The 144,179-nt window shown below is 43.5% G+C and overlaps 1 protein-coding gene across 5 annotated transcripts; it reads right to left on the reverse strand.

Moving 5' to 3' along the window:
* Positions 1–23,391: 23,391 nt before the first annotated feature.
* Positions 23,392–113,403, reverse strand: ZNF462 (zinc finger protein 462). Of its 5 annotated transcripts, none has more exons than XM_019289636.2 (13): positions 112,339–113,403; positions 74,537–74,787; positions 68,417–73,509; positions 67,387–67,551; positions 65,629–65,903; positions 62,470–62,588; positions 58,117–58,308; positions 42,939–43,203; positions 40,285–40,421; positions 34,699–34,922; positions 32,208–32,340; positions 27,333–27,447; positions 23,392–26,375 (listed from the first exon to the last, which is right to left on the reverse strand). In XM_019289636.2, the coding sequence occupies exons 2-13, from the start codon at positions 74,754–74,756 to the stop codon at positions 26,174–26,176; spliced, it is 7,140 nt and encodes a 2,379-aa protein (XP_019145181.1). In that variant the 5' UTR covers positions 74,757–74,787; positions 112,339–113,403; the 3' UTR covers positions 23,392–26,173. The 5 variants fall into 5 exon arrangements, with proteins under 5 accessions (XP_019145181.1, XP_019145178.1, XP_010403975.1 ...); XM_019289633.3 differs by having other exon boundaries at positions 68,417–73,935; XM_010405673.4 differs by having other exon boundaries at positions 68,417–73,935; positions 113,288–113,402.
* Between the last annotated feature and the right edge of the window lie 30,776 nt (positions 113,404–144,179).

Consider the following 144,179-nt stretch of genomic DNA (forward strand, 5'->3'; position numbering starts at 1 on the left):
CCAAAAAAAAGCTCCACCAAACATAGCTGTAAAAATTGTCACATGTCCGGAGCTAAAATAAGTGTAAAGACCTCTTTTTCACAAAGTTCCTGTCTTATTAATCTCTAAGATAGGTAAGACCCTGCGAGTTCCAGCATCTCTTATCCTCTCCCTGTCTTTCACCACACACCTTGTTGGCACATACTAAAATACACAGGGGAGAGATGCAGATTCAACAGCACTGAAGCCATGTAGGAGGACAAGCCCCGTTGAATGTCAGTGCCAGCTCAGAAACCAAAGCCTTCCTCAGTGGTTTTTTTTTAACTCAATTTAAATCTGCAACTATGTGGCTAAATGTTGTTTGTAAAGCTTATGTGGCCCTCCACACTTCAGGAACGCAGCTGTAACGAAATGAGACAATCACCCCTCCTCTTCAGCATGTGCAATTTGTCTGCTACTCAGTGCATGTCAGACATCATTGTGGGGGTGGTGGTGTCAGACACATCACCAGATGCATTCCAATATCCAAACTGGGCTTCTGAGGCCTGCCCGTGTGTTCTACCCGTGTTGTTCAGACAAGTTATGAGGAAATGATCAGAGAGGTCACCAAAATCCTGACAGAAAACATCCTGGTTTGTATCTGTTTGCTGATAAAGGTTTGCTAAACCCTCTGGTGTTAATAAGCTATTAAAGACCATGTTTGCACTGTAATAATAATGAAAATATCACCAGTGGGAATCTGATCCTGTGCGCACAAATTCTTGTATGACAATTAATGTAGTAGGGAGATGTGCTCCTAAAAACAATTAAGATATAATTGGATGAGTTGATCCAGAAAACATATGGTTTATTTATAAGGAGACAGAGGTGGAAGAAGCAGCCACTTTCAACATGGCACAAATTAGAGCATGAGAAGAGACTACATTGTGGCACTCTAATTGATTGAACTATTTAATGTCTATATTTAATTCAGTTTTTATCATGGGGAGAAAAGCACCTAATTATATGATTTCACAGCCTCATCTTCACCTTCACAACCCCTTATGTGGTCAGATGATGTCACCCCCAAGCAGATAGCAAAGCAACCCTCCGTTTCTTGTGTGCAAGCATGCCACCACTGCCTCCTTTCTCTTTATGTGGCTTTGTTTGCCTGGGATCGGGTTCTCCTGTATCTGAAATAAGTTAATACAACTCAGATCTCGTCACATGGTGGCAGGGGCATGGTTTGGCAGCACACAAGAGCTGTTGAAGATCACACAAAAGATGCCTGGTGGACAGCCAGCTACTAGATTACACACTAACCCTTCCTCCCCTCTGCCTGGCCAAAAGTTGTCTCCAAAAAGCTGACAGGAAGAATAGGCTGGGGATTAACCTGCTCTTCTGGGGGAGAACCAATTTCATCTCCTTTGCTCTGCTGTAGGCATCCCTCCTGACCAAGGGCTGGATTCAATGACTGCCTCCTGCACTGCCTGTTGGCTGTAAAGTGAGATGGTCATGAAACCCAAAGCTGGGCTAATATCTGTTTCATCTAGGTCCGTGACGTGTTTTTTGCCTTATTTGCAAAATAAAAGGCAAAGCATTTCCCTCTTCCCATCAGTTTCTGAGGTTTAAAAAAAAAAAAAAATGAAAGAAAGCTCATAATGTGCGCAAGCTCCACCATAAAAACAGAGTAAGAATATGGTAAGTAAGGTCTCCAAGAGGCCTCAGATAATTTGTTTGAGGGTTGAGTATGTCCTGGAAGAATGGGAAGGAGATCCAGTGAAAACACCTGTAGTTACAGTGCTGGGAGGTGACTGACATGGTGCAGAGGCAATACCAAGCATGGCTGTAGACTGAAAAGTACTGGTCTTAAAAACATCCCAGCTGTGTTTGGACCTCTTGGAGTTAAGAACAGTCTTTTCTTTTGGGCCTGGGAGTTATCCAAAATAGGGCAACACCATCAAGACTGTAAGAGCACTCCTACCCTTGCAAGAGAGCCAGCAACCAAACAATGCCCCAAATCCCACGGCAAACAGTGGGCTGGAAAGTAAAGGCAGCAAGGACTGAGAAGTCCAGGATGAGCTCACACACCTGGAAAAATCATCATGTTCATGATGGGCAGGAAATACATGGGTTCAAATAAACCCCTTCCTCTTTGACATCCTCTCCATAGCAGGAAAATAAACCAGCACCATGAGGTGTTGGGTCCACAGCAGTGTGGTGTTCTCCACCTCAGCTGGTTTGTGTCAACACTGCTCTGTGCTGGAAACCACTGGAAGAGGCAAAAAGTCACTGAGATTGTGCTGATTTTGGCTGCCTGGTGTCTCCTGATGCCTGACTCGGTATCAGGGGAGCAGCCAGCGGTGTGGACAGTGCAGCATTTTCCTGTTGGGCACGTCAGCTTCTCCTCGCTGAATCTCAGCAGCTTCCCTGTCAGCAGCAGCAGCAGCACATCCTGTCTCAATCCTTAGGAAAACTTTGGATTACTGCAAACAAAACGTTAGATAGAGTCTGTTTGCCCTTCCTGTGTCTTTAGCCACTTCTTCCGGCTGCACTGGGTGTGATATAAGGAAGTGATGAAGATTTAGCCATGCTGGCACCAAACAGGTTCCCAAGAAACAGCATCATTTACAGCTGCAGTGCCGTTTTTCCAGCCTGGATTGCTGTAAAGGGCAGAAATCTTCCCTGCATGCTTTCCAAGGGTGGCTATTTACAAGCCCAGCAGAAACAAATTCCAGCATACTCCAAAGCTGGGACTCTTGAAACACACCTGAACACATACAAAATGCACTTAATTAGGTCAGTATCCCGTTGGAAATCACTTAATTGCTTAGGGGGCTTCATTGCTGCTGCATGAGGAAGAAAATTCTAAAATGAAATGTGAATCAGCCACACAATTTCAGACTGGCAGGGCAAGCTGTATTTACAACTTGGTGCATTCTGTTAAAAAGGTGAGATAAAACACAGGTAGCACAACTAAAAAAGTTCTGAACCTGAGCAAACTTATTTCAAGCGCTGAAAAAGTTGGAGTTTTCTCATATAACAAAGCAGCAGCCAAAAGAATCAGTAATAAATAGGTGTCTTAGCCCATATCTCTGGCTGGTAGAACATGCAGACACATCCATTATCACCTTTTCTCTTTTTATATGAGCCCTTCCACCTCTGGCTGTTGCAGTAAGAATGGATTCAAGAATCAGAGGAATTCACAGGAGCAGCTGGGAACACAGAGCCCTGCATTTTGTGTATGAAATACCCGTGGTAACAGATAGTCTTGGGCAGTCTGTGTAATTGCTGGTGAGTGTTATAGGAAGCTTTGGACCACTGTCAAGTAGTAAAAGAAAGTGAAGGAATAATACTTTTTTAAAGTTTTGTCCCTTTTCAATGCCGAGGAGTGAGTCACCGTAGTCTGGCAGCCTGTGAAAGTCACATTCCTGGTTATATTGCTTGGTGAAAAAGAGATTCCTGATGTCTTTCCCGAGTTTGGTGAGACCCAAAGCCAGCGTGACACCTCAGCCATAAACCATATCTGCCTCCAAACTCTGCCTGCTTTCCCTACACATATCTCTGATGTCTCAAATTGCGTTTTCCTGCATGGAAAAAATGACACTTCTCTGTGTTCTTCCTTTTAGGGAGGCATTATTCAGTGAAGCAGAGATTACCTGGGCATAATAAAAAGTCAATTTGCAACAATATTCAGATAAAGACTGTGTTCAACGTTTTTTATTCAATATGTTTATTGATTTGAGGAACTTGAAAGTCTGTTCATTAGTCTGCAAGTGAGAGGGCCTGTGAGCTTTGAAAAACAGGCTGAGGAACCCAATCTGATCTTGAGAGAATAGGAAATTAATCGGGGTAAAGGATTAGGAAACTAAATTAATCCTCTCATTAAAAAAAAAAAATAATAAAGACAATCTGGAAAGTAATAATCAATTGTACAAATACAGTGTAAAAATATCTGGGGGTCAAAAATTATGTGTAAGCCAAGAGTGATACAGACAATTTATGACTGGATGCAGGACATCTGAATTCATCCTTCTACTGCTTCACACTGCTACGATTTTCTGTGTATTTACCTACTTGGCCATTTTTGGGGCATCAAATTTCAGGAAAAATGTGGGTGTGTTGCAGTAAATGCAGAGGAGAGCAACAGTGAGATTGAGAGGCTAGAAGTCCTGACCTGCAAAGACAGAAAAACCTTGGTGCTTGTCCAGCTCAGAAGACAGCAGAGGGAGGTGTGGGAGATGTCCTCAGCTGTTCCTCAGCTGTTCCTCAGCTGCTCTGAGGAAGAGTGGAATAACCTGCCTGCCGTTTCCATTGCAGATGGGACACCAAAGTGTGCTGTCAGTTGCAGGGAAAGGTCATCAGCTCCAGCTTCAGGAAACAAAACATCCAGGCAGCAGGAGCAGCTGAGCCCGGGGGCATTGGTATCACACCTCCACCTCTGGAGAGATTAAAGAAGAGATTAGACAAACATCCATCTTGAATAACCAGCCTTGGGGCATGGAGATGGAGCAGATATCTCTTCCAGGCCTGTTCTCTGGTTTCCTGTTTGCCAATTGACTTTTTAGATAAAGCACCTCCATCAGAGGATTATTTTACTCTTCTGTTGTGTGAATGCGTTGCTGATGCTCAGATTCACTCTCTCCATTTTCCTCAGGCTCCTTTGTGCATTTGACATTGCAGAGCCCCAGAGCAGGGTTTCCTGGCTGTCTGATCACTGTGATCATGTCCCTTCCTTGTCCCTGAGCTACCACAGCTCAGCTGGTACTAGGTGGCTCCTCCAGCCATGGCTGGTCGTGTGCTTGAGCCTCAACAATCCTCCCCAGCTCTGTTTAGTCAAAAAGAACCTGAAAACCTTGGGGGAAATGCACTTTTGGAAAGATTACACTCCTCTCAACCCTTTGGTGTTGAAGGTCTACATGGAAGCAGAATGCTTAATTCCACTTGTATTAATTTCTAATTAATGAACCTTTATTCCCCTCCCTGCGAATCCTCACATAATTCAGCTCCTACTCCCAGTTCTTGTGAATTCAGGAACTGGGAGTGCCCAGCTTGGAAATCAGAGGCTTGCTTGCCAGCTGCAGGGAAATCAGTGTGAAATCAACAGTCTGAAGCCCTGTGGGCTGTGTTCCTGCAATGGATCGTTTCCTCTGCGCTGGGCGTTCAGATGCAAGACCACAAAAGCCAATTTAGATAAGAAGGAACTTTGCAGCAGGGCCTTGTGATAAAAGGATCCAGAAACCAGGGCTGGGGAGGCAAGAACTGAGCCAGAAGGAGGAGGGGGTGGGGGGAATTTCCTGTTTTACACACACAAAACAAAATAGCAGCTAGAAACCCACAAAACCGTATGTCTTACCCCAAAGCTGACAATCACTTTTCCTGCTCTTTCAGCAACAGGAGGGAGGCACACACACATGATATGGAAGGCTGGCAAACCATCACCCCGTGCAAAGACACTGCTCTTAACAGAATGACACCTGTCCACTTCAGTAGCAGGGGTGTTTTTAGGGACTTTATTAGAATTGCGGCAATTGCTGGATAGGAAAACTTCTGTTCCATCCATCAGTCTGGGTGGATAAGGGCCCACATCCTCAGCTGCTGTCCAGAACCATGATTGTCTATACAGATACACTTCCCCAAAACAAAGCTTAGCTGCCTGCCAGCAAAGTTCCTTCACTCTAATTTTGGACAGGATATAGGAGAAACATTCCCAACAATGTTGCTGTGGCACTTGGATCAAAATCAGTGTTATCAGGAGGAGTGGAACAAGGAACTAAACAGGGTTTTTTCCTAGAATTTCTTATTTCTCCTTATCTCTTTGACTCACAGCCTGAAAAAAGTTGTAGTTAGAATATATTTGGGTTTGGTATGGCTTGGGATTTTTAAGAAAAAGGCAGGGGGGGAAAAACTCCAAACCACCAGCCTGGAAAGCCCAGCAAACCTTCTGCTTTGGGATTTTCTTCAGAAGAAAAATGGTATGCAGGAAACTGCCTCACTCCGTTCAGAAAAGCATGCAGCAGCTCCTTCTTTCCCTTCAGCTGCAGCATTCCTGATGGCCAATTGATGTCACACTTAAAGCAGCAACCAAGGACAACCCCAACATGTTATTTTTTTTTTCCCTGAGGGCTTCAAGGCTTTGAGGTTCTCCTTGCACCACGTTTGATGCCATCACTGTTACTTCACTTCTCTGGCAATAGCACCCAGCAGCCTCAATCATTTTGGCAGATGTTGTGCGAACAGAGGTCCATTTACACTGCCCTGCACGCCCTGAGCTCTTCCATTATTGCTGGGGCTTATTTGCAGAGCTGGTGAGTGTTACTGTGCTACCTGCCTTTCAAGCACCCTCATCTCAGCCAGATCTCTCAGAGAGCTTCTCAAAGTGTAAGCAAGCCAAGGCTTGGTGGAATCTCTCTCTTCAAGCTGTCATATTCCCTGAGAGAATGTTTTTGGGTCTTTTTCTTGCCTCTGGGCTGCCCCTTCTCAAAACTGGAGGCACCAAAGCAGATAGATGAGGAGAGCTCAGTTCTTTCTGAGCACTTGCCCATCAGTGTGTCGTTTATATTCCCCTCACTTTTAGAAACCCTTCTCAGGGCTTTGTTTGCTTTTCAACTGCTGCCAAACATTGTCCAGATGGTCTTAATGTCACATCACTGTAGGTCTTTTATTTTCTAGTCTGTGCCCTGTTTTGTCCTTCGTTCCAAGCCAATGTCTCTAAGACTATTTTTGGCCCCTTACTTCATTTCCCCTCCCTTCTGTCCATCAAGCTGGGTGAGTCACACTCATATGTCCAGGAAACCTCATCTATTACCCCAATTGTTCTGGACTGAAAGGAGGAGAAGAACAGTCACCTCCAGATGACATTGTTTATGCCACCCCAAAGTAGCTCACCAAAGGTTTGGGTACTTAATACCAAGCAGTGACTCCACACACACACAAAAGGCTGCCCTAGCACCGCTGACTGAACTTTCAGGAATGTGCTTTGGAGAGGGAGCATCCTGCCAGGAGCCTGCAGTTATCACATGCCTGTGTGTTTTTTAACAGCACCAGGAGATCCAATTCTCACCTATACATGCGTGCAGAAGGAACCCACGGATGCCAGCAGAGATGTCCAAGCACAAACACTGGGCTGAGATTCAGCTCCTCGCGCAGGGTAGGCAAAGGAAGATGCAAACAATCCTTGGGTCTTAAATTCAGACAAATGGATGCCTTTCTTCAGCATTTTCCTCACCAACGTGATCATTAGAAGCCTTCGTCTCCCTCCTGAGTTTTTCTCTTGTATGACAAGCAACTATCTGCTCTGAGTTTAACTCCATCACAATGAACCCCTTTTCCATTCCTTCAGTCCCGTTCTCAGGGAAGAAACCTTTCCTGACTTCCACCACTGCCTTCCAAATTCTGAGGACATTTTCCCAAGGCTGTTGGTTTCATCGTTGTCCTTAGTTTTCATGCTCTCCTGCCTGCTCGGTTTTATCATCTGATCCTGGCCAAACATCACATTCCTCCAGAACAGGGAGCTCTTTCTCTCTAATGTAACCATCAATATCAGCAACCAGGAAGGAAAATAAATCATCTAAGCCTCGAGGAACAGCTACTCCTGCCCTTCAGAGGCAGAGTAGAGGAGACATTTGGGTTTTGGAAACAAGGCTGTGCAGGGTGGCAAGGTAGAACTGTAGACCCTTTTGCAACCCTCAGTTTAACACCAGTCATTTGTGAAAGGAGTGGGAATTATATCTGATTATAAAAACAAACAAAAAAAAAGGACTTCACTGACAGCATCTCAGGAGTCCCCACATTGTGTTCAATTCATCAGATTTTGTAAAACACAGAGCCAAATTATCACATTGCTTGCCTACCAGTGCAGATAAAACCCCTTCTAATGCCAGAGAGATAAATCTGGAACCACACACTTTTTCTAGGCAGTTTCTAGGAGGTGAACTTGGTGTTTTCTCTCTCATCCAGGTCCGGGGTTACGAAAGCACTGCAGAACTTTCCGTGGGGGGCCTTTGTGTGCTTACCAACTTGTGCAGCAAAAAGTGCTGCAACCAGCAAGTTAACAAGGTAGCAAGGTGCTGAGGGTCATAAGGTGTGCATACGAACTAATTTTGGGAAGGAAGGAAGTTTTTCTTTTCTGTGGGGAAAAAAAAAAAGAAGAAGAAATCTAGTTCACAGAAACCCCAGGTCGACCTCATTTTTTTTTTCTAAATGCACACAATTCCAAAATATCAAAAGCACCTGCAATCATTCAACACCTCTGTGAAATCAGGGCAAATCTTGGGCTTTTCTTATTTTCCAGAGTAATATAATACAGCAAGTTCAAACCAAAAGATCCTTCCCAGGCTGCCTAGTAATCTCCTGAGAGCCATCCCATACATCCGAACACAATGCTGTCAGCTGGATGATGGGATTAAATAGCATCCAGGTTAAAGCCAATGCAATCCAGAGAACAATGATTTCAAGCTCAGCAGTCTGGGAAGTGGAATGTATGGTGTTCCTCCTTTTTTTTTTTTTTTTTGGTGCCTTCAGGAATACTCTTCCATGCTGAGAAAAGGAGAGTGAAACTCTCAAAGGTCACCCTCCCTGCCCACCAACATGAAGATCTGGGTGGGATGTAATGGTGTCAGGAGCCATTCAAGACCATATTTAAAGCAGAGATGTATTTTACAAGATTTTAGTTAAAGGAAATGCAAAAATATTATTATTTTTAAAATTTATATAAATCTGTCCAATCCTACCTCCATTTCTCACCAGATTATGATGATACAGGCTTGGGTCCACAGAAACCAAAGTATTCAGGCACAAAAACTGGCTTTGGACTTTTCACTCCCTCTGTCTGTAACACAGCTTTCATATCTAGAAAGCAGAGAAAATGATCTTGAAAATTTTGGTAAAATCCTTAAACTCTGATTTTTGAGGTGTTTTGCACACACTGAATAGGCAAAGCTGGAGCGTGGCCTAAACAGACAAGTCTGGTGAGAAACCCAAATCAGAAATTCCTATGAACAGTTTCCTCCCGACTCCACACCCCCATCATTACGGTTGTTATTGTAATTACTGTGGTTGTTGTTATTATTTCACCAGTTCTGATGTTTACATTCAGTCTCCATCTGCCAGGCAGCTGCTGCAGAGTGGGGATCCTCTGCGTATGTGCAGCTACTTTGGTGACCCGAGTAATTACAGAAGTACTTCATAGCTTCTCCCTTCCCTAGGCACCGTGGAGATGACATCCCTGAGACAGCAGGGTACGGGTTTGGTCTGTGACTGTGGATCATCACTAAATTGTTTCCTGAGCTTCTGTCACCACCCTGTAAAGATTAATGTGAACTGAATGAAAAGCAGTTTTTCCTCTCAGACCCTTCCACTCCTGCTGCTCACAAAGGAGGGTGAGCATGCCCCACATGTTCTCAGCACTTGAGGCAGAGCACAGGAGCCTGGCAGGTGAGGAAGGAGGGCCAGGTCATGGCACAGTGAGGCACAAAGGGTGGGGAGGTCACCGGCAAACTGAGCGTGCACTTCTCCACGCTCTTCTGAGCCTCAGTCAGGGACAGCTCTTTACCAAGAAATACACATTTTTTTCTACCTTGCTTTGTCCTACCTCGTGCTGAATGCCTTGGGCCAAGCAGCACTCAACCCCAGAAGGCAGAGCTGGGGCACAGGTGAACCCATGCCGCTCGTCCCACTCCACACACAGACGCTCAGCCCTGCCACGTGAGGCCACTCAGCTTATCAGCAGCTCCAGTGGTCGGCCACGCTTTTGAAATTATTTACGCACTGATCTCCTGGAGGTTCCTCAGGCTTTTTTGCTCTCCAGACAGGAGGAGCAACAACTCTCAGAGCTTCACAAGTTTATGAGGCACAGCTCATGTCACTGCAACCACGGTTTAGAAACATTGAGGTGCTGGATCCAGCTAGCTATTTATAGAGGGACATAGGAGCACCTTCCAAATCACTGAGAATGCTCCAGTCTGACTCGTTTTGGCACTGGAACCAAAGGATGGGATTTCAAAGAACCTGGTCGTGTAAATCTGCACCTCTGAGTACCTGACAGGGCAGCAAAGAGCAGTGGCCAGAGCCTCTGGTCAGATTCTTGAGGGGCACAAAGGAAGGTAGATCCATCAGTCAGTGGAGGGGTGGTGATTTGTGCCAGTGGAAGAACTGTTGCCCTGGAGGAAAACTTCACAAGCAGTCTTAGTCACACATTCCAGCTCCTCAGGAAGTTTCTCTTGCAGACACTGCAAGATGCATGTGTGTGCATGTGTGAAGGTAGCAAAATTTCCTTCTTTAAATTTTGGGGTTTTTTCTCTGCAGCTGGGTGGGAACAGCTTCATCCAAGCTCCTTAAGGACTGTTTGACAGCTATCCAAAGACTAGATCTTCCCCTATCTTCTAGTTCCATGCTCTGGTGTTCCCATCTTTCCACATTCATGACCTGTCCTTGCAGGGCCCCCACCTTTCCCAGTTCTCCGTGCCCAGTGCATCCCATTAACTTTGTGTCCTACATTATCTACCTGCCACATCTCTCTCAGGCAGCACTTGTCCTGGCAATGGAACCGAAATTCAGTGCCACAGCTGCCCTCATAAGGGATGAGCAGCCTCACTGTCACTGCCACAGGTTGGGAGATACTCAGGAGGTGTCCTTCCATTGCATTATTTTATCTCTTTTTGCAATATTTTTAATAGTACTCAGGGTCTTACTGTGTTTATTCAATCTTTCTGGAGATAATTCGACAGCATTCATAATCTTCTTTTACTGCAGCAGCATGAAGTACTAGAGGAAACAAGGGTTGACCAGTGTGGGTGAGAAAGAAGAAGCTGACAAAACTTCTGGGTTCTTTTTGCAGCCCCCTTGACAAAGAGGAACAAGCCACAGATGTGCAGTTGAGCAAAATAGGTGTTTTTGTAAGAAAGGGAGCATTACAGCTCTGGGCATCGTGTGAGCCTCAACCTTTTCTAAACTAAGGTTTAGGAGAACCTGTAACAAGTCTTTGTGTAACAAGAAAGAATATTGAACCAGCACAAGTCCACTGACAGTTGAAAACTCTTTATTGCCTTGTTTATATCTCTGGAAAGGCACAAGGAGGGGAAAAGACTCTGGTCTTCAGGCAGGAGCTGGTGGTAGGATACAAGAGGGAAACAAGACAGCTGCTGTGGGATGCTTGCAGGTTTAAAGGCATGATCCAGTTCTCTGGCACAGGGGTATTTTTCATCAGGGTAGTGTGAAGTGCATGCCCTTCTTTAGGATCCACAGTCAGTGAGACTCCCTGGTATGCCTCCTGGGCTGCACAAGGTGAGAACTGAGCCTGGTGAGGTCATGGAAAAACACCAGGGAAAAGTTGTGTGACATGCTCTGCCTTTGCTCAGCCTGTGCTGTTTCTGTAATCCTGACCTCATCCTTCTCTCCGGTGTCCAGCCTGGATCCAGAGACGGTAACTGAAGCTTCTCATCTCAGTTGCCTGTCCCTTTACCAAGCTTCAGAGGAGCTGTCAGTAAAGGCATTGACTCCCTGACACTTCTGCTGCTTGGCTGAGGTGCCACCAGGCTTCAAAGCCCCCTTCTCTCTGCACCTCTCTTCCAGGTCCACAGGGATAACTCAGCTTTAATCCCTCTTGGTCACTGTGCCCCCATCTGACACCCCAACCATTCTGTCAGCACTAAGGAGAAATTGGAGAGCATGGATTCCTGCTTCAGAGTGTTTGTTTAACTAAGTGCCCAGATGCTGAAGTACCAATTGTCCTCTGTGCTGCTAGGGGTGCGTTTGTGGGACTTGGTGGAACAGGAACACGTGAAACCCATCAGGGCAGCTCAGCCGGGACTGAAGAGGAGAGGAGAAGGGACCTGCTCAGCCCTGCCTGCTCCACCCATCTCCACGGAGGCTCCAGTGAGGGGAGGCACAGAATTTTGGGGTACAGGCATGAGGCAAAACGTGATCACTGCCCTGCCAGCCTGTGGTGCCTCCCCACAGTGGGAACCAGGGCGTGAAGGAGAACCTGGAGTCCCCAGGCAAGCGGAGAGCAGGTGCCAAACCCCAGGGAGGGGCATCACCAGCTCTGCTACACGGTCGGAGCCACTGGTCCTCCCCAGCCGAGGTCCCTCTCAGCCCCCATGGGTGATGTGTGGTGTGTGACACATCCACAGAGCGAATTCTTGGGACTTCTCTTAATCCTATCCCGCATCCCGATGGAGAGGCGGGACACGGGGGTAAAGGTGATTGTCCTTCCCAAGGAGGAGAAAGGGACCTGCTTTCCAATCAAAACTGAAACCTTCCGTTTCAAATCGAGCTCTTAGCAGCGCATTGTCTCTAAACAAAGGCCGTCGCTGTCAGGACTTAGAGCAAGTGACACCCGCTGCTTTGATTTTCGAGGAGATCCCAGCCAGAGAAATGCTCCTGCACGGCAGGTTTTGCATTCATGGAACAGGCACCTCCCAGCAGAAAACCTTGCCTATGGAAAGTTTCCAGCCGTCATTGCTTTGGAAACAGCGCTTGGGGCAAATCACACTGCCACATCAACACTGAATCATGCCTCAGATGGAGATAGAAGCCTACAGGGTTTCCAGAGCAAGCTTTTTTTCACCACACCCTTCATTCAAAAAAAATCCTTTTTCCACTTCCAGTTCTTCCCAGGGCAATGAGCATTGTTAGGAGTGTTTACATTGCTGCTCTCTGCCAAATTAACATCATCACTCTCACCACCGCAGGAGCTTCTGGGTGATGCTAGCTACTCTCAAGCAGCGATCTCAGAAGCACTAAAAGCAAACAGGATATATGGCTACATTTAACTACCACTCTGCTTCAACAAGCAAGAATCCTGACTCCTAAGCTTTGTGAAAAAGCCGGAATACCAGATGCCTCCGAGTTTAGTGAAAGCGACTTGCTTTGAGCACATATTTTGTTGCTCTTCGCTCTTTCAGGTGTCATTCCACAGCCACTGCTGTATCAGAAGGTCGTGAGAAGTAAAGAACCACCTAAAATATGATTATGGTGACCCAGGTCTACACAGAACATTTCATGACCCCTTTGCCCACCTTGAACCTCCTGTGGGATTCACCTTCCCCAGGTTCCTGCTGTCTGTAGGAGCAGGACAGCATTGCCACAGCTGACTGAGACACGAGTCATCCCGTGGTGTAGAACACTGAGGACGATTCATCTGAACCTTACCCCCAAGCCCGACCTTTAAGACTGTTTTTCCTCTCCCAGCTGCGTGTGCCAAGTCTCGATATATCATCATCAGTGGGAAATATGCAGCCGCGCTGGAGGAGGAAAATAACTGGGAGACATGTGAGTAACTGAGACAATGCAGAACTGCCAAATCTGTGACAGCTGCTGGGGGCAGCGCTACGGTCTGACATCCAGGTAAATTATCGTTTTGATATGTATTTTCCTGTGGGCACAGGAATCAGCACAAACATCAAGGGATTTTTTACTATTGTTATTATCACATTATGAAGGAAGCATTGAAAGCTCAATTTCACCAGTGGCTGTTTTCTGAAAGGGAGAAGACTGGTGGTGTCCCTCCCAAACACCCTGAAGTGGGTTGAATGAAGGCATTCCTTCAAAAATGCTAAATCTACAACTCCTTAGCCAGCCAGAACATATTTTAAATTAGCTTTTCCAAAGTTTTCTAAAAGCCCTCAGCAACAATAACAGCAGCCTAAACACTGTAAACAAAGTGTCTTTTCCATGCTGAACAGCTTAAGGAAGAAGGAAAGTGAGAAAAAAAGAGACAGAATAGGAAGAGCAATGGAGCACCGAGGCTGTCCCTGTCTCTGTGGGGACAACTCCCCACACCTGGTCCGAGTGCCTTGTGGCTTCAGCAAAACCTCTGCCTCAAGCCTTCAGCTTTGCCAGGCAGGTTCCTGGCTGGTCTCAGCCCGTGTTGGTCTGTTTGGTGTCCATCACCCTTTAGGATAAAGCACTTTCCCTGCTTTTTGTGCTGAGTGAGTCCCTGCAGCTCCACAGGAGCGTAGCCCCAAGCCTCTGGTGAAATGCACAGCGCTGCCTGAGGGACTGAGCTTCCCCAGGCTTGTTAAAACCAGCCTCTCAATATCCTGCAGCCTGCCTGGGAAGTTTTGGCCAAGCTTCGTCAGTGAGATAGGATGAAATATACCATCTTGTGGTGGAAATATTAATTAGTTACTGTTTCTGAAGTGTATTAGATGTTATGGTGTCTCTGTCTCTTCTTATCTGCAATATGGGCTTTCTGGCCCTTCTCTCTACCCCAACCAATTTTTCATATAAACCTGGAGTGCAAAGTCTGCACTGACACATTACAGGATGAGCCAAGTGACTATCATTCAAATATTTATTTCATGAGAAGTAAGAACATTTTGCACTTTTCTCCAGAACTCTTTCAAAATCAGCTCATTTCTTCTTGTTGGAAGAGAGCCCATTGTTCATTTGACACTAAAGATAGAGCTTTGCTGTTTTCTTTTAAGTCTGCATTTGGAGGGTGGACAGCAGAGAGGGAGTTAAGCTTTATTATGCTGCCTTGTCAAAAGGATACAACATTATGCAAAAGGAATGAAGTGGAACAAAAAATTTGCTTTCTTTTCCACAAGCTGTCTCTCACTGGCATACAGTTTTCAAACGATATACCTCTTTTGCTTTGTCTGGTAGATTGGGTTTCAGATGACTGTGTCAATTAAATGGCAAGAGCACCTTGCTGCCTCAGGAAACAGCCACCAGCTTCCTCCTGCCCTCAGAACTTCTGAATTAATGGGGCAGAGGGGTGGTGCTGTTTGTCTGGTTTTAAATCTCTCTTAAATAAGCATTTGAACAGCTTAGTGCTGGAGCCTGCAGTCTGGAATGAACAATGTTCCCCCAGAGCAAAGACAGGCAGAGTGTCACACCCGCAGGAGGGCAGGAGGGGCCCTGAGGCACAAAGTGATCTGCCCGAGGTGACACCGAGCCTCAGTGCAGGGGCAGGGACCCAGGCTCACAGCTTCCCTGGCTTCAGACTGGAGGCAAACAGAGAGGGACTGCGTGATCCACCAAGAGAAAAGAGGACAGATGGTTGTTTTCCTCTGTGGCTTTGCAGGATAAACCAGGAAACACTGAGGGATGCCCCTCCTGATTTGTTTTTCTAACAACGTGTCCCTACATCCCAGCTGCTCGGCTCGCTGCAGAACGCTGTGCAGGGAAGGGCTGGAGCACAAATCTCATCAGGAGCAGCTGAGGGAGCTGGGGGAACTCAGCCTGGAGAAAAGGAGGCTCAGGAGGGACCTTCTGGCTCTGTTCAACTCCCTGACAGGAGGGTGCTGCCAGCTGAGGGTCGGGCTCTGCTCCCAGGGAACAGGGACAGGAGGAGAGGAAATGGCCTCGAGCTGGGCTAGGGGAGGTTTAGGTTGGGTATCAGGAAGAATTTCTTCACTGAAAGGGTGAAAAGCGTTGGAACAGGGTGTCTAGGGAGCTGATGGAGCCACCATCCTTGGAGGGATTTAAAGGATGTGTAGATGTGGCACCTGGGGACGTGGTTTAGTGTTGGGCTTGGCAGCGCTGAGTTAATGGTTGGACTTGATGATATTAAAGGGGTTTTTCAACCTAAACAGTTGCATGATAGCCAACAAAGTATTTCTTTGTGTGTTTATCACCCTTGGAAGTGGAATCCCTCATGGCTGGATGTAGCTTGCATGGTGCACAGCGAGGGACTCCAGGCAGACGCCCAGTGAAATCCCGAGCTGGGTGTGATTAACTTCCCTGCGCCTCTGAGGAGCAGCACCAGGAAATTGCTAACACTGTAAATTGTCTCAAACATGCACTTACTGAAGCCTTTAAAGAGCAATTACTATATGTTAACTGAACACCCATCAACTGTAAAACCAGCAGTTATGTGGGTTTAATAGGTATATAAAGGAGAAAATCTCACCACCCTGCAATTAGTTCTAAATCACATAAAAAGTGTAACTTGTACACTTATTGCTTATTAATACATAAAACATGTACAGCGTGTTAAAACATTTAATTAGCACGTGCCTAACAGGCTAAAAGTTAAGTACCAAATTATGACTAAAATACTGCTGAGCTCCTCATTAGCCATGTGAAACCACCCCCCAACACGCAGAGCTCATATTGTCCTGGGAATTAGGTGCTTTCAGCTGCTGTTCAGTGATTTTAGATCGGGGACAATGATATTCTGCCCATTTCCACTGACTCCAGAATCACCTCACAACACAGGATATTCCTGAGAGAGCCAGGAGGCAGAGGAGGGAAGAGATGCTCCTGAGCAAAGTCTACAGCCCTCACCTCCATGAGGCTGTGTTTAAAAATCTGGCCAGAAAATGAGGTGTGAACAACAATCCACATTGTGCTGACCTCCACCAGGGGCTATCAGCACATCAGGACAGAGAGGAGGAGGAGTGGAGAAGGTCCTCGTGATGGAAGAGGAGATCAGTGGTGAATGACATCAGCAGGAGGGTTTGTGGCAGAGGCCAGGGAAGAGGGGAGCCAAAACTGGAGGGCTGGAGGCCTCCAGCATCACCAAGAGGGAAGTGAGGGACTGGATATTACTGAAAAAGTAGGAAAAGGGGGTGAGGGCGGGCAGAGCAGGGGGTAGGGCTGCAACTTGGACCTGCAGCAAGGATGGATTCTTACCAGGGATCCCAGAGGGTGGAAAATAATATCTGGTGTGTGCCATTGGGAACGCCACCCCATCACGCAGTCTGTTGACAGAAGGAAACCACAACGCAGAATTACCCTTTGTTTAGTCTAAGTCAGCTGCCAGCATGCACATACACCACATGAAAGGCAAAACCTGAACATGTTCCCAGAACATCTTCCTGAAAAAGCCATCTGCTGCTGCCCGAGCTAATGTTACCGTCCTCCCCACCACAGTGAGCTTTGGAAGCATAAACTCCATTTTCCAAGGGAGATAACATCCTCACCTCTGCTTCAAGCCCCAAGAGACTTGTAGGGTTTCTCTGCTTGCACAAGGAGGTGGTGGGGGTGGGACATCCAGAGAGCTCCCTGATTCTGTGGGGTAGGTCTGGAAGTGGTTGGCCAAACTGAAAGTCCAACAAGAGAGGGCTTTCTCTTGACCCCAAGCAAACAGAGGTGCAGTTGCTTCTCCCCAGAATGTGATGGCACTTTATTCATCTAGATAGTAGATCCTAACTCATGGTACCCGACCAGATGGAAAGATTAAAAAAAAATATTAAAAAATAAACATTAAAATTAATAATTAAAAAAAGAATTAAAAGTTGTGTGACTTTCATGCACAAAGATATAACTTGGAGCAAATATTTAACTGAAAGCTAAATCCTTTCCACTTCTAAATGTCTTCAGGCTAAGGCCATGGACAAGGATCCAACTCACCTGAATTTGTTTTTGGGTTATGATAGAATTCCTCAAAACAACCTCAAAAATACCGGTTCTCCATCTAGCAAAAAAGGATGGTAAACTCTTTTTCTGCTCCAGCAGAACAGTTCTTTATATTGCAAGATTTTTTTTGGTGGAGTATTTCTGCTCTGTTCCTTCCAGAGGAAACACTACAGAAATACTTGTGTGACATGACTTCTTTATGCTATTGTCATGTAAAATAGATTATTGTCTTGTTCCATTTTTCTTATTCCATCCTCTAATTACTCTCTTTGAAAGAGCATTAGTGGCAAAGGATAGTAGCATGAAACACTAACAGACTTTTGCTCAAACGCTATCTACTCTTGGTGAAAAGAAACATTAGATTTAAAATAACTGAAATACTTCATGAACATGAAAGCCTCTCTAGTGCAACTGATCCTTCATGAAAGGGACCTTGAAATGGTGATAGGAGATATTTATACATAGTTTTAAGCCCTTGTCTGTCACTGGACTATAAACAGGAATTAAAGTTTAGGGATTTTGAATGCAAGTTTTTACAACTCTTCCTCCTTTGAGAGACTCAAAGCCTAAATATTATAGGTTTAGTGAGTGTTATTCATGACACAGTAAAGTTAATCAAGAGGGGACTATCACTAGCTTTAAAAGAAAGAGATCCCAGCCTGAAACTGGAGACAACCTGGACTAACCACAGCTGTGCTGGAAACCTGCTTTTGAGGAAGAAAACAAGATTCCCCACTGCTCAGAGTCAGCTGAAGACAATCGAGAAAACTTTGTGTGTGTTCAAACCAGCCACGGAATGGAGCTCCTGGCATTTGCAGAAAATGTGGCTGAACACAGAATTAGTAAACTCCCACAAAGCAGAAACTCACCTGAGTGCTGGAGAGCAGCCCAGCTGCACTGCACCCTTGATATTTCATTTACAGCACTTGCTGGTGCTCATTCCAGGACGGGAGCTCTCTGAAACTTAATCTGGACATTTTAACTGAGAAATCTTGGAGACTTGTCTTGTTCAAGGTTCCACTTCTGCATGAAAAATGAAGTGATCACCTCTTTCCTGAGCATTTTAACCACCTGGTAGCACAGCACTTCTCCACTGCTGACTGGTGAAGGCACATGATCATGCCTCTATTTGAATTCAGAGTGTACAATCACAGAGTTTGCTTGCAAGGATGACACTGAGGAGAAGGTCTACCTTTTTTTCACAGCCAAAACCCAGGTGAATTCTCCCAGTCTAAGGCTCTCCCAGAATGCAGTGTCCCTGGGAACAGCCCATCGACTCAGCAACAGCACCCACTTGATATAAATTAATGGGAAAGGAAAAAACATCTCCTTGTCAGCTTTCCAATTAAATTACATGTAAAGAAATCTAGGTTACAGCACGAGACCCTGCAGAGGTCCTAACTGCTGAACATGCACTTTTAAATGGATTAAATAACAACATACAGTTAATCTGATGGTAAGAATATAATTATACTTTTGTTGCTGCTGGTCATTTTCGTGGGATATGATATCAACCTCTGATCACCTGTTCTTCCTGCTCTTGGTTAACAGGACAGAAGCACAACCAGTTCCTCAGAGAAGGATCAGTCATATTTAAAGCTGTTGACCCCCAAAAATCTTTTTTCTGCCATTGAGCTGAAGAAGCACAAGTCCTGTCTGCAACACCTCCCAAACAACCATAATAATGTCTCCTTAAATATCCCAGCTCCTACCAGCCACATCCTGGGCCAGAGTTTTCCACCTGGCTCCCAGAGCACTCCTGTGAGGGAAGGTGGAAGAGGTGGCTACAGGAGCAGCTGAGGAACAGGGGGCGTAAACATCATTTTCTAACCTGGTTTCCAGGAGGATATTCCTGTGGCATTAGCGCAAGAAATAGCCTGCAACTGCAGCAAAATGTCTCAAAGGCCTCATGCCTTTCTGCAGGCAGCATGTTTTGAATGCTGGGTATTTATTCACCTATGAGAAACCAGATCCTTTCCACTTCTGAATGACTGTTTTTGCTCAGATCATGTGGCTCCAACAATCATGTGCCTGAAGTCCTGAAGAGTCTAAGCAAAGGAAAACATTTTCTGGAAAAAAACACATCAAAGACCTAGTGCTTTACAGAGCTTGCCTGCTAATTCTCTATTGGTTCTTACAGACCCAAACTTCATTCCTTTAACTGCAGCATCTCTGCTAGAAGTCTGCAGTGACTTCAGTCTAAATGATTCCACAAACACTTGAAGCAATGTTTGGCACAGTAGCTGAATCTCGTTTCCTCCAGTTGTAGAGAAAAACTTAAAATTTCAGTCTAACATTTTCAACATGAGCTAAATTAATTTGAGGCATTGCTGGTGAGTACCCCCCTCTCTTTAAATGATGCTGAGAGCACAACAGAACAGCTGCAGAGAGACATATTTCACTTAGATCTGGAAGTCATGCATGTACAGTTGGCTAGACTGAGCTAAGCTCTTCATTAATAGAAGTGTAAACTCTATGGAGAATTCAAGAATTGAGCTGAGGCGTATTTGCTGTTACACCAAACTTTCAAAGAGAGGAATTATTTGAGAAGGAAAGCGTGACTCTTCTCATTCCAGCACCTGACTTCATTTTTGTTCCCTAAGCATCCCAGCTGAAATTAATCAATTGCAATTCTTGACTGATTATTTTATGAAAAATGCATTTTATGAACAATGTCAGAATAACAGGACTCTCACAACTAACTTTTAGGAAGCACTTCCTTTTAGGATACTAAAATAGCAAAATTTTTTAACACAGAAGTATTTCACCTCTCAGTTCTCATCAGAAAAACCAGGTGTTTAGTCAAATCCAAAACTGAACTGGTAGCAAAAGTACTGTGACTTATATTACTAGAACACAAAATTAATGTGAAAGAGGACTTCTACTTCTGTGGATAAAAGCTTTTGTCAGAATGGATTAAGGTGAGACTTTCATTAGGGACAGATTATTCCCTTCCTGCTCACCATGGGATTTTCTTTTTTCTCCTTCAGGAGTCAAGACATTGAACCAGAGAGGGAACACACTTGATCTGATCAATTTCCACATTCTGCTGGAACAAAACAGATCTCAAATGCAGCGAGAGGAAAGTCAATAGTGCTACCCGAGTCTTAGCTGCACACTCTGTTGCTACACAATACAGTGCAGTGCATGAGGATTTATGTTATTTTGCTTATTTTTTGAGGCTTTTTTCTCACTTTTTCTCAAGCTGACAGAGTTTGCATTGGATTCCTCTAGCTGTAAAAAGCAAGAACACTGGTTCAGCCATGAGAGCAAAGCAAACCCAAAATCTCTCCACACTGACACTGTTTTTTGGGTTTGATTTGAGGCATATTGCATGTGTGCTGCAGAGAAGGGATTGTGGGATCCAAGTTGGGATGAATTAAATCTGAGCTAGAGATCGATAACTTCTCCTCTGTGATGGTCACTTTCTACCTGTTAAGGGCTCTCGTGTGCTGTCACCTGGCAGTGATGCCTATGAACCTAAAGAGAAAATCTGACAAAACCCACTTTGATTCTGCTAAGAAACCACTGCCTTAGTTAGGTGATGTGCCACTGAGCATACATTTAGATGCTCATTTATTTTTGGTCAAAAATGATTAGCCGTAGGACAGGCAGAAATGCTGTTCAGAGAAGGGCTGTGAGTCAGTGAGCACAGCATCAAAGTAGTTCACACTTTCACCAAAAACCTGGGCTTGCAAAAGCAGACAGACTGGAGAAGTCAAAGGTTTAGAGAACACCAGAGAAAGAGGAATTGGGAAACAGGCTCATGAAGGAGATCTGGAGGTCTCTGGTTCCGCCTCTTGCCAAAACCAGGATTATTGCTGACACTAGACCAGGCCAGTGGTGTTTGTGGTCTCTTTGCCTTGGAGCCAGACAGATGGCTTTCATGGTGGAAAAGTCCTGTGTCCTCAGAAAAATACTGAAGGAAGACTTCAGGGTGAGGAAGAGAGCAGAAACTTGGGCCAGCTCCCATTGAGCTGAACACCAGCAATTGTGTTTAGATATTTTCTTGAAGCCTGGGGGCTCTTTTGCTGTGTAGGTTCACATGAAATCCTCCAAGATAACCGGGCCAAGAGTACCAACATTCCACATAGTCCCTATCACTTCCCTAAGAGTGGATTTTCCTCTGGAAACCCCACAGATCCAGTCTTCTGTGTGACCCTGCCAAGTGCCAGTGCTGTCCCTGAGTCACAGGACAACCTCAAAGGCTGACCTCTTCTCCAGGGAGGTTGGATGTTTGGAAGGGAGGGAGATATCAGCCTGATAACTGCTATTCCCATAGCAACTCCTGCCAGGCCTTTGCTCTGGGGTGAGCACAAAGGCAAGAGCTCTGCATGGGGAGCATTCAGTACCTCCAGGCTGAAGGAAAATGCCAGCAGTCAAGATAGCAACAGTAAGGCAAACATTTACCCAGGCTTCATAAGCAAAGGGAGGACAATGAGCCTGGGAACACAGTGTGTGCAAAATCCTGGCGTCCCACGGCACAAACGCTCCCTGGGAAGCCCAGGGCTGAAAGAAAAGGACTTGCCCATCGAGGCAGAGAGGTAATGTGAGTAAAGGATCACTGTCAGTCACCATTCCCTTTGCTTCTTCTCTCCCACTCCTGTGTTGTGTTTCAGCTCAGCACAGGGAGCTCAGCACAGGTGATCCAGGACCTGAAAGGAACTTACAGGAAAGGTGGGGTAAGGCTGTCACTGTAGTGATAGGACAAGGGGGAGTGGGTTCAAATCAAAGTGAGTGGGTTTAGTTTAGATTTTAGGAAAAAAATCTTGGCTGGGAGGGTGGGGAGGCCATGGCACAGGGTTCCCAGAGAAGCTGTGGCTGCCCCATCCCGCAAGGCCAGCTTGGACAGGGCTTGGAGCAACCTGGGATAGTGGAAGGTCTCCCTGTCCATGGCAGGGCGTGGAACAAGATGAGCTTTAAGGTTCCTTCCAAACCAAACCATTCTAGGATTTTGTGATCCAGTCACATCCAGCCTGATACCTAAACATGGGGAGATCAAATGCTTTTGTTTCCAACTCACACAATCCTGACGCCAAGGTGGATGGCAAAATGCAAGTGCAAGAATCTAGAACTCATCCCAGGGTCTCCCACTGTTACATCAGTGATGCAATCCTTATTAGTAATGTCTCACTGAGCAGCCCTTTCCTTTTTTAAAGTGGTGGAAGTGCAGGTAGGCTCTGGGCTAGAACACATTACGTGCAAATTACTTGTAGGCCATCCTGAACAAATGTTGCCAGAGATCACTGGAAAAAGGTAGTGTCTGACAGCCCAGAATGCATCATTCCTCCCCTTCCCCTGTAAACATAGGTTAAGGAAATAAGCACTGTAACAGGGAGATAGAATATTTCTCTGCTTTTTGACTTCTAGGGAAAAAAGCACACACAGCTACAAGGCGATCAAAGGTTTCATGCTGTTTCACAGCACACACATTCCTTTAAGATCCAACTCCAGTGACAACCAGAAAGCTGCTTAAACTGGGAACAGGGTCTGATTAAAACACAACCAGATAAAAAAAAAAATCTTCTGGCATCTTCTGAACATGCACGCAAAAATCTGTATTTAGCAAAGGAAGATTCCATGACGACACCACGAGCATCACTTTAGGTTTCTGGAGGATGAGGAAAGCCTCCAGCTCCAGATTTCTGGGTGTATATTCAGCTCCAGTTAAGCACAGCCCCAGTGCTGGATCCAGCAGGTCATCAGATACTGGGGAATACAATACTGCAGCAGCTCATGACGAGGCTGAGTTGGTAATCCAAATACCAGCCTGTCTCCATCTATTTTGATCTTCTGATACAGCCTGCAAAATTCCCTCATTTCTATGTTTGGGTTCAGGAGGAGTCAGCAGAGCTTGGCAGCATGCCCCTGACCTCTAATGGATGTTGGCTGGGGCATAGTTGAAGCATTCTTGGGGGATGTTGTAGACCAAGACCTGCGTGAGCTAGGGAAAGTCACTCCCCATAACCTGCCAATGAAAAATTCCCTGTGAAACACTGGGGGAAAGGGTGCAGGAGGGAAAAAAGAGCACTTTGCTCCCCTTCAAGAGCTGCCAAAGCCAGTCCAGTTGTAGGGACCCATCTCCAGAGCAAGCCAATAAAAAAACACACACAGACAAGCACGCACTCTTAAAAAGTTTTTATTAATTTTCATTGTTTTTTTTTTTTAAAAAAAACAAACCCGTCAGTGCAACAGTTCAGTATCCCCTTCCTATCCCCCATCAGTAAGCAGTAATTTTAAAATCAGGAAATACCGAGTGCTGAAGCCAATGGGTTAGCATTTTGCTATTATTTCCTTCTGTCAAACTCTGAAAAAGTCCTCTGTATAAATTAAACAATGAAAAAAATGTTATTTTCAATTCTATGTCATTACAGTCAACAGAATCATAATAATGCACCTAAAATGTGTGTCCACAATATATCAGGTATACATTTTTGGGAAAAGAAAAAAAAGGAAAAAAATATGACATTCTAAGTTGTTAAAAGGATAATGGTCCCATATTTTTTTTATTACAGGTTAGCAAAACAAAATCCAATGGATTACAATATTTACATGTTATTTGAAAAATTAAGTAGTGATAAAAGCATGTCACAATCATTGTTTCTTTTTTTTTTTTTTTTTTTTTTTTTTCCTTTTTCGTTTTTGGTAACCATTACAAACACCCAATCCAGGTATGGAACTGTTTAAATATATTTGAAATTAGGCCAATTAAAAAACAAATACACAAATAAAGACACAAAATGTGTATTTATACTTGTCCCTCCAATGTGTTTTTTCTATGATGTTCTCTCCCTATATAAAAAAAAAAAACAAACCAAAAAAAAACCAAAAAAAAAAACCCAACAGAAAAATTGAAAGAATCCCCTTAACACACAATTGATGAATCCCCAAAAGCAAAACACCATGCTTCTCAAGTAGCACTTATTCCACAAATGCAACATTTTTGCCATCATTTTTAAGTGAAGCTCTCCAGGACACAATTTCCTGGAGAGCTTCCTATTTTCCCCCCTCCCCCTCCCCCAGATCCCCCCCAAAAAACAAAAAAAACAAACAAAGACACATGCATTTCTAAAACTAGGTTTCAGTCAAGTACTTTCTACTTTTTGGAAAGAAACTTTTTTTTTCAGTTTTTTTTTGTTTTTATCGTTTTTCCTTTTTTTTTTTTTTTAAATTCTTTTTTTTTTTTCTCTTATTTTGTTCACAATCAGAACATACCATGGGCACCAGATCCTGTATTGGCCACTCAGGCAAAATCCCCAAATTGAGTTTAAATAGGCTTCATCGCCAAGGAGTAGTGCAGGATCAGCCACTTAAGGTATGCAGGTTTCTATCCATTCTACACTGCTCCCCCCATGCTAAAAAGCTAAGGAGGAGGGGAAAAAAACTCAGCAACTCCATCCACTGGATTAGAGTAAAAGTAGTTCTCCAGGCTCAATGTCGTGTGTAACCAACTCACCTCCGCTTGCAAAAAGATGTGTTAACAGACACCCCTCCCTCCCACCACACCTAAACAAAAAAACAAAACAAAACAAAACAAAACAAAAAAAAAAGAAGAAAACACTCACAAACCACAGACAGAATTAAAAAAAAAAAGGGGAAAAAAACCAAAAAACAAAGGCAGCCAATCTCAACGAAAAGTTACTGGTGTGAGACTGATCGATGTTAATATGACAAGCAACAGAATGGTTATGAGGACCCATGTGTTTGGCCCATGAGCTGCATAGCTGTGCTGTAAGTTTGGTTCTTAAGGTATTTTTTTTTTTTTAAAGTTAAAACTTCTTTGTTATCTCCATATGTTTAAAATTAACGAGGACGACGACGACGACAACAGCAACAACGAAAAAGGTTCTATTCACAAGATCTAGTCTCCTTTCCCTGTCCCCCACTCAAAAAGAAATACTCATTTTTACATGAGAAACTTAATTGTGCTGTATTTGTAACACCTCAGGCTGATAGAAAATAAAACGTGTGGCAAACAAAACTGCACAATCAGTCACATGAAATCTACCAAATACTAAAATTATAACTGAATACTAACAAACAGCTTACCTGGAATAAAGGATGACAATTCACAAACAGTTATCTAGGAATTAAAGTATTTCTCTCTTTTTTTTGTTTTTTTTTTTTACTAAAATAATTAAAAAAATCACAGTATTTTAAGAAATAAAACCCACACTGGGATTTTAAGCACAATTTGTTTTTTTTTCCTTTCTTTAAAACTTTTTTCTTCTTCTTCCTCCATTCACCACCTTGCCCAGCAGTCTCTCTACATTTAACCACAACAACAACAGGTAGTACTGACAAATGCAGAGATCTCCCTTGGTTAATTCTGAGGTACTAGGAAACAGGTGACTGTTTTTTAAGCAAAGCAGTTTCTGTTTTGTTTTTTTTGTTTTCCTTTTTTTTTTTTTTCTCCTTTTTTTTTTCCTCTTTTTATCTTTTTTTTTTTTTTTTTTTTTCTTTTCTAAAGCAGTTGCGTTCAGTCTGGAAAAGCGTTATGTATTAAAACTAGAAAAACGCACACAAACTTGTGCGTTGAAAAGTTGTCCCCCCACCACTTCTTCCACGCTCACGACGCTTCCACTCATAAAACAATCGAAGTCTCTCCACTGCAAAGCACGATGTGTAATGTAGGAAAAACACGGGGAGTTGCTTCATTAGTCCAAGATGAATATAACTTCCCATTGTCAGATCCAGGAGGAAAAAGATGCAGTGACGTAATGGAACCACTTATTCCATCACTTAAATAACTTTTAATATACACACACTCACACAGGTACCAGTGCTTTGAAAATAGATCATTCAGTCCTAAAAGCAGCTTTATCTCTTCCTTCTGCCCGCCCCACCCCACCCCGCCCCTCTCATCACCGTTCAAGTACGTCGATTAGAACCACACACCAAATGCTTATTCACTTTTGGCCTCCGGGTTGTCTAGGAGAGGTTTGTCAGCAGCCACGATGCTGACCGCTGTTTCTCCGGCGTGGGAGTAGTCCACCACCATGGTCTCGATGCCTTCCTTCTCTTCTGGCAGCGTGCTGGCGGTGTCCTCCACATCCTCCTTGGGCTGGCTGTCCTCGCCGCTCCTGTGCTTGCTCTCGTTCAGCGCCCTGAGGTGAAAAACAGGAACGGTCGGTCGGGCACAGGGTACAGCAAAGCCATGCCCGTCACATGAGGGACAGGAGCGGATCACTTTCCAAAAGAGCAGCCACACCATGCCACAGGCTCAAAAGGAGAGGCAGACGAATGAATGTGCTGGTTGGACCCATGACATTCAAGCCCTGAAATCGAATCTTTGTTTGTTCCGCACTGGGACAAACTTGGGACCAGAGGGAAGAACTCAAATTGTGACACTTGAAGTTTATTCCCATCTCCCTGGCCTCTTGTAAACAAGACTTAGGAGACACCAAACAAAAGAACAGGAAAGGAGTACTTTTCCCAACAAATTAATAAAATCCCATAAAACTTTTCATAGGTTGCAGCATTTCAAGTACTTATATTCAGACTTATATTCTCTTAAGGGTAAGAGAAGTTATTGTTTCTCATCCCATCGCAGTTAACCCACAATATTGTACTCAAATGCTTCCCAGATGTCCGCAACCTTGAAAGAAATCCACTCTTTGAAGATACTCTGGCTATAAAGGAGATCTCTGCTACCAATGAGATCTTCATCAAAAGAAGGAAACAGACTGTTCCAGAGATGCCTGTGAGGCATATCACACCACAGTGTGCAAACTGCCACAGAGAGGAAAAATTATTTTAAAAATCAACAGTACACTTAGGGGAAGTTAATCCTGGCCAAGAGGCATTCACCTAGAGACAATCTTTAAGTTTTAGAATCACAGTTAAACCCTACGGTTTATAGCCAGCCTGGTCAGCAGAGTTAAGAAGAATGAATGGGTGAACATGCAGAGACATCTGATGACAGCATCCACAGATTTAGGTCTACACAGGACTGTGTTTGCGTTCATCGTGGCTTTTTGGGAGGGGAGACCTGGGGTGAGGGGAATATACAGAGTTCTACTGACACCCCTGGCTGTTTGGCAAGGGAACACAGAGCAACTTACATGCCGTGTCTCAGCACGTGCCGCTCCCACTCAGAGCCCTCTGTAAATGATCGGCCGCAGAACTCGCACGGGAAGCGTTTCTCTGGAGCGCTGCTGTCAGGAAACATCATGGGATCTGGAAAAGGACAGCACAGCCCATGAACTCGGAAATGCCAGGGCAAGAAGGGACCACTGTGATCCTCCTCTGATCCCCTCTGCTGCACGTCTCATTCCAGAGAAGCAAAAGGACTTTCCTGTCAAGTAACTGGGAAAATGCAACTCCTGCAAAAGAAAAGTGATGCTGCAAGTGACAAACCCCATCCTAGGTCTTAAAGCATCTCTGCAAGCAGGGGCAACAAGTTACTACTCCCTGTTCTTGTATTTCAACAAATGAAGAGACTGTGGAATTTGAATTCTAAATCAAAACTGTAAAGTCTAGGACTGAAGTGGCCTGAAAGCAAAATCGAAAAACCCACTCAAGTCCATCTACAGTTTTGGAACCGGTAGTACAAATTTTAGGAAACACATGGATTTGGTATATTTAACATGTGATTCTTGTAATAAATCATGAAGTCTCATGGATTAAGTCCTCCATCTTAACTACATAGGTGTTTCATCGCATCCTAATCTTTTATACAAAGTGCTTGGGGCCTCATTTGCAGAAGTGTAAAGCACCTTGTAAAATGACTGAAGTCACTGGCAGCTCAGGGAGTGACATTCCTGAAAGCCAAGCTCCATGTGAACACAGCCTGCTCCGACAAAAGATGAAACATTTTCTCACAAATTAAGATGATCACCGCACAAGCCATTAAAAATAATTGCACGAACTATCTCACTTGATTCTTTTGCTGGAAATGAGACAGCACCATCTGCTCAGAGCATTAATTCCTTAGCAGGGATTATCTTAAGCAAGAAATCAACAGAATGTCTTTCTGACTCCTCCTGAACTACATAATAAAAGGGATTTTGCTTAATTTTGGTTCTGATCTCTGCTCACTTGATTTCTTCTCTCAGACTTACTCTGCTCGGGATCAGTCTATGAACTCAAAATTGCTCACACATTCCCTGTTATTCATACCTAGGTCCTGCAAATGCATTTTTGTGACACATTTCTCACTAGTTAACCTTTACCTCAATTTTATATGGAATGGTTCTTGACATAATTTTTTGCCTCTTCCCATGAAAGGAAAAAATAAAAATCCACTTTGCATTTCTTATTGTTGGGGACTTATTTGTTATGTGGTTAAATATCATAAAGCTGCTGTGTCAGGGGGAACACCAGAATGCAAGCAAATGCCATTAGCTCCGTTTACATCTGGATTTTTAACACCTTAAGCATGGCACAAATGCATAAACACACTGCAACACAGACTAGTCATGAGAGGGGGATTAATATTTTTGATATTTAAATCAGTTTTAGAGGCAAATGCTGCTGATGTTCTGTATAAGAATATACCTATGGTAATAGCACACAACAGGGTGTTTATTCTGGGCCTCTGCAGAGAGGAGATGTGAAACACAGAGACTGTTTTTGCCTAAACAGGGAGGAGCTGGGGTTGTGCAGCCTGGAGAAGAGGAATCTCTGGGGAGACCTTTCAGTTCTTAAGGGAGGCTTATGAGAAAGACAGAGAAACACTTTTCACCAGAGAGCAGTGACAGAGAAAAGAGCAACAGTTTTAAACTGAGAGTAGGATAAGACTGGACACAAGGAAGAAAATTTTTAAGATGAGAGTGTTGAGACAGTTGCAGAGGGTGCCCAGAGAAGCTGTGGCTGCCCCGTCACTAGAAATGTCTAAAGCCAGGTTGGACGGGCCTTGGAGCAGTCTGGGACTGTGGAAGGTGTCCCTGCCCATGGCAGGGAGTGGAACAGGATGAGCTTTAAAGGGCCCTTCCAACCCAAGGCAGTGCACGATTTGCACCTGCAACCCCCATTAAGTTTAGCAAGTGTTACTCCAGTAAATTCACCACCTCTTCAGACAACACTATCCTGCTCATCCTACTTCCCAGTAACTTTTGCTTCTAGGGATGTGAATTTGGGCTGGTTCCCTGGAGGAGTATCAGCAGCTGCTCTTCTCTGGGTCCTGCAGAGGAGAAGTACCAGACTGCACACATGCCTGACTTCTCTGTGGTTTTGCTGTGTCACACATACAAGCACTCACAGACATTTAATTTTTGCCTGTTACAGAAAAACACCTCTCGATCTGCTAAGACCAACACATAAAGATCAGTAAGAACCTGTCTGAGACAGAGTTCCTACCTGGGAGAGCTGTACTTTGCATGGTCTATGCCAGACACTTCATTTCTCCCCACACATCTCCTTTTATGCTACATCCTTTACCACAAGCAAATGACTGCCCTCCTTTCCCATCCAAGACTGCAGATCAGCTCTGCTGCCCAGCTCTGTCTGTCCACATGGACAATGGCCTTTCTTTGGACCAACGGCCCACTTGGAGAAGCCACAATCTCTTATTTGCACCTTCAGTACTGCGCAGAGGAGCTCAAGTCAAAGTGGTGAATCTAGGGAAGAAATCCTGATTCTCCCAAAGTCACACACCTCGGACAGGTACTTGAAGCACACAGAGGCACTCTCAGCAAATCCCACTTCCTGCTAACACCACAAAGGCTAGAATCGTCATATGCACCCCACTAGCACCCAGGATTACACAGTTTGATGTGATTTGAAAGCTGTGACAGCATTAGCCACTGTGACAGGCTCTGTCTGAAACCACAGGTCTGGTCCTTTGCTAAGAGGACAAACCATTTCTGTGCCAGAAGTATCTTCTGAAAATGCCTAGGAAGATGCCAGCATGCAACTGAGCATCCACCCATGTCTTCAGTTCCTGTCTCATTGGGATATTTCTCAAAAATCTTGCACCTTAAAGTGGCATTTCACACAACTTGTCTAGAAAAATGCAATCAATACAGTTGGATCTTTTCTAATATCCTTATTGCAGTAGGCATAAGTGTTTTCCGCATTTTCTACCTATTTTAGTATCATCTATTACAAATGGTTAAGAGATTAAAAAGGAGGAAAAAAAAAATAACAACAGTGAGACATTAACCCTACAGGCCAGAGAGGAAAGAAACGCTGCAAAACAAACTTGAAACCTTGCCTGATTTTTTTAGGCTGGTCATCCAAACAAGCATGCAGAAATAATTTTAGCCAGTCATGGATTGAAGAAAACAGAGACACAGGTGTGAAAAAAAAAAGGACAGAATCATTAAAACACTGCCTTGCTTAACTCTGAAACATGAAGACAACACATCCATTAACCCTTGCAAATGTAAAACTCCAGCATAGAAGGTGACGGTTTTACACTTTCACAGTGTAACCTAAAGCCAGTTTAAACAATGAACTTCACCTTGGGCTGCCCCCCCTGCCCGTGGCACATTTGCAGGGATTTGTAAGGCTTGGCAGAGAGCACTTTCCTCTCCTTGGTCTGGGTACCACAGCCTCCAAGGTCACCTCAGCACCTGTGCCTGTGTGTAACGCTAAGGTAATCCTCACCAGGACAGCTTGACTCCTCACCCCCTGCTAGCTGTGGGTCTACACAGGACATTAATCAGCCTGCTGCATCTGCAGCTGTGGTGAGCTGGTGCTTCAGTCAAACCACAACACCATTTTTGTTCCAGCCACCAAGCTCTGAGGGTCGAAGCTGTCCCTGAGCAGACACAACCAAGCAGGTTCCCAAACAGCTGCTAATGCTGAACTCTGAAATGCATATGGAATTGACACCCCTTTAGGTCCTCCTCCACTGGCTTCCATTCTCATTTAAGTAAAAGCCATCACTGCCCACTCTTGAAGTGCTGCTGATAAGCAGAAACTGAATTTATGCTGCAGGGACACTAAATTAAACCCAGGATGCTGGGGTCTTGCTGTTAAAAGGCAAGAGGCATGATCTGAACCCCCCTAGTTCTGTAAACTACCTGTAATCCCAGAAATAGGAATTTTTGAATGCCTGAAAACATGTACAGAGACATGTTTCTTTTTGTGAAAAGCCCTTGAGTGAGTTTGAAAGCTAAAAAATCAGGAGGAAGAAGGTAAAAATGGTGGAAGTACAGAGAACTTGGCTAACTGCAGTTGTCAGCATCAAGAACTGGGTGACCTGTTGTACAAACCACAAAGGGACTAAAGACATTAGAGAGCTGTTGCATTTGAATGCTGAATTGTTGCACCAGACAAAACACAGCTACACCAGATATTGAAATAACTTGGCTTTCATGGGAGAAAGTTGTTGGAAAAGAAACCCTTCATTTAATTAACTGAGAACTTACTTTTTCCCTGCTGATCTAACTTCAACCAAACCAAAAGCATATGGCCCGGCCTTGTTGAAGTTAGTGGGATTATTCTTAGATACAAACCATGGCACATATTTAAATATAAAATGGTACAGACAGGTGGGGTAGGGATGTACCATGGCTCTGGAGCTGCCAGCTGCAGCAACTGCAAACAGGACTGACTATCTGACAAAGAATGCTGGCCAGAGAATAAATAACAGCCAACAGAGTAGCCTACATCCCTCACTTGGACAATGCCAAGTGAAAGCTGGGTACTGGTTACTGAAACAGAAAATCTGACAGGCCACTAAAATACACTTCCATAGTTTTCCAAGCCCTTATAGATGTTATCTGAACAGGCAGATTAGTCACAGATGCTATCTGTGCTTTCTCATAGCATGTATTCTCTTAACAGAAACAAGGAGGATTAGAAACACAAGATTCCCACAGGAGCTGTGTCTTCAGGAAAGCCACATTCTGCTTCTGCTGCCATGCCTGCTGCAGACTTTGTGCTGTCCACTCAACAGCTGACCTCGCACAGTTAGACTGCTGAGGCATGTTGCAGTGCCTAAAAAAACCCAATGAAAACCCCCCAACACATCAAAGAGCAGCACTGACCTCTCTCTTCAGCCTTGGGGCTTAACTCTTCTTCTTTTTCTTCTTCATCACTGCTAGAGCTCTCTGTTTTCCCTTTCATTTGTTCCAACTGGTCCAAGTTAACCCGTCCAACCAGCTCAAAATTACGACTCACCTTTGAAAGAAACACTTCTGTTAGCACCCAGCACAATCACCAACCAACCAGAGACGTGGCCACATATGCAGAACAAAACCAAGCACACCCCAAAGCCTGCTCAGGTCGAGGTGACATGCAGCCCCCATAAACAAATTAACACTCATTTATTTCCAGTGACAGCGATCCTTCTACTGCTGTTTATTCGGCATTCCTAATTTCTGGTTTCTGAAAATTAATGAGATTCGGCAAACCCCCTTCATTTCTCCATCCAGTAAATGTGAAACATCAAGTCGTATCCTCATTTTTATGCCATTATTCAACCACTGTGATCAAACACTGCTACCACAGATCCACGCTGAAGGGAAACTCTCTGTGACTGGTTCATTCAGCTTTATTCATGAAAGGATGGTTCTTTTTCTCACTAAGCACACGGCTGCTGTGTGCCACATACACTCTCACTCATTAATAACAGATTAATTTTCATTACGCCGGGCTGCAAAGTGCTTTGCAAACTGATACACAGACTATAATGGGAACACTTCACCCAGCAGACAAATTCAGCTAACCCTGGGGTGAAATGCACCAGCTACTTAACAGCTCACAGCAGCAGTATGAAAGGAGCAGCTCAGGGCACAGGAGTCAGGAACTCCACCACATCCAACAGGAACAGTGGAGCAGCAGCCCAGATTTACAGTGGAGGCGGAGAGCGTGGAGCATGACCAGGACACTGAGGCTAATACTTGCTGGATGACAAACGCCCTCTGAGCTCACTGATCACTGCTGGGAAGTGTTTTGGATTCATCTTTCATGCAGAGAGACAGCCCTCCAGCAGCACAGGCACTGAGCCACGGAGGCAGAGGGGATGGAGACAGAGTGGTGAGTGCAGTACAACATGTCCTGCAAGATGCTGAATGAAATATCAACACCCACTGACTGTTTTTTACCTCTCTGTGGGAAAGAAAATGGGAACGATCCCGAGGAGGATGTGAAGTAGACTGCAGTGTACATCCAAATAACAAAGTATCCTGAATGCAGAGGTGTGAGGATTCCTAGTACTGGGTACAGACAGTTGTGATGAGGTTCTCTAACTCAGCACATAACCCACAACAAATTTAAACAAACAAGACCACACGAAAGGCACTTGATTTAACTCAGCTCATACAAAGAAATTCTTTTTAAGGTGCGATAGACAACCTGTGTAGTAGCTGAGCCCAGAACTTAAGACACAAATTGGAGAGGTATAACTTCCAACGAAAAAAGGGGAAAGGATGCCCTAAACTTCCCAGCACCACCACTGCAAGTCCAGACTGGAAGGGAGAGCTAAGTTAAGGGAATAATCTTCCCAGCCTGATGCACTGTGTCAAAAAGAACCAAGCAAAAGCTCCTCCTGCATATACCAGACATCTTGCTGTGATGACCAGGTGTGGAACTCCTTCTGCACCATTTGAATTGCAGAAGACTCTCCAGAAGTAATAAAAGATGGCAGAGGAGCATAGCAGCCCAGCATAAATTAACAAAGTTTGGTTTTGTAAGATGGACAAATATTTTTTAAGCATAAAAAGTGGGAGGTTTTTTCTGGGGCTTCTGCTGCTAATACCTTCCCTATAAATATACTTGGCTTTAAGGAAAAGTCATTCAGTCAATGAAGTTTTAGTGAGGACCTTGGGCAGCTCAGCTCCAACAGGTGAAGGCATATAGCTGCCTCCCCTGGAAACTGCCAAGGAAGCACACTAGGAAATATTCCAAAACACATCCCAGTTCTAGAACTTAAACGGTTTCTCAGCTACAGAAATTCAAAGCTAGCAGTCTGTGGAAAGCCTTTAATGACTTCTCAAAGACTGGACCTGGTATGCACTCAGGTAATCCACAAAAACTCCAAAGCAGTCTTAACTTAGGACCTGGTTAGATTTGCTGTTTATCTTTCCCTTGTTAAATGTAAAGCGGGATGTATAGCCCTCTTTGTTAATAAAATATGCATGGCATGTCACGCTGCTGAAGTTACCAGAGCAATCCTGTGCTTGGAATCTCCTGCCTTTTTACAGGGGCTGAATCACACTGCCTTGGTATTGTTCCACGACCCTTTTCCCACCCCCTTTTAAATAAGCCCAGCATGCACAAGGAGCCTTTTACAGATAATCACACTCTGCATGCAGCAGTTTGCCAATTCTGATCAATCTGAACAGCTTCAGAAACGATTATTTTTCAGTTTCTTAAGAAAAAAGAAAATAAGTAAGAGAAAAATGAGGAAGGGAAGTGCAACATGGGATTAGTTTCCAGATTTGGGGAGGTAAAAAACCCCCAATGCCAAATTGGCTACTAAGACATGCAAGTAAACTAATAGTGTTTGCAATGAAATTAAAGCTATTTGGGTCTTACCTTGTGCTCATCTCGAAGGTGAGCGTCCAGCTCCTCTGTGTGTTTGGTCTCATAGTAGCAGAGTTGGCATTTGTAAGGTTTCAGTTCATTGTGCTTCTCTATGTGCTGCTGCAAGCTCTCGTCACTGGAGCAGGTGAAGGTACACTTGTCACAGCGGAAAACAACTCCCTTCAGGTACTTGGACAGCTTGGAACGGCAGACTTCAATGGGAACAACCCTCTCCTCTGTGGGGACAGCACAACATTCACTCAGTAACACCAGGGAACAGTTCTCCCTGCCAGGACGGGGTTAATCTCCAAAAACTACAAAGGCAGGTAATGGGTGATTGGGTGAAGAGGATAGGAATGGAAGGTTTTGGGCCAAATGAGACTCCATCTGTGAGTCAGAGGAGCAGAGCCCAGGAATATAAAACCAGCCACAAACCAGCCAAGACCGAAAGTGTGATTTTGTCCAGTACTTGACAGTGGCCAGCAACAGCTTCTAGAAAAGTAATAAACAGGGAAGCTGCAGGGTGCTTCCCAATGCATTACAGGCTGCTGGCTCTGCACAAATCCGAGCTGGTGTCCTCATCATCACACCCAAACCTACCCTCTGGGGACTGAGAAGGTGAGCAGGGCAGCACCTTTCCCTGGAAAAAGGCTGCATAATTCAGCCAGCAGCAGAAACTTCCCGACATACCCAGAGCCTTCAGAAAGCTCAGACTCAAACTCTGCACGTGTACGATGTACTGAAAATGCTCTTGCTGAGTTTCTAAACTCTCCACTCCTCTAACAAAGCACTGATGTTTAACAGAGCAGCAATTAATTTCGGTCATTTGACACAGCCAAAATCCGATGTGCCTCAACACTCATCCACTGTGGTTCCCTCCACGCTGTGCACACAACAGAAACCCCAAATCTGACCGTGCAGCTGAGAGTCACCAGCAGATCCTCATTAAGGCTTTTGTTACCCCAACTGGCATTTTGAGCTAGAACACTTGAAACTTAGCACTGTTCCTCCTTACGGACTGCACGTTAAAGGAGGGGTTTGATCCTTCTCATCCAGGCTCATCCCTAAGGACAGGCAAAAAAAAGAGGCCTGAATCTCTTATGGTAGACATGAAGGCTGAAGGAATGTGAGACGTGGCAATGCACACATGGATCTGAGCCAACAGGCCCTTTCTTTCAGTGAGGAGGGTAAAATTACATCCAAAGACAACTACAGAAACACGCGCTCCCTTTACAGTAAGACTTTTTTCTTCAGCTCAACAAAATATTCCATCCTGCCTGGCTTTTCCCTGAGCACAAAACTTACCCTATCTCGTAACTTCCCTCTTTTTGAAGTTTTCCCCAAAGCTATGCCTTAACCAGAAAAGAAGGAAACAAACTCCCAAAGACTTGTGATTCTTTTCTACACCAACAACAGCTTTTCTAACCACAAAGAAACTGAGTAGCGGCCATTCAGGGTGGAAAGAGGGGAGGGGAGAATAGGGTTCAAGACACAGCAGAATTTGAAGCTATGGTGCTGAGATCACTAGAAAAACTTTTTACAAGGTTGTTGCAGCTGTGTGCTTTTGGACTCACAGAAGTAAGTGACACAGCTGGTTTCAAAAGTCAAAAAGCCAAGTGAGGTTTTCAAAAACAGAAATACTAATTAAAATACTTTAAAATTCACTTTTCGTGTAATGCCTGGCACAGATTTAAAAAGCTAAGACATGGAATGGTATAAAACTTTAAATCTACCAGTCTGAAGTAATGAAGCATTCTCTTACTCACATTAACAAAACCTATTACCTCACAATCACACAGAGTCCCCAAATCAAAGGCAACAAAGTAACAGGAGAAGAGCGAAACAGACATGAACATCAATTCCAGATTGAAGGATTTCAGTATCAGGGAATGACTTACAACCTTCACATGATGTATTCATGTCAGTGAGCTTCCTCCAAGCAGTGATTTTGGAACCTGCAGGGCTACCTGGACCTGGAATGTTACATTTCTTAAGGTGATGCTCTCACCTCCAGCTTGCCCCTGCAAAGCCCTGTTTATCTAATTACTCATTTACTATGCACTTATCATGTCTGGACAACAGAAAAATTACAGCAAACCATAAAACCCCCACACACAAATTGAAGAGGTAGCTTCTTTACCCACGTGTAGACTTCTTCAAAGTTCATCAGTGTCTAATCAAAGGCTGCTGCAGACACCTCACAAAAAGATGTCCTGGCTTGTGGAACGATTTTGCAAGAGGTGTAATTAAAAAATAACCACAAAATAAACACCTGACAAAAGCATCATCTTGGTTTAAGAAATCCAATCCTTCCATTAGACTGGAATATTCAGGCTAATCACATCAGGGAATTAACTGAAAGGACATTAATGACTAACTATTTGCAGTGCTATAACTCAAAGTAGACACATATTTTTTTGCTCAAGGCACAAGAGAGCTCAGGACTGTATTACTCCTTAGTTTTAAGGAGATATCTTTATTCAGCAACACACCAGAGCTCATATAACTTATTTCCTTCTCTCAGAGGTAAACCAAAAAAAGCAGTCCTACTATCTAGACACAGACCAATTATTTGGTCATCCTGGGTTTTGAAAATGTGTATTTTTTGCCTGGAAATCCAAACTACAGTCACAGAACATGCAGAATTTGCATTCCAGTAGTCAAAAGCAAGCACTGCATAAGGGCTCTGCATGTTATCAGTGAAGTTGTACGCACAATGGAAAATGTCACAAACAAGCATGTGCAAGGAATCAGGATATGTGGCAAGGAAGCCTTTGGGGAGGTAGCTGAATTTGAAAATTTATCCAGAAGGTAACTACTCCAAACGTGTGGGTGTTACCCCTCTTGTATGGGAGAAGAAAATCACTAATTCTCTAAGGGAAGGAAAAGGAAGAAAAATGCCCAAGGATTTAAAAGTAGAGCCAACAGTGAACTCGGTAAGCTGCATTCAGCCCTGGAAAAACACCAATACACTTCAAACTGCATGAGAGGAATGCTACTGGAAGGGATAACATCAGGAGAAAAGGTGGTCAGGCACTGGAAGGGGCTGCCCAGGGAGGTTTGGAGTCCCCATTCCTGGAGGTGTCCAAGGAACAACTGGAAGTGGCACTCAGTGCTCTGGGCTGGCTGACAAGGTGGGGATAGGTCACAGCTTGGACTCGATGGTCTCAGAGCTCATTTCCAACCTAAATGGTTCTGTGACACACTAATTGCATTGTCCAGCATAAAGGCCAACACTGCTGCTGGTCATGGATCAGGAATTCACTGTCTCCTCTTGCCTGTCATAGAGACCAGGAGGGAAAAGACCTGTCATAAAGAACCAGAGAGCCAAACTTCCCCTCAGTGACCTGCAGCAGCCTCTGGCTATGTCAGCCCCGTGGGACAGGACACCGGCAATCAGATGTCTGTGCTCCACCTGTACCCACAGAAGGGAGACTGAGCTGCCCTTATATTGATCAGGGGTGAGTGGTACATGACAGAAGCTCTTGGAGCCTCTCCTTCTTCATGGAAAGCAAATTCTTTGCCTAATTTTTTTTTGTTCTCACTAGGCATTCAGGCTTCTAGCTGATACTCCTTTAACCCTGTGAAATTCAGCCTCAGTAGCCACTCATCAGGAGGCAAATATATTCTCCATTTCAAGCACATGCTGTTTCACCAAGGATTAGGAGTGCAGCAACTTGGAAGTAATGTAAGAGTCATGCATCTGTAAACATGCCTTTTGCACAAAAAGGAACATTAACCATGAGTGGATCAAATCCTTCACTCCTGATTTTACATACTGCACCACTCCATCTACCTCAAAACTAATTTTCTTGGGCCGCAGCTCAGGGTTATGCCCTTGCTTTGCCAATGCAATGGCCATAAAACAGGAAGGCTATCTCAGACTACATTGACTATCCCTCAGTCTCTCTTCCAGTCCATGTTAAATCTTGTCAAAACTGTCTGCTCCAGCTGCCACACAATTAAACACAACAGCAGAGGGTTGTTTTTTAGCTGGATATATGCACCAGAAATAACTCTTTAAGTATGAACTCTGCTTCCTTTATTACCTGGATACGTGATGTCAAAGAAAACCCTGTGGTGGCCTCTGTGACTCTTTATCAGCTATAATCCCATTTGCATTAAAACTTCTTATGCTGCTTTTTCTCTCTCAGCACCGTGGTGCATATACCATTACGTCCTTTGCTATAAGGTTTGTTTCAGCAGCAAAAACTCTTTGAGGCTGGCTTCTGCAACTGAAGCAACAGTTCTACAGAAAAACAGATTGACAGTTTTACTCACCCAGGAGGCGAAAACCTCCTTGCAACGGGCCAGAAACAGCTCTGCACAAGCAGTAGAGCTGCTTGAGCTCATTAAGTGCTCTTCCACTTCTGCAACTGGACATTCCCAGTATCAAATCTATGCATGATGGAAAACACCCTAAATCCATACAGTTCCCCCTGTTTTAAAAGTCTGGCATTGTCTCCTGGAGCCCTGGCACAGCCACAAAATGGAGCAAACTAGGCAAAATCTGACATAGCAACACCTTCAAAGACAGGAAGTACAAGCCAAAGCATCTGCCAAACCCTTGCAACCAAACATGGCAGCTTTGTAATGTGCATTCTGAATCACTGACAGGTCATTTCCCCAGATGTTGCCTCAGAACAGCCCTGCTAGCAGAAAGAAATCCAAATTCTGCCAAGCTCCCCATGCACCTGGTACAAGAAGGACTTCAAGCTACCAGCATTGAGAGTGGTATGTTACAAGGAATTACGGTAGCACTTGTCACACCAGAATCTCCTCCAGGAAAAAGATGGCATGCAAAACTTGTGTTTGCTCACCAGCAGTACCCCACTGTGAAACTCTGCCCAACCTGCACGCAGGCAGAGTGCCATCCCAACACATGGGTTTGGATTTCGGCAGCCAACAGACCATCTACAAGCATCAAGTGTGATAGCTGTGGGCAGGAATCCCAGCCCAGAGAGCCCAAACTGCTGTCTCTCCTGAGCTAGCAAGCCCACAGTTAATGGAATGTAGAAATCCCTAATCCCACTTTTAGCAGGCTTAAAAAAACTTAAAAAAAGGAGACATGTAGACAGAAAAGGAGTCTTACAGTAAAACAAAAAATGAGATATTTTGTTTCTAAGAACACTGAGGAGAAAATACTCAAGGAATTTATCAAGGGATATTTTGAGGCCTCTATGGTTAGCTGATAAACCTTTTGGGTGAGTTTATGATAGCAAGGCCTTTAAGATAACAAGGACATGAGCAGGGCGCAGCTCTGGCCTAGATCAAAGTTGCAAATTAGGGCAACACTTGCTAAACAGGTGTTTGATAGCTGCTCACCTCCCTTGAGGAAGAGCTTAAAAACTATTCCAAATCTGCTCTGTTATGGCACTGGTGAACTTTGAATTTTACAGGAAATAAATCAGATGCATCGTATAGAAACAAAACAAAAAGATAAGCAAGGGCTAGTGACTTCTTCAACATGAACTTGTCCTCATGTACAGAGAGAGTAAAAATTTAATGAAACCAGTGTAAACAATTTAAAGAAACCAGACCAGGGCAGCGTTCAGCACTCCCCTCGCTGGATACAGACACGGACACGGACGTTGTTACCTCTGTGCAGAACTATGTGGTCAATCATGTTGCGTTTGTATTTGGTGTGATAGAGACAGAGAGGGCAGCGAAGGTCTTTGGGTCCTTCCTCGGGGACTGCCGAATGCCCGGCTTCCACGTGCATAGTAAAAGCAGATCTGTGAGAGAGGAGGGAGAGAATGGCAGCAGTCAGGAGGGGAACCACGAGGTGTCACAGCTCTATAAGGGATGTGTGGTGTAAAGAGGTGCAGATGCCACTCAGCTCTGTCTGCACGGCCCTGCAGAGGGGCTGCTCACATGAGCGACACATGAGCAGAGGTATCTGCAGGCTTGTACCCTCAAAGCAACAAACACTCCTTGTGACAAGATATTCTGCTGCATGGGTTGCCCCATATAGTCACGTTGCTATAGCTAAGATAGCAAAAGAATTCCCATCCTTCATGCTCATTATCTGTCTTCAGGCTGAAACATTCAGTACGCTTTCTCCAGCAAAGGTTCAATTTTTAGCCAGTTGAGCAAAATCCGTCAACTGTTCTGGGTTTGCAGAGGGGAGGACAAACTTATCTCGGGCAGAAAACACCTTAACCATCTTGATCTAACCAGCTAAACTTTAGGTTGTGGGTACAAAAGGGATTTGTATTCATACTGAGTTTGGCACGGAGTGGTTTAACTTTCAAAGCATCAGCCATAAATATGAAAACCCAAGACTTAGAATACTCTATTTATTAGTGTGGAAGAATAAATGAATACTCCACAGTACTCCTCAACCAAAAATTTCATGCTGGCATTACGCTGGCTGCATACTTAAAGGTTGCAAGAGATAACAGAACTTAACTGTACATCCATCTAACCACAAACTCAGTTGCTGAAATGAGAGCTGTGCCTAAACTTGAGGCACTTGGTAATTTTTTCCCAAAGCAGTGATAAACCTTGCAAAAGCTAAGAGACTTGACACACTGAACTGGAGTAAAAAGTGGCTTTGGACCCAATCCAGCAATCACTGAATTCTGCAGGTTTATTTCTATCAACTTTGGTCACTGCTTTCATACACTTAAGTTTCTAGGGTGGCTTGAAGAGGGGATTGGTATGGGTTTTTTATTTTGCCTTCCCCATCCCTTTTTAAAGACAGAAAATACACTGCTATGAATGTGTTTAAATGCTGCCTATTTCGTAACACCAAGCTGAAAGAAAATGGCACTTGCAAGACACAAAGAGATTGGACCTGGAAATTTCTGGTAGTATTTAAGACAGAGAGCAATCAGGATATTAAGCAGAAGTAGCACATTTTAACACAGAGAAAGCAAAAGTGAAGCCACAGAGGGTAGACACATGTAACTAGGAGCTGCTCTCATGTGGATTCTCCAAGCTTTGCACTCAACATTTTCTTCAACAGAACTCCTTCCCTTTATCAGTCCTACTGTTTACTGTCACTAGTAACAAGTTTAAGACCTCAAATGTCAGCTGAGGGTGTTATGCTCAAGGGCCCAGCACATCAGGAGGAAATGATGAACTGCACAGGTGCCTTCTCTTTTCTTACAGAGGAGCAGCTAAAAACACACACACAAACAAACACACAAGGCACTGAGCCTTTAAATTTAAATAACTGGATTTTCTGAAATGTCTCTGTATGCTATCAGATATGCTAGAGAATAGCATCTTTCTACCATTTAAGCTAGAAAGATCGGAGGGAAATAGAATTACATGAGAAGGGTTTCTTCAGTAAGGTGATATAAATTCCGCTGTAGCCCCAGGACACTTGATTGTCCCACGTTTCATGCTGGTTGCACCAGGAAATTACATTATTTCTGCAGAGAAAATTTCCACACTTAAGGACAAAGGGATCATGAAATGATAGTTTTTGATTCTCAGAGAATCTCAAGAGAAGGAGGGGTGCAGCAAAACTACCACCATGGACTTCCAGAGGGCAGACTTTGGCCTGGTTAGGAGACTGGAAGAGAGTCCCTTGGGAGAGCATCCTGAAGGACAAAGGGATCCGGGAATACTGGATATTTTCCAAGAAGGAAATTCTAAAGCTGCAAGAGCAGATTGACTCCATGTGCCAAAAGATGAGACTGGCCTGGCTGAACAGAGAGCTGTGTCTGGAACTTGGGGGAAAAAAAGGAGAGTTTATGACCTCTGGAAGAAGGATTGTGCCAAGAGGACAATGGGGACGTTGTGAACCTGTCGGCCTTAAGTTGCACCAAGGGAGATTTAGATTGGATGTAACGAAAAAATTCTTTCCCGAAAGGGTTGTCAGGCACTGGAACAGGCTGCCCAGGGAAGTGTTTGAGTCACCACCCCAGAGGGATTTAGAAGATGTGCAGATGTGTCACTAGCGTTTAATGTTGGGCTTGGCAGTGCTGGGTTAATGGTTAACTTGACGATCTTAAGGGTCTTTTCCATCCTGAACAATTCCATGACTCTAAAGCCTACTGCAAGGACTTACTGTGCTGGTGTCTGCAGCAGATGGTACCGGCTGTCGCAGGAGAGAAGAAAATGGATTACATGGATGCTGCTGTGATCTGGCATGGCATTTCCTACACTCCTCTCCCTGGTCAGCAGTGGCCATGCCCCTGTTAGCTACAGCCAGCTCTCAAAGATCTCAGAAGTCTTTTCAACTGCTTAAAAACAAAAACCCCTATGAGTTAATTTCATCTGTTTTGTACAGTACTTACTTAAAGCCTGTATAAAAGGAGCAATCTTTGCACTTGAAGAGCTTTTTCCCTCCGTGCTTGTCGCGGTAGTGGCGCCGGATGCTCTGTATGTAACCCGAAGAGAATTCGCAAAATTCACAGTTAAGGATGGCTTCTGCTTTTTCCACTCCTGCAGCACTCCCTGAAAGTGGGATTGGGCTGATGTTGTTGTTGTTCCTGGCCAAAGCTGCTGACTGGTAGTGGTTCAACTGCTGCTGAACATCAGGAGGCTCCGAGTACGAAGAGTCTGCAGGGAAACAGAGCAAAGTTGTTATTCCAGGTGGATCAACAAATCTAAAAAAGGCTTGATGATGCCTGCTCCAGAACCTACTGGCTTTTGGAGGGAGTTGACTAAGCTGTTGGTTATGAAACTAATCCTGCTTTCTGAAGGGATTAAGAGGTGCAGCATTTCTTAATCTAATTTAATGTGTATTCCACAATTTACAAGGTGAGCAGTATGAATTATGGTTTTTTAGATCTGATTTTGGGGAGGAAAGGAGTGACACATTTAAATTACAAGTAGCCTAAAAAGAAGCCTGATTTTGAGACATTTAGTTTGTGAAGGTAAAGCCCGTTAATCATACTGCCAAATGTTTTATGTGTTTGGCACATAAATCAGACCAGATCCTCTCAAATATTTTATGCCAGTTCACACAAGATGAAGATCTGGCACTGGATACATGTAAATAATCTATCTATATGGAAAAAAAAATAAAAGAAAAAGAAAAAGAAATGGATACTCTTCCCTATTCATGCTGATGATGTTAGAAATTAAATCACCACTGGATAAAAGAGATGTTTAATCATCAATTACAGCAAAGCAAACTTTCAAACCACTGTGTTTTGCTATACTGAGGAAAGAGATCCCTATAGACACATCCCTTCTACAGCCCTGCAGAACTCTGCCAAGCCATTTTAATGGCATGTGGAAGAACACAGTCCAGAGATGTCTTGGTACTGAAACTGAAAGCTGTTAACATCTTGGTTGGATACCCCAAAAAAGGAGAGGGGGGGTGAGGGAGGGTGGTGTTGAACCTTTCCCAACACACTGCTTTGAATGTGGAGGTTAGGAATTCATCTGCTTTGTTCAATATAACCCACAGCTGCCCATGAATGGCACAAATCAAAGCAGATGAATAAAGCACAGATGAATTTCAGTGCAATTTTCCTGAATAGAAGACAAAAGGCTCTTTTCCTAAGCTTTCTAGAAGGGGGAAAAAAGCAATGAGGGGGGGTGTTGGGAGGGAGGGAAGGCAGGACACAAACTGTACCAGCCACCTCCTGCTTTGATGTGTACTTTGTTTTCCAAAGCTGAATTCCCCAAAGCTAGATATATAGGAATTCCCTAACAGACACACATTTGTGGGAACTTAACACCATCCATTCCGACCAATTAGTATGGGGAGACAAAAGGCAAACAGGCCTATACAACACTGAGTGTGGGGACTTCTCCACCTGTCTTCAAAAGAGCAAAATGCTTGCTTTTCTTTTCCCACTACCACAGGCGGGGGTTACACATGCCCAAAAAATGAGTAACAAATAATGACAATAAAAAAACCCACACCAAACCCCGAAACAAAACAGGCACAGCAGATAAATGTCTCTGGGCTCCCCTGGCTTTACCACCAGGTGTAGACAGCAAAGAGAAAGGCACAGACAAGAAAGATTCTGGTAAAATGAATTGTTTTGTTTTGTTTTGTTTTCCTTATCCAAGCCCCATGAGCTGAGTGAGGCTGGATTACAACACAGCATTTCTCATCTCCTGCTTCCACCACTTCTACAGCACGTTTGTTCACCAGGAGAGCTCACAGTGAGCTCCACCTGTTTAAATGTCAAGGCTTTCTTTCCCTTGTGCTTGAAGCAGGCTTCCCACTTCCTTTACTTTGGCACAGGACAGGCCTGAGGAACTGTAAACCCTCTGCAGAAGCCTCTTTTCTCTCAAAGGCAGCAACTGTGTGCTCACTCTCCTTTGGAACAGAACCTTGAGGTCCAAGTGCACGGCTCAGAGGGGATTTGCTGACTCACTTCTCTGGGCTACCAGGTTCAGTGATTCTAAAAGCTCAAAACACTGTTAGACATGACAAGGGTATGGCAGCCTAAAAAGAAAGTTCATAGCATTTGGAACAACTTTTTTTTTTTTTTTTTTTTTTTTTTTGTGTAATCAAATTACTCTTAGGGTAATGAAGTCTAGTTTGCAGCTCACTTGTTCCCCTCCTCAGGAAGAAACGATCAAAAATTTCCACCACACCACCAATGTTCCTGGCCAAAGCCTCAAGAGATATCCATGGCTAAGAAAGCAACAGGTCTAAAAATGATTATTTTCAGAAGGAAGTTTTGCTGTTGTCTGCAAGATCTACTTTACTTCAGATGTTTTTACTCCTCCTATCATCTGGTGTCTATTATTCCAGCTTTCGAACTTTCCATCAATTATTTACACAGCCCTGTGGAACCTGGTACGTGAAAACTGCAGAAGTGGATAGCTTCATGTCAATTCCCACACACACACACACACACACAAAAAAAGCACATCAAGTCACTTTCCCTGTCATCAGGAACAGCTAGAAGAAAATTCTACCTTTCACGCTGGCCACCTGGCAGGTTTTGGTATATTGTTCTTTTACAATTAAAATAGTTATGATATTTAGAGGAATTTAAAAAAGCCATCTGAAGAGTTTTTTTTCCAGTGAGTCGTACCCTTGGACAATGGTAGCATGCATGGTCTGGTGTACTCTTTGCCTTTTCCCTTGCCAAATTCTTTCATTATACGGCAATCTTGCTGTAGCTCAAGATCTACCACTTCCTGAAGGAAAACACTCAGGATTAACACGTGTGTAAAGGGCTTCTGTTGGTGTCAGAGAAGCAGCTTGCCAAACAGCTATCCTGGCATGAAGGTGCAGCCCAGCTCCACCAGGAACACCCTGGACAGAGTCCAAAGTTGACTGAAGGCACGGGAAGTTTTCCACTGGGTTCAGCGAGCCCCACCTTCATTGCGCCCACTCCAAAACCAGCAGAGGCAGTGGAATGACAGCAACTGACTTGAGCTTGCCTCCAAAGATCCTGGCACACAGAGCACAGAGCAAACTGCCAGCAAATGACAAACAGTGGATGGGGGTGAGATTTCGGATATTTTTTTAACATTTATTTTTCAAAAGCAGTGTCTCAGAGAAGGGCCAGGGGTTCCAAATCCACAGCCATGGAGCAACAGCAATGCTTTAAAAACGGTACTTTCCCTTGGGCACCAGCTGGAAGAGTGGGCTGATGTTCCAGACACATTTTGGAGGCTGCCCCAACAACAGGATGCCTGGATGCCAGGCTGGAGAATGAAGGAGGAAGGGAGCGGAGCTTTTCCCTCAGAACTGACCCAAAAACTGAGTCATGGCTGTACACAATGCAAGTTCCACCTCTTCTTTTTCCTGCACCCCAAGCACAAACGGCTGGGAGTGCTCTGATAAAGTGTTAACAACCTTGGCCTGGAGCAGGAAGAGGGTTTAGCCATCCACGTCTGAAAAAAGCAAAAAAGGCCCTAAGAGCCTACAAGGTCAAAAAGCAGAAAACATTTAAAATAAGCAAAGGGAAGATTTAAGAAAATTTGTATTAAGTACATGTAAAACACAACAGCAGCGAATAAACACAAATGAAAGGGAAATGAAATGAAGAAAAATGAAACGCCAGGAAGTACCATTTACATTTTAAGGAAAAAAGGAGGTTTTTTTTCACTAAACAGCCTTGAGGCAGCACAGGAAAATAAAGCACATTCATATATGCAGTGAAAGAGAAGAAAATGGAACACTTAGCCCTGACTCATTTGAAACAACCAACCCAACAAAAAAAGCCCACACCCAAAAACACTGAGATTCCTTTTCAAAAAGTAATTTTATTCAAAACAAATGGAAGGACTTCACCGTGCAACTCCAAAAATAAGACAACAGCATAGGATGATCTGAGATAAAATGAAGGACACCTACAGTTGTGTCAAGAGGCAAAAATTAACAGTGACTGCTGTAGTTAAAAACGGAAGAACAGCGGCAACGCTGCAAATCTCAATTTTGAGATTTTACATATGGCATCTACCTACAAATTACCTGCAGAGGATGAATAACAAGGCCAACAAATAATGTAACCCCTGTCAGCACCTGTGGATCTGAAAGCCATCATCTTCCCTTAGTACAGAACAGCGTTTTTATACCCAAAATTCCAGAAATGACTAGCTGAAAGGAAAGCAGGGGAAATGCCTGTCCATGTGGTGATTTAGCTGTATCTACATTACCACTGCACTCTGGTAAGAACACACAAGCAAGTCCCACTGTGTCCCTCCATGGGCATTACCCAGAGTGCCTAAAGCACTAAAATGCCTGGTCAGGGATCTTTTCACCCTGAAAAATTCATCCAGAGTACAGTACCAACAACTGGGACAATGAGTCTGCCAACAAACCTGGAAGTTACTACTTCACCCAAAAGAGCAAGGCAATAGTGTCATGACAATTCAGCTTGAATCCCTGCATACCCTGGGATCACACACTGGGGAAAAAATGTACAATGAAAACATACAATGAAAACCCACCAGAGAAGCAACATGAAAATCCAAGTTTTATTGGATCCTAAGCAGCATGTAACACGTTTGAGATACCTAAATGAAAACAAAACTTTGGGATCCCTCCAGAAGAAAAAAACGCTGTTTCAGCCCCTGAATACATAAATTTACACAGAAATTCAGTGATGTTTCCGTTGTTTGTAGGTATTTTCAGCGCCATCAATGAGCACCATACGCAGCAGCAACACTTCCACAAGACTCCTAAACCCAACAACAACAGGCTGGAAATACACCCAGACACGTCTAAGTAAAGAGACACTGAGCAACCGCTGGGAAACAAGAGGGAAAAGGACTTTATTAAAGGGAAGAAATTAAACCACTGCTTCATCCTTTTAGGGTGGACAGAACCAGATATATGTAATATAAACACTTTCATGCTTGCAAAGTGATGGATAGGGGTGGAGGGAGGAACACTGCTTAGGAAAAGCAGTTGTTGGAGTACACTGGAAAGTGACGTTATTGAATTCACAGAATTTTAATAATTCAGCAGCTCAACGACCAGGAGGAGTCACTGGGAGATTAAAGTGAACACATCATGCTCTCCTGGTATATCCACACAGAAACATCAACCACTCAAAAGAGACCAGCATTTGCAAGAACAGTGAAACTGGAGACAGAGATGTTTGGCTCGTGAGGTACGAAAAAACCCCGAAGAGAATGTATAAATAACATTATACACACAAGCACAAAAAGTGCTTAGTAACGCTTTGTGAGGAAAAAGAAGGAAATTAAGTATTAATAGAGGCCTAGGAGCCTAGGACATTCTGGATCTGTGAGGAAATGTTCTAGAGAGACTAAGAGGAAAATATTTGGAATGTTATTTAATTTTATCTTTCATTCATAAAGAAGATTTTCATCAAGAACGACAGAAAAAAAATCCAAGGGTTTAAGAAAAGCAGCAGTTTCCTCTGGATAGAAACAAATTTGTAAAACCAAGTACAGATGCAGTAAGACCAAAGAACATTGACAAACAACATACGGCCAATTATTGCTTTAAAATGCTTAAGATAAGCGTAAGGGTGGAACTTAGGAGATTTAGGAACACAACCCTTTCCAAAATTCAATGGGACTCAAAATTACCAGCTGACTGAGTGGCAGGATTGCACACATAGCCATGAATGGCAACAGCTTGAAAAGTGGGAGGGTGGCGAAGCAGGGTGTCATACAAAGATTGTGAAGACTGCACACATTTGTTCACTTTATGCCATGCAGCACTGACCTGGAAGGAAGAGTACATGGGAGGGTGAAATGTTCTGGCAATAAATTAAAGCTGAGGGGAGGGGAAGATAGAAGAGACTAAAACTCTTGAGAGATACAGCTAAACACTCATGAAGAAGCTCAGGGAAGCAGACAGCCCAAAGAAGTCTTGTTTACTGCATATTTAAAAACAGAGCGTGAGCCCTCTACCTAAATCCTGATTTCTGCTAATGAACCTTTATGCTGCTAGAATGTTGTGAGTTAGAGACAATAGAAGCAAGTTTTGTGCCCTCAGTCACACACTCCAAAAGAAAAAAGAAAAGTAATCACCAAGTAAAGAAAATAAAGCCCTGGAATAAAATTGCCGTTTAAAGGATTTATACACTGCCACCACGCCCCTAAAAAACCCACAAAACCCAACAACGAACCCAAACCAAACCAAACCAAACCAAACACCTTCTTGGAGGAATTTATTTCAGCATTATCTGTGAAGGCCACTTCTTGGATCATGTCAGAGCAGCTTTTGTGAGAAAGATATTACATCTATTTCTAAGCCTCAGAAGAGAGCAATGAGAAATACACGTGAACCATGCAATCTTGTTTATTCAGAAGAGGTCAGAGAAGCTATATCCATATTTCTTTATAACTTTTAATTTCCTCCTAGGTTGTGTGCATAACCTAGCTCTGATTGGGACTGAGACAGGATAGAGGCTATGCAGCTTCTTGTGCTAATATCCAAATAATTTCCAAGGGACACAAATTTCACCAAATATGAAGAAAATAATAAATAATTTTTATCATCTGAATCACTTCCACAGAGTGAATCTCACACTGCTGCTTGTAAAAGAATTTTGGAGCTTCATAGCTGAGATCAAGAGTGGCTACAATAGTCCGTGTAAGATGATGCATTTGAAAGCAGTAGGAACTAATCAGGATTTACGTAGGAGTAATGTAATTTATGAAGTAAGTTATATCATTGTATTTCCATAAGAAGAAAAAGATCAGTCCAGGAGATCGCCATGCCCTCCTGTTTTAGAGTATCTGGCACCACCAGGAACTCCTATTTGCATGAGCTCTCAAGGCAGGCACAACCCTGCTCTGCTGATGTTGATTTGAAAGGATCAATTTAGCAGTCAGGAAATGCTTTACCATAACTTCCAGTTATCCCTTGTTTTTATCTCTTCTCCCCACAACAATATTTCTTTCCTGGTTTCAACTCAGTCTAACTTTCCTGCAGTTCTTTAGGTGACTTGGCCACTTACTGGTCTCATTTAGGCTGCACACAACCCTCTCATTCTAAATGGAGTTAAATTCCATTATCTAAATACAGGATTGCACTTAAAACCAAGACTTCTGCTCCATGTCAAACACTGGGACCTCCATGAACTTACCTATTTCCATAAAATGCATAAAATAAAAAGTTTGTCTAGCTATTCCTTATTCTGTTGAACCAAACTCAAACTTCATAAACGGAAGTGCATTTACAGAAGAGAGGAACACAAATAAAAGTGGAAATAGCTTGAGCAAGACACTGATTTAACCAATCTGCTAAAATGACTTACAGGTAACAGGTTTTTTTCAGAGTTTACAAATGTACAAAGTTCTACTTCAACTCACTCTTCACTCAAGACAATAATTTACCATCAGTGACCAAATGATCCTTGTGCTATTCTGTTCCATGATTTCCTTCTCATTTTTAAGGGCAATTAATCAGGTGTTTTTCAGATTTCCTTCTGTATTGCACTGACCCTCTACATATTTGTATTAATACAAACACAGTGCCACAAACACATGTTCCTGTCACCTAAATGCTCACTCTCCTCTAAGGCTTGAAATGAAGAGGAAAAAGAAATCAGATTTATCAAGCAATAGATATTTGCATTCTGCTTTAAAACTGGCCCTAAAATTACAGTGGCAATATATGGCTACCAAGGATTCATTCTAACCACAGAACTCAGGAACATGAACTTGTGTGATTTGTTCTGGAGACCTCCAGCATACACCTTGACATTATTTTTACTGCCAACAGAAAGTCCTCATCTCTGTCACCAGCTCGGAGCTCAGAACACTTCGGGCACTATTTTCAAGCACTTGTAGTAACAATGTTCCTTGAAGAAGAAATAAAACCAGCTACCTAAATGTCAAATATTGGGCTGTCAACTATGATGATAACACACATCCATTTCAACAGAGCTAAAATGAGCAAAGAAGTTATACCTCTCTGCCAAGCACCAAATCTCTCCAGTATGTTTTAAATCAATGGGATAAACTGGAGTCTCAGGTGACAGGGAGAATATCAGTGAGGCTGACAGAGAAGGCTACGAGTATGTGGGAATGCAGAAATGCCCTCTTGCACACCCTTGGTCATGTCACACCCTGTATCCCTTCATGCCAACAGCATCCTTTTTTACTCTGTGTTGAGTGATCACAAATTCCCCAGACACACAAGTGATCAGCATCTACCACTCTTGTCCTCTTCCTGAACATAAAAAACAGAGCCAAAAGAAAGCGAAAACCTCAGGGAAAAAAACCAAAACAAAACGCACAACAGGAATCAGGATATGCTTCTTTCTTTTCACTGTGGGTGCAATCAGGTGAACTCCTTTCTGCTCAGAATGAACCCAGAAGATGTTTCTTCCTTCATCTGTTTCTTGATCCGCCCAAACATTTTTCTTCTCCCTACCCTAGGGAAGCCTTTCAGTGCCACAGCAATCCCATCACAGCAGGGTGGCCGACTCCATACAAGGCTGACAGCAACCTTCTCCCAGCTGCATGAGCTCCAGTCTGTGTCCTGTTGAACCTCAGCTCTGCCTTTGCCCATCCAGCTCAAGCACAAAAAACAGTACCAGAAAAAAAGCACAATGAACAGCGAGCTGACACTCCCCTCAGCACAGCCAATGACATCTTCCTCTGTTCCACCAGCCACAAAACAGCTCTCAACGTGCTGTAGGAAAAGGCCAGAAGCCAAACAACCATATCACAGTGGAAGAGAACTACAGAGAACAAGGTCATTCCCATTCAAGGCCTCAGGACCTTGAAACACTGAGGAGTTTGTTCAGTAAAAGCGGAGGTGAACAAGCCCTGTGCTTGTTCCACCAGTCCCTGCCAATCTCATGAAGGAGAAAAGTCCTATCTGATCAAGCATCTGGTATTTAGCTTTAACACTAACCACAAGGAGTAAGACACACCAAGTTCCACTGAGTTTTACAAGCACTGGAAGGCAGTGTGGCCACTGTGGGAAGAAGAGACAGGCAAAGGCTGAGGGGAAAGCAGGAACTTGCTTGCTCTAGGTTAGAGAAAGAAGGAACACAGCTGGGGAAAATAAAAAAAGCAGCCTGGAGGTAACACAGATTAATCTGATACTTGAGAGTGAGCATGAGGCATCACTCCTTTGGGGCACAAAAGCAGGGAAACAAGCAGAACAAGCTCTTTGCAGCCCAGCTGTAACTACAAAAGCAGAGGCATCTGCTGTTCTGCAGTAGGCAGATCACCATCTTGCATCCCTACCATGGATGCAATCCTTCCAACTCACCTGGCAATTAAAGCAATTAGCTGCTGAGGCTCCGCCTGAATTTGCCCTGTAGTCACTATTGGCTCTCTGCCCTTCCAGTCAAACTACAGTGAAACAAAAGGGTCTGAAACTTCAAAAGAGTCTTTGTCCAAGCCCCTCCTCCCAAAAACACCCCAAACCCTGAACTAAATACATTGTGCTCTAACACAGTGTCTTCTGGCTGTGACGACTGACCATTGTGATTTTCCCCAGACAGCGGCAGCCATAAAACACAAAGACACACCAGCAACAATGAGAGTGAAACAGCACCACAGGGGAAGGGACCATCTTAAGAACTTTCTGCCCCGAATGCAAGGTTAGAAAAATATCCCTTACCAAGAGTAACAGGGCACATGAATAAAAATAAGCAAGTCAGACACAATCCATTATACAGATCAAAAAAACCAAAACCCAACAGCAACAAAAACCAAGAGAACCCAAAAATCAGGGCAGCACGTCTGATAAGATGGAAAGCCTGCCTCTCTTCTGAAAGGTGGAAGGCAGAATCATGACTCACTGGCATCAGATTAGTGGATCTCATTGAAACGGTGCCCTGCTGCCCACAGTTCTCCTCTCATTCTGGTACTACATGAAATTGCTTCAGCAAACCTACTACCAGGCCCTCTGCACCCTTCGGGGGTTCATCTGTGAGGCACCACACAAGAAGACTGATTATGCACTATCTGCTTCATAAAAGTGTACAGAAACAGGAAGGGATTTACAGTTCTGAAATAGCAGTCCAAGACACAAGACTTAGTCAAGTAGTTTTGTGCCCAGCCTAGCTCTGGCAAAGCAAGCAGATGTATTTATATTTCAGTCTCTAGATGAGGCAAAGTCATTTTCCACTGGCAAAGGCTAAAGTTCAGGAAAAAAAAACTGGAACAGGGCACTGGATGTTTCACTTAGCAGTTTTCAATGCATTTACTGCTGCAAGTAATTAAATTTAATGAAGATGTTGACATACCATGTATTGGAAGACTCAAGAAATCTTCTAGTTCTGACCTTACGTGTGTTTTGTGATGTGTATTGGTATTAATGACAGATCCGGTTTGGTTTGCACAACAGTGAAAAGAATAATTATTCAGCTTCAAGGGTACACAGGAAGTGTTGTGGCTTTCTATAGATCAAGAACTGGTGACCAGTAAAAACAAATGGCCTTATACCACAGCAGCACAACTGAGGAGACATTAGAAACCACACCCAGGTCTGTTCAGCCTTGCACTTTGCTGTTTTATTTTGACAATTCTGTAGTCCTAAACAGTAAAATTTTAAAAAACCATAATTTTGAATTACTGCACACAGTCATGATACAAAGAAATTTATGAGGCTCCAAATCTGCCAGCCATATGAGTAAAGAGCAGTGCTTTTCTCTACAACATGGTTAGGCCAATGGGGTCATTTTCAAAAAATAAAGGGCTACTCCAAAAATCAGTAATAGCACCCAGGGCAATTTAGGGCAGGTATTTCACACGCTCTCAAGAAGTCTCTGCTGTGGGTGAAGTCATAATGTGAAACTCTTTATCAATCCATTGAGTCACTCTACTTTACAGACTTCATGACAAGGGGTTGAGCTCGTGAGTCTCTCCAGTTTGTGAGAGGGAGGCAGTTCACCACCTCCACAGCCCCTGAACACGAGCACACAGTTGTAACACCAGCAGTGTCTGTGGACAAGTGCTTTCCCCTCAGCTGATGATCCCTTTGCACACAACCTGCTGCTGTTTGTGTTTTGTCACGTTCAGCCACACAATCTTTGTGTCCCTGCCTCGCCTGCAGCTCTTCCCTATGGAAAGAGAAGGGAGCCTTCCAGTGTGGCACCTTGGCAATGCAGGTGGTGGGATTCCATTGCCTTGCACTGAACAGGAGCAGAGCTGGGAACACTTACCTGTGACACACAGAGCCCCACAGGATGACACCACCACCAAAAAACCCAAAAAACCCATTCTGGCCAGAGATCAACATGAAAGCAAGCTCTTACTCTCACAACGGCTGAAAGAACGTGGAAGCAGGTCTTGTGAAGAGAGTCATCCAGCCCTCCTAGCAGTTCGTAGCATTTAAATTTACAATTAACTTTTGCTGTGCAAGTTCTCCGAACTGTTAAGCAACATTTTGGTGTAAATCACAAATAAGTAAACTCAAGCAAACAAGCCAAACACACTTGCAAATATATAGGAAATCCCCACCACTTCCTTCTTGCAAGACAAAAAATACCAGTGAACTATCAGGAGAGCAAAAGAGCATTTTACCACAATGGCAACCTCATCATGTTAACAAGAGCTGGACACTACAAACTATTCAGTGCTCCTACACTTTGAAAAGCAGAAAAATAGCACTCGTGACCAACATTATCTGGGTTGTTTTTTTTTTTTTGTGACTGTTCGTAAGTAAAACACCCACAAACCAAAATATTATTACCCCACAGTGCCCAAAAAAACCCCTCTGAGTGCTTTGCCTCTGGTTAGAATAGCATTCAGTGAAAACAGGTTCTTTATATATCAAAATATTGCCCAGCAGGCAAAGAGGGGTACGATACAAAAGGCAGGATCTTTGAATAATGTATCTTTAAAAAAAGCCTTCTCTGCTGACTCACTGAGAGTGACACAACCACCTTCTTACACTACTGCCCTGAGAGAAGCACACACGCCTCTGAATCACTGTTATTAACTGGACTGAAGAGGTTTTTATGCTTTCTAATGACAACTGTCACTACCAGAATTGTCACTACAGTTGGCAAGGATAGGTCTACCCAAAACGTTCAGCACCTACTCCATTTTAGCTTCAGTTCCATGAAAAAAGTCTATCAAGCACCCCAAAACACCTCTGGGATGTACAGCTGAGTGCTTCAGGTAAGTCTGCTGCTACCAACACAGAACTGAAAGAGACAAGCCACAGAAATCTAAATACATTCACTTCTTTTAATGAATGGATCAATCTAAAAGAACAAAAGGAATGTTCTAAGAAAGGCCCGTCAGGGAACAATTTTTTCCGGGAAAAGAAGCATCACAGAAATTCCACTGGGCTGCTGTCCCAGAGCAGCTCTATTCAGACATGCACTCTGCTATTACAGCTCAGTACCCTTCTTTCTCCCTCTTCTACATTTTTACAGAGCTCCACAATCGACAAGATGAGTTCTGCTAGCTCCCCAAATACCCGCAAGCCACCCTGCCGTATTTCCTATTCCAACCACAATACTCATTCACAGACAGGAACAGCTCCTCTCTGCAACCATTTCAATCACACAAGCCTGCTGCACACCTATCAACTCACAAAACAAGTTCCCTAACAATGGGATACAACCTTTTGTCTGTCTCTCACCTCAGCCCTAGCTCAGTGCTGCATCCCAGGTGAAATGACTCAATTCATGGTTCACACTGCAGGTTACTTTATACACACCCACAGACAAAATCCAGCTACACCACACCATGTGAGCCCTTCCTAATACTCCAGCTGGACATAATAGTCCCTGCACAATAATTTCTTATTATTGGGACCAGTATTTTATCTAGCCTTGCACCTATTTTATCTATCACCTGCAACTCACAGGCCTGGGCCAGAGGCAATGGTTTACAGCCTTCTAAAACAAAAAAAACCCATTAAATGGTGTGAGAGCGGCCACCATTAACCTGATCTGCAGCCAACAGTATAATGTCAAAAAATTACTTAAAGCAGGTTATTCCTTCCTCAAGCAATGCTGAAAATGCTAACATGATTATTATAACACCTGTACTTGTCTGACCAGCTCCCCAGTGGGTGGCTTCTATTCTTGTCAAAGTGACTTAACCATTAACCCCATTTAAAGATGATCTAGCTAATTGGGACAAATTTGGCCTTGGTCTCAGGCTGTAGTGCGCAGTGCAAACCTAGGTAACAGAAGTCAACCCAATGAAATGCTTTTGTTAATAGAGTCATCATTTTATCTATTTTTAAGAGGAGTTCTTAAAGGCTGAAAAATTATCCTCTACAGGATCTGCAGTTGAATTTTAACTCCACTAATCATGAGTTTGAGGTCCCAGAATAAGCAAAATAATAATAAAAAAAAAGTAACTGAACCATCCTCCTCAAAACTGAGTATTGTCCTTCTGTATCTCTCCACACACCACTGCTAGCAAAAGACTGCTAACACACAGGAAAGGCTAGGACAGCCACTGAAAATTATTCTGCACTTCTTAAGTCAGTAACAGAACATTTTATTTAAAAGGCAGTAAAAAAAAAAAACAGTGGAACACACCTCAAGATGTACTCAGCTTGTTGGATTAGTTTAAGCAAGCATTAGCAAAAAAACTCAGTAATTTCACTCTTCCAGACAACCCACTGACAAAAAGTTGTCTGGGAGCAGCTGGTCAAAATCTTTTGTTAAGATTCTGATTCTGACCCAAAAAGTGACTTGCTAAATCACAAAAATATTTTGCATGTCTTTTTTTTTCTTCAATAAAGTATTTCTATGCTAATTACTTATTTCTTTCAATTCCTTTCAGCCATTTTCTGAGCTTCTTTTTCTTGCACTCTTTCTCATTTCACTTCTGGGTTTTTTTGTTGTTGGTTTTTTGGTGGGTTTTTTTTTTTTTTTCTGGTGAGAAAGAAAAGGAAGCTAGGACACCAAAAATGCTACAAAATGATTACTGATAGTGATTACCTCCCATCCTTAGCTCACCAGTATTCCAAGCAAAACAACAAATAACAAAATTCTTGCTGTTTAGCAGCTAGAACCACTCAAGCTTCTGGAAAAAGAAGTATTTTCCCCTCTTCTAACATTCCTTCCATACATTCCAGTTCTCTCAACATCTGCAAACATTCTCCTTCCATGTCAATGAAACTCATCCAGGAATTAAAGCTGTTTTGTTTTGGCTTTTTTCCACAGAAGAGCTCTTTTCTTAACTGGTAGGAAGTGACACCCAAAGATGCCTCATAAGCTACTACTTAAAAAGCCTTAAAGCTTGCTGTGATACCACACAACACCTCTTCTATTTCTCTGTTTAAACAGTGTCCCCTCCCTCTGCTGCTGTCCAAGAGTCTTCTTCCCCAGCCCTCCAGCACAAGGGGATTAACAGCTTTCAAAGGAAGCACTGAAATGAAAACAGTGCTCAGGTTCTCCTTCCTGCAGCTGAATATCTGAAGGTACTTTTGGTGCCCTCTGTAGCCAGGACAACAACAACAACTACCCTTACTACTATTACAGGTTCACATTTTAAGCTTAATCATGTAGTTTAACTGAAGTGCCCTACTAACAAGATTAGGTATTAGGAAAAAAATTGTTCCCTGTGAGGGTGGGGAGGCCCTGGCACAGGGTGCCCAGAGAAGCTGTGGCTGCCCCTGGATCCCTGGAAGTGTCCAAAGCCAGGCTGGACATTGGGATATGGAGCAACACCTGGGACAGTGGAAGGTGTCCCTGCCTGTGGGAGAGGGGTGAAACAAGATGATCTTCACGTTCCCCTTCCAACCCAAACCACTCTATGATTCTACGAATGCAACGGAAAATCAGCAGCACGGATGGAATTTGAAGATCCCTTCCCCACTGGCTATCAACAGAAACTATGAAAATCTTCTACAATGTAAATATCTGCTAACAAAGCCAGCAGTGACATATTCCAAAGTCAGCTGGTGCAGTGAAGGAACAAATTAATGTGGAATGAACCAGTGAGGCCCTCAAGCAGATCACTTCCTACAACACCACGTTTACTCTTGGTTTTGATGCAACTTCTGGGTTTCCTCTTAATGGTCAAATGAAGATGCTTTAGGTGCAAAGCTGCCTGCTGCAATTTTGTTTGCAATAAAAATATTAAGCGGCACCTTAGACAATTAAATTCTTGCTCTGAGGCACCTCTTACCATTAGAGTCCTCCACTTCTTCAGCAGGAGTGTGGTTCTTGGAGGTGTGGTGGGCGTGTGAGGCTGCAAGGTTGACAATGCGGGGTCTTGGTAGTGTCAGTGCTTTCCCATGCACTTTCAAGGAGTGCTCTTTCAGCTGGCTGATTGTCATGGTGGAAAATGAGCAGGAGGAACATTTGTAGGCATGTTCACCTGGGTGAGCGAAATACAGGCAAGTCATCAGCTCACAAAAGAAACAAAATGGGGCCCTCACACTTCTCTTACTGAACTTGGCAGTAAAATTCCCATGGACTCTTCAGCGAAAGAATGATCCCAAAGAAAACAAGCTATGCATGTCTCCTTGCTGGAGCAGTCTGGAGCCTGTGGGTGTAGACACCTGCTTTGGACCAAAGCATCACTTTCTGACAACTGCAGATCCTTGCACAGCAGCTGAAGTCAAAAAAACAGAGACCAGACTCTTAGCATGCCTGTGTTGCATGGTATGGGAAGAAAACAGACTCTGGGATGAAAATGGAGTCACTTAACCACGGCACTTCCAAATTTCTTTGGGAGCACAGCAACTAGAGATGGTGAAGTCACTTGTTTCTGCATGCAGCACATCCAGCGTCATTATTAATGAAGCAAGAAGGACACTACAAAACTTTTAACAAAGGGCCCTCCACAGAAAAATAAGAAAGAAAAAAAAAATTAAAAAAAACCCCCGCCAGTGTGGTGTAATTACATTTGGGAAAGGTCACAGTTTTCCTTGTGAAAAACCTGCCATTAGGCAGCAGTAATCTTCACAAAAGTGGCAACCAACTCAAGGTTGTGAACACAGCAAGGCCAAGTACAAAGGGTGTACCTACGAGGCTGTGTGGAAGTGTGTTATGAAAAAGCACTAAAAGGAGTGAAAGAACAGAAGTAATGCACAGTAGTGGATTTAATTCTGAATACATTCCAAGCCATAGAGACAGCAAACAAAGGGAAACAAATCTTGATACAAGATTTGTTTTGCATGGAGGCATGGAGGCAATTGGAACACAAAGTGAAACTGTCCCAACACAAACAATGTGATATTATATACAGGTGCCAAGTTATTGTTTTGGAAGTGCCACTTCCATGTACAAGAGTAACACTGGCCACATATGAGTCATACATAAAGTGCCAAAACTAATATAGGAGTGAAATATTCATGAACAGGAACAGAAGAACGAGAGTTCTGGTAATGAACGAAGCAGAAAATGTTTTCCACCTCTCAACAAATCCAGCAAAGAAGGTTCTCAAGCAGCATGGTTTCCCACACCAGAAATAAGTGAACCAAAAGAGAATATGAAAACACACGTGTTGCAGCCAATCAGAGTAAGCACACCTGAAAGGATTAGCAACCATCCTCCACAAAACTCCCACCCCTGTCTTCCAGAAAAACCACACTAATTGTCAGGACAAAATACAAGCTCTTAGAACGCCCTTTTTTGGTGCACCTGAAAAAGAACAGATCACTCAGAGTCTGAAGTGGTGAAACAAAAAACTGTCCTGCGTGTTTTTTTCAAGTGACATTCCTCACCTGTGCATTGTGTGAGCCACATATTTCCTTTTTACAAAGAGAAGTAGAACATTTCTTGAGTAGCACACACAACGAGTTGTTCAATGGAACATAAAAATTTGTGGACAAAAGATATTCCAAGGTTACGAGATACCAGTGGGATACAGATAGAGACCTTCATGGCTTTGTCAGTGTAAGAGATTCCTGGATGACAACATGCACCAACCAACCATTAACTTAAAAACACCACAAGACATTAAAGCAAATAAAGGATGATTACATACCAAGCAGCCTAGACACACTAATAAATATGCTCACTATTCATTTCAAATGGACATCAAATCATGAAAGGATGTGCCTGATTGCAGAGGAAAAGCGACAGTTTGGCTCAACAGAAGTCTTCTGCACTTTTTTTGACTGCTAGTTTTGCATCTGACAAAGTAATCACATTAATACACATACAAATAAATAAATAAATGCAAGGATTTATGTAGTGGGTCTCAACACTTGATATGTACTCAAAGCATTATGTTCCAGATTACGCAGAAACTGAACAGGCCCAATGCTCTTCTCCTGCAGTCACCCATTTCTGCATTTCCAGAGTAATTACTAATTAAGAAATTGGTAACAAGGATCCCTCAAAAACACAAGCAAAAAAAAAACAACCCCAAAAAAACAAAAAAGAAAACAACAGGTGAAAAAGTTCAAATGCAAACAACAAAGAGCCCGTTTAGAGAAACTGTAAACTGTTCTGCTCCACGCCAAAGGAGATGGCACAACTGGATGAAAAACAAATGCCAGAAACACTGGTACCAGCTGTCACACAAGAACGGATTTTGTAGTTCACTGAATTTTGATCCATGCCCAGAAAATGAGGGAGAGAGGCAGACTGAGTAAAACACTTCAGGATTCAGGATTTTACAGACTTTTATAAGACCTCCAGGAGACTTCAGGAAAAATTCGGGAGGACTGAAGTTTTAAATTCTAAATAAACGGATAATGAGATGATTGACAATTGACAAAAAAATGGCAACATGAGAGAGTTTCAGAGAACCACCATGTTACTGAAAAACTGGGGAGTCTGAGGAAGTCAGACATTTGTTCAGTAATACATACTTCTGAATGACTGACTCAAAACATACTAAAGCAAAGGTCTGACTGAAAAACATACAAGCAACTTTTCTGTGACGTGACCATTCATTTGGTAGATATGGGACTGGGGCAGAAACACATCTGTAAGCCTTTGGAAACCCTATTACCCAAGTCATTGTGCGAGCACTATCTAGGCAACCATGAAATTGTGTTCTTGTACAATGCAAAACACGGCCCTTCAAGGGGTGTCCATCCACTAAACCAAGTTCAGAAGCATGAATTCCTAATAAATAAATCAATGAACTACATGAAGAGAAGTGTGAAGTAAATATTAGCTGCATGGCAACTTTGGGTCTAAAAATCTGTCAGGTTCAAGCAGGAAGCCCAGCTGTGTAATAGCATAAAGAAAACATTACTTTGTGGTTGGTGAAAATAAAGAACCATGGCTCCTCCGTACAGGATGTGGGATTCTGTGACCTGGAACTGCTGTATACAGTTGGATTTCCTAGAAGGGACAGAATGCCATGGTCCCATAGAATGGGAAGGTGGCAAAAGTTGAGCTAATCTGTTTTATCCATCCAAGTACAGAAACTGGCACAAGCTCTGTGAAATCCAAAAAAAATACAGGAAACAAAGTACACAAGACCATCAATCCCTCCTATACTTCTGTAGATGACAAATGCCTTAGGATCAATGGCAACAGTTAATTTTTAGTTTGTTTTTTTTTTTTAATCAGCAGACAGCTAGAAATTTCTTATGCCTTTTCCCCCCATTTTTCCACCTTCCTCCTCCACCACAGCCAGAGTATATGACTTTAAGCAAGCAAAAAATAGAAAAAGGAACATTCTTGTAGTCCTTTTTGTTAGAAATTCCTGTTCAAGGAGTTCCTAGTCAAAAGTTTTTAACAACTGGGCTGGTTTTCAGGTTCTCAGACTGGTCACTATTCTATTATTTGCATCAGAGTGCATGTTTGGATTGCAAACCAAAGGATAACCTTTCAATTCAGGATGCATGACGGTGCCAAGAGTCTACGGCCGAGGAATAAAGATGAGGAAATCCTGAGTCTCATTTTTTAATGATCAACGGTGCAACAATCTCAGGTGACCTACTCTGTGTGACACATCACCTTCCCAGTTCCAGTTCCTCAGAAGCATGTCTGCTTGCTTGCTTGCATGGATTCCATACTGAAATACAGAGATTTGCAGATTTCCATGTTTGGTAATGCAATTCTGACATTTTCAGTCTGTTGCACACAGACCTGACTCCCAAAGTTTGCAGTGTTTGGTTATAACATGAAAACCAGCATAAGACTCTACCAAAACCAAGGTGCAGTTCACAGTCTTTTTCCCAGAGTCACCTAAAGCACAAACATAAATACAAAGAGCAGAGCAAAGCTCACTGCCAATTTTGTTATGGCGTCTGTGGTGTTAAGTGATGAAATCCACTTGGAGAAAAGCAGAAATAAGGAAAAAAAAATACCACTCATATAAAAGAAAAGAGAGGAAAGAAGTTCTTGAAGTACCCATCATTTTAAATCCTTGCCCTTCCCATTACCCAAATGCCCACTTATCCCAACAGGTTTCACTGGCTGGCAAGCCACGACTGTGGCCTTTGGAAAAAAATCTTACTCAGTTCTAGTGACAAAACACGTGGTTCAACCCAGCATCTGTGATCAGCCACAAGAACAACACGGGCCATTTCAGCTGCCAGGCTGCAAGACTCAGAGAGGAAAAACTTACCAGCGTGAGCCTTGAGGATATGGGTTTTCAGGCGGCTGTTGTAGGAGGACTTGAAGGGGCACAGTTTGCAGCGGAACGGCTTGTGGTGTCCATGGTGGGTCTGCATGTGGCGGTCCAGGCTTGAAAAGAGACAGAAAGGGAGACAAGAAAAGAGTCAACCATTTCAGCCATCCCTTCAGAGGCAAACCAAAGCACTTTATAGCAACAACAGAACAAGTAAGGATTCTTTCTCATACTCTCTCTTCAACAAACTCAACACATGTGCTTAAACAACAAAGTCAAACCTAGTGTGATGGAAAGGAGCAGAGCTGACACCAGTTCTGTTCATACAGAGAGCAAGCCACCTAAATAAACTTACAGGGCAAGATTAGTATAAACTAAGTTATGCATGACCCAGAAAGAAGAAATATGAAACAGGCAAGAAATTATTTTCTTATGAAATGATCATTATACAGTTTTTCTCCTGCCAAACGTTTTTGTGAAAGTATGTCCCCTCTTGTCCTGTTGATCAAGGATTAAAAAAAAAATAAAAAAAATATATATTTTTTTTGTTGACCAGCTTTACTGAGGAAGCCTTCTTTTGGTTACTGCAGCAAAAGCAGATTAGAGATCCTGCTCTGGGGAGGGTGCCAGCAGGGTACAGTTGATGAGTTCCAGGATTAAAAGGCAGCGGAGTTTCAGAAGCAGCAGTGTAGGAGATTCTACATGAAGCTCAGCAGGAGGAGAAGGGGTGGCAAAGACCAGCCTCTACTTTCTTCAGGGAAAATGGAAGTACCAACAGCCTGAATACAGCGAAGTGATCAAACACTGCTCTCTCCACAATTTGCTGTAGCAGCTCAGTAAAGTTTGGAGGAGGAAAAAAGGATGTTTCCCACATTTTCTAACATAAGATCAAATTCATTCTAACTGAGTGAATCCTGCAGAGCTCTGCAGTTCCTACACTGTGGCTGACAGGCATGAATTCACTGTCTCTGGGTGGCAGGCAAGTAGTCTGAGCCCAAGCTGTAAACATTTCCAGTGCAGCCTCTACTTTGGACACATTTCTGCTTTGTGATCTCGTCTTAGCTTGAGTCATCTCACACACACACGGTGATGGAACAACAACAGGGCAGAGACACTGCAGGAGTTGCAACTTGCCAAAACTGCCCTCCATCCCCCACTTAGTTCTGGATGTATTTCGGGCATAGTTCTTTTTATTTGTCCCAAATTGTCCTGCTCTTTTATGGAATATCAACATGTAGCTCAAGTAGCAGTTGCTCCAGCCCTGTCACGCTACACAAGATTTCACGTGATCTTTAGTCCCACACTGACAAGAGCCTGAGCCAGAAAATCCCTGTTTACGAGAGCTAACACTGAAGCCTGTGTATTCAAACATCTGATAACAGCAAAAAAAAAAAAAAAATAGAAAATGAACTTGTATCTCCTCTCAGGGTCACTTCATACAATATAACTTTAGCAGAAATCCAGGATGGGGATTCTGGCAAGACAAAATGCACAGGTTTCCTAGAGAAATGGGGGAAAAATTCTCCTAAATGAGTAAGGCTTTGAATGCCTGCAGTGAGTACTTCACAGAACAAAACTTGTTTTAAATAGCCTCCAGGGAATGAGATTACTTAACAATTAAAGCAGGCTGCCAAAGAGGTATGTAATACACATTAAGCTATTATAAATATATACCTTAAGGTACTCTACATGGCAATAATTAAAACTATATTCACAACCACATACTTTGCCAGCTGCACTCTTCCAAAAGGAGGTTTTAAAGTTTCGTTCAGATTCAGGCTGTTTAAACATTTGGTTTGGTTTCTTTCACAGACTTAATCTCCCAGGAGAATAATTGCATCAGAAACAAAAATAAAAGAAGCAAACAACTTCAACAACAGAAACCACACCTATTATCAAGTTAGGTGATGAGCTCTTCCCTGCCATCCACCACTTTTTGATTTACCCATCCTGCAACTTCTGGGACATGACTTATCCTCTGCAGGAAACAGAGTAACTAGGCACCAAACCCAACAAAAGTCTGATTGTTGAAGCAAGTTTACTGGGCAAACAGCAAGTCCTGCAGGGGCTCTCCTCACTGTCAGCCTTCCCAAAGCAGTACACATCCTTCCCCTAAATCCCTTTCCTACTCTGGGCTGCTCAAGCCCGTGGACCTTCCCAACAAGGCAGACCAAACTGTGGCATCAATTTGCAGTGCTGTGACACCACCAGAAACCTTGCTTTTTAACACAAGGAACTAAAAAAATGCCTTCTCTTCCACATGCATTTGATTGCAAAGTGGTGACGTCATCACCAAATTTAAGAGTGAGTGCTGTGAATGCCTACATCAAATGAGTACCTCGATCTGTCTTCTTTTGTTAGAAGAGTGAATAAGCAGCTCTCTCCCCAGACATTAAGAGAAAACACAGACCTGTGAATCAGGTCCAGGATGCCAAAATATAAAATATATCACAAACCCCATTTTGGGGGAGGGGGACACACATTTTTACAATTAAAATAATTTCTAAAACTAACAAACTTAAAACTAAGTCAAAGCTCAGGGAAACAAATTATAAGAAATGTGACTATTAATGATCAACATGTATCAGACAAGGAAGCAGGGTGAAGGAGTCATTCCTATACCACACTGGTATGAATTTGAAATATTTGTAGACTGAAACTGCATGCCATAATTAAGAAAAAAAAATCTGATCTAAGATAAATTTATGGCACTGTTTTAACAAGAGAAATGAAAACTCAACCCACAAAGAGCTGTAGTAATTACAAACAAGGTAAGTTACATGCAGCAGAAGTTTCTTAAATATGAAAGATTAACTAGGAAAATACTTGGCTTGTTAAGCCTCATGCATTTGACAAGGGTGCCTAAAGTAGTGGGCTACACTGTTTGCCTACTGAAATAATTCTTATTCTTTGGCCTGCATGCCTCTCCCCTACATGCAAAAAGAGGGCTGACATGAATTCAAGAAAATACAAAGATGAAATCTTATGAACAGCCAACCATAATGGCCAAGGATATTGTAGGTGGGAACTATGTAAATACCACGAGAAAAGCGTGGCTCAACATCAAGTCGAGCGAGCCCTTCTTCAGTGTCAGCCCACAAAACAGCACTGCTAGCAGGTGATTTTTAGGAAACAAAAGTAAAAGCCACAACTTACTTGTGCCTGAAAGCAGAGACAAAGGAGCAATACTGGCAGCTGTACTTGTCTTCCCGGGTAAACATGGCCAGAGCCAAGTGACTCCTCTCGTGGGATCGCAGACCCTGCATAGACATCAAAACCCGGTCACACTGGCTGCAGTGGTAGCCCCCAGGCCTGGCTTCATCTTCCAGGGATGCTCCATATTCAGCTTCTGTAAATTCCACAATGCCAGGGTCTTTGGCTCCCTCAAAACCCTCCATCAAAGTTGTGTTTGAAGGATCTTCAGCTTCCTGCTAAAAAACACATACCCCCCCAGAGCCATCAATTCTCTCTCCCTTCTGCCCCTCCGTCTTTCCCCTGTGTTCATCAGAATGTCCAGGTTTCCCACTGCATTATTTCTCTAAATATATCCCTACACAAACTCCACATCAATGGCTTTCTGAAAAAAAAAAAAAAAAAAAAAATTATCTATTCTTGGGAGGGAAAAACATAATTATATCTATTATATACATGCATGCATATGTCAAAAAAAAAAAATCTCACTCCTTGATCAAGATAAATGACAGTTTATTTTGCTCTGGCTGACTGTAGCTACCCTGCAAACTAATATAGTTGTCTACTCCACAGTAGGTTTTGTCCACCAGTGTCGAACTCTAAAGAAAGAAGCCGGTACACTAAGCCCCTAGAAACCTCTTCAAAAATATAGAGCAAACAGAAAAAGTCTTTTTTATTTTCAACTCTCTTTCGTAACTTTCCTTTCTCTTTTCTAACCAGAACATGCATTTGTGCAGCTACTTAAATACCCTGTAAGAGCACATTCTTTAGACCGTGGCTCTCAGCTTTTGTTCCCTGATGCAAGATTTCTATTTACTCAAAAGAAAGCACTGACCCTACATAAGCATGACTTGAGAAGCGAGGAGAAGAGGGAAAGGACTCTTAGGAGGGAAGCATCTGAATCTGTCAGGAGTACCAGATAAGAAGGTAAAGAAAGGTCAGTGGTAGGGCAATGAAAGCTCTCTCAGGTGGTGCGAGTTAGGCTGTGGAGGACACGGCTTCCCCATAAAAAGCAGATTATGTCACCAAAAAAGCCCTGTCAGTCAGGCAGCAGGAGTCTCTGACAAGAGCTAGTTCCCACAGCCTTGGTGCACTTTCACTTCCCCTGCCAATAAATATCCTGGAAATCAGACTTTGGGACATCGCCTGTCCTTGGAGATGTCATAGGAGGTACCTCTTTCCACAGGGAGAAAGGAACAACACGTTTGCACCTCATCACCTGAAAGGGATCGCTGGCTCAGCTGGCCACTGACTGTTTTGTTTGGAGCCAGCGTGCAAGTTCCAATGTGGAAAGGTGCACACTTCCTCTTCTTAAAAAAAAAAATTAAAAAAAAAATATATATAAAAGGAAAATTAACAGCTCTTTTTGAGCTTAACTAAGCAGAAACGTAGCCCAGAAAGTAGCTGAGAGAAAGTTCCCCGCTCATAAACCAAGTCTTTCGGTCACCAACGACATCAACTCCTTTGTGGCTGAGAAGAAATGAGAATTTAAAGAGTCTTCGTGCCCCTGGATCAAGAGTGAAAAAAAGTTAAAACATCTTGAAATGAACCAAACACACTTCAGAAACTTAATGTTAGATTAAAACATCATGCTGAACCGGAATGTCCAGTTCAAAACCCATTCAACTTCACAAGAGCCCTCCACAGGTTATCAACAAGGCCTTTATTTTACACAATGCGAGTAGTTTCAGTCACTTTCAGTCACCTTTAAGGAATTCTTACCTTTACTGTGGCTGACACAGAAGAGACATTCCCGTATTGGACATGCTTGCGGAGGTGATTACAGATGGCTCGAAGTGTTGGATGGACTTCCACGCAAAATTTGCATTTGTAGCCAACCACCTTCCTCTCCTTGAGTTTTGAAACGTCTTCCAAGTGTCCAAAAGCCTGTTTGAGCACACAAGCATAAATCAATGAAGCAGGTTTTGTCACATCGTTCTTAGGAGCACAGACCAGACTTCAGACCTGACGTTATACTCGATGTCCAGTTCTGCAGAACTGCAAGGTCAATTCCTGTTGACATCATTAATTCCTACCAAGTGGACGAGACATCTGTGCAGAAAAACCCTTCAGTTCATGGTTAACAGCGGTCCTCTAGAAGACCATTCCACTTTAACCTGAACTGTGCCTTCTCCTCCATGACCCCATGACCTCCCCAACATCTGTGCAAAGCTTTTCCTGCGCAAGTGTATTTCTCAAACTGAAGCAGAAGGAAGGAGGAAAGGGGGCAAGAAATTGAGCAACAATTTGGTCCTCTAAGGCACTTGCCCAAAGCTTCTGTCACCAGACAGGTTTATGTCATGCTCATACTGAGTGCTCAATGAGAAAAAGGACTGAGAGAGAGAAGGTTGAGAAGCAAACTGATATGTTATTCAGAGGGACATGGAAGAAGAGGATGGGACATTTTGTAGAGAATCTGCGACACAGTACATGGCAGCCTTGCCACAAAAGAACAAGCGACTGTCAGACACAGATGGCCCTCCAGAAGCGTGGGAGGGAGGAAAGAAGATAAAGAAAATACTGAATGAAGCAGTAGGAAGGAACAAGATTTCCTACAGAACCTAGGGAGATGTGGGGATGGATGAAGAATTAAAGCAGAATGTGTAATTGACTTATGGAGCTCACTGGCACTCTGAGTCATCCATTAGCCTGTGGTCATTTGGCTGTCAAAGAGAACATGCAAGTGGGTATTGGTGGGCTCCCCAGAGGGGAGCAGGGGGCAGAGAAAGAGACCAGACACACAAATCCTTACCCTCTCTTGTTTGAAATCTGCAAAAGCACCATCTGCATATTTCTGCTTGCTCAAAAGCTGCTTCCTCCTCTCCTGACGTTTGGCACGCTTCTGGAATTCCTCATTGTGACCATTCAAGTGTGCAGTCAGCTCTGCCGTGCTATGCAGTTTTGTATCACAGTGCTTGCACTGGTAGACAGGGCTCTGAGAGCGGGTGCCGCTTCCAAGTATGGAAAAGTCCCTCTTCAAATCCTTGCTGTGGTGGTCAGTGTAATGCATGCACAGCAGCTCTGCCGTGCTGAAGGACAGCTTGAAACATTTAATGCACCTGAAGGGAAGCCACTCGATTTCCTGAGCCTCAGCCTCCACCTCAGGCTTTTCGAAGTCGTTCCTCTCCTCGGCTGGAGCTGGTTTTTCATGCTCATCAGCGTACACGGCAGTGAAGTATCCCCCCAGCTTGCTGGCGTGCTGCTTCTTAGGGAAGACACCAGGGTGACGCTTCATGTAGTGGGAAACGATGCCCTTCTTGCTGAAGGACTGGAAGGAGCAGAGCGAGCACTTCTTCTTCTCTACAGCCCTCCTCAGCTCCTCACTTAGCTGAGGAGTGTCATCCTTGGGAGGAGATGGAATGATCACTTTATTGGGTTTGTCGCTTACCGTCCTGGAGGCTGCCAGGCAGTGAGTGTAGTAAGCATCAATGTCATGTCTTTTCTGGTAGTGTGCTGCAAGCCCTTTGCGGATGGGGTTGGTGTAGGAACATAGAGCACACTTGAAGAGGTTGTTCTTGCCCTCTGGCTGTGCCCGGACATTGTTATGTTTGATGCGGTAGTGCCTGGCTATCCCCTTCCGGGTGGAGCAGAAATATTTGCAGAGCTGACACCGGAAAACTGTGTGAGACACTAAGTGAGAACTGGAGAAATGAGGCGCTGGCATGGAGACCTCTCCAACATCCTCAGCAGCAATTTCTGGGGAGGCCTTGATTTCAGTCACCATGTCTGGCTCCACTGAGGCAGACACCTTTGGTGGCGACTGGGCAAAAACATCAAATTCAGGTTGATTGTGGTACTTCTCGTAGTGGATTTTCAGCTTCTCAAGGGTTCCGTGGGTGTAAGGGCAGAGTTTGCACCGGTAAGCACCATAGCCTTGCTTGAAAATCCTGCTTGTCTCTTCCACATCGTTCTGAGCAATATCAGTCGACTGCTCCACGTCATGCACGAAGTCTTCAGCAGTGACTTTTACTGATGGGTGCCGCTTCTGGTAGTGTGTGAGGACGCCATGAATACGTGTGTTAATGTATGGGCAGTGTCTGCACTTATAGACAGCCCCTGGGTTAATGTCTATGTCCTGAGCAAAGTCTGCTGCTTTCACTTTCATGCCAGGATGCTTTTTGCCATAATGTGTCAGGAGGCCATGCAGGTTGTTGTACTCAGACTGGCACACTGTGCACTGATACGGAGTGGAGGAGATGGCAGGATTTGCAGAAGCCAGCTGGACAGTTTTTTCATGGGAAAGGCTGGGATCCTCTGCACACTCGGCATCCTGATCCATCTGTGATGTTGCCATCTGGTCTTCAGAATCCATTCTGACCCCACCTTCATCAGGCTGTGGCATGGTTTTCTCAACAGAATCTTTCTCCTTAATGATATCTAGCAACACAGACTCATCTCCATTCATGGCCCAAGGGTGAAATGCTTGGTAGTGATTAGTAATATCCCAAATAGAAGATGCTTCAAAAATGCAGTCTCTGCATTTATAGGTCTTCATCTCTGTTGGCATCACTAGGGCAGGAGGGGAAGGATCAGGACCTGCCCAGAGTTTGGTTGCCATGTAGGTATAATCAACATAATGCTCGGGATGTCTCCTTTGGTAATGCACAAGCAAGCCACTTGGCTCAGTGTGTGAATAAATGCACCATTCACAGTGATAACCAGCTTCTATCAAGCCATCCAGAAACGCCCACCTCAGTATGGATGTGACCGTGGCCTTCAGATTCGGGTGGTCTTTCTTAATATGCTTCCTCAATGCATAGAAGTACGGGGACGTGTAGCTGCACTGCCTGCACTTGAGGGCTCTCAGCTTGGACTTGTCCCGCTCGGTGCCGGAGGTGTGGGCAGGCAGGCTGCCAGCTGACTTCTTCTGGCTGCGGTCACAAAGGCTCCTGATGGTGGCCGTGTGTTGCCGGATCACATCCGCGTTGGCTTTGAAGTCGCGATGCTTCTTCTGATAGTGGATGAGCACGCCCTTCACGGTCCGGTTCCCGTAATCACAGTGCTGGCAGAAGAACATTTCGTTCTCGGGAGGGTTCACGGAGGTCTCGGATCCGCCGCGGCCCAGCTGCTGCATGGACACCGGCGGCCTCTGCATGCCAGGTGGCAGCTCCCCTGCCCGCATCATGGCTGCGGTCGGGGGGGCCTGCCTGATGTACTTGGCCGTGACCTTGATCTCTGGGTGCCTCTTCTGGTAGTGGACAAGCACCCCCACCACAGAGCGGTTGCTGTAGGAACAGTGTTTGCAGTAGTAGAGCTCAGTAGAGAGGTCTGGGGGTGGTGGTGGGGGAGGTGGAGGCTGAGAAGCCAAGTTGGACAGTTTTGGGGAGATGGGAGCCCCCAGCTCAAACGACATTTGAGCGAGGGCAGAGCCCCTGTCGACAGAGACTACACGCATGGTCTTCTGGATTCTGAAATATGAGGCTTTCTCTTCGGGGTGCTTTTTCTGGTAGTGCACCAAAACTGAGTGCATGTTAGGGCTTGCAAATGAACACACATCACAGTCATAAACAACCACAGTGTTGACTGAAGGTTCCTTCTGATTTTCACATTCAGGACTGAAGCTCTTGGTGGCACTTTTGTTAAAACCAGCTGGCACACCAGCCCCGCGAGCCACGGGGGTGGAGGTTGCCATAGTTTTTGGAGCAGAATTCAAGATCTCTCTCAGTGTCTGAGACTCCGTGTTCAGCCCTTCTTGCTGCTCAACAACATAGCTTGAAAATATCATTGCATTGTTAATTTTCACTGTGGGATGCATTCTTTGGTAATGTGGCATCAGGCTTCTAACATTTGGGCTTGTGTAAGAGCAGAAGCGGCAGCGGTAGATCAGATCAGAATGATCAAAGTTCAGTACATTCATAGCTTCAGGATGATGCTCTCCATAATGCTGCTGCAGGTCTTCAAAGTTTGTGTAGTCAATGTAGCACTCAAGACAGCGGTACACTGCACTGTGATCATTGGGATCCAGGATGTACCTAAAGCTGAATTTTATGTAGGGATGCATTCGCTGGTAGTGGGTGCTAACACTCCTGGCAGATTTGTTGCTGAAATCACAGTGTTTACAATAGTAAAGCCTGCCAGAGTCACTGAACTCCGAATTCTCATTGTTCTGGTCGGTACCATACATGTTGGACTGGCTCCCCAGAACAGAGGCATTAGGGCTCTGATGGTCCTTCATGCTGACAGCAGAGTAATAGTCCTCCTCATCCTCGGACAAAGTAAGCTCAATCTCTGCCCCGTTGGTGGAATTGTAGTCATGCTGCATGCTCCTGAAGCTTGCCTCCTTCTGGGAATCATTAGCCTCTCTGCCCCACATTTGCTGGGGTGCGTAAGAACTGGAAACCTCTATCATTGGTTCTGTTTGCTCTTCTTCTCTGTCTAACTCCACCTCTATCTCCACCTCATTGTCCTCCTCCTCTTCCTCATCATCCTCCACATTAATCACAGCATCCTCCTGCTGTTTGTTTTGGCTGATCTTGCTCTGCAGGTTGCTCGCTATTTCATCAATTCTAGTTCTCTTTTTCACGGGAGAGAGATCTAAGGGGAAGTCATTTGAGACCTTCCTAGGAGCTTTTGCAACAAAGTTATTTTTAGATGAGAGCCCAAGGATGGAGGTCTGGCTCTTCTTCACCGTGCTGGCAGAGGGGTGAGCATCTGCCTCGCTCTCCTGTGGGGCGTTCGATGGCGGCCCATCGTATTTTGGCAAGTTGTCACAGAACGAATGCTTGTGCTGCTGATGAACTCTGAGGCCTTTCAAAGTGGTGGTGGAATAGTTGCACAACGTGCACTTGTATGGATGCTGTGAATGGGGCTGGGGTGATTGCTGCTGTGGCTGCTGCGGCTGCGGCTGAGGCTGAGGCTGTGGCTGCACGGGTTCCATCATCCCAGCTGACTTCCTGCCATTGATATTCCCACTCTCAAAAGACACTGTGCTGTCGTTCAGGGACGAGGCAATGCTCTCAGCCTGGGAGTTCATGGTGTCCCAGTCGGATGTTGCTCCTGTGTGACACTGCTTGTGGGCACCGAGCTTCAGTGAGCTCTTGCAGGTGAAGGGGCACTCATCACACTTGTACACCGCCGTCTTCCCAGACAGGTGGATGTTCTCGATGTGACGGGAAATACTTCGGCGGTGCATCGTCAGGAAAGGGCAGAAAGGACACTGGAACCTGTTCATGTATCTTCTAAAGGGAATTCCCTTTGTTTCCAATAGTTTGTTGCCATCAGATCCCATCAGCTGCTCTGCAGACATTCCTGAGGTCTGGTGATCCATGGAGTTTAAGCCATTCTCGCTGTCCATTTCATTTAGCTCTTCATCTGAGCTGGAGTCATTTAGCATACTGCTTGTTTCCAGGTCAGCAGAAGAATTCGTCATATCAGCAATTCCATAGCGGGATCTGTCAGACAAATTAACCATGCCCGAGTTGTGAGGTGACTTAGGCTTTATTTGAGGGTAAGACACAGAAGAAAACTTTGAAGATGTAGAAGAGTTGGGCCTGATAAGAGAATTGCCCATTGATCCCCTGAAGTTTGAGACATTAGCATTCGACATCTCACGTCCTGTTGTGTTCATGGAGATGTAATTCGAGTTTGGAGAGGCACTCTGGGCACTCTTACTCTGCAGCTCGGGTGCACTGGTTCCATCCTGCTGCTGCCTCAGGCTCGACAGTATTTTCACCATGCTGCGGTGCTTCTTCATCATGTGGTCACACCAGCGCTCCCTCCGAGGTGTCTGGTAGCTGCACCACTCACAGCAAAAGTTGCCCCTAGACTTGGTCAGGGGCTTGACCATCGACTCCAAAATGCTCCGCTCCACCACCTCTGCCGGCAGCTCCTTGCAGGGTTCCTGCACTGGCACAGAAGCAGACGATGATTCAGACACAGCAGCAGCAGCAGCAGCAGCAGAAGAAGGAGCTGAACTCTCTTTCAGGTTGTTTTTGTGATACATTTTCTGGTGCTTAATAATCCTTGCACGCCTGGGTGACTTGTAGGTGCAGAACTGGCAACTGAAAACTTTACCAAACCCTTCATGCATCATGATGTTGTAATTTAGGGAACTAGAAGCTGGTGGCCCCACTGAGCTCCCCCCAGCCTGTGCTCCATGAACCTTCCGTGTGTGCTCTATGAGGAGGTTTTTGGAACGGAAGTAACGCACACAGAACTTGCACTGGAAAAACTTGCTGGTTGGTTTAGGATTTGGAGCCATATGCTGCCCATAGAAAGTCTGGCTCTGGCTATAGTAACTTCCAGTCCCCATCTGACTTGTTGCATTTTGCCCTAAAATGAGAATTAAGGTGTATATGTAAATAAATAAAATAAAATAAAAAGGCTTTTCCTCCACCCACCCCGTATGCTTAAGAATGTAACCACATCCTGAACTGACAATAACCACTCCAGGATTCCCTCACTTACTTATGGTAATATCTACAGACGTGGCAATGGTCAGAAAAGTGACCACTGTGCATGTCTACATATAAATGACTGTGGTGTACAGTTTTGGGTGGATAATTACCAATACTACCTTCTTGGGGGAAAAAATAAAACTAGTACACTAACAAAAGTTGAAAATTTTGAGGAGATTCATGGTAGTGAAGAACAACCATGAGAAGCTGAAAATGAAAAATCAGTATGCAGAACCCCATGAAAAGAAGCTGGGAAATAAAACCATCCTCCATGCTTACATTTGCGGGGGGAAAAAAAAAAAAGCCATGGTCAGAACCAGTATGGCTGATGCTAGATACCTGCTTTGCTGACATAATGCAAATTTTTAAACCACATTAAAGACAGAAACTAAAACATATTGAAATAAGACAAATGTAAAATAGGGGGTAAGAGCTCAGATCTTAGAGTTGAGACCAGTCTTGGAGTTGAGATTTACCTGCTATGTCATCTGCAATTGCGAATTCATCCTTTACAGAAGAAAATTCAACCTCGGTCTGGTTGCTAGCATTGAGGGAACCAGACCTTGGCTGGGTAGGACTCTCCTCAGAGACATCAGTTGGCTGCAGAAAAGCAGTGTGAACATCCTGAATGTGAGCTTTTAGGTCTTCGTAAGATGGAGCTCGAAAATCGCAGCCATCACACTGCAGGACCTCCATGGTTCAGGATGATCTTTTACATTAGAAAAATCTGCAAGAAACACAGGGGAAGGAAACAAGAAGAAAGATATGAGTTTACAGCAGTGCTTTTGGAACAAATCCTGGAAACACCAAGGTAACACCAAGCTTCTGATGACTCAGTCATTTGCAGAGATTCCACAAACACAGCAGCGTGAAACTCAACCTTTCCTTAACCTATTAAGAAGCGTCTACTCAGATCCACAAGAAGTCCTATCTGGTAGCTCACAAGCTGCTGACTCAACTCCACGAACAGTCGAATCTCTGACAAGTGACTACTGATCCAGTGGACTCTGTCCTCTTGGCTTTTCCATTACATAGGGCTGTTATTCAGAACTTGGTCCTGTTCAAAGACCACAGCCCATGTGAAGAGAAATGGCACATCACTCCCTGTCATGCACCGGAATTTACCAACAGAAGACAGGAGCTTCTGCCTTCAGGAGACACACCCTAACCTTCCGGGAAGTTGACAATTCCTGCATCATTCACTACCATGCATCAAAAGCTTTCACAGGGAGAAATCTGCCTTCCTTCACAGCATCCTATCAGTCCTGATATTGGTGGAAAACCTAGACCTAACAGCAAGGTTAGATGCAGTGACACCAACCCAAGGCAGAATACTTTCCTCTGCTGTACTTCCACCAAGCTTTTAAGGGTACCTCCACTCTTGTTAAAATGTTTACAGTTTCATTTCAGTCTATTCTAGGGACAAGACCTTTGTGCCTTAGCAGTCTGTGAGATGGAGACAGCCAGAGGAAGAAAAGGACAGCAACGGGAATAACCATACCGAAAAAGTACAATGGAAACATGAGTTACAAAGACTCAAGAGCCATTATGACTTCCTTGATTTATCCAAAAACCCTGCATACCTTCAAATATAAAGCAACATAAAATACAGTGAAGGATGGTGGTTCACCTCGTGACAATCCTGCGACAGAGAGCTGCACTGCCATGAAGGACAGGAGACACAAAGCACAAGCCAAACAAAAGACTTAGACCCTCCTACCCTGTGCAGTGCTTAGACACAAGAGCTACCTTCCTGTGCTAATACAGCAATTGCCTCTCTAGGCTTCTATGCATGTGCCGGAAAAGGATGACAAATCGAGCATTTCAGCAGCCCAAGACACAACAGCAGCCCAAAGCAATTTAAATTCCTTGCATCTGTTGTATGTGGAGTATGAAGGAAGCAACCTACCAAGTGAGGAGAAAGCTCCAAAACACTAAGGCACAGAAACAACAGAGGGTACTGCACCAGGATTTTAGATGAAAGAATGCTTCTTCTGATAGCCTGCTAAAATAAACTTCTAGCAAGTCAAATTCCGGACAGTCTGAGCACAGAGGCTCTCCACATATTTACCTGCATTACTTTGCAGGCTGCACCGTGTGCTTTCTCTCCCCCCACTCCTTCTCACCACCAATAAAGAAAATGAACGCTGCACCAGCTTCTTTTCAGCTAACAAAGTTACAATAATCGAGATACTCAAGCCTTTATGTGCAAGCACCAGACCAAATTGTGTGGAAGAGGTTGCTATCTGCTCTGGATCAAATTACAGCAGTCAGTGAAGCCCCACCCCACGTCTCCTTTAGCACAGTCCATTAGACCTGAAAACAAATTTTTCCATGGAGCAGACGACTCCTGCATTTAGAGCACTTCACAGAAAAGCAGATCATCCAGTTTTCACTACCCATCCCCCAAGCTTAGTCCTTTCATCTCAGCCAAACAAGCCACAGCTCTGCTGAATGTGTTTATCACACTTTCAAGAGATATGAGCCCCTGCGTCACTGAAGCTTTAAGACTCACTAAGCTGCCCTAGTCCTCTGAGCTTTGGGAGCAGCCATTTTAGCTCAGACAACTCCTGCACTCAGAGCCTCAGAGCTTCTTGCCTGTGCACAACATGGCCTCACTTAGCTTCAGCTCAAGCACACCAGCCTTTTTTTTTTCTCCTTTTTTTTTTTCCCTTTTTTAACTCCTCCTCCTTAGGTGATGCTTTAAAAATCACCATCCCCCAGAACACATCTCCCTTTCTCCTGCATGGCTTGCCTTCCAAATTGTATCGCTGCTCTCCCCCTGCCCTCCTCAAAGCTGCACCTTCTCTCCTTCACCAGAGGCTTGGGTTTCCCCAAACCATCTCCTCAGGGTTGGGTTCCCCTGTCCCATGGATGACAAAACGTGACGGTTCGCTCCACAAACGCTGCATTCACAGCATCAGGACACTGGTCCAAGCTGTCCTACATGCAGAGGCGACACACCGCTGAGCCTCCCAGGAGCAGGAGGAGGAGGAGGAGGCGCGGGGGAGTGAGGGGGGACAGCAGGCGGGGAGCCTCCAGCCGGGCCTGTCCCTAGGGAGCTCTCCTGCTTGGCGCAGAAGACACACCACCCCACTCCCCTGCCAGATTCCAAAGTCTAATGACCTTTGTTAATCACCAGCCAGCCTGTCTGCATCAGCAAACCCTGCCAGCAGACACACCCTTCACACAAAGGCTGTAGCTATGCCTTTTAAGAGAGGTTCTCTGAAAGCTCCATTGTGTGGAAGAGATGAAAAACAACGCGCACACAAAAAAACCTCCCTCTTCCCCCCCCTTCCCACAGCCCTCCCCCTCCTCAGACCCCCGAAAACTTCAGACCCTTTAGAAACATCACCGCAAAACGCTCTCAGCTCTGTCTCTTTTGGAAAACTTCAGGTCAGCTTACGAAATAGAAAACCAGAAGGGAGACCAACGCTGAGAATATGAAAAAAAGACAATCCTGGCAGCTTCAAGAGGTGAAAACCACCACCATGTTCATCTCCAGCACAGGCTGCTGCTTGGAGAATGCATCCTTAAGGATGCTGCTGTCTACACAAGCTTAAACCAACCTTTGTGTTGAGAGGGATCATTAATAGCTGGTGATTACAAAACTGGTGGAGACTCTCTAACGGGTTCCAGCTTGAATCTCAGCAAGGTCTGCCCCACAAAGGCAGCACCAAGTCCGAGAAGAGGTTAATCTTACTGCTTCCCGTGAGGAACAAACATCAGGTACAGCTGAGTGGACTTCAGTGTGATGTTTTCACCATGCATCACCCTGACAGTGGGATGAAGCATTCTGTAAGGAATTCTGCTCTACCATTTCCATGTTCTTCTTTAAAATCCTGTCATTGCACGAGGGCTAAAAACAGAAACTTCCAGTTGGAGCTCATATATCAAAAGAAACTGTAACACAATGTGCATCTTTCTTCCTTTTTTGTCTGCATGGGACCTGACACCGGGAGAGACCCACCTACCAACCAGCAAAGAGCGTTTTCAAGTGCCAATGGTAATACACTGGCAAGACACATTCCAAGCCAAGGAGACAAAGCAAGGTTCTCCCATCTCCATCATGGTCAGCTAAGGGAACACATTCCATAACCATCTACATTTTCAGTAAGAAAATTTAGAGGGGAATGGAGGTGGAGTGAGACAGGAGTTACCAGATCTACTAACTCAACAGCAGAAGTGTGGGAAGAAAAACCCGAAGCAACCAAACAAAACCACCATTAAATGAATCCATAAATCCCACAAGCCCTTGAACATATTCACAAGCAATCTCTTGAGACCACATTGCCTATAAATAATATGTGATTTCTAAAATACTTTTACTAATGCAATGCTAACCTCACGAAACATTATTAAAATGCCATTGTCTGGCTAATTTGCATTTACAACCTTTTCTTAAATACATGGCCTTAATGCTTAAATACGGAGGTATTCTCATTTTTCTTATGAGCAAAAAGCTTTCAAAACATTGGGTAAAAGAGATTCTCAAAGCCACCATTTTAAAGACAAAAGGTGGTCTCAAATTGTCTTCAGCATCCTTCTCTACACTCATAAATGCCTGAGAACATCTGAGACATAGTTGCATTAGATTTCGAGGTTTTTAAAAATCCAAAACAAAAGATAATTGTGCTTGTTGAACAACAGTAATTACAGAATTTGGCAGCAGCCAAAGTAGTACAAATCATTATGTTTAAGTTTGGTTTTAAAGCTTCAAAATATAAAATTAATTGTGAAGCCCAAGGCACTGACCTCAAAATTGAGCTTCTGTGGTTTGACTACCCATCTGTTATATTTTGAGATGGAGTCAGCAGAGCTTCTACAAGTTAAGAATATGCACACGCACAACCACAACTAAAAAGGTCAGTCAGACCACACAACACTCTGTGAGCTTCCAGCTCAGCATTAGTAACACTGCATGTGAAACAAAGGCATCTCCAGCTCTCTAGCCCTTCCTCTGGTCAGAGGATCTGGGGCATCTTCATCCCTACATCACACAACCCAGATTGTACACACAGTTTTCATTTTACTCAGTGAGAAGGTGGAGCTGAAGAGAAAATTTCTTCCCCCTTGCAGGGACCAGGGAAATGGTTGAGTCACCCTCCCTGGAGGTATTTAAAAGATGTGTGGATGTGTACCTTGGGGGCACGGTTTAGTGGGTGAACATCGGCAGTGCTGGTTGATGGTTAGACTAGATGGTCCTCGAGGTTTTTCCAGCCTTCTGCACCCTTCCAGAAATTAACTACCAAACACCATGGAACTGCAATTTGCTGGCAAGTAATTGCTTGATAAGACAAGTTCTCAAAACTCCCATGAGTAACACCTCAGGCATTTTTCCTTGCTGGAGAAGGCTGGGTTTTATACCAGTGCCTACAGCTGTGCTGAGAACATTCCAACTCAGCCCTGCTGCCTGGGCTCCTGGCCAGGTTCAGCCCATGTACAGTGGAGCTGCTGCTCTGATGTCTTTGGATTTGGGACTTTCTTTTTTCCCTCGATTTTTTTTTTTCTTCAACACTTTTTATAATGTAAGATCACAACAGAGAAAACGAGGACTGAACAAATACAATTATAGGAGTAATGCAAAAACTTACACATTGAGAAACTGGAAACCAGAAGGCTATTCCAACTGGAGGAAGCCAGCCTCATCTTTCATTTATGAAAGGAAACCCCATAATTAATTAAGAATTCAGAAAATAAATTCAGCTCTCAACTGCAGTCAGGCAAACTTACTCAACTCATGGGTCTTTTTCAATGACTGAATTCCAGTCAAGCTATTGGAATTCTTGGTCCTCTGAGGACTGTCTTTGGAGTTACTTCTCTGAGCCGGTAGCAACATAAACTAAACTGAAAGACCATTTCTTTTTCCACTTTTTTTTTCTTTTCAATTTCATAGAACTGGATTTTGATGGAACTCCTTGAATTGGGTTGCAACTCTGCAATATACATCCTTTGTGGTTCATATTTTCTTGTAAAGGAATTAATGATAAAATTTTATCACCTGTTACAGCTTTAATTATCAGTATCTCCATACATCCAGTTTGGGGTTGTTTGTTCCATTCTGAAACTCAACACTTAAGGTGAAAGAGATCTGTTAGTTGATACCTATGATTCCATTCTTCCACTAAGTATTTCCCTTGACTTACATGGGAAAATGTATCAAAATTTAATGTATTTTCAGGAAGAACTTTACTATTAGAGATTCATAACAAATCAGTAATAATAACAATCTAAACTGAGAAGTCACAAACTCATTTTCTTCCAAAAATGTCCTTATCCAGCCACCTGAAAAGGTGTTTGAACCTGAAGTGGGCTTCAGATCTGATTCCACGAAAGGAGGTATTCCTACTACACATTCTTAGTACATTATCTTCCAGACTTTTCAGAAATCTCCCTGTCATGGACAATAGGATAGCAAACTTTGTTGATCTCCATACAGTTCATATTTATTTATGTTCCTGAATACAGACATTTAACATACCTGACACCACACTAAGTCTATCACACCTTGCAAAATCTTCTACGTTTTAAAAAAAATATAAACCACATTAATCTTAAAGCTCATGGAAGAGATGCTACTAACTGCTGCCAGAAGCATGGCTGGGGGGTTTTTTTCAGTTCAAGAAAATAACAAGGATTCACAGAACCTCTCACATAAATGACATGAAATGAGTCCATACATTGCTATCAACTCAACTGGGTCCCCAAGACTATGACTTCTCAAAAAATGGGGGTGGAAAAAAGTCAAAACAAAGAAACAAAAAATCCAAAACTCTAGAAAAACATGATTATGGAGTATTAATACCTATTAGCCATCTCACTGTAAGACCCTAGCAGGATAAAGGCACACCATGGATTTTCGATGAAGGTGTGTAAGGAGAATCAGACAGTGGCACCTGTCTGCTTCTGCTGGGGCTTTACTGATTCAGGCTACCTACCGTGCCGATCACGCCTTCATTTCTCACAAATAATGTTTCTTCTACTTTTTTCTGTCCTGGGGTCTACATATATATCTGTTCTGTTTAAAAAAAAATACATTAGGAGGCCATCCAAATGACTGAAGGCTACTTTCAAACTTCAAACTTTTGAAATAAAAGCAGATTGCAAATAAAATGCCACAATCTTATTAAAAGACAGACTGTCATGCAAATTACAATTCTGGCTTTTTTTGTCCTTCTTTCCTTTGGCTTAGCTGTGAGGCAGTACATGATACAGAGCATAGGCAACAGAGTCTTAGGATAAAGAACTTCCCTTATGAGAAAGGCTCTCAAACATTAAATGCTCTTGCTCCAAGCAAGGCTAGGATGAGTTCTTCTGATCTTCTGAATTACTTTCATGGCAAGTTATTAATCCCTACAGAAATCAGAAAGACACTAAAATTATATATAAGAATCTGAACAACTGGATGGTCAGAGTAGCACTTTCTTCCTTATTAAGTATGATACTTAATTTGCTGCACAAAACTAGTTTAAGAGGGAGATGAAACAGCATGGGGCAAAACTTTTAGAATAGAAATGTGGTTTTGCCACTTGGTTTCTGTACTAAATGCTCACAGGACATGAGCCAAGTCATCCACCTCCCTGACACAACCCAGCCCTTCAACGCTCTTGTGCACAGACACACGTGTCGAAGGGGCAAGTGGGCTGGCCCAGCCGGGGAAAACAGACACCAGAGCCAAGCAGCTTGGCTTTTGTACCCTGCTCATTAGTGCTCCCCATATGGCACAATGGAACTGAATGCGCTGGGTCTGGGGTTTCTAATTTCCAGCCAAGAGTGTATTGTTAATCACCTCGAGTAATGCTGTTGCTGTGAGTTAAGAGGTGCAAACCCCGGTGTGCGTGGAGTTGAGAGAGAGAGGGAGATGTCAGTAGGTGGTGCTGAAGAACACGGCAGCACCGTGCCTGGGTACTCCAGAAACAACCTAATTCCTTCTCATGCATTGCAAATACCTTCCAGGAGCTTTTACACAAAGGATGCATTACCAGCCTCACCCTGGAAGGAGCAGGGGAGGAGCAGGCTCCTCAGTTTGGCACAACCCCAGCAAAGATCTCTTCCCTGCCAAGAAAAGTCAGAGCTGTTTTAAAGGGGGTCCTGCCAGGAGCAGATCAGATGCGACAACTTGCACCAGAGACTCTGATGGACCATGGACAGAAAGAACAAAGTCACAAAGTCGTGTCTGAAGAGAAAAGAGATTATCTCCTGTTAGCCATATGCCCTTAAAACACTCTCTAGTGCCTTTAGAAGTAATCTTGCCATTCACCCTGAACTCCATGCTCCATGCCATGGTCACTGGCAGTGCTGTGGCTGGTGAGCTGCAAACTTTAAAGACCACATCTCAGTCTGCAAGAAGCACGGTATTTTTACAGAGGCTAAATGCAGCTTTATAAACTGGCGACAGAGCTAAACCATGGGAACACAGAAACTGCTGGATTATTTCAGGTGCCACAGAATTTTAATCTTAAAAGATCTGAGATTAGGCCAGCCAACACAGCTGGTTTAAAACACACACAGGCACTCAGTGTAGTCACAGAGGTGAAAATCAAGTCACTAGCACTCAGAAACCACAAATGCAAAGGGCAAAGTTCTGCTTTGGGCCTGCTACTGAAAAAATGTGATGCCAAATAAAGCCACAGTATCACTAGCTTGAAAGATGGATGTGAAAAGTTGCTTTCCTGGACTCACGTTCCTCCTTTAAGTGCAGAAACTGAACCGGACCTGATGTAGCTGTGGTGACAGAGATTGAACTTGGCTGGTGAGAGGAGTAATCTTCCAGCCAGGGATCATTTCCCTAATTTGGCACCCCATTACCCTGTTTGGTCATTCAAGACTCGCTAAGAGAAGTTCACAGGGGCAGTTGGGAACCAAAGGAACATTGCCTGGATCAGATCCAAAGAAGCCACAGCCCTCTGCCCGTCTTTCATCACCCATAAGAGCTCAGCTGAGTAAGGACCCTTGGAAGTAAGGAGCCCTCTCCCTCAGTCCATCCAGAGATCTTACATGCTCCAGAGGTACTTTAAAAGTACAAGAGAGCTTGTGGAGGGGATGGAAAAGGACATTCAGAGGAATGGTTTTAACCCCGCAAAACTGAAGCACCAGAAGTCATGTTCTGTACCAGCAAGCAAAGCTGAGTGCAACAGCACATCACCTCATGCAAACCAAAACCCACCTCGTGCATGACTCCAATTATAAAGCAAGATCCACTGCTGAAACCCTGCTGGAGGATAAGAAAATGCTGATTAATGAAGTCTGAAGATTGTTCAGCTCTCCCAGCCTACCCCTCAGAAGCACGTTTGTTTGAGGAGCTCCACTGACACCCTAGCTATTTTAACACTGCCTTTGTCTCCAGCTATCCCTCCCCTTCCCCCAAGCTTTCTGCTATATTTGACATTTGCAGGGCAGCAAGTAGAAGCTTCTCTGTCCGCCAGTTCATTTCCTCAGGTAATACAAATCCATCACTGACCCATTTATAATACCAGACAGAATACACAGTTTTATTTGCCCACTGACTCACACGCAGTATGGCAGCCAGCATCTCTGCCCCAGGTAAAAGAGCACACACTTTTCCAGCACTTGACAAATCTCAGACCAGTGATTACCATTAGGCTGCCACCTTTTTCCCTGCCAGCCCCTCCCAAGAGATCTTTTCCACCTGAGAAAGTGAAGGTCCTCTGTCTGTTTTGTGGTAGTGGCAGCAAGATGCTGGTGCTGCCACTGATGGATGAGATGGGATGATGCAGAAAAGGAGGACAAGTTGCTGCTAATGTATTGCCCAAAATACTTTGTCCCAAACAACCTCAGCTGTAGATAAGAGTCGAATTACATGTTGAGATGCACTATGAATGCAATATCCTGGGTCCAAATGAGAAACTTGCTCCTTTTTGTCCCCCCTTCAGCCCCCATTTCCACTCACTTACTCCTTCCAGGAATCAAATTTTTGCAGTTGTTGTGTAATAATACAAAAATCAACTACAAAATACTTAAAATAGCACTCTGGCTCATAATCATAATCATTAATGTGATACATAGATGGCAGATGTGCCCTAGAAGATACCAAGTGTCTACAGTGCAGTTCACGATGGGGGGAAAGGGGAATTCTGAGTGATCCTGGGATTACGGATCACAACATTTGTGAATCCACCACAGTTAATGAAAGTTCTCCAGCCAGAAAGTGTTTTAATCAAAGAGGAATTAGAAACTATTAGATTAAAACCAGGAAAAAGCTGTTATTCCCTGAATATTAAAAAAACCCAAACTTTGTTATGCAGGTAATAATTAAGAACAATCTCCCATCCAAAAAGAAAAACAAATAACACAACCAACCTCTTGTTAACCTTATTTCAATTCTTTCCAGTAATAAACATCTCTTGCCCCTGACTACTGCAGATGCATTCAAATTAAGGAGAAATCTGCTATTAAAACTTGGTTGTATCAAAAATGGTAAGAGGTTGAAGCTCGTAATGGAGTTCTTCTGCCCTACTTTAATCCTTTTTTTGCTTTAAATAAGCTGTTTGAGGGTCAGCCACTGAGATCCAATTTCTTTTTCTTCCTCCTAAGAAATACTCAAACAGGAAATGGATCATAACAAATAAAAAATAACTAAGACTTTCTTTATAATAAGGGCTGTGATTATAAGCAACTGCATCCTTCAAAAGCTACAATCCGTGCAAGTATGTAGCCATTACAGAACTCTTAGGAGTTTTTTTCTCTTCTGCAAGTCCATTACACAACACCTTATTTTTTTTTCAGCTGTTGCAAATGCTTTGCATTTGACGACTTAAAACTCAGCATTGTCTTCAGGCATTTAAATTCATCTAGGAAGGTAACAAAATCCAATTTTAGAACAAAATCGTCAGTCCCCGTCATAAAGATGACTCGTCTTGAAGAGCCATTCTCACTTGACCTTAAAGATACGGGGGATGAAATCTGATAAAAGAGAAAGTGGCTGCCAAAACTTGGCTCCAGAATATGTAAACAATTGCCAAACTACATATATAGCCCCCAAGGTCTCTTGCCACAAGGAAAGTTCAATTCAAGACTAGTTTATCAACATAAAAAGTATCTCTTGGGATAAAAAAAAAAAACAAACAAACCCACCCAACAACAACTGAGTAACCTGGAATCTGCACTCAAGTATTTTATTTTTGTAACAGGCAAGAAGAGACTGGAAGAGATTTTGAGTTTTCCTGGCCTAAGAGAATTCTTGGGTAAATTCAAGGTGTCAGGACTTTTTAGAAAGCACTTAATGTATGTCCCTAGTAAAAATTTGGACCTTTTCCAATTAGGAAAAAACAAAATGCACTTAAAACCCCATCAAGATTCTTAGACAAATTCAAGAAAAGGCAGCCCAGTGGCAGCTCAGGCTTTGTCAGGATTTTGGTTTGGTGCATAATAAGCAATAAAGAGAAGCCTCGGGAGAAGCATTAAATAAACAGCCAATAAATGGTCTTCTAATAGGACCTGTCCTCAGAAAAACCCTTATTTTGTTGCAAATGCAGTTACATTATTGAAAATTGGTGGGACAGTGGCTCTTCAGGACAAGTATTCTGCTTTTGGCAACAACTAGAAGGCCACCCACACTTGGCTTCAGAGAAGCAGGGTGGGCAGCAGGTCAGTTCTCCTCTCCCCCCACCAGCACACTCGCTTTAGAGAGCACCTGAGGGAGAAGCTGCTCCAGGAATATTCCCTCTCTGGAATGAAGCAGACAGATCATCTGGGCTGCCAGCAGCTCCACGGCCAGAACACAGAAACACAACCCAGTGTCTGCCTGTGTGAGTGTGGAGCAGATCCTCAGGTTCATCCTGCACATCACACCCAGCCATGTGTGTGAGCAGGGACACAGGTGAGGCTGTACCCAGAGCCAGACGTGCTTTGGGACCAAAAAAGGCTGTTTGGAACTGCAGTGCCTCTGTCTAAATAACTCCATGGCTTGGAAAACCTTGACATTTACTCTGCATGCAAGAGTGGATAGAAGCGGCTAAGATATTTTAAGCTAATAAAGATGGAAAAGAAAAAAAAAAGGTTTACAAATATGCAAAAGAAACTCAGAAGATTCAAGTCCTGTGGTGGTGTAAAATCCATCTGTAAACCAAGCAGAACCTTCAACCTGATGAGATACAAACAAAATTAGGCAATACAGCTTGCCTTTTAATCTGGAAAGTTCAGAAGTAATGTTCTGAAAGCACTGGCTCCCAGTGATTTCAACAAAGAGAAAGTAAATTCACCTATGATAATGGCAAAGACACCTCTACTGCATTCCCAGTTCCAAAGCAAAGGGGTACATAATTCCTATTATCTTTACTGATTATTGTAGAGCCACTTAAAAAAAAGGAACCAAAGTTTGACTTAAAGGGAAGGCACTTAAAACCTTCCCAACTTACTGCTTTTCCAAGACGTACATATAAGTACTTCCAGAAGATCGAATGCCATTGAATCCTCCAGCTCAAGGAACTTTTAAAATAAAGCAGGATTAAGTTCAAAGCAGAACCACATAAAGAATTCTATTTTGTTCTTATTGAAGGAATAAAGATGGAAACAAGCAAGCAAGAAACAAAAACAAACAAGCCAAAAAAAACCAGAAAACAAAACCTAAAGTATAAAGACATATGTTAAACTCAACTGTTTAAAAAAACAAAAGTTTTATGGTGGTTGAAAGGGACAGGGTACATATTTTCATTTACAAATGGAGAGGAGACAAGGACAATCACATATATAAACAGCACATTCTCATTTCATTAGGAGTCCAGCTAAGTGAACAGCTCTTCAGACACAGCTTTCAGCAACACCACTTGCCAGTCAGTCAGGTGGATCTCCTCCCCGTTCCTTTCATCCCAAAAGAGCCATACATGAACCTGATGACACCAGAATTCATACAAAGAGTATTCTGAGACATTTGATTTGTTTTTAGCCAACATCCTTGAACACTAAGGAAGAGAAGAAAGAATGTAATGCGGTTTGCAGTCCACGCTGGACTTTTTTCCGTTTTAAAAGTCATTTGAATAAAAGGCATTTGCGCCTTTTTTTTTATTCGTTTCTAGCAACAAACATTCATTCAGGCGTGGGTTCTTGTTTGCAGCAATGCACGCAGAGTCAAAGTTCCACATTAATTTATGACCTCATTGACAATGTGTCTATGGGAGAAGTGTACAATCAGTTCTGCGCAGATTTCATTTTCCCTTCTGCTGTTTATGGAACACTGGAGCATGACAAAAGACAGGATCATATGTTTCAGGTTTCCATTCATTTATCACAGACAAGTCATTAAAGTCAGCAGAAGTCACTTGCTGCCAGACAGAGCAAAGACTGAAGTATCCCCCTGTTTTTCAAATGGCTTTAAATTCAAAACGAAATCTGAGGGCTCACAATTTTAAACTGCACATAAGAAACAAAAAGGCAGATTTAAGTATTTCAGGCAGCAATACTGACAGTCTATTCCATCCAACCACAACCTATTTCTTTGACTCATGCAGTTCAGGCCACACTTGTTGGTGGGCTCTGTCTGTGTGAAAAGCGAGTTGAGTGAGTCTGCACCACAAAAAAAACTTCTTCCTTTACCTGGTAGTGGAGAACCACAAAGAAGTGCAGCAGCCTGGCTCCAGGTCACACAGTTGGTCTGTGGCACAGCCAGCAGCACAAAGTGGCTTTCCAGACTCCAGTGCTTGCTTGTTAGGCCATGCTACCTTCCTGTCCCTGGAATCCCAGTGCTAACTTCCCACAAGAGGAAGAAATGAAAAAGCTCCCCAGCAGAGCAGAAGTTAAAATTCCAGAAGCAAGGGTAAATCAAAACACCACACACAAGGGTACAACTGATGCTCTTTATTTATCTTTGTGTTTACTTTCTAACTGGAGTTGCCATTTCCACCTTTCTGCACAGAATCCAGGCCTTTTGCTGAAGAATTTAGGTCAACTCGGCAAAATGTCTGCAGAGCTGCAGAGAAGAATACCAGTGGAGACAAAGTTCGGGGCTGGTGAACATGGTCTAACCCTCATAAGACTTGACATTGCAGTGGAGGAGGGACTTGGAAAAAACACTGGCCTGTTTTTTCAGGAGGGCTTTATTTGAGGGTGAAGAAGGATATTTGGTTTTCAGGGCTGGCATCTAGAAAAAACTGAAATTCTCAGTGAGCTGATAGGCTTTTGTTTTAATAGGACTTTGCCCAAACTGCTGAGCCTTTCTACTCTATTCCCAAACTCTTCTAAATAATCAGCAAAATAATATTAATTCTGTTCTAGCAAATATCTGGACAAAACTCCATCAATACTTACTAGCAGTCATCAAAGAGAGTCTCCTTTATAAAGGATATCTGCAAGAGGAACTCTCTGGGTCTTCTTCAATGTCTTTTTTTAAGCAGGAGATATTCAAGACCATGGAAGAGGAAGTTTGATTTAATCAGACCTCTCTTTCACTCATGCTAGCTGGAGCCACAAAGCATGTGCACACTTCCACTCCACCCTGGCTGTCAAAATTTATGACAGCAAACCAAGCAATTAGTTTTCACATGCTGACAGTTGGCACCTATCCTTCATTGTTTGTACGTCACCACAAGCAAGATACAGGTATTTTATGGATTTCTTGCAAAAATGCTTAGGTTGTAAGAGAATCACATCCTACAAAACCTTTAGGCTACACATCACCTTCGGCCTATGTTCAGCCAGCATGTGAAGGTACTGTGGTTTTTTTGAAAATGTAGTTTTTCAACAAAATAAGTGTTCCATACTGAGAGTCTGGTGTCTAAGAAAACACATCTTTCCAAAAGACTCTGTGCTCAGAGCCATGTGCAGCCTACCAAGGACTCCTGATCCTGTTTAATGTGAACCCAAACTCTGCAAAAGGAGCTTACAGACACAGAGCAGCCTCTGTAGTAATCCAAGATACTGCTGGCATTCCTGCTGAAGGAAGCACACTGAGCATGCTTCATCCTGTGTCTGCAGAGCAGAACCAGCCTGAGCTCTGCCAAAAGCCAAGTGTGTCATGGGCAGCTGTGACTGCTACTTTGCCTGGGCAGAGATGAGGGAAAACACCTCTTCTTTGGGTGTTTATTTTCCCTGCCTGTAGCTGTCAACTGAGATACACAAAGATTCTTGGTGCAGCTGGAAGACACCTGGCTAAAAAACTCAGTTTGCATTTGCAAGGTACATCTGGGCACACCATGCAGTAGAAAGCATGGGCTCCAATCTTCCAGCACACCTGAGGTGGCACACGGGCTGTGCACAGGTGCCTGTGGCACTCAGTCTCTGACAGTGTCACCCCAGAGAAGGACAACCCCTGCTGCTTCACACCCTGGAGGAACCCTGGCTTCCCACCCTGGTCAGCCCAGCTCACAGTTGCCACGCAGAGCCTGGGAGTTGGTGTGAGATCAGCACTTTGGGGAAGCAGGCAAAAAAGGGTTAAGTCTTTCACTGTCTTCATCCCTCTCCACATTCATAATTAATGAAGAATTGTATCCTCCTAGGTTCCTAGACTTGTTTGTCTGAGTAGAGTCACCTTTTCTTTCAAAAGACCATTCCTTTCTAAGATAATTTGCCTCACTTTCCAAGCTGTGTTCCTGGCATTAAACTGCACCTTTCTGCTTTTCTGTCACAAATTATTCTTCCTGGTCTATCCACTATCTCCTCTGTATGCCTCTCATCCTCCAGGTCTTCTAGAAAGGTGATCTGATCATCTGCTATTTCTACAGTCCAACAGATAAACATGCCAGTGATATGGGTCTGAAGCCAAAATAGTTGGTCCTCCCTTTCTTCTGAAGGTGTCTGGCATCCCCATCACTCAGCACTCAGCATGAAGTAAAAGCCACTGCTTTTCTCACTTAAGAAAGGAGCACATTCTCAAAAAAGACTGCTCAGCCCAGATCCCTTACTCAGTAGGGCAGAGAAAATGAGGGAGAGAGAAGGGAGTGCCGGGAAGGGCCTACAGCAAACATCACCAGGAATGACTGGCAGCTGTCTGTCCCTCAACCTGGTGCTGCTGCTGCTGAGGGGCCTCCCATGCACACCAGAAACTGGCATCTGAGGCTACAGAAGCCCTGATATTTCTTCCTCTTTCTTTTTGAGGAACAAGACTCCCTTTTTGGTTCTCATTGTCTGCTGCTCGGGGCTCTATAACTGATACAACCGTGGCCAGCCGAGGTCCTGCATATGTGTTGTGCGTGTGTGTTTGCTATGTCTGGATCCTCAGGAAGGCAGCCTGGTATTTTATTTTTAAACTTTGGCTCCTGTTGCACAGCCCCACATATAATGGCTCCACTCCTGAAGGTTGGATAGTCTTCTGCTATCAGTTTTCAACGAAAAACAGAGCCATCCAAGCCAGTACCACCAAGAGGACAGGAGCAAAGTTCTCGCCTGAAGATTTTCATTCTCACAAAAAAAAACCCGAAAAACAAAAAACCAAGAGATTACAAAAAATATTAAGCCATCACTGTCATCCCAGCTTCATGCTGCTGTATTCTTGCAAGCTGTAGAATATTGTGCAAGTCCCAGTAACTGCTGTGGTTTCAGAGACTTCTCTAGGTTTTTATTTCTAGAAATTTGCTGGAGTTCTGCCAGTTTTCCCCAGCTGAGGACCAGACCTTTACGTGGATCAGTACTCACTACAGCTTTTATGATGGAGAGTCAAAACAGGAGTTTCTCCTCACCTGAAAGCAGAACCTGCAATGGATCTCCCAGGTCTCAGAAGCTGAAGGAGGCAGAACCCAGACATGATAATCAAGGCCTGGTGCTATGGTTCACCCTTCCTGGAGCACCTGACCTTCAGATGTGTTGCAAAGCTGACAAACTAACTGATATCCTATACTTCTAAGCCACCTGCAGTACAAGATCATTTAAGCAGTGAAGGTTCACTGTCAAGAAAGAAATCAAGAAGAAGGAGGTTTCATTTTCAGCTGAGCACACAGGGTCTATATCTACAGTCCTGATTACTAGAAGAAAGGAAATGTTCAAGTTGAAGACAAGAGAACTTGCACCCATGCCTGGGAGAAAAGATTTGACAAAGGATATGGGAGAGAAATGGAGAAAAAGTGGTTTGAAAAGAGGAAGTCATCTTTTTATATCTTATCTTATCTTATCTTATCTTATCTTATCTTATCTTTACTTGCAGTTCATGATGGGGCACCACTAATCAGAGTGTTATTTACAGGTTAAAATAGTCACTCACTCCAAAAACAAGGGGGGAAAGCTTCAACATCTGTCTCCTTCTTCATTGCTGACCACCTTTCTTCTCCCATTGTCTTCTAGCTCTTTCAGTCAGACTACTGCCATACAGAGTTCTGAATCTGGAAAGAAATCTTCCAAAACTGAAACTACAAATTAAGAACTGAAAACAGTCTGCCAATTAGGGAATCAAAATTCTCCTTCATCCTGCTGTAGTAATTGGTTTATAAAGTTTAAAAAAATAGCATTTACAGTGAGGCCTCTACTGCTGACCTTCAAAGCCAGGCTAATGTACTATTTTTCCCCTGAAACTGACTTGGTTTTTCATCAGTTATCAAAAAAGAGGATCTAATGGTAGTGCTTACTGTTAAAGTCTTTCATAAGCACAGATGATGAGTTAATCTCTAGGTTGCCTAGATTTATCACCTTTAACACTCCAAAGGCTAAGATTTTGAAAGATGACTAACAAAAAAAAAATGAAACCAATTACTACTGAAATCACTGAGACCCTGAAATCTACTGAAATGCATTCACAATAATAATACTACTACTAGTAATAATTTCAGATGGCTTAGTTGGGCTACCTAGAGTAGAATGTTAGGTTACCCTAGGAGATTGGCGTGTTGACAAATTATGATTGGGTTTTTGTGCGACAACCTCTTCTATGGTAACTACAGGACAAAAGCCTCCAGTTCCCATCTGTAAAACCAGGACTAAAGTTTGGGGTGACTAAAGTGCTGCTAAGTTCCAGAGGAAACCAGAGATCTTCCTTCTGGGGGATTTATTTATCCTGTAGAAATCACTATGTGAAAGTCTACAGTAGCTCTGTCAGGACTATTAAAAAAAAAAATCTATTTCATTTTTTCCTCTGCTGTAGAGACAACAGAAAAATGCATCTGACTGTGAAGAGGATCAACTTCCACCCACCTTCTGCACAGATTCCACTTTTCCACTTGGAGAACAAAATGCAAATCACTGGTCCATAGTTTTAAGCTGAAAACGGGGATATGGAGGAAAACCCACTATAGATAATCAAGCCCAAACTGATAACTACAAACCTACATTCAGCCTTATCATTTCACTCAGTTTGGTTAATTTGCTTCCCATTCGTTTGCCAGGTGAGAAGGAATCTTCTTGCATGTTCTGGTAGAACACAACCACCTCCTTGGACTCCCTGCAGCTCCACATGGCAGGATTCTCATCAGCTGTGCTTTAATCCCTAAACTGACACGAGATAACAGCACTGGGACTCATCTTGCTGAACGTTCAGCTTCTACAGCCACACAGTTTGTCCACAACCAACCCAATCAAGCCTGTCTCCCACCACAGCATCCGAAGAGAAACTACACTTGACCCCTTACAACTTCTGACAGTCCATGAGAAATTCCAGTACCTCTTAATTTTTTTGCACCATTAAATTAGAAATAAAAAATTGTTTACATAATGAGCATTTTTCTAGTCTCATGTTCCAGCCACTGCATCTTTATACAGCTTAGTACAGACTCCAGATTCCAATAATCCTGGACACAGACTAGCAAATTGTCTGCTTTTAGTCCTTCAAATGTCACTCCTGAAAACCTCTGAAAGGAAAGAATGGACTACCTGAAAGCTTTCATGATGAAGCACAATTTTCTAGACTTCAAACTGTTACTATCCCCAGCATTTCAGCCTAGTCCGCTGTTCTAACTGTTTTAAATATCTACTACTTTGCAGGATCACTTTTTTTGTATTTTTTTTTTAATTCAAAAGGAGGACAGGACCCTCTAAGCCCACACAGGCTACAAAGCCAACACATTTCTTGAGTGAGTCACAGAGCTTTTTCTGTTCCACATTTCCTATCTTTTGCAGATACAAACTGAACAATGAGCTTTTACGTCTGACACATTAAAAAATATAAATTACTGGTGTAGAAAACAGACAGAAAAAAAGGAAAAGTCTCTTTAAATCCTGTCAGATACCCTTCTTGTCTGACCTGTGGGATGCTTTTGTTTTGAATGGAATGGGTCCAAAATACAAAGGAAAACCCTTGCTTATCTCTTTGGGATCAAGGGTTCTCAGAGGCACAGCACTGGTGTTATTTGTTTGATACATCAAAGCAAGGTCATTACTTCAATCTTGGAAAGAATCAAAAGTCTTCTGATATGCCAGAAAAGCCAATGGCCAGTGGGATCTATGACTCTCCTGCACTGTCTGCATGGAATTTTCTCATCCCACAGTCCCTCTCTCCTAGAGCTGCAAAAAACAGGTGCCTCCATCTGGATGATCCCTGAGGCACTGACCCAATTCTCAATTCCTTTTACTTGGGGGGAAATAAACCAAAACAGAAACAAACAAAAAGCAAACCACACAAGATGTCAGACTTAGATCTAAAGATGGTACAAATACATGTTTTGATCATTTGTCTCCTTCAGCTCAGCTCCACTGTGAACATTCAACGACAACCCAAAAGTCTGTTGTAGTCTTTTGAGTGCAATGGATGAATTCCAAAATTCAAGTTTTGTCCACAGGAACTTCAGACATCCACTCTGCTTGACCTAAGAGATGCCTGAGAACCCAAGCACACTGCTGTCATTCATGCAAGCCACTCCTCCATGCTTCCCATGCTTCCCCTTTGATTTAGGTCACAATATAGCTGCTTTTTTTTTTTTTTTTTTTTTGGCAAAAACATTATCTGCTTTATGATTGGCACAGTGCTCTGACTTTTCAGAAAGCAGTGATTGGTCCAACTGTCTTATATCTTAAGGAGATCTATTACTAAGAAAATAATAAAAATATCCCATAAAGATAAGATCTGCCTAACATAAATTTGGTAACAGCTTCAAAGGATGCTTTTCTCAAGATCTCCAAACCTAGCCAAGATCCTCTACTGTCCCTCCTACTTCTTGAAGAGGTGAGTATGCAGAAGATAGTGAGAGATCATTTTGCAGCCTTCACTGATACACAATTGACCTTTTAATCTCTGCTTAGTGGCAGGCTGATACTGTTCTTTCACTTTTAGACCCAAAACTTTATCACTTGAGAGAACACTCCTTTTTTTTTTTTTTTTTCTTTTTTTTGGTGAGATTTATATGCACCCATGAGATTTTTCCCCTTGTCCTCACACTCAGGCATGGATTGAAAGCTCACTGATCTCCTTCCACAGGACAGTTTTGGAATATAAACATTTTTGATCATCTTGTCCAAATAACACTGACTTAGTTTAGACACAGTTTGCAGCCATGGTTGAATAAAGGAGCAATATTGTGGTATTATTTCCTGTCCCCAGTATTACTCCCTTCAGGTCAAAGATGCTGGAAACTCATGCTGGTGGTTGTTGGGACAAATCCAGTATGGCACATCCTCTGGGATGGCTTTTTAGCCTCTGCTGAGAATAAACAGAGGGAACAGTGAGGTGGATTGAGAACTGGCTGAAGGGCAGTCTCAGAGGATGTGACCAGTGGCACAGAGTCCTGTAATTAGTGGTGTCCCCAAGGTTGGATACTGGGTCCAGTATTGTTTAATGGCTTGGTATAGAGTGTCCCCTCAGCAAGTTCACTGATGATACAAAACTGGGAGTGGCTGATGCCCCAAAGTGCTGTGCTGCCATTCTCAAGGGCCTTGAGTGCCTGAAGGGATGGGCAGAGCAGGACTTTTTGAAATTCAGCAATACAGGGTCCCGCACGTGGGCAGGAATAACCCCAAGCAGCAGCACAGGCCGGGGTGATCTGCTGGAACACGGCTCTGCAGACAAGGACCTGGAGGTCCTGGGGGACAAACAGCTGTCCCCGAGCCAGCAGAGTGTCCTGGGCACAAGGAGGCCAATGGGATCCTGGGGTGCACTCAGAAGGGCATTGCCAGCAGGTCAGGGAGGGATCCTGCCCCTCTGCCCAGCCCTGGGAGGCAGCTCTGGAGCGCTGTGTCCAGCTCTGGCTCCTCAGCACAGGAGGGACACGGAGCTCCTGGAGCAGGGCCAGCAGAGGATACAAATGTGATTGAGGCACTGGAGCATCTCCTTCATGCAGAAAGGCTGGGAGAGCTGGGGCTGTTTCTTGAAAAGAGACAACAGGAGGTTGGACCAGACGACCTCCAGTGGTCCCTTTCCAACCTGATCCTTGCTGTGGTTCTGTGTGATTCTGCAAATTTTCACAATTGCTTTTGGATACTAAACATGCCAATCACGGCAGCCCAGCCATCACACATTTGAAAGTGTCGACACAGGCTTCCAGTCAGGAGAGTCTGATGACTTTCTGATGCGCTTTTTTTTAAGTGGGCTTCTAAAGCAGCAGCTTCATTCCCAGTGCATGCTGATGATGGACTGTCAGCATCCTGAGGAATTAATTATGTCTCTTTTGAATTGACAGACTCTTCTAGGCTGTATGTGGGGGGAAAAAAAGGGCAGAAGGGATCTTGTGGATGGCCAAGACCAGTTGTGTTAGCACAGATACAAATCTAATCTTCATTAACTCAAAGAAGAGAAAATAGCATGTTTGCTAAAAAAAAAATTACAGCTGTTGATTCCTGAGCCAAGGAATGCTCTATTTTAAAGAAAACTGGTTCCATATGAAAGCCTTCCAATCATGGTGCACCTAACTGCTAGCAATTTCTAGTCCCAGTGACCATGCAAAAAGGTAATACACAGAGATCTAACCAGCCGGGTTACTGATATAAATTCTACACCCCTCCCTCCGAAGGATTCATTTCTCAGCTGAAATACCCCTTGAGGCTGGAAGTCATATATTATAGTTCTGAAATGTGAAGTAACCCTCAATTCTATGCAGCTTATCAAAAATTCCTGTCCTGCTCTCACTCTTCTCACATTTCCTTGGCTTCATTATGTTTTTAAAAAGGGAGATTGCTACTAAAATCCCAGTTGGGTTAATCTGACAGCTGGAGCAAGAGAAACCACAACAATCTCCCAAGGAGAAGGTTCTGACTGTCCCAGCAATTTCATCAGTCCAGCTCTTCCTATGCAAAAGTCCCATCAGGAACACAACTGAGAGGTATCCCAGAAAACACAGACAAGCTATTTAGGGGACACAGGGAAAGAACAAAAGGGGAAAAAAAAAAAAAGAAAACCACAAAAAACCAAAAAGAAAAGTATAGAAAAAGTCTCAGCTAGGAGATCATAGTTCAGTGGATTTAAAGACCCGCTGAGTATCCTTCAAGGTAGGCTTGGTCTCATATTCCAGGCCTGGAACATTTCAGCAGTTTCCTAATTACAGATCAGATTTTCTATGCAGGCTACAGAAGTGAAAGTGCTCCTTCAATACCAGTAGTCCACTGCCACATTTTCCTGCTACAAGCTTGTCAGCCTGCCAATGCAGAGAACTTCTAGAACTCCTCCTTGCTCTCTTCCCACAGAACACAAAGCAGCATATTCCTTCAGAAGCCCTATTCAAACTCCCTTTCTTCTCCATGAGCCTGCATCTTTGAGACAATGGATAAGAGGAGGCGGACCACTTCCGCCATTCATTTGCTCAGCCTGCTGAAACGTCAGATCTGTCTGATCTTGCAGCAGAAGCATTATCCTTTGTTCTGATCAGGTTGCACAAATAGCTGTGCTTGTGTCAGTCGCAGAGCAGAGATTTTTTTTTTTTTTTCCTCCTTTTTTTTTTTTCATGACCAGTATGATTTACGGCTCACACAACACATTATGTCCTGCTAAAAATGTTGCAGTTTTGTTTTCCACCAGGCAGCTCTCCTACAAAAAAACTCAGTTCAGTATTGCACACTTAAGGAAGAAGGGGAAACTGCACAATGCTGTTGCTACATGTATCCTAGACAAACCTGCCGAAATATTCCCAGCCTCACACAAATGAGCCCGTAGTCAGAAGATGCACCTAAACGGGCTCAGGTTGAAGGACTTAAGAGAGGCAAGAGATGACTGTGACTCCCACCACTTCTCTGAAGGTTGGGCACTCCTCCTGCCCATCAGCAGCACCTGCATGTCCTGACAGCTTACTGCATCCCACACAGACAAATCAGCCTGGGCCCAGCCCCCCCCACCGCTGTGGTGACATACCTCTGCCCAGAATTCACACCTGGACTGCTTGCAAGCCATCTGCAAGCGAAGAGACAAAGGTTGGCCACTGCCAGGTTGTGTGAACACACACCGTGGAATTACTGTCTGGTGAGCAGTTCAGCTTCCCGCACACTCGGAGGAAAAACAGATCTCCACATCTACTGATAGAGTGCTGAGCTCTGAAGAGGTTACAAAATGTGGCTTTAGCTTTCCCTTCCCCCTGTTCTACCATACTTGCTTATGAAAACAGTCGTTATCATACATCCTTCCTCTTCCTAGGGCAGAAAACCAAATCAACCAGAAAACACAGCCAGCAAGTTCTTCAGAACTTCAGCGTGTCACAAAGCCTCGTTCAGGCTGGAGGTTGAACTTTACCTACTACCTCCAAATTCCTCATATTTTTGCCTAAGTGCAAGTATGTGTGTGAGTATTCTGTCTCTGTTATCAGGTAAAAGCTCTAATACCCATTTCTGGCTTCTAGCCAGCATTTAAAAAGGAAAAAAATTTGCTAATCCAATGGTTGCAATGGAAAAAACACCTACCACAGGGAAAAAATCCTCCTGCCTTTAGCCAAATCTAATCTAATCTTTTCTCACAGCTGTAATATCACTCTGAATGCTTCACTACCTAACTTTAACTTCACATACGGAGCAGGGGGAATTATTGATACAAACCTTTTGTACAAGGCCAGCCTGGGAAAAAAAAAAAATTACATGAGTGGCTGTGTTCAACATTCCTGAGTTTGCCATCAGAATCAATACAGCTCCATGAAGATACTGCCATTTTTAGTAACTATGTCCAAAACGCAACAGCATTATATGATTTCTGTCTCATAGAGGCTTTGACGTTCCATCTATTATCCCAGTCTTGCTTTAGCACATATTTTATATTAGAATGCGTTCCAGGAGGCATATGGCAATAGAACTAGGTCAACCATTAACCAAATAACAGGAAGCTGCTCTGCAGAGCACACCCTTCAAAGCTTGCCTAATGAGCTGGCTCTTCAGAGTGTGTCCTTCAGTAAGGTGGAAGCTAACTGTTCCATGGGATTTTCCTTAAAGACACAAGGTCGCCCAGGGCAGGTGACTTATGGACATGACAGACTCTGAAGAGCCATCCTAGAAGTGTAAAAGCATCTGGGTCAGATTTTGATATGAAGAACAGTCCACGGTCACACCTGGGACATCAAACATCAGGAACCAGCTCCAATGATTTCCTTATCTTATGGAGCAGAGCCTGTTCCATCATTAATCTGCTCCCACAACTTCACAGGGAAAGAGCAGAGCCTCTGTAGAGTTTGTAGGGAAGGATACCATCACTAGATAAAGATTTAGCATCTCTCTGTCCAGATGAGTCAATTCCAAACTCTTGCAAGGTTTGGGAGAAAAAAGGGCTGATACTAAGCCTTGCAAGTCAGTCTTTGACTAAATTCTTTGAGAAAGCATGTTTGCTTTCTGATTGATCTCGTTGAGATACATGGATTTAACATCATCTGCCAAAACCAGTAGAAAAAGAAGTCCATCATAATTGCTGATATCTTCATTTGTTCCACCTCAATCTTACCAAGGGCCTCCACTAAATATCACATTCCACACTTTTAAGCAACCGCAGGTGCCCAAGCTTGAAAGACAAGTTTTTAGGACTGAGAAGCACCAGGCACCACAGAGGAGAATCCATGAGTAACATGGAAGTTAGAAAAAGTTCTGACTCATATTATACTGTCAACAAAGCAGTAGAGATGGCCTGATCCAGTTGTTTTTAGACAAATAAAAGGTGAACACTTGCCAGCACCCTCATTGAGAGGAAGTTTGCATACAGCAGCCACTGATACCCATCACATAACTGTTGCAATAACATGGTAACTCAACAGCCACGTAGCACAAAGCACTGTGAACTTTTCAAATTCAAAAAAGACACCATCGAGCTATGTGACTACAGCTAAATCTTCCCACTAAGTATATTGGGATACTAATATTAGTTTTCTACACTCTCATAAAAAATGGATACAGTCTCTTATCTCTTTATCACAGTCTTCCTTCTGGACAGTATCTCTACGAAACAAAACATTCAGAGATCCTGAGGCTGTTATTTAGCCAAACAAAGCAAACAGTAAAAAAAAAAATCCTCTCTACACCATTACCAGGGATAGGCTTGTATTTCTCCATAATTTACAATAGGAATGAGTGCTGTAAACATATATATATATATATCTCAAGAGTTTCCCCAGTAATTCACATCTATCCTTGTGACAAAAATAAAAGGCAAAAAGCCCATGTCTAACAGACATTCTTCTACTAGAGCTTCCATAACTGCGAACTTCTCTGCAACCAAATCTTTGTGAGGTGGGAACTCAGGTCCATCTTTCTGGTGGTGGATCCTGCTGGTTTACCAGACAATAATTCCAGTTCCTAATTACAGACACAGGAAATGATAAGGCATCCATGATGACTGAGAAAACAGTCAGTGTGTGTGATCATATGTCCCTGCAGATTGCTTTGTATCTTAAGCGACAGCTCCTTGCTGAAACAGGCTAACTCAGTGGAAGACTGCCAAGCATGCTGTGGTGAGATTATCATCTTAGTAGTTATTTATAATAAACTATCTTCAGCAAGTAGCACCTTTTTCAGTAGGAAAAAGTCAAGGACAATGCATTTTCTTCGCAGTACAGAGATGGTGTATGAGAAAACGTGCAGACAATTATCTGGTGGCATTGTTCATTTGCATATGAAGAAGAACCTCTGATGAACATTCCTCCAGCATGTTCTGAAAACTGTTCCAACGCCACTAGAAAAGGCACAAAACAACCAGCCACTACAAAATACAACCTGCAATGGAAATTATGTGGATAGACAGAACAGGGTGGCCATACTTTATTTTTAAAAAATCTTTTGATTTGCCTGCATCCCTAAGACTTGTGATGATGAAACAGCCACACCATGGCATATCTATGGAACCAAGAGAGAGTTCTGCCCTGAGAGATGGTGTTCAAGTCTCAGATAACTCCTCAGTGCCACTTCTTTGCAAGAGCCCTATGCAGAAGTGCCAGAGTCCCATAGCTCCAACCAAAAAATCTGAATGGGGCCAGTGGGGCAGTTTTAAGGATGGAGTTACTGCAGAACAGAACAAACAGTCTTCACACACAAGCCATGTTTTATGTGCATTCCCTCCTCCCATCACCAAGTTGCAACTGGGAAAACATACCTGTGGGCTGACTACTCCCACACTCCCACTCCAGTTCTTAGGAACACATGAAGGAAGTCATGCTTCTGCAGGGCTGCCACGGAACGGTGTCTAAGACAAGGATTCATTCAAGGGGATCTGTAATATATTCTCTGAAGATCCTGCTGAACAAGCAATGGAAACCATGAGAGCTCTGATTATGAAGTTCAGCTCTGCTGTGTCCATCAAGAAGCAAGCTCTGGTATTCTGGAGTTTCCCAAGCTGCAGCTACAGGAAGGTATCTCCAAATGGTATGGGTGGGAAAAAACCCTAGACCAGTTGACCAGTGTGTGGCTGAGCTGACAGAAGACATACCACCAGATTTTTTAAGTCCATTGAATGCTTAGCAAGCTTATTTAGAAATCTTCTTTCTGCAGATTTAGATAGACATGTAACAAGATTTGGCTCTTAAAAAAAAAAAAAAAAAAAAAAAAAAAAGGTGTCATGGCTTTAGCCAAATAGGACAAAGGCATTCTAAAAGTGCATTTCTGCTAAAAAGAAAGCAGGAACAGTTACAGTAGCTTCCTAGAGTTTCTGAGTAATTACAGCGTTTCAAGGTCTACACAGTATCACAGCATTCCATACCTTCTGCATTTCGCAGCTGCAGTTCAACGCTCCCAAATGGTTACAGCTTTTGAACAAACTGTGTCTGCACTAAAGCCAAAAGGATCTACAGTGGAGCTTCATCGGAAGCTCAGGACTTGCACATGACTGAACGCTTCTCTTTCTCCAGCTCTGCTTAGCCCTTCAGCCTCCCCCCAGCCCCTTTTATAATCCATCTGACATGCCTCTGGAGTGCACTTCATTGCTTTGTGTTTGGTTTGGTTTTTTTAAAAAGAAACATACACACAAAAACCCAAAAAAAACCCCCAAAACAAAACCAAGGATAAAAGCCCCCACAGGTTCAGAAAGAGAGGAAGAATGGAGCCCTGCTGGGCTGAAGTTTTCAGATGACAAAGCTGAAGGTAGTCGTTTAATACCAACTATGAAAGCAGCACAAAAGGACAAGATGCAGAGGGGGGAAAAAAATCTATTTGGGCTTCCTGCACTGGCATGAAATGGCTGCTTTCCTTCTTACTGCCAGCTCCCATGCTTCATGTTGACATTACACATCCTGTGCTGTAGATCCACCCCCATGCTGATGCTTGCCCAACAGAATTATCTCCTGCGTCACAGCAGTGGTAACAGAACTGCTGGCTCTGCAGATCCCAGAGCACCATTTCAACACTTAATAGATGCAGCAACTGGACACACCACCAGATATTCCGGGCTGGTTTATGGCACTCTCAGCGCTGTACTGCTTTGCCTAACCTTCTGTTAACCAGATGGTCTGCTCTCCCCTTGGGACCAAACCATTAAACTTTATTTTATTAATTTCTACCAAAACGCAGGGATGGTTTGGAGTACTTGTATCTGGTTTATCTCCAACAGGGTTGCTAAGATGGAAATGGCCTAAAAATAACTGGAAACGCTGCTTCACACCAACAGAGAACAAGATCTTTTGGAGTAAATATTTAAATGATCTTCCAGATGAGCCACCACAGCAGCATGAACCACATGGATGGGAACTTGCATTATGTACACACACGCAAAGGTACACGCTCCTGTCATTGTGGAAGGACCTAGGTTGCCTTTTTCCTGATCCAAAACACTTTTGTCTTCAACAAGCCATTACCATATTAGTATCTATTCAAGCCAATCCCTTAATTAAGAAGAAAAAAATGAGGCAAAATGAGGGCTTCCAAAACCACCACAGTTAATGATGGGACTCCAGAATGCATGAACATCATCCACAGGAATCACACCAACAGGAATGTTCTCACTAGAACGTCTGCAAAGTCACATGAAATCGTACTTCAGGGACACGCCAGCACTAATTGAAGTCAAAGTTGAGTATTTATAACATTCATGCTCCTACTGTCAAAATAGAAAGAGTGAGAATGAAAGAAGGAGCACATGAATGAAAGTGAAAGAATTATCTCATGCATATGCTTCCGCTGAATCTTGCAAATCTGCTACAGCCATGCCCTCACATGCAACCACAAATGAGCATCTCATGTATGTAGGTGGAAGCTGTTGAAAGTTAAGGGCATCCTCAATTCAAGATGTAATTTTCAAACGCCTCCCTGAAAGCTCCACAAGAATTACTCCACGCAGCGAAGGATCTGATCTTCAAATGTTTACTCACACAAGTAGCTGCAGTGAAAACTCAGAATCAGAGCACAGCGACTATTCACATGAATGAGCTCTTAGAGCACAAGGGCTTTAGCTCCCATCATCTATTATCTACCAAATGCAATACGGTAACATGAAAATGCAGCAGTGGTGAGGCCTGACCTCTTAAAAAGCCTTTGTTAACATTCCTAAAAGTGGCAGTGAGCAGTTATGAAATAAATAAATAAAGCGCACATGCCTGCACACTCAACAAAATCCCAGGAATGTAAGAAGAATCCTGTAAAAGTTGCAGTTTTGCTGTCTTCCAAAGGAAATAGGAAGCAAATCCACATAAAATCTAACTATAACAAATCATTAAAAGCTGTTCTTCATGGCTACCACCACAGTGCAGTGCTTCGAGAGCACGACTGGATTCACTGCTCAGATTGCTGCTCGCATAAATTTGTCTGAGACTGGAAATCATCAACCTAAAGCTCCAAATCTCTGCAGGCTGGGGTGTCAAACACTCAAAGAGGACGGCACTGCCACTATCCAACTTCCTACATGTGACTAACTTCTTCACACCACCTGGGCAGCTAAAATGTTCTTGTGGTCATCCATTACTAAAAGTCTTACTGAGACATGAATAACCCTCCAATCTGGATGTCAACAGATCAGCAGGTATTGCCTTCAGCTCATAAGCAGACTGCTTAATTCACCTGTAAAGAGGATTAGATGTCTTCAGCACATCAAGGAAACAAGCATGAGAACAGGCTGTGTGACATTTTAGCTCCATCTATCTTTAAAATTTCCCCAAAGAGCAAGATTTTTTTTTTAATGTCCCATTTAAGTTACTAACTCATCATCATATGACTGGCCTCCACTGCTATGACATACAAAACTTCAGTATATGGTGACAGGCCCCCTAGAAAGTCATTCCACAACCTGAAACATCATCTACCCTTCAAACACACTAAAAATAGATTCCTCACCCCCTTGAGGTCTCAGCAGCCCATCTGATATTACAGTACAGTATTAACAAACCTATGTAGACACGAATTCTTAAAATAAATATCTTCAGAGATAAGACCAGAATACCAGCAAGCAAACTATATTCCTGTGCACCACTGGTGAACCTGTGGAAGCACTGAAGAACCATGGAGGGCAATGACCATTCCATGTTCATTTTGCAGGAGCACAACTCGTGCAACCTTTGGTCAACCTGCCTGACACCTTGCAAAGCAGCTTCTGACTGTCTGAAAGACATTTTCTGAGTACAGCCTCAGCAGTTTTTTTATGTGGTTGCTTGGGAGAACAACACACTGAAAATCTTGTCTCCCCCCCAGCCCCTGCCCCACGGTGGGAGGAGAGCAGCACATTTGTAGAGGGTGTGGAATGGAAAATTCATAGTAGTACTTTATCACCTCTGCAATCTGATCCTTTTAGAATAATTCAGGTTTACTCATTTATTCATGCAAAGACCCAAACACACTGACTCACTCTCTCAGTGGTCCCAGTGAGTAATAGTTATGTCCTTGGAGCCAGAGATTTCAGGTCTCACACATGCACGGGGTGTTCTGGCAGGAGAAACCCGCATGCTCTTGAGCAACAACAGCTTCTTCTCAAACCTACCAGGATGGGAACACACCAGGAGCCAGGGCCACTGAAGGGTTAAACACACCCATCCTGCAAGCCCCGAGGTGCCATTCACCATCTATGCTGAGAAGAAATGTGGCCTTGGGTCACATTTACCTACAGAAGGGCTGCTGGAGTGCTCCTCTGCCCAGGCCCTGGTGCTGTTGCACACTGGGCTGTTTCACACCATCTGCTTGATCACAGACAAGAGAACTTGGCCTCTAGGTGACCTGACAGAGCTGAAAGCTGATACGCTTTCTCCCCACTGCCCTCCCCCAGCAAAGATAAAGGTCATTTAGACCAAAAGAAACCTGTCCACACTGACTTGAAGTTACATTAATTCAACTTTTGGGATGCACTCCTGGCCGGGAACCCAAACCCTTTCTCGAAGGGCTGCAAGCCACAGCCATATGACGGGGCAGGAACAATTCAGCAGTCAAGGAGCTAATTAACTAGGCTGAGAGCTGTCTGGCTGCTCTCAATTTTCCATCAGCCATTTGTTACATTTTTTTATACTTGTCAAGCTATTTAGAAGCTGAGCAGGATAGAAGCAAGGCTTCAGAGCCCGCCAGTCCTGGAGGTCCCACATCCAGGAGCCAGAGCCACCCAGCTGTAGACAGAAGGGAGGGGAAAAACTGAAATGCAAAATCAGAGCTCCCAATCAAATACTGAGAGAAATAATTCCAAATTTCTTCACACTGAAGTTTTATTTATTTATTTGTTTTCACAGCGCCACTTGTCTCACAACACAGAAGAAAACAAGAAGATGACTCCGTTGGCCACCGTGCCTTCCAAACTTTGCTGCATCACCAACTAAGCAGGTACTGTGAATATATGTATTTGTCCATACTCACCGCAAGCAACAACACACTTGAGAAGACAGGATCAGTCAGAATTACAGCAGTGACACAGAAACAAGGTGGCAGGTAACCACATCTCATCTCTCAAGCGCCTGCCAAGAGCAGAGCAGGTTTGCTCCAGTCTCACACACCAGAACCACTCATGAAAGGAGGCTTTTCTTTTCTTATCTTGGTTTGTTTTAACACACACAGCAACAGAATCCAGCACCAGGGTCTTAATTTCCAATATGGCTGTTAAATCCTAATTATGCCTATTTTACTGGGTAGGGGGATAGATGGTTGAAGGAACAAAAAAAATTAAGAGCAAGATTTCAAGGGCTAGACAGCAAATCTTTGGTCTCCTTACAAAGAGCCTCATGTCCACAAATCTAGCTGAGTCTGACTAGAACTGAAGAATCCAAGTCTGAGTTAAAATAAATAAACATCCATGGGCCTCTTAAGTTCTCTCCAGAAGCAGTTTGCTCAACTAGAGATGAGTACTCATCCTTGACTCACTGCAGCCCCCTCAAGACCAGCACTCCTCAGGCTGTTCCAAGTTTATCCCAGACTGCAGTTATCAGTTTGTTTAACAAAAACATGAAAACTAAAAATTTAAAAAAAAAAAAAAAAAAGGAAATGACAAAAAAGTTGTTAAACAATCACCACTGACATAAACCACTTTCACCAATCCTTCTGGAATTTCTGACCTAGGATCTATTTCAGCTGCCCTAATATCAACAAGAGGGAGGCAGAAAGGAAAAAAACAAACCCTTTTCAGCATCATCAGCCAGCTGAATTCTGACTTTTGGGCCACAGCAAGGCCTTTATTAATGATCCCTTTCCCAGCTGCACACTCAGTTGAATTCTCCAGCATGTCAGTGATTAGAAGGTAAATGGACCACCCTCCACATCACCATCATGCTGGACCAGAATCTTCCAGCACAAGTAGTCTCCCCTTAGCTTTGCTGTTTATTTGACAAATACGGAGAAAATTAAAAAAAAGTGTGCCTGCTGGAGCACAGGTTCCAAGCGTCACATGCCCCCATCCTGCTCTTTTCTTTGAGAGGTCTGGGGACAGTGTGTGGGAGGAATGTGTTTGCCTGGCTCCTGTGATAAGTGGCCATTGTGCTTTGAAGCATTTGCATGACAACAGTCCAACCCAGGATGACCCATCTTCTTCCCAAAAGGAATATCCTATGATGCCTTCTTTCCGCAGCAGCCACCGATACCACCCCAAGCCACTGTTTGAACCTAAGAGCTGCAGGCGGAAAGGAAGGGTTTGCTCATCCGAGCAATGCAAAAGAAGCCCCCATTGTCCTACCAGGCCACGGAAACACTGACCACATGTGCATCAGAAGATTCCATTTTTAGCATCTTTCAAAACAAAGTCTTCTCTTTCACATTATCACGAGCACACTGAATCCTCAGTCTTCCTATATCATTCTCTGCAATGTCTGCTTTGTTTTGTCTTGAAAAATCGTTCTCTCCTGCCTCTCTACCCCATGCCATTGCTCTGTTAGCAGCAAGTTTCCACTGCACATAATTACGGCATGCTTTAGCCTACTTTTTTTCTGTTTGCTGAATAGCTCTGCCTATTTTCTACTTGTGCTGATGCTACCATTTACTTTTCCTGACGCTCTAATCCTTGTATCCTTTGAAGGCCTGACTTCCTCCACACCATGACAGCAGCTGGGGTTCTCAGGCCCCTTTCCAGACCTTTTTAATAGCAACAGTAATGCCACTGATGAACATCCTACTTCCTAATCTTCAGGTCAGCATAGAGCCTGCATCTGTAACAAGTGCTGCAAATACACCATCCAGGGCTGCTGAGCACCCATTATCTAAATGACTATCAAGTTATTAATTGCATATTCCTGGAACTGGAAGGAGAAGGAAAAACACAGCCACATAATGCAAGCACTTAGCTTCTTCACACATAATCCCAATTAGAAGGTCTTATTTTCCACCAGGAAGTAACAAGTGACACACTTCAGGAACTGAATACTTAATATAACTGGTTCAAAACTAATAGAAGTAGCCCAGTGAATCAAGTGCTTTCTCAGAATTATTCGTCCTAAACACACACTGGCCTTGCAATGATTTCTACCCTAATAAGCTCTAAATAAATCCTTCCTAACCACTCAGTACATTGATGCTGTGCCTACAGCTCTTTATGCTGACATTATTAAACAAGTATTCTTAAAGAAATTGTGTTTGACTCCACTCAAGAACAATTCCTGAACATCCTGAGATCTCCTGTTTCCATCTTCCTTCAATTGCCAGCTAAACTAAACTAAATTAATTGCTTCTCTTGATGGATCTTACCATCTTCTACCTAAGAAGCTGATTTTAGCCCAAGCCAAAACCCCACTGTACTTCCCCTAGACAGCAGCTGTGGAGGTCCATCATTATACCACCAAAAAATCCAGCCAAAAGCGATGAGACTTTTGATCAAGGTGAAATATAATATACAGCACTGCTGCTAGGTCTGGAACAGATGTCCTGAAAACCAACGGATCTCCAGAAATGACTGCTACAGAGCAGTCAAAACCAATGATAAGGGAAAGCTCTTTCCCAAACATTGCTCAAAGAATAGTTCCTTCAAGTATTGATTAGGCCAGGATATTTTGAGTTACTGCAGTAACATATGTTGCCTCAAGCTGACCAAAGCAACTGTACCAAGATCTTCAACTCCCAGAGAGCTGAAAAGAGCACAGGAAAAAAAAAAAAATAATTACGTTGTACTTAAAATCGTATTCAACTATAAGGCACTAGACACAAAGATTCCCCTTTCGTCATCTCAGACTCTCTCCTCTCCTTCAAATCCCTTTAGAGATGTATTTGTGCTGCAACTCCTGGCACGGCTCAATAAAGCTCAAGAGATGAGGGGCAGACTTTTTAGTTCTTTGGCATTGTTTTTAAAGTTAAAAGAACAAAACGGAATAGAACCCAAAAGCAGTCTCAGTGCTTTTGTATTTACCTATGTTCTGAACTTCCCAAGCACAACCTGAGAGCAGAAGAGTACTTCCAAAACTCAGGACGAAAATGAAGAGCACATTCTATTAAACCTGGTCCTCTTAGTTTGGAGACTTCTACTGATGCCCTTTTTTTTTGCTACAACCAACAAGATAATTATCATAAGTCGATCTATCTCCCTTCCTCCCCCCTTTTCTTCTTTCAGCACTGGCATACAAACCATGCTATTTTAACTTCTTTCCTGTTCTCCCAGTTCTTCTGGAACATTTTATTTTCAACAGTCAACTCATTTGGAGAAGTGCCATGCTGAAGTTCAACCGTTTACAATGTTAACTGTGTCTCTGCCAGCAGCTGAGGACTTGCATCACACCACCTTCTCCAGCACCTCTTGATTAAACAATTAAGAGTTCCTCTCTCTGAGAAGTCAGATGTTTAAGCAACCTTCACTCTCATCGCAGTCCTATTTTTTTTCCCCCCCTCAAAAATTATTCTCACTCTCTGAAGAGTAAGATGGCATTTCTCATTCTCTCCTCAACTAACACTTAGCAGACCTCCTGCTCACCTCCTATGGGCCCACAGATTTCTTGGTTATTTAGTGTTCTAGAGTGAAGCAACTGTTTGACAAGCAAGCAAGCATTTGAACTGATGAAGTTCAACATCTCTGCTGAAGCCAGCAATTAGAAGTTCATACTTGAACACATCTTGGATCAAGAATGCACCTTAAGCAAATCATACAGTTCTGGCACAGGTAGCAGACCATATTCATCCAGAACAAGTTCACAAAAATATATAATCTTTAAAGTAGAGAAATATCTGTTAAGAGTCAAAATAGAGAAACATATGATGTTAAAGGAGAATTTCCATTATTTTTCTCCTACAATGGATTGGAACTGTAACAAAATATAAGGAAAAAAAAGACACATGAAAGGACACAGACATCTTGGCCTTCGTAGACCTTTCCTGATCTGTGAAAAACAGGACCTCCTTCCTCTATTAGCAGCTTCTTCAGATCACTATCTCACTGGGGACTTTTGCATTTGTCCCTAAGTTTGCCTGGTGAAGCTTCAACATGGGACAATATTAGTTAATAAACAGTACACAACTGTTCACCAATTTCACACTTTTAAGTCCTTTTTATGCGGTTTCTTACTTCAAAGCAGTGTTGTTCTGCCCAATTAAGGAAATTATCCACAACACCACACAGAGAAAGTGTTACAGTAAACTGAGGTAATCTCAATTTATGTTGTAACTCCACACATGTTGCTTGGAATAACGGGAAAACCCAATAAGAAAAGATGATTTACACTGGGTTTCTGTGAGTTCCAGATTTCAAGAGACATCTTTTGAGCTCTTCTGAAGTAACCTCCCTCAAACTGTAAGTTGTACTATTATAAGACTTAAGTTCTTCCCATTTCCTTTTTAAGGCTAAAATTAAACTTGCCCATTCCTTGGGGCCCAGAGGAACATCTGCCAGATGTCCAGACATCTATGTTGAACAATAGTCATCTACTTGTCAACTCTCTTTTTAATCATCCTTTTATCGGTCTTCATAAAAGTCAGTCCTCTTTTAAGTCAAAGTTCACAACACTAACAAATTTGTTATAAAGGTTACTGGATTGGAATAATCATATTTTTATCCGTTTCCACTTGCAGTTGCCCTACTTTCCCTTTCCAGCACCCCATTATGTCCTCATATTCTTCACAATCTTAAGCACACACAATTGTATTTTTAGTTTTCCTCTTGCAACAAAATAGTATTTTTAATTACAGAAGGAAATTGTAAACATGACATCTTAAGTTTCTCAACAACATAACCTGGTATGAAGCTAGTGAAAATATGAAAGGAAATCAAGTAATTGTTTACATATTTTTAAAGTAGTGGTTCATAGGCTATGTCTAATAGGTGTGAGAAAAGTGATTAAGAAAAGCATATTTAAATACTGGAGAACAAGGTATCAGTGCTTATTCTTTCTGTTAGAGCTTGCACCATGAAAAGGTTCTGTGTGCTCCAAACCAAAACCAATTGAAAGCCATTGTCTGAATGAAGAAATTTATGCCTAATTAGGAGAAACATCCATGTCATCACCATGGCATGAATTAAGATCTTCTCTCTGGAGCTTCTTTAAAAACCAATGGGTTTTCGGGTTTTTCTTATTTGTTTCTTTGTTTGTTTGGGATTTTTTTGGGGAGTAGAATTGTCTTGCGTTGTTTTGGCTGGTTTTTAGGTTTTTTTTCAATAAAAGTTCTTCAGCTAGTATTGTAATAGCAAGGTGAACTTCAGTCTGTGTGGGCAGAACTACAGCAAAAAACACCATTAACAAGAATATAATTCTCTGAAGAGGTTTCAGTCTCATAGGGAGGAAACCCAGGAAAAAAAAAAAACAACAAAAAACCCCCAAACAAATAAACAAACAAACCATTAAAACACCACCATTCTCACTCCAGCTCAAACTACTGCAATGTTGTTTGGTTTTCTAGGGTGTAAGAGGCCCTCCCATAAAGGTCCTGATCTTAAATCTCAGCGTTGTTCTTGGATTGCACATGCCACGTTCAAGGGCAGTGTGTCTGCAGGGCACGCCGTAGTGCCAGCACTGGGCTGACCTCCCCAGAAGTAAGAGGAGAGATTCACAGCTCTCTGTCAGAGAGCCACAAGCACTCTGCATACAGTCCATATAGGGGATGGATATTTGGGATCTGACCCAAATAACCAAAGGTCAGTGGGCAAATTTTCAATTTTTCTTCAATGGCTGATTTAGACCTGTGCAGAGACTGAAAAATGCATCAAAGAATATCACCTCAGGGGGAAAAAAGGAAAACCAAAACACCACAACAACAGCAGAAACAAACAAACAAAACCCCAAAACCAAAAGCAGTTAACCTATTTGTCAAAATATAAGATTAAACATACCTGAATGGTATGTTCCATGGCCCTCTTCTGAAAGATGGAGACAACCAGAGTATCTTAGTAATTTGCATCAGCAACCAGAACTTAAGAAATGCACAGTTGATAAAGCAATATCCTTGCACAGCATATTAGATTACGCATTAAAACATTTCTTCCACAGCAAAAATAAAACAAGGGCATTGATTTTAACGTTTAAGCCGGATCTCAAGTTCATCACCCATCACTGCAATCCTCAAATCTTTCTGGTTTTTTGCACATCTGGGATCGTGTTCTGATTCACATTCACTGGTCCCCATCCTGCCACTTAACAGCTTTCCATATTTGTTCTTAAATCCCTCAGAGTAACCAATGTAGGGACATTACTCACACCTTCCCATGGAGCTGTGCCTTCAAACTCAGCAGCACTGCACCCTGGTATCCCCCTCATGCATTTGAGGATGTATTTTGAACTTATTGAGGAGCTGCATCTACTGTGCAGCAGACGTGTATTTTTCAGCGGGTGGGAAAAGATCCGAGGCCTGCTTTGGGTCTACTCAAAATCGCTTCAGATTAAAAGGTGGGTTAAAAACAAAGCACACAAATTCCTGCTCAACTGCTATCTCACTTTAAAGATCTCAGGTTTCCATAATGACATTAAAATCACAGTAAGAATGTTGCTGTAAGTTTTCAGGAAAACAGAATATTTTATGACACCAAAAAGACAGCTGTGAAAACTGTTTTGCTTTTTCCAAGAGAAATTATGTATGTTATGATGCTCTGAGGAACCTACTAAACGCTTGCCAGTATCACTTTAATGCAACCTAGTGAGTGGAGAGAAATATTCCATCTTAATTTAAAACACATCCAAAAGAAGGAATGCTCTTGAAAATGAGATGTTAAAAATCCCAAAAAATTAGGCATCAGCACCTAGGAAAAAAAGAGACATTTCATGATACCCTCTGGAAGAACCTGAGCAGCCTCAAGCTGCAAGCACTTACCTCCAAATGCTTTCAGGAATCTATAAATATATGCTTATATACACTATTTACTTGGCCAACTGATCAACCTCCAAAATCCTGTGGTCTTTAACCAAAGAAAAATATCTAGAAAGGTGGCCTCCGCATGAAAGCATCAGAGAAAAAAAGCCTGAGGATGTGTTTCTCTGTGTGAAGGAGAATCTGAGCAATTTCCTCCAATCCTCATTTCCTGATAGCATGAAGACAGCGAGAAGACCCATCACAATGTTGTGCATTGAAAAATCTGAAGGAAACCTTAGGGGAAAAAATCATGATTAAGCCAGCTCCTGCCCAGCAAAGCCTCAAAACATGGAGAGACATCCACAATGTTAGGAGCACTTCCCATCTCAGCTTTGTCTACTCTCTCTCTCCTCCATTTTCTGGTGGAGCTAGAGAACATGACATGGCTTACCTGACTCAGATCACAGCTCTCTGCCAAACTAGTCACTTCCTCTTAGACATGCAAGCAGCTTCATGAGACAAACAGACCCCCACAGACGCGCACACAAAAGCAGGAGCAGAAAGCACTCAAAACTTGAAGGTCTTTCCCCTTCCAAACACCAGAAAAACAAATGAAACTTTTCCCTTTTTCTCCCCCAAAAGAGGGGAGGTGAAGGGAGGGGGAAGAAATCCTATCAGATCACAACTACATGAAGCTCCAGGAGGATCTCTCTGTGTGGAGAATAGAAACCACAATGCTGAGAGGAGCCGGGGGGGACGGGGGGGGAAGGAGAAGGTTACTCCAGAAGACATAAAGAGCCTGTGGACCGTGTGTGTGCATGTGTGCGAGAGCGAGGAGAAGCTTTGTGTTGTGGAGCCTGGACTGGAACCAAAGCAGACAGCTTGCAAATGGAGGACAGGGAGATAAAGAAAGGGAAAGAGGGGGAGAGATAGGGAGAAACCTGCTCCGGGTGGGTTGAGAAAGGGGCAGGGGAGAAAGCGCCTTCTCCCTTGCCTGGTTTAAAGGTAGGGACATCGGGGAACTGAGCAAGTAGAAGTGGGCTCCTTCCCCTTCCTTTCTTCCCTTCTCGCTCTCTTTTCTCTCAAAGGAGAGCACAAGCGTGTGTAATGGCTCCTGCTCTCCAGCTGAACGCTGTCCTCCTCCAAGCCACCTCCTGCGGGCACCACCAGCCCCCCAGCCCCGACGCCGCCGGGGACCCCCGCATCCCAACTCCAGGAGAGCCGCGGTGGAGGCACCACCGCCGGGGTGAGGGACCAGCCTCGCCAGCGGCGAGGAGGGCAGCGAGAGGGGACGAGGAGAAAGAGGAGGAGGGGGAGAGTGCCTGGGAGAGAGAAAGAAAGCAAGAAAGAAAGAAAGAAAGAAAGAGAGCGAGAAAGAAAGAAAGGAAGAAAGAGGTCACCCGATTGCGTGGGTCGTGCCAGCACGGAGCTTTTCTCTCCTCCGTGTGTCTCCCGTCTCTGATCCAAGTCCACACGCACAGCACCATCCAGACCTCGCACACACACACATATCCTCTCAGGCACCCCCCACCCCGAAAGCTCGGCTGGTATCTCACTTATCTCCCCATATTTCCCCCCCACCCCCCCGTAATGCAACAACAAAAAATTAATTAACCGCCTTCCTCCTCCTCCCACCACCACCACCACCACCACCAGCACCTCCTCCTCTTCTCCTCCTCCATGCAAGAGACTTCTCTCTCAAACAAAACACCCCGCTCTCGCTCCCCTCTCTTCTCTTTTTTTTTTTCTTCCTTTCTTTCTTCTTCCTTCCTCCGTTGACCGAATGAATGGATTTCAGAGGAAGGTGGTGGAAAGAAAGACAGACATAAAAGACCAAACAAAATAACACACGCACAGACACACACACACAGACACACACAGACACACACACACACAAACGAGAGATGATCTCTCCAATGCCAAACCAGAGATGGGTTTTAATTGCAAGAACTTACAGGAGCGTCCCGGCACTGCTGCTCTTGCTGCTGCCTCCTCTCCTCTCCTCTTCCTCTCTGCCTAGCTCTTCTTGTTATTGTTGTGGAAGTTGTTTTGTGAGTCTCATGTGCTCCTTGCCAGGTCTCAGCAATGGAGGATCGCCATCTTTCCCTGCTTTTCCCCCCCTCTCTCTCTCTCCCTCTCCCTCTCTCTCTCTCTCCTTCACTGGTTTGCTGCAGCTGCAGATGACCTGAGATATCCGTCTCTCTCTCTCTCTCTCTCTCTCTCACCCTCTGTGTCTCTCTCTGAATAATGAGCAACCAGAGGGAGAGAGAGAAAGAAGACAATCTCCTCTCCTACCACACAAAACGCAAGAGCACCAGGGGGTGCAAGAATCCTTTCTAACAACAACAACAACGTGTAGGGGAAGAGGAGGAAAAAGAGAAAGAAAAGAGAAGAAAAGAGAGGAGGAAAAGGCAAGAAGAAAGAGGAGGGAGGTGGAAGAGGAGGGGGGAAAGCAAGCAAGCGAGAGCGAGATCCAGCAGGCAGACAGATGGAGGAGAAGATGGTAGTGATAGAGGAGGAGGTGTTGAAGATGAAGGAGATTAAGAGGAGGAAGGTGGTAACAAAAAGTTAAGGTTTGGGACACTGAATCACTCACAGGCCAGGGAGGAGGAGAAGAAGGGGGAAAGATCTGAAGATCTTCCCCTTCCAAGCTGTTGCCTTCACAAAGCTTGCTGTGCAGGAGCACTCAGCAGCTCCTGCGATGCTGGGGGAGCCGCTCGGATGGAGCGCTCTGCTGGGTCATAGCTCTCTTCCAGCCATGACAAAAACCGGTTTCTGCATGCAGATCTGCCCCCGAGGTGATCCCTCAGACACATCCATCTAGAGGCTAATCTTCCCTGAGCAGGGTAAAGAACATAAATGGAGCTGGAGGTTGCAAAGTATAAAACCAGATCTACCACGTGGTTGGTTTTTAATCCCCCTTCCAGCTCGCATTTGATGTGGAGAAAGGACACTCAAATTGTCCATTTCTGGCACGTATTTTGAAGTCTACTCCTGGAAATAAAGACAGTCATCTCCAGGTTTTTTATTTCTCACAAGCGTTTGGGAGAAAAGAGAGCTTGTACTACTATCACCAAAATCACTTCCTACATTGGTGAAACGTTTTTTGGCTGCAAAATAAAATAAATAATTCCACTTAAAATAACTTTTATGCCTCCCAACACCTAGTTGTCTGCTTCTTTGTGACTGATTATTTAAAACCGTGGAAACTAACGATCAAGGCTCACAAAGAAAGGTATCTGGGTGATGAAGGCAAGCAGACAAAGACAAAGAGGCTGTAGCCTGCATTTTTATTTAGTCTCGTTTCTATTAAGCATTGTCCTGAGCTACTTCTTTTGCTGCCCCCACCTCAGCGCTCCCCCCCCCCCCCCTCCAATCTTTCCACAGCACCAGGTCAGATTCTTCCTGGGGTTATGTCTAGCGGGGAAAGGGGGATGGGGGTGGAGGGGCGGGAGGAATTAGGGTTTACGTGCAGACTCAGTGAATCAATACGCGGGAGTGAGGCAAAATCAATTTGAGCACAAGGGCATGACTGGTATTGGAACATCAGTGGGGTTTCTCGAGCTCTCAAGCTCTCCGCAGCTCGCATGGGCTGGAAGAGAGACTAGAACCAAGGAGCTCCGGTTCGGGTGAAGGGGGAGATCCTCCCCTGCTCCGAGGAAGTTACATATGAGTGTTGAACCTGAGGTGATCTCCTGGAAATTTTGAGTTCAGGTTTTCTGACTCTGGGAGAAGTGTCAGGCATGTTAGAACTTCATTGTCTCTCCCAGCTCAGCTGAAGACCAAATGCAGAAATACTAACAATAGCAGTAAAATAAAATAAAATAACGAAAATCGGTCACCCAGGTACTGGTCAAATATTAAACCCATGCACCCTCCGATCTTCCCATCCGCAAGAATGCCGTGAGTACAAAGCACACATGCGGGATCCCTCCTATTAAATCTTCTTTTTCTTTGAGCCGTGCAAGTTAATGACTAAACAGGAGAAAGATCTTCTCCCTCCTCCTCCTCCTCCTCTCCCCTCTTTCCGCTCCCCCCCCTCCACCCCAAACAAGTGCTGTGAGAAATGGGAGGAAGGATAATATCTGGGCAGGAGCACTGTTGGATTTAGAGAATCCTTCTTAAGGAAAAGGGCAAAAAACACCAAAACAGAGGATTCCTACTAAGACTACTGGTTTCATGCAGACAAACGGAGCGGACACCTCCTAAGAAGCTGATAAAAGAACATTAAGGAAAGGGAGGGACTGTCTTTACGGCTGCCAGAATGTGCATGTGTTCTGCCTGCAATTTTCTATAAATCATCCTCATCGCAGGAGCAGAGCGCCTGGGCTTTGCAATGTTGACGTACCATCAACGCCGAGGCAGATAATTCACCTCTTTGTCTCTCAGCGTTATATCTTATATTTAAAAACCAACCAAACAAACAAACAAAAGGGGGGAAAAAAACCCCAAAACAACAAACCCAAACCGAAAAAAAAAAAAATAAATAAAAAGAGACGGAGAAAGAAAGAGCAACCCACAACCACAAAACACGTTACTTCTGACCAGAAAGAAAGAAACTGGATCTTCATGGAGATAGTCTGGAAGTGTTTTCCCGCCCTATCCCCCCGCTCCTTCGGCGGGGGGGAGGGGGAGTCCCTCCCGCGGCGGTCCCGGAGGAGACCCCCGAGCTCTGGGGGGACAGCGGGGCTCCGGACACGCACCCGCGGTCCCGGCGGGAGGAGGTCGGGGCGGCCGGAGGAACCGCGGTTCTATGGGGCAGCGCCGGGGGGCACGGGGCGGGAGGCTTCTCCCCAGGGGTCCGGTGGTCCATAACTTCCTCCCGCAGGCTTTGTGACATCCCCGCCGCGCTCCGAGCGCCGCCGGGGAGAGCCCGCAGCGAGGTGGACACGCTGGGCTGTGAAGAAGCAGCCACCAGGGAAAGGAGAAGGGGGGGAGCCTCCCCGGAGACCCCTGAGCCCTCGGAGCGATGGTTTCGCGCAGGAACTGGCATTTCTGGCTACGGAGGCGAGGGGGGCGAGCCCGGGGGGTGCAGGATTCTCCGCGGGTGGTGGGAGTGCGGGGGGACCCTCCTGGCTGCCCCCGGTGCCGCGGCCGGCAATAAAGAGGTTAATCGTGCTGACAGACCCCCTGGTCTTAATTACCCCGGCGGATTAAGTGTCCCATTAAGGGCAAGGAAGACAGTTTGGTCCTCTCTGGGTGCTGGCATTTGGGTCTCCGGGGGACGTCGGGCTGTAGCCAGGATCTGCGGGGGCTCCTCTGACAGAGCCCACGGCAGCCCCGCTGCCCGCACGCGGGTGGGAAGCTAGAGAGGAATTTCAGCCATCGTCCATCTTCCCAGCGAAGGTGGTGTCCCCACCGCCGTGTTGGTTTGAAGCCACCGGAAAAGGGATGATCTTGGTTTCAAATTAAAAAATTAAGCCTTTGGTCATTGATGTGGAGTAGATGGTCGATGTTCCACCAAGGGAAAGAAAAGCCTGGGGTGAGAAAAGAAAAAAAAACGAAAAGAAACAAACCCAGACATTTTTCCAGCCTCTCAGATTGGCTGCATCTTTCCTCACCCAAAAAAATCTAACCAGCCTGAGCCCAGTCCCAAGCATTTCATCGCTAAAACTGGGGTTGGCTGGTGTGCAGTGGTCAGGTTTGCATGGCCGTGGCTGATACCTGCATCCTGCTCCTTCAGCCACAGCAGCCCGTGGAGGCTGCACAGTGAGCCCCAGGGTAGCAAGGCCACAGGCAGAAGCGTCAGCAGGCAGTGTAGAAAGATCAAGATGATGCTGTTCTGACTTTCCTTTTCCCCTAGCCCACTGCCTCCACCCAAACCTATTTCTCCATGGGATGGAGAAACATCATTTCAGGGTTTGGCAGACTGGAACATTTAGCAAGGTCAGTGAACACAGCCTTAGTGAGCAGGAGATACCAGAAAAGCAATGTGGAAAATAAGACACTGAGAACACAATCATTGTCCATGATCAATAGTGAGGCGCTGTTGTTGATGTCCACTGACAGAACTGGAAGTGCCTTCCCTTTTTTCCTTCCCGGATTTGGAAGGATTTCTTCCTTTTCCTACAAGGAGTTTGTATGAACTTCTGTTTATTCTCCTCTTCTTCATGACTGTTTTATCCTATCAGAGCCAGGCTTCAAAGTCCTTCTGCAAGAGGCGAGTAAGTATTCTATCAGCTGCCTGAACAACTAAATATCAGTCTGTCTGTAGAATAGTGTGTTCTGCAGCTATTGAGAGAACTCCACTTTCCTGTCTCTAAAAGATTAGTAATGTGCTGATCTGACCTTTACCCTGTCAACTCACTTATTTTTTTAACCTCCAAGAGTTTCCTTACTGTGAAAGGACTTTGTGGAGAAACTGGTTGGCTGGCAACACTGAAGTCTTGCCCTCATCTATGAAAGACAAGGGATATCTCATCAATAAAATTTTCTTTAAGCAGATTCTCTTATAGAAGACAGTGGATTTAAGAAGGTTTACTTGTAAATAGCCCAAGTCTATGCTCTTAAGAACTCTTCAGAAAATTCTCCTATTAAAACATAAAACTTTCAGCCTGCTAACAAAATTTAAAATGCTTTTTTTTACCTGACAGAGCTCAGACTGGAATCCGAGAGCTCTGACTGGAATCTCCAAGAGCCAGCTCTTCACTGGTGAGATCACTTTGCCTGCAAGGACACCCTAGAATGTAGTACACATGTTGAAAACGCATAGAAAGATATATTTTTATGTTGCTGAGAATGCTTAAGAGAAGTGCACTGGTGAGGACCATGCTGGGTATTGCAAGTAATTTCCTTCTCTGATAGATGCATATTGTGGCAATTATAAGAGAAACAGAGGTTTTTCTCCTTTGAGGAAGATGAATCTTTGGCAGTCAAGTGTCTGAGTAAATTCACAGTTAGGTTTTTACCTGCCCCCAGTATTCCTCAGAAATTCTTCACTAGGACCAGGACTCAAGAAATCACTTTGCAAAGAGAACCAGCCCTACTCCAAAACCTTTTAATTGAGGCATGAGACAGGAATAATGGATGTGTGGTGTTGGCAGGCTGTGGTAGACCGCAAGGTGGGTTTCGTGGGTACCACAGGTCACACTTCCCCAACCTTAGAAAGTGTCTAAAAGTGCAGGCAGCAGAAAAACTTGTGCTTGGAGAGCAGTGAAACTTGCAGTGGAGTTAACGAAAAATAATTCCTTCAGTGTTAAAATTAACTGGGTTGGAACCAAACAAAACACATCCCTAGTCACTAAAACATGAACCTCAAATGGCCCTAGATCTTTATTAAGTAATTTGTCGGCATATATCCACTCTTCAGTGATAAGTTTGATTTAATAAAATAATAGAATGAAGTCTAGTCAAAAGGATGTTTTATCCACCACTAGAAGACTAGCAACAAACTGACTTTGCAAAAGTCTGCAATTACCATAACAAGGATTTCTAAGCAACTAAAGGCACATCCTGACTTCACTTCTCACTGCTGAAAAGCAGTGACCATGAAGCTTAATCAAATTCAGGGGTTTTTTTTTCATTTTTGAAATCTTTAGAAGCAAAATATTCTTTGCTGTAGGTGCAAATTAAGTTTTATGAAATTCAGTCCTTCAAAAGACACAGCTGGATTTCGTTTACCTTCCGTGTGGCTTTAGATGGAGTCAGTGAGATTGGAACTGCAGTCATTTTACATCATCTGACCTCTGGACGATGACAACAGTTTGCTGGTTGGGTTATCGTATCCCAATATTGCATTATGCTCACTGCTAAGATGACTTCAGGAGAGAAACATTTTGATGTTGTCTTCAGAAGAGAGAGGTACTGAGTGATTTGTGAAATGATTTTGAATTTATGGGTTAGACACAAATGGTTTCTGGCTATATTTACTGGTCATTTTCCAGTGTGTGCCGCCCTCCTACTGTATTTTACTAGATGTATGCAATTCAATACAAATCTATTTATACTTGTATACCCTTGAGAAAAGCATTTCCCTTTTTTTTTTTCCCAAGACCTAAATACAACTCTTGCATCTCCTAAGGTCTAACACCTTAGTATTTTTAAAACTTAAGCTCTCAAATACCAGCCAAATAACTTTTATTCTGTGTGTCCTAATCAACTTGTATAATATACAGCCTCTGAAAAGCTTGAGTTCCCCTTTCTAGCCAGTTTTTCTGATACCTAATTTTTCTAGACACGCCATAAAATTGATCAAGGCCATCTCTGGCTTTGTAGGGAAGTACCTGGTACCACGGAATAATCTGTCTGGTGTATGCAGTTTGATGGCATTTTTATTGATACATTACAAAGTTAGCCCAACTTTCATTTTTTGAAGCAACTCCGGTAGGTATTTCCATTGCCTGTGGAAGGATTTCAGGCGTGGTTGATTTCCCATCTTGCATGCCTTTGAAGATATAAAAAGGAAACAATGTATTTTATCTTCTACTTTTTGAACTACTTCAGCTTATAGTTTATCTCCTAATGAAGGTGTTTCTTCTTCAGCTTCTGCTGAAGTCCCAGTGCTACCCATGGGTCAATTCCAGTTCATTTTCCCTGGGAGCAGAAGGATGCACACTGCAGAAAGTGGAACGTTGCTGAAGTGCCTGCCAAAGCTCTATTCTTCTAACAATTCTCATTTGTTTTGGGCACCCCTTTTCCTCTCTTTGAGCTTGTCACTGCCGCTGCTACTCTGGAGAGGTTTCGACAAAATCCCTCTGAAGATTTTGCTCAGGATTTTAAATTTGTGACTAGCACAAAATCAAGGTCTTCCTCATCCCTCTGCCAGCCATTCATCTTTGTTAAAAGATTGAATTTTCTCTAATCGCATATATTTATGGCATTTCTTTTTTTTTTTCCCCCTATTCTGCATCTCAAAATGATCAGCCAAATCCTCAGCTGATGCAATTTGGCTGGCTTCATTGACTCCAATGGATAAAGTGCTAATTTAAACCTTCTGCTTGGCTCATTCTTGCATCTAATTGGGTTAATAATCTTTACCAATTCCTTTCAGTAGTTTAGACATTTCTCTTTTTACTTGTAGGTGTCATGTATTGAAATTACATGTTTCTCTCTCCATTGGTGTTTTATTTATGATACAGTGATAGCTCATAAAGTCTTAGTCTCTTTTTGAAAATTACATTTTTTTCTGCTTCCTTTTCTGATCTCTCCAGAGTTACTGTCTCCTAATGCCCACCCTGACCTCCTTTATTTTAAACCACACTTTTGCTGAGTTTCTCTCTCCATTAATTTATTTTAATATGCTGTATTTCAAAGGTGCCCTTCTTCTGCAACATCTCACCCATACTCATGTTGTGACAATTATGCAGAAGGCATTTTTTCCAGTCTTTGTCTTCACAGCTGTTGTGTTCTCTAGAATAATTGAAGATGCACCATTTGTAATATGAGTTCATATTTCCAGTGATTACATTGCAGGCTGATCTAGTCAGGGGTGGCCAATCCTATTGTCATGAAATGTAACCTCATATTTAAGGAGAGAAGTGCTACACTGTATATTAAAAAAAAAAAAAATCCAAATATATTTCATAATTTACAGACATCCTTACCTGTCTTGCAACTGCACATAGTAATGTTTTTACACTAACACAGGGAAACAGCTGGATACATTTTGCTTCCTTTTTTGCCAGCGCCAAATATTAGGATTTTCCAGCCTTTTATGGAAACCTAGGCATTTGAGGTGACTGGGTGGATCCCGTTAATAGGGAGAAGGTAGGACAAAAGAAAGATGCAAAGAAGAACACAAAAGAAAGTCCATAAATAGTACCAGCACACTTGGAAAAAATCCTCACCTATAATTGCAAAAATATTTCAGCATCCCATTCTCTCTTCAGAAAGGTAACAATTATTTATACATATCAGTCGCTATGTAAATGCCACCTGTCCAACCAATATATTAATATTTGAATTAATTTCAAAAGAAGATGGCAGAAAAAAAAAGCCATCATTTCCTCAGTAATGAACTAATTTATCTGAAAATCTGACAACTGCAAGTGGGTGGTACTCTTTTCGGTGTAGTCTTTCAAAAGATATAGCTGCAATCAAGCTGGTACTTATTATTCTAATAGTAAAACATGCCGAGCATCAAAACTTGACATGGAATGTAATGAGAAGTGATATAATTGAGCAGAGATTTAGCAGACATGTTAGTGATATTATGTGAGCATGGTTTCTGCTCCAGTTCTTGAAAAGTTTATACACACACACACTTGATGAGTGAGACAATCTCTGGTGGAAAGTGGACCTTAGGGAAGGACCTGGAAGAGACAAAAAAAGGAAATGTGGCCAATGTAGGGACAACGCTCTGATATTAAATAGGCAAATAGAAGAGTTTATTATGACAGATGAAACAGTGGCTTGTTCAGCAGAGTCGAGGGGAAGGGAAGGGAAATAAGGCAAAGGGGTTAAAAAAAGGGAACAGAGGAAGAAACGTTTAAATTTTACTTGAATGCAAGTAGTAACCAGAGAAGAGGATTCAGGAGAGGGCGGAAATGTAGCTGGGAATCACGTGTTGATATTTAGTGGTGGTATCTGGGACAGATTGAAAGGGACATGGTGGGTGTCGGGAAATGCACCAGAAATGATTGTGGCAAAGGTAACCAAGCCAAAGTTTCTCAGAACAGCCACAAAGAAATCAATAGCTTCAGGGAAAAGAGTAAGGATTCATGTTTGGGCTAAAAAAGGTGTGGGCAATAGCAAGTTCACAGCTCTTCAGAAGGAAAACTAGATAAATTACATATGCATGGGGTATAATCAGGTTTATTCTGCAGCCAGTTAGCTCCAGTTCAGTTGAATTTGCACTGAAAATTGCTCCCTGTCTCTAGACTGGATTATCATACTTGTTGCTGCTTGCCTGTTCTGTTCTCAGTGGTTTTTTGCTGCAGGTGCTGTTGCCTGTGGAAGCTTCTCCCTGGTGCCCGGTTGTTCTCCAAGGCCCAAGTGTGCATGTTGTATAACGTGTTTCTAGTCATTGTGACTGCAAATTAAATTCTGATAAATGTGCCTCAAACACAGCTGATGCAGGCACTTCTGAGTCTGCAGAGAGCCTGGAGCAGTAGCTCCAAAAGGTTTGGACCTTCTCATTCATCTCAGTATGTTCTTAAATTGTCATTCTTCACATTCTTCTAGCTTAAATATCAGCTTTAGAGCCGGGCTCACGTGTTTAACTGTTTCCCTTTTGATCATTTCATAGAAGCCCTCTGAAGTTTTTATTCCTTAATTTCAAAGTGTTTCTTGTGCCCTCCAGGTGAGAAAGTCCGGAGCTGCAGTGATATCTATTTTCCCTCTTGACAACTTTCAAGCTACAAATGGGAATTTCCAGTGCAGGAACCTATGGCATACTAGAAAAAACATAGGGACTCCAATAAATTAATTGGTTTGCCTACCTACTAAGTTGTCCCTGGGATTAATGTATTGAGTGATTAATTGCCTTCATAGCCAGTTACTCACGGGTTTCAATATCTTCAGTGTAAAATCAGGCTGCCATGTAATTTCCCGGCAAAAAGAATGCTTTGGCACACCAACTCAGGTGTGGTTTGCTGGTGAGGAGCCCTTAGATGTCAAAATGTCTTTATTCACTCTTGATCTTGCACTCCTGGGGTTGGAGGGCTGGTGTTAACCAGTTTTGTTCCACCAAATGCTACCTAATTGCGCTGATCAAATGTCAATTCACAGCAGTTTAGTGCTCCACGAGTTTATTCAAACATCCATCCTCCTCTGCTGTTAAGTCGTTAAGTTAAACAATTGCTCTTTGTCCCTTGGGCATGGGGATTGACGGACACAAGCAGGGGAAGTGTGAGTCACAGGGGATGGACACTGGCATTCCCGGGCAGTGAATCCTGTCCCAGCGTTCACCATCAGAAGGAACCCAGTTTCCCTGCTGGAAACCTGTTCATCTGCCAAAAGCTGTTCTCCTTGGTCTTCCCCAGCAAGCAGGACTGAAAGCCAACTTTGGACTAAGCTCTGAGATAGCCACAGTTTAGCCTGATGGGTAAACCTGGCCAGCTTTGTGCTTTCCCTCTCTCATAAGGATTCCTTTGCCTTGCTAAGGTCTCATCTGCATCAGGAAACTGATGAGCCAAGCTTTAGCAGTATCATTATTTCAATATAACCAGTCCATTTCCTGTGTAGACAAGCCCTTCAGACTAATCTTCTTGCCTGACCCACAACCCCAGTTGCAGAAGCCTTGGAACATGTTTTGGAGCCTCGTTCCACTCCTAGATTATGAAGCCTGCCAAACCTTTTCATTTTGCTCAGGGCTTCCTGCCATTTCAGCGTTGGAACCCATCTGATTCCAGATCTTTTGCCCACCAGCCAAGAAGTTTCAGCCAAGCCACATACATCCTGCCACCAGGATGCTCCTACCGTGCCAAGCTCAAAATCCTCCTCAGTTCTTCTGTCCATGGATATCTAACCTTGTTCAAACTTTAACGACTTGAGGAGTGGACATTTTGAGGCCAGAACGCAAGTTTGGAGGTCTGTTCCTTTTCCTCATTGTTAGTTTTCACAAATGGATACAGAGGCACCTGCTCCTAGAGAGTTCTGTGATGTAAAGGCTGTCTCTAATGTTGCCTTACGAAATCAAGAAATTCCATCATTCCTGTTCAATCCTTTTCTTAGTTTAGCCACCAGACACTGATTTCATCAACTTACCTCTGTGAAAATAGCAGGCAAAGATGACATTTTTCTTCTGCACTTCTTATTTCATGCTCTTCTACATACCATTATTCTTGCTTTAAGTTTTTTTACACATTATTAAATTATATGAAAAAAAAAAACCCAAACCAAAAACCACCAAAACACCTAACAGATATGCAATGATGCAGATAGATGTATCTTATGAAGACACCTAAATGCAAGTATGCACCACGGGGTGAATAGGGTTTTTTTTACATTTTGTAGTTTTCAGTTTCAATAAGTCTCACACACTATTCCAATTTTTTTTTTTTTTTTTTTTTTTTTTTTTTTTTTTTTAATTATTGTTATTAGATTCCAAGCCAGACTAGCAAGAGCAAGCTTATGTGCAGTTTTTAGCATTGTGGGCATGCACTATAAAAAGAAGACTGCAACAGAAGCACAAGTTTCACTGTATAGCAGTAATTCTTCTTCTTGCTGTGTAAAATTCAACACTACAAAAGAATCCCACTGCTTAAATGCTCTCAGGTAGGAAGTGCAGTAACTCCTGCTCATCCCTTCACTGGGGGAAAAAAAAATCAGTCACCACATCAAGATCACAGTCTTGGCTGTTTGCCTCACAATTTCAACCTCACTTCTGCCAAGTTCTGTCAGGGCCTTCCACTGCTTACCTGAAATCCCCTAAAATCTTCACTGCTGACAGGACCTGTCAGCCAGGTCAGCCCTCTCTCATTTCTCCCGTCACTTGGGGACCACACTGAGGAGCAGCATTCCCATGTCCTTCGTAAGGATCTTCTCTCCAGCAGGGCTGGCTGTCCCCATGGCCCCAGAGGGACACACTTATCCTGCACTGGAAGTCGAGGAAGGGTTGTATCCCATCTTCCAGCCACGTCTTTCATCCTGCTATACCAGCCCTTCCCAGCTCATTTTTCACCACTGGGCACTCAAGGTTGAAATCAGGGCTGGGAAGGACCTTGAAGACCAGAGATCTGACCTGGAACAAAGTGTTGGAACCAAATGTTGTACAGAAATGTGTGTCTAGAGGGCCATCTAACTTTTTCCTGTCTCAAAAAAAGTGTTTATTGAAAGGTAAAAAAAGCACTCAGATTTTGAAGTGTGAATACTGTTGATTATGTTCTTTGCTTTATTAAGAAAAGCTCTGGCAGGTGAGGACAAAAATCAAATTAATCCCATTCCCTGCCACTGGTGATTCTTCCCTGTGGTCTTGAGAGCATAAATCATTCCTTATTCTCTCCTTTCCTCTGAAATGTTAGAGAACAAGATGCAGTAGCTTTCAAATAGCTTTCAATTGATCTTCCTGAGAAGCATGGGTGTATTGGGTCACTTCAGCCATGCTGTGGAACACAATTAAAGCTATTCTAAAGTATTAATAAACATGCCACAAAAGGCCATCAATTAATTCAGGCCCTTCTTATTTCAGGTGTCTTTTCTTTAATGAGTGTGTTATTTTTAATGGACACTAAGTAAAGTTTTCAGGAAAACACACTTTTAAATTCAAGAGAGGTTGACTATTTTTAATTTTTTTTTTTGTTGTTCTATTCAGAAGAGGAAGTAAAAAGCTCTTATGACTATTTCAATGTATTTTAAATTAATGGCTCATTTTCTGATTAAAATTTACCAAAGCCATAACAGTAGCATTTTGGTAAAACTGTATAAGTGTATATAGAAAACTGGCATCTCAAAAGTAATTTTAATAATTCTTTTGTGCTTCCATGCATTTTTCTAGCCATGAGTGCTAAACACATTCCAATTGACCCAATTTTTAAAATAATTTGTTAACAATATATAAATGGTATCCCAATAACTTACTTACTGATAGCTGGAAAGGTTTAAAAAAATAGTCTTCTCTAACAGAGGCTTGAATGAAAGTATAGTTGTACTGAAATTTATTAATATTTTATATATTTTTTCTCTGAGTACAGTGGTAATGATTTGAAAACTTTTAAAGCAGGGATTTAGTATTTTCACAAAACTTTTATCACTTTAGAAGTTATTAGCATCCTAGATTAAACAGATTCATTCCCTAGTGTGGGAATTTGGGAAAATTATAACCCCAGTCATTGAGATCTACAGAAAAAAATTAGGTGGAAGCTGTAATCCATTCACCTGGGCAAATTTTGTGGAATTTGCATTCCAGTCATATAAACAATTGTCAGGATAAAAGGGAAGCAAGCATCTTTCCAAAATTTGGGTAGGCATGGCAGATATGAAAGACTGATACTCACTGAACTAAAGTTTCTCAGGCAAGTGTTAACAAAAAAAAACCCAGCGTAATAGCAGAGTGTTCAAAATAATGAGAAGAGCAGAGCAGGAGGGTGAACAAACCAAAGTTTGAAAGACCACAATTAGGCAGATCTGTAATAAAGGTGAAGCAACACAAAGGCTAAACCGAACCTCTCAATACCAGGATTGCCTGGAGAAAACATCCAGTTAAGAGGAAAAAAGTGCCTTTGCTCAGTTTGAGGCACAGGTGGGTTCGGCTGAGTGAAGAAGGAAAGGCATAATCACGAATTACTTTATCTCTGACATCCACAAGCACCTCACTTCACCACCTGTGGCAAGGAGGGGCACAAACCACCCCTGGTCTGCACACTTTCTGCACAAGTGTGCAAAGCACCAGTGCCTGCTGCTGCCCCTGACACCTGGAGAATCCCTCGCGCACGGGTCCTGTCCTTTGGCAATTGGTGGGGCTGGGCGCAGGAGGCGTGCTGGAAATTGAATTGCCAAATATAGGAAACAATCTGTGGGAAAATGAATGCTAGTCGGATTTGATCAACCTGGAAGCCACGTTTCATAAACAGCAAAGCGTCCTGAGCTGCAGCCTTGTCCTATTTCCACTCAGAGATTTTCAGCCCTGTCGCTTTCTCACCCTCGTTTTTTTGCAAGGGTGAAACAACAGCAAGTATTGCTTGAGGAGGAGGTTTCTACCTCGTTATGTGTGTATTCCTTGTTGCTGAAGGCAAAGTAAGGTTTTCCTTGAAGATCAAAGACTTCCTGTAGTGTGATCGGTATCTAAAAAAGACTTCATATACATGATGAGCTTGCACCTTTCTGATTCATTCCTGTAACGGGGAACTGCACGCTCACTGCCCTATAAACAAGGCATGGCACCACTCATTAATATGCTCCACTCAAATGAATGGAAGCCTTTCCATCAACCACAAAAGGGTTTGACTCAAACCTTGAGGGCCTGGTGCATCTAATCTTCCTTGCTCCGAGGGGTGCTTCCCTTTGGATGTAGTCCCACCATCCTCATCCTCTCTGGCAGCCTCTGCCACCTCTTCCCCAGCTCAGGCACTGGCTTTTTTCTCTCTGCAGCAGCAGAGTGGAGAGGGAGGAGCATCCATGCATCCCTGGTTTTCAGTGTGGCCTTAATTTTACAGGCAAGGGAAGGATGCTTCCCCTTGCTCCTCCTCCAAAACCCTGCTCCAGGTCTCACTTAGCAAGGCCATGCTTCAGCACACAAAGCAGCAGGATAAGCAGAGCAATGGGCTGCCTGTTGCAATCGTTTGCTAGGCTTTTTGGTTTGGGTTTTTTTTTTTTTTTTGCATCTTCAGATGGTCCTCTTCAAAGGATTAGCCCCTTCCTGCCACACATCTAACCAAACCGAGAAAAAAAAACCAAAAAGGTGTTTCCTTCTAGGTCTACTTGCACTTTGCTCTTTTAATAGAAGAACTTGTCAGTCCTTCAGTTCAGAAAGGATTTTAAGCAGGGGAACAATGTCCCATGGGGCCTCAATCATCTTTCCCTTTGTTTTCCAAGGTAACAAGTGCCCTTCATGCCTGCAGAGCAGAGTGGATCCCCCACCCTGCAAAGGCAGCACTTGCTGAGCAGAACAGAGCATCTTGCCAGGGCTTGGGGCCACGCTAAGAAATGGCCTTATAAGGACAATTGCAAACTGCACCACTGTTTAAAAAGGAAGCTGTGCTTCTTTGCAATTGCCCTGGCTCATGCAGACACACAGCCACAAGCACATGCGAATGTGAAGGCTGCGTGCATGCGAGCACACAGAACTGCGTGAGCAGAATACCTGCGAGCCCAAACAACCTGTTGAGAGAGGGTCAGAGAGCAGACACGCCACAGACCTCAGCTGGCTTGCTCAGTGCCCCACCTGAAATGCTCAGAGACCCAAGTAATGCACATATATGGACCCCAAGTGGAAGAGAACAGAAAGCTCTTCAACCACTCAAAATGAGTTGATTTTGGCTGAGCTACTATAGAACATTTGATAAAGTCAAAGTTTTGGCAAGCTTCAGGCTCCTCAATCCAAGCTCAATATAGTGAGGATTGTTCTACAGAAATGAAGGGATTGCCTGTTCTATTTTGGCCAAATAGTTTGCAGGGTTGAGTATTAGTGGCACTGTGACTGTCATCCTCATGGTGTTAACTCCCCGAGGGGCCCTCAGATTCCTCCTCTATGTTTGTTCTTCCACTGCACAGGGAGCAGTCTGATGGATTTTGCTCCTGTTGTTTAGGTGTGTGCTTTATTTCATTCCCAGTTAAACCTATTTTGGAGGAGGGGTTGGGGGAGGTGGTGGTGTTCAAACGTGGCCGGGGCTGAAAATCCAAGCTGCGTTGCAGTAAAAGTGGATGACTTGATGAGGTGCTGTTCTCTGACAAGACATTCAAAGGCTGCGGTTTCAAAGCTCTGCTCTGGGGTGCAGCAGGTCAGGTGCTTTTTCATGGAGTTACTGGCCTTGTGAGCCAGCTGCTGCTCAAAGTGTGAGATTGGAGTGAAGCGACTGGAAGCCCCTTCCGGAGGTGCATGACATTAAGCACAGGGGCAATTACACTACCAAATTCTCACAGCATGCAGTAATATATTCAGGTTTGTAGAGGCTTATCTTAATTTATTTTTTTTCAGGATGTGAAGGAGTATACCATGAAAAGATCTCTCTGGTAGCTGTTCTGACCTCATATTCCTTCCTCAAGCATCTGCTGTTGGTCATTGTCAGAGATGGGACCAATCTGACCTAACAAGACGAATTCTGCATACCTTAGGTAATTGCACATTTTCTTTTTTTCTGCTTGACATTGCAGATGAATAGTTGAGTGGGATGGAGCCTTGATTTTGCCTGATGCTGCTAAATAAATAATATTAGTAAAGAAGGAGGGAACGGATTAAATTCGAAAGTCTTGGCACTACAGCAGCTCTACAGCATCACTTTCTGCATTAGGAGCACAACAGACATGCAAAAAATTATGTATATGCTAAGGTAAGCCAGAGTAGGCCTCAATTTTCCACAGAATTTACACAGGCTCTCTGATGCCTTGCTTTTTATTTAATCAGGAGTGCTAATGTTCCTGACTGAAGTCCTTGTTCTTAAACTCTTAAAACTGAAAAGTGTGTCTTCTTGTACCTCTAGGAGGCTGAGATGTGGGTCCCCAAGAGGAGTCTTACATTTTTATTTGATTTATTTTATTTTGTTTTGTTTTGTTTTATTGAATTTTTAATCTTACCAGGCCACTAACAAGCCTTTCAGAGGAGGAATCTGATGGAAACACAAGCCAGCTCTGCTGGTTGTAGGCACACACTGGCAGTGCTGTGGGGAACACAGATCTCCGTTTTTGTCCCCAAAATCCTTGCCCAGTAGGTAACAGTGTGGTGACAGTGGTTTTGGGGGAGCTGCGTTGACTTTCCCCTGCAGGATTTCAGATGTGTGCAGGCAGTCATGCCAGAAATATATAAGAATTTGTAATTCCAGAAAATTCCATAAGAGGAAGGCTGTATTTGCATGTCTTCCCTATAGATTGGTCATGAAACTCTGGATGTTAAGGACTGAAGGTTTAACTGCTTTGCTTTTCTCACAAAAGTCATGTAATGGATATTTTATAGGTCTCTCTTGAGTTTTTGATGAATTTTTTGGTATCAGATATTGACTACTAGACTGTCATTTTCATTCATGACTTTTTAATAAAAAAATGGAAATTCTACAAGATTAAGTTGTTCACGTGAAGTAACCACTTAAATCTAAACTTGTCAATCTTTGTTTACTATATTACAAATTTTCTCTATTTTCCATGAAAAGGTAGCCTTTTTCAGAAGAAAAAAAAAAAAAAGTGGGATATATTGTCAGTGATTGTTTCTTCATGAGTGAAAGAAAAAAAAAATTATGAATAGTTATGCTATAAACACATTAAAGACTTGAAATGTAAATATTCAGAGAAAAAAAAAAGAGGTTTCAGCTTTTCATTCATGAATACCAGAGAGCTAAACAAGACTGTCTTTATTTCATCTCGTATTACCCAATTCGATAGTGGGGCATGAAAATGTGAAGCATATATTTTGCATATCTTGTATAAACAAAGGCATCTCATGTATCATGGAGAAATTCTGGACATCTTTAAAAGAACAAATCGTGGGGAGAGGTGCCTGGGTGAGAGGTGCAGTAGAAAGACCAAAAAAAAATGAAGTGCCAGGGCTGTAAGTGGAGAAATGCTTGGATGGAGTGGTAAAAGTGTATGAGAACAGAAGCCTGAACCAGAGAAAAAGGATTTAAAGCTCCCTTATGCCCTCAAGATAACTCTCTTAATGAAGAAAAAGTCCTCCATGAGTGGCAGAAATAATGAATTTTGGTTTTCAGCATCTCTTTCTTATGTGCTTTTTCCCATCTCTAATAAAGGGTGAGGTTATTAGCCACTCTCGGGGAAAGAAAAAGGAAACATCGTACGCTCAATTATACGAGAGGCTTCTCTCTGGAAAAAAAGGGCTGAAGCTGCTGTAAAGCCTCTGCTCAAAGAGAGCAGAGCCAAAGCTAAGAGCACCCAGGAACCAAATAAAATATCCCAGTTAAAATTCTGGCCTGTTGGTATGGATGGCAGAGCTTTCCTTGACAATGCTGGGCTTTCACCCCTGTTTTTAATTATCTGCTGAAGGTAAACAGCTCTTTTTCTCTTCTCTCAGGGTAAGATGTGAAATTTTTACTAACCCTTTGGTTCTTGACTAGCCCAGCTTTCCTGGGATGATAAAATAAACCTAAATTTAAAAAGTGCCCTAGCTATGAGGCTGGGCGAGGACATCAGCTGTATCTCAGGGTGAAATATCAGAAGACTGCAGTGCTGGAGGAGAGGCTTAGCACATCAACTTTTCTGTTAAAAAAAAAAAAAGTAGTACTTGTGATGAGGCAGTGATAAAGCTAACATGGTTATGAAGGCAAGTGACTACAGACTTTCCAAGCTTAAGGATTAAGGTTTTAGGTTAAGCAGTCCTTCTGGACAGAAAGGGGGAAGGATTAAAAATCAGAAGGAAGATCAACTGTCTCTGTTCATAATATGGGCGATAGGTAAATTGGAAAAAGTGCTGTTAAAATATTTTGCCTTTGGAACATCAGGGTGGAATGGACGTTCAGGGCCACACAGCAAAGGGGGAGTCCTCACACTTTTAAATCCCAGCTGTGTGATAAGGAGTTTTCACATGACATGGGGCTAATCTGTTTACAGCAGTGATGCAGATGATCCCATGGCCTGTTTGTTTTTGCTTTTGTTTCCTTTTTTTTTTTTTCTTGAGGATAGTAGACTGGCATAATCCATAGATATGAATCTGCAAAACAAAAATTAAAAATCTCCTTCTGCTTCTCGATCTGTCAGGCATGTTCAGAGTTCCTCTCTGAGCTTCCAGCAAGGAAGCAATGTTCCTTCAGGAGAGAAAGTGAAGGAAATCTGCCTGACTATTTATGCCACCACATTTTTCAATGGTCAAAAGAGGACAAGTCAGGAATCTCTGTGGTGTGGGTGGTTAACCATTCTTCTTTGTTCTGCTACATGCACAAAGCCAACGCCCACCTGTTTTCCTCTTAAACTTGGTTTGCAGAAACTTGACATTTTTTACAGAAATTTATTTTATTTCCTTCCTAGGACTTTAAAAGCACCCAAGGTATGTTTATGTTTCACATGCCTCCTTGGTGCACAAAAGGTGCTACAGAATGGGGTCGGGGGGAGGCTGGGGAGTGTGGGAAATCTTTCCTATCATCTCAAATATTTGCAGGGCTAGAAAAATCAATGTCATTTGCACAGTGTTATAGAGAAAAAAAAAAAGGACAAAAAACCAAAACCCAGGACCATTTAAATTTCTGTTGCAAGACACAGTGAATAAACTATGACTTTTGGGGAAAAATAGAATGCTACAAAAGGCTGAGTTATAATCAGCTCAGCAGGGGTCATAGCAGGTTGATCCAACAGCCATCCTCATTGAGGTCCCAGTTCCACACAGCATTTAAATGCATGCTTAATTTTAATCACATTCGTAAGTCCTGCATGACCTTAATGTTAAGCACGTGCTCCAGTGAATTGCTGAAGTGCGGGTGGAGACGTGGTTTCGTGAGGGCTGGGAGCAAGAAGAGGAAAGAGGCCCTTGCTGTAGGTTCTCATTTATGGGCCTCAGGCACGATCAAAGGCTGCAGCATTAGTTCTGAAGCAGGAAATGTCCTCACAATGCTGTGAAGCAGACAACAGAGGTAAGCAATTTGTAGGGAAGGTGTAGTAGGAGCTGGAAAACATGGCCCACAGGTTGGCTGTGCACTCCTCTTCTCTCTGGGCTGCATCCAGCCCTGTGGCACTCATTCCACAAGGACTTTAGGAAATGCTCATGGTCTGATGACAATATCTGATGACTTCAGTGGGAGAAATTCAACTCATGCTCTGCTTGAGTTATTTTGCAAAATGTAAGTCTACACACACTGCTCGTTGGCACAAGGTTGAATTTTACTGTCTGCTCCCTTTTCCTCAGACTTTGCTGTCATTCTTTTGATTTTAAGGATGTTGTTCTCCTGATGCAAATGAAAAAGCCCACCCTTCTAATTCAGGATAAAAGGGGGAGAGAATTTTTCTTCCAAGAACATCAGGCCAGCATCCCAATGGCAGTCAGGTTCCTCAATCACGTTCACTTGCCAGTAGTATTAAACTATCAGAAGTGTCTTGATATTTATGCCTGGATTCAGTAGTTCAGCTGCTTCAAGAAAAGTCTTGGAATGGCCACTTCCCCTTATTTACTTGTGGAGTTCTGTCAAATAAATTGAACGCAGGGCAGATGTTAGAGGGAAGCATGTTAGATGGGGTCCTAACGTCAGTATTGTACTCACCGGGCCAAATTCTTTTATATTTGTTCATTACTTTGTCAGGAACACTTTGGTAGATAATACTGATTTAAACGGGCCAACAAGTGCATCAAACAGCCCAAGAAACTGTTGTATGAGAACAACCATAATCAAAAATGTGGACTCTCCTAGTGCAGTGCTCCGACTGGCGAGTTTGGCCTCTCTGGATTCCTTGGTGACTCTCCTGCACAAACAACTCTGCTCCTTCACCCATAGCTGGGGGGAGAAAAAGACTCTCTGCTCCTTATTTGTAAAAGCCAGCACAGTTAGGGCTATGGTGAGCGCCATAAAACAAATATTTTAGGTTGAGGGTGAAGGAGGATCAGCATGGTTCACAGTTCCACCACTGTTCCGCTGTGATTCTGGCCAATGTGGCTGGCAGCACAGGGACTTCTTCAGCAGTCCTGCTGTTTGGCCTCAGACAGAAAGTGTGTTCATGACTTGGGCAGATGTTTCTGCTTTTAGGAATCAGCCGTTTCCTCTTTTCCAGAAGCACATGCCAGCACAGTCAGTATCTGGAAACCTGCTGCTTCACAGTAGGTCCAGAGTCTAAACTGGTACTTTACTAGAAAATGGTAATAAAGCAGTTTGAATTCCTTTTATCCTTCATGCTCTTAATGGCTTTCAGGTTCATATGAGACCAATCAATTAATCCTGGTTCAGACCTAGAGGAATAGGATGTTTCTCACCCTCTGAACAGGAAAGAAACCCATAACAAAGATTACCAATCCACTTATTAAGACTTATGTTGGCAGCATAGTCTAACAGAGCCTCCAGCTGGGGTTGGGACTACAGATTTGCAATCTTGTATAAGCCTAATGTTCACTAGTCATATGCTAATTAATTGCTAAATCACAAAAGGCAAATCATAATTATTGTTTCAGGTTAGCAATTCTCCCTGACCTGATTGCATGCTTGCTGTTTGAAAGAATTAAGGAATGAGGCTCATTTAGGAACGCTCACCTGTGTAATCTATGTTTTTGGCTCCATTAGCTTTTGTTTCCAGGTGATGAAAAACTCTTTCTGATCTGAATTTTCATTTTAACTTTTCTTGGATGGATTCTGCTACACTTCATCATCCTGGGAGGTCAATCAAGTAGTAAGAATAAGAGAGGAAGAGCACAAAGAGTTGAAGTGATTATGGCTCTGGTCATGCAAAGATTTTCAGTGGGCTGAATGTGTCACACTGTGGCCAGCTACACTTGGCTAGGTTTGTGCAGACTGGGGTACTTGAAGTTTCCCATTTCAGGACTTCTTTCTGGAGGCAATTGGGCCACTTGTATAGCAAGCCCAAGCTCTTCTAGCTTCTTTCCTTATTTGCCCCATGTAGTGCTAGCACTTGGTAAAAACATTCCTGCTGAAGTTTTTGTTGGTGAACAGAGGCACAGGAATTACTTAAGCTGTTCCAAAAATCCCACTAAAATGAGAAGCAAAACTACTGTTGATCTCAGGCATACAGAGTCAAACTTTTATTTTTTTAAAAAATGTTAATGGCATATTTGAAAACTGATCAAAGAAAGCTTCCCCAGTTCTTTTGTCACGTGGGCCAGTGCACCCAAAACTCCCAGTGAAGGGAGTCAAAGGGTCATCAGGAAGCTTTCTGGCTGACAGTCAGGCATATTCACATGTGAGGGCTGGCTGACATGTGGCTGAAGTCATGAGGATGCAGAGGATACTGCTTTGGCTCAGAAAGCTCTTACTCAGCTTGCTATCTAAAACTGTCCCAACCCATCAAGCCTAACGTGCTTAGATCTCTTCCAATCGTTATCTGTTAGTTGTGTGGTGAGAAGGTTGACTTGGCAGCTCTGAAATGACAGTCCAGAAATTGGAGTAATTTCCCTGCTAGGATAAGGTAGTTCTGGCAGTCCTAAGAGTAACTGTGCAGGAGGGATGAGGCTGCTGCATAAATCCCTAGTCTGAGGATATCTCACCAACAGACACATGCTGATCTGCCCACTGTTACTAGTCAAGGTCATAACTGAAAGATTTTGATGGTTGCCCCGAGCTAGCCAAATCTCAGGGCTGTTGCTCCCTGCTGCCCTGTGTCTTCTGGTTCAAACTGGGACTGCAGAGGAGCAACCCCTGGCCAAGGGCAGCTGCATGGGTTCCTGGTGGAAAAAGGAAAAGCAAGATGAAAAGAAAAGAGGACTGTAGCTCCTGGGCAGTAGATGAGTCAGGAGCATTGGGAGAATTTTCTAGCAAGCAAGAAGCTGCTGCAGATGAAGAGACACTCCCTCCACCCTGCTGTAACTGTAGCCAGCCGGCCAAGCAGCACAGCAGGCATTCAGTGGCACTGGCCCCAGCCCAGCTCCCTGTGCCAGACTCCCAGCACACCTGTTGAGCATATTCCTTTCACCCAGCCTTCAGCTAACATTTCAACCGTGGCTGGTGATACACCCAGCCTGCTGCAGAGCTGCAGTACTCACTCATCACACCTCAGTGCCCACCACGGCGCTGGGATGTCCCAGCCAGGCAGAGAGCGCTGTCACCCTGAAATGCACAGGGTGATCCACCTGCCTGGTGTGGCAGAGGAGCTCAGGGAGCGTGGAGTTGCATTGGGTTTGGTCAGCACTGAGGAAAGGAGATGGGAAAACGCCCAGCACAAGGGCAACCTCTTCATAAGTCCTGCCTTCTGTCTTTGGTGCTCCGTCCATCCATCCATCCATCCATCCATCCATCCATCCATCCATCCATCCATCTGTCCATCCATCCATCCATCCATCCATGGGCTTGCACTGGCATCTCTCTGCCCAAGCCCCACATCCTGCTGTGCTGTCCTGCCTGAGGATGGTGAGAGCTCCATGGTCTGGGTGAGAGCAGCAGACAGGCATCCTGGCTGGTGCTGAGCTTGCTCTTCCCTTCAGGATGTTCAGCAGTGAAGTCTGCTCCCCTTCAGGGCTACCAGCAGCTTTTAGAGGTGCAGCTCTCAGAGATGTGAGGGTGGGGAAGTGTAGGATGAGGGGCAAGGCCTCAATGTGAAAGTGCAGGTTACCTGCCCTCCCTGCTGCTACTCCCTTGATCTTTGACTCCCTTGAAGTTAGAGGCTGGAAATAAGAGTTGGGTTAAGCTTATGATGAATTTCTTAACAAAGGAGGGACAAGGAGCTGCAGCAAGAGTAGGAAAAACAGCAGCAGATGTTTGAAAGGACAACTCGGGCCTCAGGTGGCTTTTAGGCAAGGTGTAATATCTCTACAGACATGTCTTCTTGCCACATGATGCAAGATTAAAAGGAGTGCAAAATGATATGGTACTCTTCTTCCTCTTGGTTTAGCTTGTCTCTTTTTCATGTTTAGAAACACATATGGATGGTGTGTGCCTTAGTGTTTCATGAGGAATTTCCAGGTGTGCCCTAGCTAGTTTTATGCAATGAAGAGGATTAAATTGCCTCCTCAAATAATCTCTGGTTTACCTGTCCACTGCTGGAAAATCCACTGGGCAGTTTTGTTAGAAAGTGCTCACAGCAATGAACATTTTCATGTGAACTTCTGGTTTAGAATCAGGGCTTTTGAAAACCTCAAGAAAAAGGTGTAGACAGGGAGGACTCCACATACAAAGGATGGTTTATTCCACCCCACTATGCAGATAGAACTGTTCCAAGTACTGTTCCTGAAGCCAAAGTTTGAGCTGTTTTCTACAAACCTAGAGATAAAGCCACAATTCTTGCAATACGAGACAACTCACACATAGTGATGGGTGAGGTTCAGAGCTGCTTCATTTCAGTCATCCCCATTTGACAACACAGCAGGAGCAGAGGGAGTTTTGGAGGTTCAATCTCTCCCCAAGAAACTTTAGAGTAGTTATGAAGCAGCCTTAAACTTCTCTCCTGATCGTGATCCAGCTGAGTCCTTGATCCCAACCCAAGTTAAGAAGGCTGGAATTGTCTCTAGGCTGAATGTCATTTTATTGCACTAGGACCTTTTATCTCCCTGTGGTTGTTTAGAGCAGTGGCTGTTCTTTCATGTTGAGAACACATTGTCTGTGTAGGCTTGGCTGTGGTGGAGTACAGGTCTCACTCTTTTCGTTAGCAAAGTCATGAGTGAGATGTTTACTCTTCGCAGCGCTCAAGGGCAGCACTAATTTATTTTTGTAGCAGTCCTTTTTAGACGGAGAAGTTGGTGACAGCCATAATTTATTCATGGTGCTTTGCAGCTCTGCATGGCATGTCACACAGGCCTGCAGCAACTGGAAGTAGTTATTTTCTTAGGAAAGTGTAGAGACCAAAACTGATAACACACAGCGACATACAGGAATCTGCTTATGCTTAAGGAAGATAATGCACGTCAGCAAAGGGAACTGCAGATGGATGAGACTTCTTGTTTTCCTCATGTCCTCTCTCTCAGTTCTCCTCACATGAGTGTGTGTTCAGCTTCATGAGACCATGTTTACAGCAAGCAGAAATTATTTTCATCCCTCCATGCTGGTGTCCACAGCTAATGCACTCACAAGAGCTGCATTTAAGGGCTCTCTCCATGATTCCCAAGGAGAGACGTGGAGATATAACCAGGTTTGCTCTTCAGGGACGAGAGCTCCAAGTCACATCTGCTCTCATTAGGTTCAAATTTGGCTATGCTGAACACATGCCATCATCACTGTCATTGCCATGGCAACCCGTGGCAACATCAGACTATCCCAGCCATGTGACAGGAGGTCAGGCTGAAAGGAAACCTGGGCTGGGAGAAACGCGGCGCTCGCATCCTCACTGGTATTAATCAACAAAACAGCCACCAGCAAAGTAAATTTGCTTTTGTGCAAATATTCCCTTCCTCAAGCTTGCCTGAATGAAAAAGCTGCTCTTCAGGGATTTGTCTGCTGCTTTGGTCTGGCCAGGGCTTTAGGCTGCCCATTCTCCTACCTACGGCTGGAGTGCTGGTTCCCACAGGGTTGTTGGGGGGGACTGGTGTCATTCTGCATGCCTTCCACCAAATTAGAAAAAAAAGAAGGAAATCTTTGGGAACCAGGCATCCAGCTTCATGCAGTTTGTGAGCATTAGCCTCTCTGTTCAGATGATGGAATGCCATAAATTATGTGCTTTATTTTTTTATAAAGTTGGCTGTCCTTCTATTCAAAGGGAGGGGGAGAAAAACAAAGCCTTAAGATTAAGGGGATTTATGAATAATTTGAGACCATGTTAGCTTTTAAGAACATCTGGATTAAACAAAAATTAAACTGGAACATAAGAAATTCAAAATTAGGATTGTTGTTCCTTCTCATGCAGTCTTGAAGCCAGTAAATGTTCTTCCTCTGACTTCAACGTGTTTTACCAAGACCTCCAACAACCACAATGTCCTGATTCTTCTCCATTAGAGACAAGAAAAGCAACAAGAGTATCACCATTTGTTACATCCAAACAATTTCTCAGCGCATGCAAGCTGAGAGTTTATTATGCCACAATCTACAACAAGTTTTTTCCAAAAACTTACCTAGCAACATTTTCATATTAGCTTCACCATCATAGTCCAAACATATGATTTAGTGTTTTGTCATTGTACATATGGGGAGAATCACTTTCAAAGTCAGTGCTGGGTCAGCTTCTGTTTTAAGAATTAAAGCAGAAGTTAATTAACTAGCATATTTCATATCTTTGTAGTATAGGTTACACTAAAATTAGCCAGAGAGACAAAAATCTGCAGTGACATAAAGGACAAGTTAAGGTGGCAAACACATATTTGGGGTCTTCAAAATCCTGTGTCTCCCTGTGATTTCTTGGGCAGTCCTTCACTTCTGCTACCATTTCCCACTGAAATAAGAGTGCATGGAAAATTATGAAAGAAACAGTAATTTACTATGGCCATACCCACTCTGTATGCATTTTAGAAAGGACAAGCGGAAAACCATAAAGATGCCCAACAGTCACTGAGAAGCAACACCCAACATGATCTTATTTGTAAACCACAGATACTAACAAAATAGGTTCCTTTTGATTTTAATCACTGGACTGGTTTTATAGTGCCTCATCCAGTATGATGCCATTCAAGATAAAAAGAGTTAATGTTTCTGCATTTGTAGCTGGGGGGGTTGAGGGAAAAAAAAAAAAGAGAAACTGCAGAAGATCTTTCTGGAGTACATTGTTTGAAAATCCACACTTACTCTTTATCAGCCTGCAATTTTTGTAAAATAGAATTAGTGTCATTCAGCCTTAGATAAAGCTTCATTAACGCCAAGATAGGAGGGAACTCTGTTTACTCGTTTGCTCAGTCCGTTGTGAAAATTTTAATATCATTGTGCTCTCTAAAACCCTAGTAGCCTAAATACGTAAGATAATAAGTAGATATAGATTTACAGAATAATTTGGGTGTAAGGGAGCTCTGGAGGCCATCTGATAGTTCAATATCTTACTCAGCTAGGTCAGTTTGCTCCAAGTCTTGACAAGTTAAGTTTTTAAAACCAAGGGGAAAGGTCCCATGAGAATGCTGGGCCTCTGTTCCAATGTTTAACTACTCATATTGTGATTTTGTTGTTCCTCCATATGTAGACAAAACTCAGCTAGCTGCATTGCCTTTCACCCTAAGAGGAGTCTGGCTCTATCCTATCTCTGCTTCCTGAAGGGCTGAAATCTGCAATAAGGTCCTTCTTTAGTCAGACCTCTCATAGCAAGACGCAAAAAAACCCCCATAAAACTGAGCCACAGGAGAGCTCTGGCAGAAAAAGTTTGTGCAAAAATCACCTTACAGGACATCTACTCAGCATTGTTTGCATGGGAGGAGATCCTAGGAACACCAGTTGGAGACTGGTGTCTGTGCTGGGCACTGAGGAGGAGCTGTAGCTGCGTGCACGGAAATGTTTTGTAGGGATGGACAGACAATAAACAGACCAGAGGGGAAATGAGGAACAAGGGAGTGAAGCTGTGACCCCATTAACACATAGAGGAGCAAGGGGGGGGCAGATTATCTTACATGTCATTTGAATGTTCCTTCTGAAATACTGAATTGCGTTGCCAAGGTTATAAATTCTGTATTCAAGGAAAAAATAGGAAGGCCCTGCACGCATCAGATGTCAATATGACCCTCCCCTCCTACCTTTATGCCAAAGGTATTGCTCAAAATGTTTATTGGCATCATCAATATGTCAAATAATATTAATGACATTACTAATATGTCTTGGCCTAAGTGTGATTGAACAACTCCAGGCAGCTCTCTGCTCTCAGAGCACTTGTAAGCAAGTCTGGCAGCCTCCTATTGGAACTGGCTGTCTACAGAAAGGGGTCTTGTAATAAACTGCCAGTGCCACTGGAATTAATAAATTCCTCTGTTGGGTGGGCTTTTTTTCTTTTTTTTTTTTCCCCCTCTTTTTTTCTCTTTTTTTTTCCCAATTTTTTTCTATCCCATAAGGAAGAACCAAAGAGAATTTTTGTCTCATATCCACAATCAGACCCATCAGGCAGATAAACCTACGTGGGAGGTGGAGGGCAACACCTTGAACTGAGACCATGAGGGGACAGGCTGTGTCAGACCTTGGGTTCTGCTTGCTGCAGCAGCCTTTGCCTCAGGGTAAGGAACACCTCCAGACATTCAGGAGGAGAACTGCTGTCTGCAGTATATCTTCAGCAGATATGTGTCTCACTGCTGGGCTACCGACTACAGAGAGAAATCTTTGTTACTGCCAGATCAGAGACCTCTGTTTGAACACTGAGGTTTCTCCCTGTGTGCAAACTTTTTTTTTTTTTTTTTTTAAAGCAGAGTCCAAATAGTCCAGTAGCCCAAATAAATGCATCTAAGTAATGAAATCCTGTTAGCTGAAGGGCAGCCAGTAGGTGAGAAGATGTTCTGTTTCCTCTGGACATCTTTTTGTAGCATTAAATACTAATGGAAGTGCTGAGCCTAAATTCTAATAATCTCCTGCAGGGGTTGTTTTAGTTATTATATTTATCATCTTCATGGAATTAACAAAAAAATATAAAACTAAACCTTGTTCTCTTGCCTTCTTCCACCCCCATCCAAAAACTTCTTTCCTTTTAGCTCAGCTTTTTCTGTAGAACCTCTTTGCAATTTATACTTACCTCCACACTTTGGAGGGTGTTTTTTTAGAGCACATTTGCTGGAGCAGAGGCATTATTTCTCTGTGCATTGAGCTTGCTTCTGCCCACTATGAAGAACAGAAGTTTCCACAGATGCTGAAAGTAGATTATTTCCTGTTTGGTCCTGTTTCTAAGCACTACAAGTGCAAGAAAACCAATCTGCTGGTAGAGCCAGGGCCAGAGTCCACTGAGGTAAGAGGCTTCAGAAATTGAGTGAATAACTTTTGAATGGATGGAGGAACAAGCAATCTAAGGCACTGCATGAGTCTCAGTTCATTTTGATACTAATCACAAATTATACAAAGTATTTAGTTGAACAGATGCAGGTGAGTTTATTTCATTTTTAAAGATCAGGTTCACTTTCTGGTCCTTGAAGACACTGATCAGTGAAACCCAGTTGCAGTTTCTAGGGCTGGATACTTCATTAAGCTGCTTGCTTATGTATAAGTGGTGGAGTTTTGCTTTCATAAAATTCCAGTGGTCTAAGTTACAACATCCTCCTTTGGCCCCTTTGCTTGGCCACAATGCTTGAAGATCTCCATGAAAATGGGAGATTTGACCCAGGCAGCCCTGAGCCCCGGAGCAATGCTGTCCATGCCGACTTCCCAGCATGAGGCATTGTTTAGAACCAGAGATAACGGCGGGCAGCGAGGTACACCTCCCTTCTGGGAGCTGTGTGCCACCTTTCCAGCACTTTATCTCCTGGAAGGAAAACAGCTTTAGAGTAAACCAAACACTCTTCTTTCTGCCCGGTTGCCTCACCCTTATTGTTCCTTTCTGGCCTGAGGCATCCTCTAAGGAGCTCAGGATGTTCCTTCCTCCACAAAAGTCCTGCTCTGAATCCTGCAGCAGCTTCTCTGCAGCCCCAGTCCGGTTTCCTTATGCCTTAGCTGATCCTGCAAGTAAACAAAAGCCACCTGCCAAGTAAGCACATCCTGCTCAGGGGTCCTCCTCACCCTGGAGCTTTGTCTCCTGAATCTCATCCCTTAGAGAGATCTTTTGCTTCTTTAGATGACTGCATTGATACCTGGCTCCTTTGTTCTGGCTCCAGGAAAATTCCACAGCCTGGAGCCTGCCCTCAGCACGGACTTACGGCCTCAGCCTTCCCGTCGAATTACCGATGCTTCCACATAAATGGAAGATGTTTGTTAATGGTCTCCTATTGTTAACCATGTGTCACCCCCACCCCGTGCAATCTCAGTTTAAAACTGTGGTAAAAACAGGACCAAGAGGGATAATTGCCTACTTTCAGAGCCGGGCTTCCAGTCCGTCAAAGAAAGTCCTGCATTTTCAAGGAGAATTAGTGAAAATCTCAAGCCGTTTTCAGATATGCAACTGTGCCAGTAGACTTTGGTTTACTTGATTTCAGAGGTTTTCTGATTTGACTAAAGGTCACACAATTAAGTTAATAGCTAATAATCCATATATGTAGTTTAAAAGAGGTTTTTAACAAATACCTAGATGAAGATGATAAAGCATCTTCAAGAAATTTAATTAGGTCTGAGTCTTCAAAGCTGATTTTTAGTATATTGGTGTATCATAGCTGGAAAGTGTCTTGGACACCCCTTCATATCTTCCACAGTTAAATAAATATTAGGGCTTTCAAAAGCTATTTGAGACTGAGATAACCAAGATGAATTTGGAGTGCACCTTGGAATTTACTTATTAAATCTCATCAAGGTCTCTTCTCTCCACTGAGCTCAGTTCCTTCCTTCATGTCTTTTAAATGTTTCACTTTTTTTTTTTCCTAAATTAATCCTTTGGACAAACTTTTAGGCCATAAATTTCAGAGCAAATGATTCAAAATCCCCACCGTGAGTTTTTCAAAATTGCAGAGTGTAGGCCAAATGATGCTTTCATTGAAGTAAGTGGTAAAAAACGTCAAACAGTTTCAAAAGAAGCCAGCACAAGAGTCCTTATGAAAATACCACCTTTATTACTTTAAAAAGGAGGGGAAGTTTGAAAGGACTAACTAAGAAAATTCAATGCCCAAATCCCATTGTAATTCAATAGGAATGGGGCGCCAAATTCCCTTAGGCTGCTTTGCAAATTCTCTCTCAACAATGGATGGCAATCCACTGCCATTATGAGCCGGTCATTCTGCAGTGTCAGAGGGTCAAGGTGATCGCTGGGTGGTGTTACCTGGCCCACAGCTGAAATAACGCTGTTGAACTTTGGTATTTTCGCCACTGAGACAAAATCATCTGGACCAGGCCAGACCCAGCTGGAGGCTGCAGATGGCTGGGGCTGGTTGTTGTGTTTTAGAGGGTCATTAGGCATCTCCAGGATGCTTCACCTCTACTTCTAGGACCCTCTGAGCCCTGGAGAGAGAAATGGGACAAGGAACTTGCAGGCAAGCTCACAAAGGCCTGAAGCATTTGATTAAGAAATCACCCAAAAGAGCAAATCCTGTTTCTTATGGTTGTCTCTCCAGATCAAGTGAAGGCAACACTGCAGCTCCTTCCTCTGCCAACCATCCCTCAGACACATGGGCCAAGAGATGTCAAATCTTTCTCGCTGCTTGCCACAGAAAAAGCA

This window comes from Corvus cornix, chromosome Z (assembly GCF_000738735.6).
Source record: "Corvus cornix cornix isolate S_Up_H32 chromosome Z, ASM73873v5, whole genome shotgun sequence".
In the NCBI taxonomy this organism is placed as follows: Eukaryota; Metazoa; Chordata; class Aves; order Passeriformes; family Corvidae; genus Corvus; species Corvus cornix.

What these genes read in the sequence shown, in the direction of transcription:
- ZNF462 (XM_019289633.3), bottom strand. Translation starts at nt 74,756, where the DNA reads ATGGAGGTCCTGCAGTGTGATGGCTGCGATTTTCGAGCTCCATCTTAC. An exon ending in AATTGCAGATGACATAGCAG is followed by an intron (nt 73,936 to 74,536) that starts GTAAATCTCAAC and finishes TTCTCATTTTAG; the next exon opens with GGCAAAATGCAACAAGTCAG. An exon ending in AGAAGTGGAGGACTCTAATG is followed by an intron (nt 43,204 to 58,116) that starts GTAAGAGGTGCC and finishes GTTTCCCTGCAG; the next exon opens with ACTCTTCGTACTCGGAGCCT.